Here is a 144179-nt window from a genome sequence, read left to right as displayed (position 1 = left end):
AATAAAATGAATAGCTTTTATTAGTTTTATAAATTAGTTTAGATTGAAAGGTCATGCTGGTTGATGAATTATCACCTCTTCTAATTAAGCAGTCTTTCTTGTTCAAATCGAACCTTTATCAATTTTGAGGGTATCCATAACTTTTCTTCTCCTGAGGAAACAAAAGCAAAACCTCTTTCCCAATGTAACACACATCCTGGTTTCTATTCTGAGGTCAACATATCTTTAAAGTATACAGACTGATTTAATTCAGTAGTTTTGTTCTATTTTTTTCAATGTCTTTCCTTAGCTGTTGTTCTTTTATCACTAGCATTTATAAAATTTAAAGTTAATAAAGCATTATAGAATCTATCTCTCAGATTCTTTATTACTCCTTTCTGTTTATTAAGCATATCTTTTAGAGTTTGATTAAATCTTTTTATAACTGCTTGGCCTGTAGGATTGTGTGGTATATGTGTAATATGCTTTATGTTGTAATATGCAAAAAACTGTTCCATTTTGCTAGAGACATATGATGGAGCATTGTTCATCTTAATTTGGACAGGTATCCCCATGATGGCCATAATTTCTAACACATATATGATTACAGAATCAGTCTTTTAAGAACTCAAAGCAGTTGTCTACTGAAATCCTGAATAGGTATCAGTGGTGTAGTATACATATTTTAATTTTCCAAACTCTGCAAAATGAAGTACATCCATTTTATTTCTTTGAATACCTTTGGGTTACTTCCTGCAGGTAGTAGAGTTTGATTATATAAGAAACAAGTAGGATACTTTCTTCTAATTCCCTTGGCTTCTTGCCAAGTGATGAAAAAATTTCTTTTTAAAACACTTGCTGTTGACATGGTGGTTTTTATGAAATTCTGAGGCTTCTAGCACATTTCCTACTAATAGCTGATCAATTTCATCATTACCTTGTGCTAGAGGGCATTATAGACTGGTATGGGATTTAATATATAAGGGGTAATTTCTTTTTCCAATTATTTCTTAAAACCGAATAAATAGCAACGTCAATTATGTATCACCTGGAATAAATTTATCAGTTTCAATATATAAAACAATTTTTCTGCATATTGAGAGTCAATAACTATAGTAAGATGTTCTGGAAAACCTAGTAATTCCATGAGAATAGCATATAATTCTGACTTTTGAACAGAATCATACAGATTTTGAGCATCTTTATGCAAATTTCCTGATGTATAACCTGCCTGTTCTAATTTGTTTGCATCAGTATAGAATGTAGGAGCTCCAGAAATTGGTATTCCCAGTACAGTGTGAGAAAGGATCCAGTTAGTTCTCTTTATAAAATGAATTCTCTTGCTTTTGGGATTTTTGGTTCTAATCTCTCCCCAAAATTTTTTGCAAGCTCTTTCCCAATGTTCACTTTCTGCCCACAAAGAGGAAATTTCATCATTAGTAAAAGGTACCACAATTTCTGCTGGTTCTATTTTAACGTTTTACTCTATTTGTGTAGTAAAAATAACTATTCTCGGATATTATCTTCTCTCTATATTAAAATTCTGGTAAGAGAATACATAGATGGTAAGATAACCAGAATGTAATCAAGCTAATCATCCAAATGATCCACATGTGCATCCTGTAATATCTTTTCTACCAAAGCCAACTCTCTCTGAACTTCAGCTGATATTTTTCTTGTACTATTTAAGTCTTTGTCACCTTGTAAGGTTTGAAACAAATTACTCAGTTTTAGAGTTGTTAATTCAATTGTGGGCCATAGCCAGTTAATGACTCCCAGCTATTTTTGAAAGTCATTAAGAGTTCACAATTGATCTCTCCTGAATTGTACCTCTAGGGGTTGAATCTTTTGTAAACCTTTTTTATATCCTAGGTAATTAATAGAATATCCTCTTTTTTTTCTTTAGTAGCAATTTGTAATCCCCAACAAGGCAAAATTATCTTTATTTCTTCAAACATTTTCTCTAAAGTATCTACATTTGAGTCAGCTAGTAAGACATCCATATAATGGTAAATTATTGATTGAGGAAGTTGTACATGAACCACTTCCAATGGCTGTTGTACAAAATATTGACACAGGGTAGGCCTATTTAACATCCTTTGTGGGAGAACCTTCCATTGATATCTTTTTACAGGCTGAGAATTATTATAAATAGACATTGTGAGGGCAAATTTTTCTCTATCCTGTTCTTGTAAAGATATAGTAAAGAAACAGTCTTTTAAATTAGTAACAATAATTGATCATCCTTTAGTAATAAAAAAAAGGCAGGGAAATTGCAGGCTGTTTTGAGACAAGACCCCATTGTCTCAATCACCTTGTCAGTGGCTTGTAGATCTGTTACCATTCTCCATTTTCCACATTTCTTTTTAATAAAAAATACAGGAGAATTCCAAGGACTGCCTGATTCTTCAATACGTTGAGCATTTAACTGTTCCTGTACCAGCTGTTCTAGGGCCTGCAATTTTTCTTTTGTCAAAGAGCATTGTCCCATCCAGACAAGTTTGTCAGTTAACCATTTTAGTGGTAGGGCTGTTGGTACCTTCAAAAGGTCAGCAGCTGTTGTGCCCTGTTTATGTAAAAGTTGGATGGTAGGTGACTGTTCTTTATAATACCGTTTAATATTTTCCCCAGAAAATATGTTAGTTTATGGTTTGTTTCTGAAACTGGAAGAATATTAATCTGGGTATTTCATTGCTGTAACAAATCACATCACCATAAATTCATTGCTATATTAGCCACATATGGCTTTAATTTTCCTCTCTTCCTTCTGACACTATATATTTGACCCATCTCATGCTTTCTTTTATCTGAGAAAATGTTCCAGTCCCTAACAGCTGAACATTTACCTCCTGAAGAGGCCAATTTGGATGTCAATATTCTGGTGCAATTATATTTTACATTTTCTCCTGTTTACAAAACCTTTAATTACAATGTCATTTATTCTCATTTTTAGTTTTGGTCTTTGATCATTTATAGAAGTTTTCCTAAATTTTTGCTTTATGATTTCTCCTGAAAGTTTTGTTTTATCTTCTAAAGCTGTTCTATCAACCAGAACAGTATGGTTTTTACAAGAGGCACTAGTTTCTTTAATTGCTCTGGGGAGGAGTTTCCCCCACAGTGACAGGGAATGACTGAACCAAAGATGACATATGGGAGCCTGCAAGAGATCCCCCCCCCCCGCCCTTGCCAGCATATTCCATTGGCAAAGAGTTATCTTGTCTGTCCCTTGTTGATCTTCATTTATTGGTCCAATGTCAGCCTTTGCTGAAACTTCTGCATACTCAGGAAGGCAGGGGACTTCTGTTTGGATTATTCCTAGAAAAAAACACTGTTTCTAAGAACACTGTCTATTATCCCTTTTTAGGTGACCTTGTTTGCCACAATTAAAACACCTGACATTTTGACTTTTCTTCAAGCCTCTGGGAATCACCTCTCCTAGCTAAGCATCATCATAGTTAAAGGATTCAATATTGACTATATCTCAGATCCATTCCTATATGGGTGCTAATCTTGCCTTTAAAGGCATAATTACCCTTTTGCATTGTGAACTAGCATTTTCAAAAGCCAAATATTCAATCATTATTTGTCTCGCTTATGAATTTAGCATCATTTTTTTTACAGTCAAAGTCCATCTTTGTAAAAAAAAATCAGTGAAGGTTTCTTTTGAGCCCTTTATAACTTTAGTATATGACTCATTTCTCTTTCTGACTTCTTCAATTCTGTCCCAGACATTCAAAGCTGCTGCATGACATAGAGCCAGGGTGTGGTCATCATATAGAGACTGTCTTTGTAGCATCAGCATAATTGCCTTCTCCAGGAAGTTGGTCTTGGGAAATTTTCACACATCTAGTCCTACTTTGATGTTCAGTGATCCTAGCCACATCTTTTCAGCAGGTCCTCCACTGTAACTGAGGACCAGGTTCCAATACTGCTTTCACCAAGTCTTTCCAGTCTTATGGGACATTTTGGTTACTAGTTGACCATGAATTAACATCTGCCTCACAAAAGATGAATGCATCCATATGAGACCATCACTTCCTTAAGTCTCCCCAAATCTAACATTTCTACAGGCATCTAGTCAGCTCTTACATAGCTTTGGAGATACTTGTCATTTGGAAGTTGTTCCTGTATAGTGACTAGATAAAGTAAGGTTGGTTGTTTGATAACATTAGGGTGTTCCTTTTTAATTTTATAATGTAATGGTGAGGTTGGTCCTTCTTTAAATTCCTCTGTCTGTGAATGAATATGTCTATTTTCTGTTTTAATAAGTTTTTGTAAAGCTTATAACTTTGCAATCAAAAATCACATTTTTTTGTAATTAGTTGTCGGGCTTGCATATTATAAGTAGTAATCTTTTCTATGGCCTGTATCTTGGCACTCATATCAACTACCTTTTTTAGGGATAAAAGAAAAATTATCAAACTGATAGTGTTTACCAATGACATTATGTAAATGCCATCAATGTTAATTATCCCCTCATTTAATTGTTCCATTTTAAAGCATCCATTATGTAATCATATAGAGACCTAACTCCCTCCATCATAATAGTGTTTCCTATTTTTTAATGTGAGAAAAAACTCTCTCTCTCTCTCTCTCTCTCTCTCTCTCTCTCTCTCTCTCTCTCAACTAATTCCCCCCTTTAAGAATACCCAATTATGCCGGGCGGTGGTGGCGCACGCCTTTAATCCCAGCACTCGGGAGGCAGAGCCAGGAGGATCTCTGTGAGTTCGAGGCCAGCCTGGACTACCAAGTGAGTCCCAGGAGAGGCGCAAAGCTACACAGAGAAACCCTGTCTCGAAAAACAAAAAACAAACAAAAAAAAAAAAAAAGAATACCCAATTGTATCACCAAATCTTCTGTTGATGGTAAAGCATGAGGCTTGTTGCTGCTGTGTAGCACACTGAGTGGACAGCACAGGTGGTGCACAGCCAGGCTGAGGACAGCTCCATTGATCATGTGTCAGCAGCCTGAGGAGGGGGTCCAGGGAAAGCCCACAACCCATGGGGAAAAAAAGAGGCAAAGAGCTAGCCATCTGAAAGGCAGACACAGGTGAAAATGCAAAAGCAGCACATGTAACTGGCAGGAAGTGAAAGCAGAGAGCTGGATAAAGGCAGAGCAGGCACCTGTGGAGTTTGGAGACTGTGGAAATTGTTGTAGAGAGACTGCAACAGGAAAATCCCAGACTTGCTCAAAGAGCTTGGAGAAGAAAAGGAAAAGCCAGCCAGCAACACGGTAACTATGTGAGGTGCAGTTCCTATTTGTAGCTCCAGCATGTATCTGTGCCTGCAAAGTCACCATCAAGCAGCTTTTTCATGAATTTGTGCTCCAAAAGTTGGACACCAGATGAAACATAAATCTAATTAATATCAATAAAAACCAGGAGTCATCTATCAGGTAAAAACCTGAAAGATCAGAGAAGCAAGAGAGCAGACACAGTTGCTTCCTACCTCTTCTGTTCCTCTGGTCCAAAAGGGCTAAGATCTTGTCTCCATCCTACCTTATCACTTCCTGTTTCATCTTTGTACAGACCTCCAAATCTCTATGGCTAGCTAGTGGCTAGCTCCATCCTCTGACTCCAAGCAAGGTTTATTTGCCAGAACACAAACCAAATGTCAAACAACAGCAAATTGCTTCAAATTGTTTTTAACATAAAAGTTTTTCTTTCTTAATTAATTGTGATTGATAGTTTACCTGGTGTATTAGTGTGGTTTGGCATCTGTGGACAATCAGAGTATGTAGAATATCTTTCCAGGCCCTTCTGGCTTTCTGAAACTCCAGTGAAAAGTCATCTGTTATTCCAGTGGTCTTGCCTTTAAATGTGACTTAGTCTTTTACCCTTTCAGATTTTAATACTCTTTCTTTGTTAAGTATATTTAGTGGTTTGATTATGTGTTATGGGGAGTTTCTTTTCTAGTTCTGTCTATTGGTATCCTGTATACTTCTTGTACTTCAATAGCAATCTCACTTTTTAGATTGGGGAAATGATCTTCCATGATTTTGTTAAAAATATTTTCTGTGCCTTTGACCCAGGTTTTTTCCTCATTCCTCTATACCTATTATTTGTAGGTTTGGTCTTTTCACAGTGTCTCTGGTTTCTTGGGTATTTTGTGCCTGAATCTTTTTATATTTAGCATATTATTTGACTGAACTGGCTGTTTCTTCTACCATGTCTGTAAGACCTGAAATTCTCTCTTCCATGCCCTTTAATTTGTTAGGAAGGCTGATATCCAAGGTTTCTATTTGACCTCCTGAGTTTTTTTTTTAATCTCCAATTTTATCTTACTTTGAGTTTCCTTTAGTGATCGTACTTCCTTGTCAAGTTCTACTTTCATGTCTTGACTTTTGTTCATTTCATTAAACATTTTGTGTTTTCATGGTCTTCATTAAGACATTATTTAAATCCCTTTTATTAAGGTCTTTAAACATATTCAGAATTGCTGTTTTGAAGTCTTTGTCTTGTGTTTCAGGCAAATTACTTTTGGGGGAGTCTATTTCAATAAGGTTGGTGGCTTCTCTAGGAGGTATATTATCTTGGTTGTTCATGTTTTGTTTTTGTACTAGAATCTAGGCATTCAGAGAATGAATGAAGCATTTCTTGGTGTAGATATCTGATCTCACCTTTGTTGGGTGAACAAACTATTATTTGTTTGCTGTTGTCTATCCTGGGTCTTAGCTGAATGTGGTAGCTTTAGAGTCTCTGGTAGAGAGCTGTTCTGTGAATAGGAAAGCCGACCAAAGTGATTGATATGGGCTAAAAAGAAAGGCTGAAAAGGCAAGAAAGAACTAGGAGATCCCTAGACCCTGGGTCTGCATCAAGAGGCTGAGCACCAAGAAGATGGAACTGTGATGGGGAGTCCCAGGCTTTTAAACATCCAACCACTTCTTCTCTCATGGGAGCTTTTTCTGACTTCCTGGGCTGCTTCACTGCACTTTTCTATTTCCTGCACCAAAGACCCGGTTCCCATTTTGATGTAACACTTGTCTTCTACATAGCAATACTGACCTGTCACATGGCTCCATGTCAGGACAATCCAGACAGAGAATGCTAGCCTCTCTTTTTACACCTTTCAACTTGGTGTCTCATTTAAGGCATATTTAGGGAAGTAGAACAAATGGTTGCTGGTCAAATGCTTCTTTATCACCTAGCCCATTGGGCGTACATAAATTTATAAATGAATTTTTAATTTTTTAATTCCAAAATGTATCTAGATGTATAGAAAACTTGTAAACCACATTATTTATCTTCACTGAGCTATTCCTGATAAATAACATTTTACATGGCCATAGTAAAGTTCCTGCTCTTTCCTTGTGTTTTATGATTTTGAAAGAACACTGGTTGGTTATTTTGTAGGACACCTCTTTTTTATCAATAAATGTTGTCCTGTGATAATTTCTTATTTGTACACAATGCCTTCTGCTTACTCAACTCTGCTGTCTTCTCTTATTTACATCATCTCTTTCAACCCCCTTCTTCTTTACAAATTTATTTCCCATATTCACTAGTTTTTATTTTGTGTAGTGTCTCACAGAGTTTAACTCAGGCTGTCTGTATTGTGGGGTTACCAGTTGGATACCATGCCTTCTATTAGGTATTTCTTAACTTGCCTCTATGTTAGTCAGGGTTCCCAAAGAAACAGAACCAACTGGGAATGGGTACATATGTGCTTATGCCTGGTCATGCATGTTACAGAAGTTGGCAATTCCACAGTCTGCACTGCAGGCTTCTAAGCTTGAAGGTGAAGACTGGCAAATGTTGCAGAAGAAGAAGAACTGACAACCCAGTGAGGAGGATCAACAGCTGATCTTATTTGAAGGCCACCAGGCATATTTCACTTTTATAAAGCAAAGAACAGCTTTTACTCCATTCAGGTTCTCAACTGATTCACAAGTCAACCACATTGTGGAGGGTAATTTTCTTTCTTCAGTTTACCAATTTAAATGTTAAGTGCACACAGGTACATCTTCATAGAAACATCCAGAATAATATTGAGCCAAACATCTGGCTACTGTTTGATCCAGTCAAATTGACATATAATAGTAGCCATTACAGCCCAAATCTCATGGTTAGAATTAGGTTATTCATTTTTTCAAGAATACCACAGACTGGGGTGGAGCAGTGGTTTAGTGGCCAGGAGCACCGGCTGCTCTTCCACAGTACCGAGATTCAATTCCTAGCACCCACATAGTTGCTCACCACCATCTGCCAGCCAGGTTCAGAAGACCTAAAACTCTCTTCTGGCTTCTGTGGTCACTTTATACACTTGCTGCACAGATATACATACAATGTACAACAACTCCAGTCATAAAACAAAACAAAACAAAACAAAAAAACAAAGAAGCAAACAAACAAACAAAAAATACAAAAAAGGATACCGAAGCAGCTATGCTTTCTTCACTCTGAGTGTATGTGTCAGGGAATACACAATGTTTGACGTTGGAAGGCCTTGCTGTCTGGTCAGAGGTTGCAGTCTATAATGGCCTGGCAGCTTTTGGAAAAAGTTGGACAACATAGAGACTTCCTCTCTTCCCTGTGAAATGTTCTGCTCTCTACTTACCCCTATCTAGAGAATGTCCTTGGGCTGGGAGGACTGATCTTATCTGAACTCTGTCTCTAAACCAGGTGCTTGATTTATCTTAGTTTGACCCTTCACACAGATTCCTGCTAGGAACCTACCCTGAAGCACATGTAAGTAAGACTTGTGCTAGGAGCCTTATAATAGGACCATGCCACATAATGTAAATTAGGGTTTGTTGCCAGGTTCCCCAATCCTATATATTCCTTATGCTCTGTAATAAAGCGGAGCGTCTTCACTGAAGTCTGTCTCCCAAAGAGCTGTCTTCATTGTGCCCACAGCTGTGTGAACCCTGTCCCCTCAACTCTGTTTCCCACTTCTATTACCTCTACCCTCATGGGCCAATGCAGCCAATGACCCTGAGGAAAAAGCACAGCCACACATGTTACTGGAGATGCTACTGTTGGGCAAACAGAGGCAGTTAGCCAAGGAGTGACATTCTTCTCTAGTACTTCCTGATTGTCTTGATGAGGTCAAGTCCTTTCACCCTTTTCATGAAGTGCTCTATCCCATAGTCCCAGTCCTTGAGTTGACTAGGAAATGGCTAGAGAAACACCGGTACCATTGGCTTCCCCAGCTTGTCTGGTTCACTTCTGTAGCCAGGCCCATCCTGCTGTAAAAATTTTCCTGGTTTCTATGACAACTCACATAAATATATTTCTTATTTTGCTTCCTTCTTTATGACTTCTCTGTCAGGTACTGACCTTGTGGCTCTTTTTTTTTTTTTTTTTTTTTTGCAAGTAGCATCAGCTAACATTTTGGTTTGTTTTTAACCTCATTGAAATTTACTTCCTTTATTTATTATGAATTGTGGTTGTTATCAGCTGTTGGCCTTTCTAGCGAGGATACCATCTATATCCATATAACTCCCAGAAGAGATAATGAGGCCACCCACATTAGCAAACCTTATTTTTTTTAATACCAGAAAACTCATATCCAGAAAGATAAGACTAACAATAATTTTCTCAGGGAAATGATTAGTTCATCTGGACAAACATTGTCTCTTAAAAAGTTTTAACCTTTATTTTTATTTTATTTTTATGGATGCTTTACCTACATGTATGTTTTGTGCACTACCTTTTAAGACATTGGACCAGTAGAAATGGAATTACAGATGGTTGTGAGCACCATGTAGGCACTGGGAATTGAACTATGGTCTTCTGAAAGAGCAGCCAGCATTCTTAATTAATGAGCCATTTTTCTATCCTCAGTTCCTATTTTTGAACAGTGTACCCCTTCAAACTGAGACAGCCAAGCATAGGGAATAACTTTGCAAACTGGAACTCCACTTAGGTTAACAATTTACCTAGAATCAAATTGCACATATACCTGGTTTACTCCCTTTACAAATCCCTTGATAATGCCCACTTATTTGAAACACATCCCAGGCATATCTGGGAACTATAGGATAATAACCTGATCTGACCTGAACTACTTTTGGGTTCATACAGACCAGGGCAAACTGTGCCCTCTAAATGATCTCTTATAGATAATCCTCTGTTTAACTTCTTATGCCTATGTGTAATCAAGCATGCATCTGGTTAGCAAATCTTAATTTTTTAATCCCAGAAAATTCTTATCCAAAAAGATAAGATTAACAATAATCTTCTCAGGAAAATGGTTAGTTCATTTGGCCAAACAATATCTCTTAAAAGTTATGTGAGTTCCAGGCCAGTCTGGTCTACAAAGTAAGATCCAGAACAGGCACCAAAACAACATGGAGAAACCTTGTCTCAAAAAACAAACAAACAAACAAACAAACAAAAAAGTTATCATGGGACAGGATTTCAGCACTGAGCATAGACTTATAGAATCCAAATAGGTCAATCAAAACAGAGAACTACACATGGTATTCCCCTTAGCAATCAAACTCTGCTTGAACCCCATAAAAGAAAGCCTCAACAATATTTGAGTCTCTTGCATATGTTTTATGATCATGTTGTCCACTCTCATTCTTACCAGGCTATCTCATCTGGCCTGTTATATTGGTTTTTCTGTGAATCAAATTACTTGGTTGCTTTCTCAAAACTATTTGAACCCTTATTTCCATTCTGTGAGTGAGAGGACAAGAACTTGTAAATACTCAGTATAGATTTGACCACCAGTGACAAAATATAAACAGCAACTTGCTTGGAAAGACTCTCTTTAAGAGAATAAGTTCATCAGTGTCCATCAGTCTGAAATTATGCCAGCCCACATTTGTTCTAACAATTATCATTTTGTGCCTCAAATATCTATCCTCAATTACTTGAATTCAAATACAGGATCTCTAAAAATACTTTTCAAATCACCAGACCAAAGATATATAAAAATCCTTTTCAAATCATCTTGTTTAAATAACAAACAAACAGTCCAGAGGCTGTTGATAAGGTGGATCTAGTAATTTAAAGTTCTCTGAGCAATAGGTTTCTTTAAGTGTTTGGGAGTGGGTTTGTAAGCACCCTTGGTGAACATCTCTTCTGATATACCTCAGACAGATTGATGTGACCCAGTGGATTGTGTCTCATGCAGTTGTATGGGATTAAAACTAAGAAGGCTATTTTCCCTTTTAGGTAAAGAATACTTAGAAAAAGGAAGACTGATGTTTTATTTTCAGTCCAAACAATTCATGTGTAAGTAAGTACAAGGTGAAGGGAGAAAGAGAATACCTCTTGGGAAACTAACTTAAACACCCTGGAGATTCCAATAGTGGGTGCCTTTCATCTTTCTCCTACTTCATTCACAAGTAAGGTCCAGTATTCTACGTACTTGTTCTTCCTAATAGGAAGAATGAGAGAATAGATGAGTCATTTATTAGTCTGATTAAAACTACTCATTAGTATGAGTAAAAACCTTGAATATACACAATTAATGCAGTGTTCTGCACTGGATATATTGACTCAATTCCATCATTATATAAAAACACTTTCCCATGGCCTTCATAAGATTTACTTTTACATAGCAGGAAAAAAATTACATTTGGCCCCAGAAACAAGGTGGGATTTTCATTGGTCATGTGCTATAAAATTCTGATCCAAAATATTGTGTCAAATATTGATTACTGTCACTTACTGGAAACTTTGGAATATAGTGAGGGTAGTCCCAAAATGAATGTTTATAGTCATTAATTAATGCTTACATTAAAAATCAAAGAAACCAGGTCAAGAGAGATTGCTTAGTGGTTAAGAGCATTTGCTATTCTTACAGAAGATCAGGGTTTGATTCTTAACACATACACAGTGACTCATGACCATCCAAAAATCCAGTTCAAGGGGATCTAATACTCTCTTCTGTGCTGTGGGATGTCCTGTATACTCTGAATGTGCTGCTCTGGTTGGTTAATAAATAAAGTGCTGATTGGCCAGTAGCCAGGCAGGAAGTATAGGCAGGACAAAGAGAGAGGAGAATTCTGGGAAGTGGAAGGCTCAGTTGGGAGATTCTGCCAGCTGCTACCATGACAAGCAACATGTAAGGATACCGGTAAGCCACGAGCCATGTGGCAACTTATAGATTAATAGAAATGTGTTAATTTAAGATATAAGAACAAGATAGCAGGAAGCCTGCCATGGCCATACAGTTTATAAGTAATGTAAGTCTCTCTGTGTTTAATTGGTTGCAGGACTGGTGGGTGGAGAAATTTGTCCTGACCATGGGCCAAGGAAGACCAGGAAAACTTCAGATACACTTCTGGCCTCTATGGACACCAGACATGCACATGCTGGATGCTTTTTGTGAATTTAACTCAAACCTATACATATCTGTGAAAAGAGAATCTTAATTGCGATAATGTCTCTATAAGATAGCCTTTAGGTAATCCTTTACATATCCGGAAGGTTCCTCCAGTCCCACTTGGCCCACTGTCCCTCAGCCACTTTTAAAACAGTCATTCAGAGGTTTAATATTAATTACCAATTGCATGGCCTATGGCAGGATTCCCTTCTTGGGTCTCTGAGGGAGTTGAAGATTAGGTAGTTATGGTTGAAGATTAGTTAGTTATAGTTGAAAATTAATTAGGATAGAAAGTGCATTAGATATATCTTGGATTTACCAAAATAGGATAGATAATGGAATTATTTTCTCTGATTTGTCAAATACCTGTTTAGGTATTTATTACTTGTATATATTGTATATAGTTATTGTACTTTTGTATATGGTTTTTCTTTTGTTAGTTATAACCTTTTGCTTTTTTTTCTTTTTATTAAAATAGAAAAGGGGAAATGTGGTGGTATTCTAATTGTACTGAAATGTGATTTTGATTGTATGTTAATAAATAAGGTTGCCCAGAGGTCAGAGCTATTAGAGCCATAGACAGAGTGTGGCGGTGGTGGCACATGCCTTTAATCCCATAGATCTCTGTGTATTCAGGGATACAGCCAGCATTGGAGACATATGCCTTTAAGACCTAGGGGGCTGTACATTCAGACAGTGATGAGGCAGTCACGTGTTTGGGTTTACAACCAATGAGAAGGCAGAATGACTGGAAAATCAACTTACACACAGGAAGTAGCTCTCTTTCGAGAAGCTGGGACACAGAGGAGGAAGGGTGAGATTTTAGCTCTGAGCTCTGACATCTTGGCTTTCTCTTTTACATTGTTTCTGTGTTTCTTATTTAATAAGACGGTTGGTTACATCTACATCTGCTAGCTAGCTCTTATAACTTGACCTATTTCTATTAATCTATTAGTTGCCACATGGCCATGGCTTATTGGTATTTTCACATCTTGCTTGTCCTGGTAGTGCTGGTGTCTCTCTCTTCTCTCTTTTCTTTTTCCTGCCTCTCTTCTCAATTTCCTGCCTAGCTATAACTTGACTTGCCATAGGCCAAATGGCTTTATTTATCAACACATATTCATGGCATGGAGAAAGACATCCCACAGGATGTTTAGGGCATTTTATTGGTTAATGGTTGATGTGGAGGGTACAGCTTACTCCTGGGAAAATGGTGCCACCCCTGGACATAAGGTGAGACAGCAGAAAGAGCAAGCCAATATGAAGCATTTCTCTATGGCCTCTGCATCAGCTCTTACCTTTGAGTAACTGCCCTGAGTTTCCTTCCTGACTTCTTTTGATGATGGGCTATGATGTGGAACTTTAAGTGAAATAAACCATTTCCTCCTCAAGTTGCTTTTGGTCATGGTTTTTTATCTCAGCAATAGAAACCCTAACTTAGCGACATATTAATAAATTTTTTTAATTTAATTTAATTTTATTTTATGATACAATTCAGTTCTACATATCAGCCACGGATTTCCTTGTTCTCCCCCCTCCTGCCCCCCTCCCCTTCCCCCCAGCACACCCCCATCCCCACCTCCTCCAGGGCAAAGCCTCCCCCAAGGACTGAGATCAACCTGGTAGACTCAGTCCAGGCAGGTCCAGTCCCCTCCTCCCAGGCCGAGTCAAGCGACCCTGCATAAGCCCCAGGTTTCAAACAGCCAACTCATGCAATGAGCACAGGACCCGGTCCCACTGCCTGGATGTCTCCCAAACAGATCAATAATTTTATTTATTAGATAATTACTACTTAATCTATACCTCAGACCAATAAGACAGTATAAAGAAATGAAAGACATACAAATAAGAAATAATAATTAATATTTTCCCTATTGACAGAAAGTACAGACCTATACTTGAAAACCCCTAAAGGCTTTTTGAGAAATCATTTAGATCTAATAAACAGTTTCAGCAAAGTAGTACAATTAAAAAATCAATATACAAAAATCAGTAGCCTAACTGTATACCAACAATCAACCTGTTGTTCAAATCTTAAGTGGTCTTATAATAAAAAACCCAGAGCCAGATATTGGGGTGAAAGCTGAAAGATCATAGAAGCAGAGCAAACCACAGCCACCACCTATTACCTCACCAACTCCACAATCCTCTGACTGAAATCCTCTGATTCTTCACCCGAAAGAGTCTCAGCTGGCCTTCTTTAGTTCCTGTTTCCTCATGCCTTATATACCTTTCTCCTCCCAGCCATGTCACTTCCTGGGATTAAAGGCATGTGTACTTCCCAGTACTGGGATTAAAGGTGTGTGGCATCGCTGCCTGGCTCTGTTTCCAGTGTTTCCTGTTTCAGAGGAAAAAACACATAAAGGGTGTGTGCCACCAGTGTCTGGCCTCTATGTCTAATCTAGTGGCTGGCTCTGTCCTCTGATCCCCAGGCAAGTTTATTAGGGTATACAATGTATAACCACATCAACCCATCAAGAAAGACATTATGGAAAAAATTCTACGATCAATAGTTTAAAAATATACAGGAATAATCCAAACAAAGGGGGTAAAAGACATCATAATTAATACTTTAAGCAAAATGCAGAAGACACTAGAGGATGGAAAGTGTTATCATGCTTATACATTGGTAGAATTAATACCGTAGATATGGTCATTTTTACAAAAAGTGGCCTATACATTGTGTAAGCTCCATCAAAATTCTAATGGCATTCTTTACAGAAGCAGAAAAAAAAATCTACCATTTGTATGGAAACATGAAAGACCCTATAGCTGAAGCAATTTTGAACAAAAAGTGCAATAGTGGTGGTATCCCAGTACCTGATCACAAGTTGTGTTAGTGAGCCAGGGCAATAAGAACTGTTTCGCTGTCGCAAACAGACATGTAGACCAATGGCACAGAATAGAAGACCAATAAATAAGCTCATAAAGCTAAAGCCACCAGATATTTTACAAAGGTGTCAAAAAGCAAACCCTGGAAAAAGACAGCTTTTTTTTTTTTTTGGTTTTTTGAGACAGGGTTTCTCTGTGTAGCTTTGCACCTTTTCTGGATCTCACTCTGTAGACGAGGCTGGCATCGAACTCACAGAGATCCACCTGTCTCTGCCTCCTGAGTGCTGGGATTAAAGGCATGCACCACTACCACCCGGCCCAAAAAACAGCTTTTTAAACAAGTGGTACAGGAAAAATGGAGTAACTGGGTGGGAAAGAATTGAACAAGATTCATATAGCTCTAGCAGAAAGAAAATCTATTTAAAAATGTGCAAAAATCCCTAATGTAAGACTCAAAACCATGAAACTGCTACAGGAAAACACAGGCAAAACACTTTGAGACATAAATGTAGGCAAGGTGTTTGTGAGAAGGACTTCAATAGAACAAGAAACAACCCCAGGATTGACAAATGGCATTGCATTAAGTTAAGAATCATTTGTATAGCAAAGGAAACACTCAACAGAGTGAAGAGACAGTCTACACACAAGGAGAAATCCTTGCCAACTATGCATCTGACAAGGGATTAATATCCAGACTCTATAAAATACTACAAAAACCAAAATACTAAAAATACACACACACACACACACACACACACAATTCAAATCATGCCATCAATCAATGGGCTAATGAGTTGAAGAGGCAGTTCTCAAAGGAAGAACTGGCCAATAATATTTGAATAGCCAATAAATATTTGAAACAGTGTTCAATATCATAAGCCATCAGGATTATGCAAATTAAAACCACAATAAGATAGAGAAGCGTCTTTGCTGGGCCCAAAGTTTGTTTTTATTTTATTTTATTTATGATGATGATGATTATAGATGCCTGTTTGTATCCTAATGACAAAGAGAAAGGGTGTGCATCTGGGTAGATAGGAAGTGGAAAGGATCTAGCTGGAGTTGAGGTGGGGGAACTGTAATCAGAATATACTGTATAAAAATATTTTCAATTAAAAAAATAAAAGTATGTAATAAAATTTCCCCTCCAAAATGCTTTGCCAATATTTGGTAATGATTTTTTAGACCTAAGTAATAAATGTGGCATTCATAACTTCTTAAATTATTCACTTAATTTTCATGGTGAGTCATGATGGCAACAGTCTTGATTATAGGATGCCAACCAAACAAAATTCAGGTGTCAGGATTGATGGTGATGCCGGCCTCCAGCTGTTTGCCTGGAAGACAGGATCTGTGGGAAAGAATGGACCCTGATTTGCTTATTGTGGTATAAGCTCAGCTGCACACCTAGATACATGTTTCCATTTGTACATTATTAGGTGTCTATTCCCACACTCAGGCTAGAATGTAAACTTCACAAATTTACAGAGTTTATTTTTATACATCACAGTACGTTGAGGTATAGCAAAACCAGTCTGTCTGATAAAACAATAAGTATTTACTGAGTGAAAACAAAACAAACCAACAATGTCCCCCTCCCCCATACCCACATGAGACTCTGTCTCACACCACTCAACATGACTGCATCAAGAAGTCAAAGGGCAATAAATGCTGCCAAGTATGTGAGGAAAGGGGAAGTTTATACATTGTTGGTAGGAGAGTAAAAAGGTGCAGCCATTCTAGAAGCCGGTAGGGAAGTTCTTCAAAAATAAAAGTAAAAATTGCTTAGCAGTTATGACACTCTTGGCTCCATATCCAAGGAACTGTAAGTTAACACATTGCATAGATACCTACACACCTATGCTAATTGCTGCTCTCTTCATAATAACCAAGTTATACAATCGACCTAGAAGTTCATCAACAGATGAACAGGTAAAGAAAATGTATTTCAGATACAAAATAGGTTCCTATTCTTCTGTAAAACAGAATGAAATTTTGACATGAAAAGGAAAATAGGTGGAATTGGAGATCATGATGCTAAATTAAATACGTCAGAATCAGAAAGATAAATATCATGTGTTCTCTTTTATATGTGCAACTTACATGTACATTTACATGTGTATGTGTAGGACTTGAAAGTAGAAAAGAGATTGAGAGGAAAGAACGAGGTCCAAAGTTGTGGTGATAAGGCAGCAGGTCTGAGTATATGTAACATGGAAGTAGGAGGGAGTGTTTGAAGCAGAAAGTGGGTCAACAGGGAGGGCTAAAGGGGGCAATGTTGGGGTGAATAAGAGCAAAGTATGATCACACACATACACATGCACGTGAAAATGTACAATGAAACCCATTACTGTATTGCTAACTAAAATTATTTAAATTTTAACAAGCAAATGATAAAAGCTTCTCAGTAGGACTTGTAAGAAAAGGAAGAATTTGATACTCTAGTCTCCAGTCATGTCTGCATAAAAGATGCTCTGTAGCAGCTCTTGGGCGCATCATCTCTTTAGTGAATTAATGTTTTGAGTGATGATTCATGCACTGTACAGTCTGTTTTCCATGACTCCATTGATAAAATTACTTTCCTCCTCCATGTCTTCATTTGATGTCAGGACTTCCATAGCTCTTATATATTTTGTTTTGATGTTTTGTTGTTTTTTTTTTTGAGATTCATATTCAAAATTACAAAACGTTTTCTCTCTCTAAGTTTATTTTATTTTTTACATTAAAATTAGTGAATACTTTTCAGCTGTATTGTGTGTGTTTATGTGTGTGTATTTGTACATGTGTAGGGTGCACATAAACAATACCCATGCTGAGGTCAGAGGTCAGTGTCAGTGTCTTCCTCAATTGCTTTCCACCTTATTGTTTTGAGATAAGATTTTTCATTCAATCTAAGCTTGTTAATTCTGTTAGACTGACTCATCAGCAGGTGCCATGGATTCTCCTGTCTCTGAAGTGCTAGGATTCTAGGTGTGTACTAGCCCAGACGTTTACTCACATTCCAGGGTTTGACTTCAAGTTTCCATGCTTACATGACAAGCGCTTTACAGACTGGGCCTCCAAATTAACATTATTTTCTGGTATGTCATTTTCCCTACTTAAAGATAGTGGGTTATTTTTTTCCATGTTGTGATGATTACTTCTTGTCTCTTACATCCCCCACCCTGATCCCAGGGACTTACAAGAGAAAACATACAGGAAAGGAAGAAAATCAATCATTCCTGTGTGAAGATCATGTGAGCCCATATTTAGAAGACTTTAAAGACTCCATCAGTAGCAGACTTTTAGATCTGATCAACAAATCCAGCAAACTAGCAACATCTGAAGCAGCAACAGACACAAGCTAACAGTAAAGTTATTTAATTGAAAGGCCTTTTCTCTTTATTTTTGGGATAGAAAAGAAGAACAAGAAAGGTGCTAGCAAAGAGGGCATTGTCACGATTTGCATATGAAATAGTCCCTAAAGGCTCACACGCTAGAGTCTTGGTGCTTATCTACTCTACTTACTCCTTGAGAGGTGACTGGATAACAAAAGCACTAACTTTCATGCAGGCCTACTAAAAGAAAGAAGCACCATGGGTATGCCTCTGAAGGCCTTCGCTATCTCTGTGTCTTTCTGCTTCCAGGCTTCTGTGAGGTGAGCAGCTGTGTTCTCCCACACCTATCTACCATATGTCCTATCTCACCTCAATGTTGACTGACTGCTCTGAAACCATTGGGGAAAACAGATTTTTCCTCCTCTAAGCTGTTTCTCTCAGGAATTTTATCACAATGATAATACTCTGACTATTAATAAGCATCTTGGATTTGACCTCCTGCTGTGACCTTGCTTAAGTCATTTCTCAAAGACTTGTATAATTATTAGGGAAAAACAAAAACAAAGAGAATTTGGGACAAGAAAAGTTCCAAGCTTCCCCTTGTTCATCCTGGGGGTTTTGCGTTCTGAGTTTTTGCCAGCTGCTTTACTGTTTGGACACAGGATGGTTGTAGAATTACCCTAAACTGAGTGTAAGACATTGACAATTGATGATTTTGGAATAACTGTTGACAAAGGACACTGTAGCTTGGTGTTTGGGCTTCTTAGGGTGAGCAATATCTCACACTAAAGCAATATCTATATCCCAGAATGATTTTTTAATTGGCCAGCTTACTGACTGTATGTTTTACTTTTTTTCTGGCAGACACCCAGCATGGCATACATTTCTCTGTATATCTTAGGTGTTGGAGATGATGGCCTCTCTGAAAGAGATGTGGGAACCTGACAGGAATTTGTTGGATATAGCTTGTGCATCTTGACAAGAAAAAAAGGACCTGTGACAGAAAATGCAAATAAAGATGTACTTGAAGAGAAATGTGGAAAGACGGGAGAACCAGACAGGACGTGAATGAATTTTAGGAAACCTCCTTTCTAGGAGCTGTCTAGAAGAGAAAATGCAGAGCAGGGAGAACTGACCAGAGGGCAGGAGCAGGATTGATGAGGAAGCCAGACAGCAAGGCAGAGAAACTGCCTTGTTTACAGAGGAACTTTGCTCAGTGGCAAAAAGTGCTGACAAGGTTGCAGAGATAACACACAAGGGCTCCAGCCCTGGATGGGGGACACCATGTGGAGTAAGGGTCATAGCAAAGGCAATAAATAGAATCCCATCAATTTCAAGCTAGTGCTGACATCACCCTAATTTTCTAGAAAAGTCACAGCTTCCAATTTCATGAAATCATTCTGTAACTGGGCCAAGAATGTTTTGCTCTTTTCTTCTCTTGGGAGGAAATGTCTCTGAAATGGCCTCTCATTTTCCATTTCCAGGAAAATGCACCGAAGTCCCTAACTTGCTATCAGTGTCCTAGGCTTTCATGTAGGCAATTTGTTTTAATTCTAATCAAAAGGAAAAGAAACCTCAAGGAGTGTAGGTAAGGTTTTGAAGTAATTGCATCTTAAAATCATGCAAAAAGTTTCCAGATGTGCCCACTAATTGTGTAAATTCAATAAAAACTGACACGCTCATTAGCATCAACACCTATTGTTCTGGCCAGGAGCAAATTTGATCTTTCATTGTCCATTTTGCTTCAGTTCTTTCTCTTAATGGTCCCCATCCCAGAGAGAAAGTCCCTTAGCATATACAAACACCTCTAATGCACAGGGAAAGAGAGTAGGATGTGAAATGTGGAGAAAGACTATGGGTATTTTGCTGCTTGTAAAATAATTTCAGAAGAAAAACAGGCCAGGCAGTGGTGGCACATACCTTTAATCCCAGCACTCAGGAGGCAGAGCCAGGTGGATCTCTGTGAGTTTGAGGCCAGCCTGGTCTACAGAGCAAGTTCCAGGAAGGCACCAAAACTACACAGAGAAACACTGTTTCAAAAAAAACAAAACAAACAAAAACAAAAAAACAAAAAAACAAAAACCATATCTGCTGGACAGATATAAAAGTCCCAGAAAATGCTTATTAAGGCCTTCATTAACTATGGTATTAGTGATTCATTCTCTACTTCATTCTTTGAGGACACACAAGGAATCTACATGTAGTGAAATGCTGGGAAGTAAGAGGGAGGGGAAATGATCAGTCACAGAACCATGTGTTTGCAGGATGATGCTTTGATTCCAAGCTCTGTGGTAAAGAGGGAAGAGTGAGATATGTGAGTAGGGAGATGGCTCAAGTTATTGAAAAATTCAGAACATTTTAATTTCTTAAGGGAAATAATTTTTTTCTGAGAGCTATATTCATTTTTAAAGGAGAAAATTACATATGAAATTTAGTAAACGGTGATAGAGTAAACAGTTTGATTTGTCACTGGTTACAGTGACAAATGTCACATATCCACTTCTGGGAGCAGTCTTTGATTGGAACCAGGGATGCATACATATCTGTAAAGTCAAATCAAAGCAGTTAGCTCTCTTGGACTCAACTATATAGAGGTTAAGTGCTAAACTTTCGAGGTACAACTTTATTCAGACGTATAAGGCAACTGTGTTTCTCAAGTTTAGAGAATGCATTAAAATAAAATAAAATCAAACATTTGGTGGATATTCCAGCTCTTGACAAAATGGTTTAGTACACTCATCTGTCTTGCTCTGATAAAAGCCAAGTCCAAGATTCATGAAGCATTTGCTTGAGGACGTAAGAAACAAACAGCACGGAGAGAGGTTAGAGCAAACACGTGCTACAGGCTGGGTCTGGAAGGCCCTGCAAAGACTTGTGGTTGAAGTGTGGTCCCTAATAGGGGATGTTATGGGAGCTGGTGGATGCTACTTTTATTTATATTTTATTTTATTTTTAAATGCTCCATCTCTCTCTCTCTCTCTCTCTCTCTCTCTCTCTCTCTCTCTCTCTCTCTCTCTGTGTGTGTGTGTGTGTGTGTGTGTGTGTGTGTGTGTGTGTGTGGAGAAAGGAGGAAGGAAGAAAGAGGAGAGAGAGAGAGAGAAAGTCAGACACACAGAGAAAGAGAGACTGAGACTCCCTTGAGCCGGACATATCCTTTAAGATCAACACCCCAGTTCCCTACTTCCTGAAGTTCCTCTGAAGTGTTGCCCACCAGTGCTAGAGAGGTGACACAGTGGTCCAGAGCACATACTGCCCTTCTGGAGGCCCTGAGCCAGTTCCTAATACCTATGTTAGGCACCTCACAACAGCCTGTAAGCCAGTAACTCCAGTTCCAGAGGACCCAACGCCCTCTTCTGCCCTCTCTTCCTTCCTCCTTTCTTCCCCACTCCTGTTTTCTGGCTGCTACCAGACCCACCCTTCTCTCACCAAGCTATGGTCCAGGTGACTATGGTGTGGATCTTATAAAACTAAGAGCCCAAATAAGCTTTTCCTGCTTTTCAGTCATTTCTTTGGGATATTTTATTACAGCAAGAGAAAGACGACTAGCAAAGGAAAATTTCAGAATTCATGCTACCACAAAAACCAATGGTGAGTCTGCCACATAGTTCTTTTAGTACATTCCTACCTGAATTCAATGTATCCAGGAATCAGAAGTCAGTCTAGCCCAAGCCCAGAAAGAACTCTGACTCAAGAAACAATAAAGAGATTTGATAAAACTGATAGAATACAGAACCCTGTCTTTGTATCTACAGGTCTCAAGCCATTCTATGACAATGGCAACAGCTAAGTGACAGCAAGTAAGAAACCTTAACTCCCCATCAGTGGAAGGAAGGATGATCATGATCATCAGAGGGAGGAGGGAAGGATGATCATCAGAAGGAGGAGGGAAGGATGATCATCAGAGGGAGGAGGAAAATCCCATCACCATTCCCCCTTTCAATCCTTCTGCAATTTGATCTTGGATATGCACATAGATATGGAGAAAGTATGGACAACTAAATCCCCAATATTCTGGTCAGGCGGACAAAAATGGAGAACTCCAGGGAATCAGAAAATAGAGCTCTTAATAAGATAGAAATTTAATAAAGTGACCCTGTAAAATTTAGGTGAGCTCTTGGGCTCACCCATGAAATGCAGTATGTGAGGCAAATTTCCCAAGCATATGTAAACTTGGAGAACTGAGGCATGGAATATATTAATGGTCAATATCCAGCCTTCCTCCTGGGAAGTTCACAAGTGGGACACATCTGAGCAGTTCCACAGAGACTTTAGAAACAATCTGTAGAAAACTGTTGAAGTGTGAAGCCTTGATTCAAACTGATCAATCCCAGTCAAAACAAAAGCACTGGCATTTTCTGTAGGATTTAAGCAAGACTGAGAGCCACAAAGGCATTCAAGTTATTTAGACAACAATTCAGAAATTTTCAGCATATGTGAAAATAACTATATTTCAACATATACAAGAAAAACATCACAATGCTGTGTTGGAAAATATGAAAAAGACTTAAATAAATTATTTGAAAAGTGCCTTAACAAGAATGGATTAACACTCTTTAAAATGCTTTAGTGTGTGTGTGTGTGTGTGTGTGTGTGTGTGTGTGTGTGTGTGTGTGTGTGTGTGTGTATAAACTGTGGTGCATGTGTGGAGATCAGAGGATAACTTGTAGGAGTCAGTTCACTCCTTCCACCATGTGGGTCCCAGGAATGAATTCTTGTTGTCATGTTTGGTGGCAATTGCATTACCCAACTAGCCATCCCACTGGCTCTGGAGTAGCCCTTTGAAAATAGATATAGGAATGGAAAATTTCAGCAAAAGAAAACATCTACATAGACAATAATTCTTAAAGCATAAAACACAAATGAGAAGGGGAAACTGACCATAATCAAAATGACCTTTAAAAGAAAATTAAAATTAAAGGACAAACTATATACTGGAAGAATATTTGCAATCTATGTGTTTGAAACACACTTAAATTCAAAATATAAATTTATTATCAATGCTCTATAATAGGCAAAAACCCAAATCAAAAGGTGAAGAAAATACATGATCAAATATTTGAACAAGGACAATGTACAGGTGACAAGTAAGTGTAAAAAATTGCTTGTCTTCATTAGCTGATAGAAAACTATGAATCAACACTGCAGTATGTCACATTGCACAGCCTATTGGCATGGCCCAAAGTGCTGAGCAACAGCACTCCTGTGTGCTGTTTTAGGGAATGAAAATAATTCACAAACACTGGCAATCTCTTTTTTAAATTATAAGGTTTGTTTAATTCTTATTATTTTTCTTGTGTATGGGTGCTTTACCTGTATGTATATTTGTTCACCACATCAGATGCCCTGGAACTAGAGCTACAAGTGGTTGCAAGCCACCATGTATGGGTGCTGGGAACTGAACCTTGGTCCTCTGAAAGACCAATTGATGCTTGTAACTGCAGATCCAACTCTCCAGTCCCTCTCTTTTTTTATTTTTAATAAAAAAATGTGTATGTGCATGGCTGGGTGTAGGTATATGCATATGAGTGCAGATGCCTGAAGAGGCCAGGCATTGAAGACTCCCTGGAGCTGGAGTTATAGACAGTTCTGAGCTGCCTGATGTCTGGCTGACTTGGGTACTGGGAACAGAATCTAGGTTCTCTGCAAAGGCAGTAAGCTCTCTTAACCCTGATGTAATTCTACAGCTGCCTCCCCCACCCCATATAGCAATTTTTTAAAATAAATTTAAACATTTACACGGTAACTCAGCCACCCTAATGCTATTTGTGTAACATTTATGTTAACACAAAGACCTTTCTGTGTCAAAATTATATCATCTCTACTCATAGTAGTTGAAGGTTGAGGCTACCTAATTAAATGAATGAATTAAGAAATTGTGGTACAGCTATCGAAAGGAAACTATTTTGTATAAAAGGGAATGGATTATCCACATACTTCAGCTTTAAATTTTTGAAAGATTACCTCACTCAGGATTATTTTTTCTAGATCTATCAATTTGCCTGCAAAAATCATGATGTCATTGTTTTTCTCTGCTGAGTAGTATTCCATTGTGTATATGCACCACATTTTATTTATCCATTCTTCAGTTGAAGGGCATCTAGATTGTTTTGAGGTTCTGGTCATTACAAACAATGCTGATATGAACATAGCTGAGCAAGTGCGCTTATGGTATGATTGAGCATTCCTTGGGTATATGCCCAAGAGTGGTATAGTTAGGTCTTGGGGGAGATTGATTCCCAATTTTCTAAGAAAGCACCATATTGATTTCCTAAGTGGTTGTACAAGCTTGCATTCCCACCAGCAGTGGAGGAGAGTTTCCCTAGCTCCATATCCTCTCCAGAATAAGGTGTCTTCAGTGTTTTTGATCTTAGCCATTCTGACAGGCACAAGGTGGCATCTCAGAGTTGTTTTGATTTGCATTTCCCTGATGATTAGGGATGTTGAGCAATTCCTTAACTGTCTTTCAGCCATTTGAGTTTCCTCTGTTGAGAATTCTCTGTTTAGTTCTATAGCCATTTCTTAATTGGATTGTCGGGCATTTTGATGTCTAATTTCTTGAGTTCCTTATATATTCTGGATATCAGTCCTCTGTCAGATGTGGGGTTGGTGAAGACCTTTTCCCATTCTGTAGGCTGTCGCTTTGCCTTGTTGACTGTATCCTTTGCTCTACAAAAGCTTCTCAGTTTCAAGAGGTCCCATTGATTGATTGTTTCTCTCAGTGTCTGAGTACTGGTATTATATTTAGGAAGTGATCTCCTATGCCAATGCATTCAAGACTACTTCCTACTTTCTCTTCTAGCAGGTTCAGAGTAGCTGGATTTATGTTGAGGTCTTTGATCCACTTGGACTTACGTTTTGTGCACGGTGACAGATATGGATCTATTTGCAGCCTTCTACACATTGATATCCAGTTATGCCAGCACCATTTGTTGAAGATGCTTTCTTTTTTCCATTGTACAATTTTGGCTTCTTTGTCAAAAATTATATGTTCATAGATGTGCAGATTAATGTCAGGATCTTCAGTTCGATTCCATTGGTCCACATGTTGGTTTTTATGCCAGTAACAAGCTGTTTTTATTACTGTAGCTCTATAGTAGAGCTTGACAAACATGGTATGTACTCACTCATAGGAGGATACTAAATATGGAACCAGGATGACTGGACTGCTACTCACATCACTAGAAAGGCTACCTGGAAAACAGGACCCCATGAAAGACATGGGGATTGCCCAATGATGGACAAATGGATGAGATTTACATGAACAGCCAGGACATGAGTGGGTGTAATGAAGGGCGAGGGTTGAGGGAAAGAGAGCTTGGGGGAGCAGGGGGTCCCAGCTGGATCAAGAACAGAGAGGGAGAACAAGGAATAGGAGACCATGGTAAATGAAGACCACATGAGGATAGGAAGAAGCAAAGTACTAGAGAGGCCCACAGAAATCCACAAAGATACCCCCACAATAGACTGCTGGAAATGGTCAAGAGACAGCCCAAACTGACCTACTCTGGTGATAGGATGGCCAAACACCCTGATTGTGCTAGAAACCCCATCCAATGACTGAGGGAACTGGATGCAGAGATCCGTGGCTAGGCCCTAGGTGGAGCTCTAGGAGTCCAATTGGCGAGAAAGAGGAGGGTTTATATGAGTGAGAATTGTTGAGACCAAGGTTGCCTTGCTTGCGGACCTTGACCTTGATATCCTCCCAATGTTAATTCCCTGCCAGGTTCCACCCTCCTGAATGCTTAAGTTCCTTGTCTGTGTATCCTGAATAACGGGCATTAACAGCTTAGATGCAAGATTGTAAAACATCAGTAGCAAACTTCTGCCCTCCAGGATCCTCCCATTGTGCTGTAAGCCTGTAATTAAGACCTCCTACCCCCTTCAAGAAATGACATTCGACATTTAAAATCATATATATATATATATATATATATATATATATATATATATATATATTGCGAATGTAATCTATGAATATCACAAATGTGATTAATATCATGAGTGTAATTTAAGAAAAAATAAATAAATGTTATATAAGACTTAATCAGTAAAACATTGTGATATTCAGGTATTTGAAGAAACACTCAACTGAAACATATTAGGGTCAGACAATGTCAGACAATAAATAGCCCTCCTTCACAGTTTGAAGGTATTAAGGAGAAAGTATCCACCTATCATATGGGAGCGTCTCACCTAGGCTCTGTTGGAAGTAAAAGGGTAAGGGTGTTTTCACAGATTCTGCACTCACCTTTTCTTGTTCAACCTTCAGTCTAGGATCAGTTCTCCACATTAAGCTGATTCTCCTCTGGTGTGTGTGTGTGTGTGTGTGTGTGTGTGTGTGTGTGTGTGTGTGTGTGTGTGTGTCTAAGGATCCAATACAGGGCCACATGAATGCTTAGTAGATGTTGCACCAATGAGCTACATGTGAGTGTCACCTGTGACTCTGACTGATGTCTCACACACAAACTCAGTGCTGCATGGTCTGTTGTAGTCTCTTCTCTTGTTAATCCAGAGTCATCCAATTCAGTGTGGAGAACATACGAGTTTTTAATCTTCATATGTCCTAATATGGGTCTAGAATGTTACATGCAAGGTTTTTGAAGCATAAAATATTGATAATTATTTACTTGACAGTAAATAACAGCCATATAATTTCCTTGTGTCCTAATTATTATTATTAAGCATTTTGTTTTTTCTTTCTTTTTTTTTTTTTTTTTGAGACAGAGTTTCTCTGTGTAGTTTTGGTGTCTGTCCTGGATCTCACTCTGTAGACCAGGCTGGCCTCGAACTCACAGAGATCTGCCTGGCTCTGTCTCCTAAGTGCTGGGATTAAAGGCATGCACCACTGCTTAGCCTCTGCCCCAATTCCACCACCAGAAGAACACAACTGGATGGATAATTCTAAACACACAGAGTCCTTCAGCTGGGACTCCCACAAACATATATTTTTTAATTTCCTTTGTGTTGCTGTCCTGATTTGTTCTCTATTGCTATATGATGAAAACACCATTACCAAAAGAAACTTGGGGAGGGAAGGGATTATTTCATTTTATAGTCCATTATGGAGGATGTCAGAGTTCATGGTGAGGACCTGGAGGAAGGAACAGATGCAGAGATCATGGAGGAACATTGCTTGCTTGTCTTTTCCTTATACAACCCAATGGTACCTGTCTGTAGATAGCACTGCCCGCAGTGGGAAGGATTCTTCCACATTAATCCTGAATCAAGAAAATTCCCCCACAGGCTTGTGTTCAGATAAAAAGGTTTTCTCAATTGAGGTTCCTTCTTTCCAAATGACTCTAAATTGTGTCAAGGTAACAAAAACTAACATCATGACCAAAAGCAACCTGGGGGGAAAAGGTTTATTTGGTCACAGTACAACATTACAGTCAAGGCAGGCCTCAAGGTAGAAGTCTGAGGCAGAAGTCACAGAGAAACATTTTTTACTGGTTTGCTATCTTTGGTTCATATTCATCTAGCTTTCTTATTTAATCCAGAACATCTGCTTAGGAGTAGAACCATTCACAGTGGGCCGATCCCTCCAGTATCAGTTAGCAATTAAAATGAGCACAGACATATGACAGAACAATCTGATGGAGGTAATTTCTCAATGAAAATTCTCCCTTCCCAGGTGACTATAGTTGGTGTTAACTTTGATAATAAAAATTAACCAATATAATTCACTCCTTATCAACATGACATATAATGACATCTCTGTTAGACAATAACCTTTCATTTCTTTGTCCCCAAGATCACATGCTAATATAATAATACAAAATGAAATACAACTTTAAAAGTGTAACAGTTTAAAAAAATCCAGCAATTTAAAAGTTCAAGTTAAACACAGAGTCTTAACTGTGGATTACTGTAAAATAAAGATAAATTACATACTTTTTATTCCAAAAGATAGGAATACGGGCACAATTACAATACAATCAGACCAGAACAAAGGGGTAAAGAGCTCAGTGTCCAACATCTTAGGCTTACTTATGATTTTCTGGGCTCCAGAAGGTTTGGGCAGTTTCACTTTTCCTGCTCTGCTACCTGCAAGACTTACAGGTGCACTCATAGTCCTAGGGTAGCTCTACTTTCTACATGCCACTGTCTTTGGTGGCTATTCCAAGATTCCTTCCATCTTCAATGTCCTGAGGTCTTTACTCTAACTGAGGCTTTCTCATAGTGGCCTCTCATAGTGCCAAGTCTTCTCCCATAGTATCTCTAAAACCGGTACCATATGGGAGATTCTTACAAACTGCCAAGTTCAACTGTTATCTTGAGATACAGCCTTCAGTCCCTCTGGACAACCTCTGTGTGCTGACCCTAAGAAAATTTTTTTCCCAGAAGATTTTGTTTCAATGATACTGAGTTCTTAATAATCAGAGATGAATTTTCAGCTCCAGTTAACTGCATCCATTGTCCCAGTAAGACAAAAGTTTCATAATCCACTGATTCTTTATCCAAAATATACCAATAATCTTGCTATAATCCTTACTTCATTTTGGGATACCACAAACCAGGTATACAAACCATACTCTTCTGGTACTAAATTTTGTCTTTGTTTGGTTTCTGTTGCTTTGATAAACACAATAACTAAAAAACAACTTGAGGAAGGAAAGAGAATGTTTGGCTTCTAGCTAATAGTCCATCATAGAGAGAAGTCACACAGGGATGCAAGCAAGGCAGGGATGAAAATAGGGCGGTAACTTGAAGCAGAAACCATGAAGGAACACTTGTCTATGCTCTACCAGCTTCTTATACACATCATACCTGTGCAGGAATGACACTGCCAACAGTGGGCTGGGACCTTCTACATTAATTAGCGATCAAGAAAATACACCACAGATATGCTTCAGGCCAATATAATACAGGTAATTTCTCAATTGATGTTCACTTTTCCCTGGTAATTTCCATTAATGACAAATTGACAACAGAACCCAACCAGTATAGCATCCAAGTGCTGATGTGCATGCTTTCTCACTCCATTTTAGAAAGGAGACAGGAAAACCTTGATTCCTTGAGAATCATTTTAGGGTTTCACTAATCCTTTTGACTGTAAGTAATTCTCTCTGACTGAAGCGTGATGTACTATTTCCATCTTTACAATCAGGGCTGTCTTCTTGATTTTGTGTTTTATGTCCCTTGAAATGTAAGTGTGTGACTTTTGGTAGTTAAGTGCTCTATGGAGCCCTTCCTGATCAATCATGAATTATCCTTCAGTGCTTTTTGTTTGTATAGATTAGGAAATCTATTAGTTTGGAAGTTTAATTAAATTTGCTTAAAAATCCCCCACTGAAGAGATAAAAGTATCTCTACACTTTCTCATGCAGATGAGAAAATTGAGTGTCAGATAGGCTAAAACATTCCAAAGTTATGAGTGTGGATGCATCAGAATCCAAAGATCATGTTTCCTCCATCACTGATGAGAAACACACTTGACTCAGTCCTTTGTCCTTGTTTATTTCCACTTTCATTTCTTGTTCTCAGCATCTCATATTTCTTCATTAGTTGGCTCTTCAGAGATTTGCTTTCTACCTAGTACTAGTATTTATTCAATAGTGACTTTGCATTTTTAGTATTTTTGTTCAGGTTAAAGTATTTTTAAATATATAGTGCTTCCTGCAAATTAATAAGATATGGAATGCCTTTTTAAGACTCTTGCAGTCTTGAGAAAGATTAGGTAATACCATAAGGGAGCCCTGAGAAGCAACAGCAATGCTGCTTTTTCTACACAGAGATTTCTTGGTTTACTATGAACAAATAGCCCTTCTTCTGTTTTAAGCATAACCAGCAATTTACCACATGTTTCTTGTTTGAGACCCCCCCCCCCAATCAAGGAATTCCATGCTTTTGCAACATTTATATTTTGTTATTCTCTTTCCCTAAATGATTTGTAGTGATATGTCAAGTGATGTTCAAGGTCAGGGTATAATGCTATAGTCATTTGGAAGAGTGTAAAAACCCCAGTAGTATTTTCAGGTAATGAGGTCCAAGACAAACTCTGAGGCTGACATTTTTACTGGTGCAATCTCTTCAACCCTTCTGCAGGCAGGCACTCAGAGTCTCTGCAATGTCATGAGTTTTAACATGGCTTTAGAGGGATGGCACATTTCCATTTATGACTTGTTTTTAGCACTGCTGTTTAATTCCCGACAACTGCTTGGGTTTGACAATTTCTGATTAACTGCTCTCCCTTTTTCTGTGCTGTCAAGAGTAAGATGACCATGCAGAGTTCCATACACTCTGAACAGTTCTTGTAAAATTCACCTGCATGATTAATTTCCTGTGGTCTCAGTGGTTGAGTAGAGCTCAAGGGAAAACAACTCAGTAGCCCTTCCACAGGCGTCTAAAGGCTGCTTTGTCATGGGTGTGGCACAGCCCTATAACTGGGAGAGCATTTTCCACAGATGAGGGTGGCTGATAGGCCATAACTGGACTGGAAGTCTCTCCAGTACTTTTCAGGATCCATGCAGGCAGACAGCCCTATGGTTAGTTACAGTGGTTCTGGCTCCTGTAGTTAACGCAGTGTCTTTCTTAAGAGCTCAGATGTTTGAAGCCCTTACTCTGTGGGAAGCTTTTACCCAAAGCCATCTGTAGTTACCACTGCATAGTTCTAGTAGCTTCCATGCTGATGGACAGCTGCCTCTTGAACACACAGTCAAGAACGTCCAATATTTTCTTGACAGGGAGTGATTTTTTTTAAATTTTATTTTATAATTTAATTTAATTTTACATATCAGCCATGGATTCCCTTGTTTTCCCTCCTCCCGCCCCCACCCCCCCCCCATCCTCCCCATTCCCCCCTCCCATTCCCTTCTCCTCCAGGGCAAAGACTCTCCTCAGGATTGAGTTCAACCTGGTAGATTAAGTCCAGGCAGGTCCAGTCCTCTCCTCCCAGGCTGAGCCAAGCATCCTTGCATAAGCCACAGGTTCCAAACAGCCAGCTCATGCACTGAGGACAGGTCCCAGTCCCACTGCCTGGATGCCTCCCAAACAGTTCAAGCCAATCAACTGTCTCACTTATCCAGAGGGCCTGATCCAGTTGGGGGGCCCTCAGCTATTGGTTCATAGTTCATGTGTTTCCATTCGTTTGGCTATTTGTCCCTGTGATTTATCCAACCTTGGTTTCAACAATTTTCACTCATATAAACCCTCCTTTTTCTTGCCAACTGGACTCCTGGAGCTGCACCCAGGGCCTGGCCATGGATCTCTGCATCCAGTTCCCTCAGTCATTGGATGGGGTTTCTAGCATGACAGTTAGGGTGTTTGGCCATCCTAACACCAGAGTAGGTCAGTGTGGGCTGTCTCTCACCCATTGCCAGTAGTCTATTGTGGAGGTAACTTTGTGGATTTCTGTTGGTATCTCTAGCACTTTGCTTCTTCCTATTCTCATGTGGTCTTCATTTACCATGGTCTCTTATTTCTTGTTCTCCCTCTCTGTTCTTGATCCAGCTGGGATCTCCTGCTTCCCTAAGCTCTCTTTCCCTCGACCCTTGCCCTTCATTACCCCCACTCACGTCCAGGTTGTTCATGTAGATCTCATCCATTTCTCTGTCATTGGATAATCCCTGTGTCTTTCTTGGGTCCTGTTTTCTAGGTAGCCTCCCCAGAGTTGTGAGTAGCAGTCTAGTCATCTTTGTTTTACATCTAGTATGCTTCTATGAGTGAGTACATACCATGTTTGTCTTTCTGAGTCTGGGTTACCTCACTCAGGATGATTTTTTCTAGACCCATCCATTTGTCTGCAAACATCATGATGTCACTGTTTTTCTCTGCTGAGTAGTACACCATTGTGTATATGCACCACATTTTATTTATCCATTCTTCAGTTGAAGGGCATCTAGGTTGTTTCAAGGTTCTGGCTATTACAAATAATGCTGATATGAACATAGCTGAGCAAGTGCTCTTGTGGTATGATTGAGCATTTCTTGCGTATATGCCCAAGAGTGGTATAGCTGGGTCTTGGGGGAGATTGATTGCCAATTTTCTAAGAAAGCACCATATTGATTTCCAAAGTGGTTGTAAAAGCTTGCATTCCCACCAGCAGTGGAGGAGAGTTCCTCTAGTTTCACATCCTCTCCAGCATAAGGTGTCTTCAGTGTTTTTGATCTTAGCCATTCTGACAGGCACAAGGTGGTATCTCAGAGTTGTTTTGATTTGCATTAACCTGATGATTAGGGATGTTGAACATTTCCTTAACTGTCTTTCAGCCATTTGAGTTTCCTCTGTTGAGAATTCTCTGTTTAGTTCTATAGTCCATTTCTTAATTGGATTGTCAGGCATTTTGATGTCTAATTTCTTGAGTTCCTTATATATTCTGGATATCAGTCCTCTGTCAGATGTGGGGTTGGTGAAGACCTTTTCCCATTCTGTAGGCTGTCGCTTTGCCTTGTTGACTGTATCCTTTGCTCTACAAAAGCTTCTCAGTTTCAAGAGGTCCCATTGATTGATTGTTTCTCTCAGTGTCTGTGCTACTGGTGTTATATTTAGGAAGTGATCTCCTATGCCAATGCATTCAAGACTACTTCCTACTTTCTCTTCTAGCAGGTTCAGAGTAGCTGGATTTATGTTGAGGTCTTTGATCCACTTGGACTTAAGTTTTGTGCATGGTGACAGATATGGATCTATTTGCAGCCTTCTACATGTTGATATCCAGTTAGGCCAGCACCATTTGTTGAAGATGCTTTCTTTTTTCCATTGTACAATTTTGGCTTCTTTGTCAAAAATTATATGTTCATAGGTGTGCGGATTAATGTCAGGGTCTTCAGTTTGATTCCATTGGTCCACATGTCAGTTTTTATGCCAGTAACAAGCTGTTTTTATTTCTGTAGCTCAATAGTAGAGCTTGAAGTCAGGGGTAGTGATGCCTCCAGAGGTTGTTTTATTGTACAGGATTCTTTTGGCTGTCCTGGGTTTTTTGTTTTTCCATATGAAGTTGAGTATTATTCTTTCCAGGTCTGTGAAGAATTGTGTTGGGATTTTGATGGGCGTTGCATTGAATCTGTAGATTGCTTTTGGTAAGATTGCCATTTTTACTATGTTAGTTCTGCCTATCCATGAGCATGGGAGATCTTTCCATTTTCTGACATCTTCTTCAATTTCTTTTTTCAGGGACTTGAAGTTCTTGTCATATAGGTCCTTCACTTGCCTCGTTAGTGTTACCTCAAGGTATTTTATATTATTTGTGGCTATTGTAAAGGGTGATGTATCTCTGATTTCCTTCTCAGCCTGTTTGTCAATTGTATATAGGAGGGCTACTGATTTTTTTGAGTTGATCTTGTATCCTGCTATGTTGCTGAAGGTGTTTATAAGCTGTATCAGTTCCTTGGTGGAATCTTTGGGGTCACTCAAGTATACTATCATGTCATCTGCAAATAGGGAAAGCTTGACTTCTTCCTTTCCAATTTGTATCCCCTTAATCTCCTTATGTTCTCTTATTGCTCTAGCTAGAATTTCAAGTACTATATTGAATAAGTATGGGGAGAGCGGACAGCCTTTCCTTGTTCCTGATTTTAGTGGAATTGCTTTGAGTTTCTCTCCATTTAATTTGATGCTGGCTGTTGGCTTGCTGTAAATTGCCTTTATTATGTTTAGGTATGTTCCCTCTATTTCTGATTGCTCCAAGACCTTTATCATGAAGGGGTGTTGGATTTTGTCAAATGCCTTTTCTGCATCTAGTGAGATGATCATGTGGTTTTTTTCTTTCAGTTTGTTTATATGGTGTATTACATTGACAGACTTTCATATGTTGAACCACCCTTGCATTCCTGGGATGAAGCCTACTTGATCATGGTGGATAATTGTTTTGATGTGTTCTTGGAGTCTGTTTGCCAATATTTTATTGAGTATTTTTGCATCAATGTTCATGAGGGAGATCGGTCTGTAGTTCTCTTTCTTTGTTGTATCCTCGTTTGGTTTAGGAAATAGTGTAATTGTATCCTCATAGAAGGAATTTTGTAATGTTCCTTCTGTTTCTATTGTGTGGAACAATTTAAAGAGTATGGGTATTATCTCTTCTTTGAAGATCTGGTAGAATTCTGTGCAGAAACCATCTGGTCCTGGGCTTTTTTTGGTTGGGAGACTTTTAATGACTGTTTCTATTTCCTTAGGTGTTATTGGGCTATATAAATAGCTTATCTGGTCTTGATTTAACTTAGGTATGTGGTAACTATCCAGAAAATTATCCATTTCTTTTAGATTTTCCTGTTTTGTGGAGTAGAGGTTTTTGAAGTATGACCTGATGATTCTCTGTATTTCCTCATTGTCTGTTGTTATGTCCCCTTTTTCATTTCTGATTTTGCTAATTTGGATGCTCTCTGTCTGTCTTTTGCTTAGTTTGGATAAGGGCTTGTCTATCTTGTTGATTTTCTTAAAGATCCAACTCTTTGTTTCATTAATTTTTTGTAATGTTCTCTTTGTTTCCATTTTATTGATTTCAGCTCTCAATTTGATAATTTCCTGGCATCTATTCTTCCTGGGAGACTTTGCTTCTTGTTCTAGAACTGTCAGGTGTGCTGCTAAGTCATTAGTGTGAGATCTCTAACTTCTTTATGTGGGCATTTTAGTGCTATGAATGTTCCTCTTAGCACTGCTTTCATAGTGTACCATTATTTGTGCATGTGGTGTCTTCATTTTTGTTGGTCTCTAGGAAGTCTTTAATTTCTTTCTTCCTCCCTTTCTTTCTTTCTTTCTTTCTTTCTTTCTTTCTTTCTTTCTTTCTTTCTTCTTTCTTTCTTTCTTCCTTTCTTTCTCCTTTAACACATTGGTGATTCAGTTGGGCATTATTCAGTTTCCATGAAATTGTAGTTTTTCTGTAGTTTTTGTTGTTGTTGAAATCTAACTTTAAACCATGGTGGTCTGATAGAATGCAGGAAGTTATTCCATTTTTTTTTATTTTTTGGTTATTTTTTTGGACAAGGTTTCTCTGTGTTGCTTTGCGCCTTTTCTGGAACTCTCTTTGGAGACCAGGCTGGCCTCGAACTCACAGAGATGTGCCTGCCTCTGCTTCCCGAGTGCTGGGATTAAAGGCGTGTGCCACCACTGCCCAGCATTCCAATTATTTTGTATCTGTTGAGATTTGCTTTGTGGCCAATTATATGGTTGATTTTAGAGAAGGTTCCATGGGGTGCTGAGAAGAAGGTATATTCTTTTTTGTTAGGATGGAATGTTCTGTAGATATCGATTAATTCCATTTGAGTCATAACATCAGTTAAGTCCTTTATTTCTCTGTTAAGTTTTGCTTTCGGAGATCTGTTCAGTGGTGAAAGTGGGGTGTTGAAGTCTCCCACTATTAATATGTGGGGTTTTATATGTGGATTAAGCTTTAGTAATGTTTCTTTTACATATGTATGTGCCCTTGTGTTTGGGGCATAAATGATCAGAATTGAAACTTCATCTTGGTGGATCTTCCCTGTGATGAGTATGTAATGCCCTTCTTGATCTCTTTTGATTGATTTTAGTTTGAAGTCTATTTTGTTTGATATTAGGATGGCAACACCGCTTGCTTCTTAAGACCATATGATTGGTAAGTCTTTTCCCAGCCTTTTATTCTTAGGTAGTGTCTATCTTTGAATTTGAGGTGTGTTTCTTGTGTGCAGTAGAAAGATGGGTCCTGCTTTTGTATCCATTCTGTAAGGCTGTGTCTTTTTATAGGTGAATTAAGTCCATTGATATTAAGGGATATTAATGACCAGTGATTGTTCATTCCTGTTATTTTTTGGTGGTAGTGTGTGTGTACTTCTTTTCTTTGGGGTTTAATGCTGTGGTATTATCTATTGCCTGTGTTTTCAAGGGTGTATCTGACTTCCGTAGGTTGGAATTTTTCTTCTAGTGTTTTCTGTAGGGCTGGGTTTGTGGATAAGTATTGTTTAAATCTGGCTTTGTCTTGGAATGTCTTGTTCACTCTGTCTATGATGATTGAAAATTTTCCTGGGTGTATTAGTCTAGGCTGGCATCCATGGTCTCTTAGTGTCTGCATTACATCTGTCCAGGTCCTTCTGGCTTTCAAAGTGTCCATTGAGAAATCGGGTGTTATTCTGATGGGTTTGCCTTTATAAATCACTTGGCCTTTTTCCTTTGCTGCTCTTAATATTCTTTCTTTATTCTGTACATTTAGTTGTTTAATTATTATGTGGCGAAGGGACTTTTTTGGGGGGTCTAGTCTGTTTGTTGTTCTATAGGCTTCCTATATCTTCATAGGCATTTCCTTCTTTAAGTTGGGAAAGTTTTCTTCTATGATTTTGTTGAATATATTTTCTATGCCTTTGAGTTGGTATTCTTCTTCTTCCTCTCTCCCTATTATTCATAGGTTTGGTCTTTTCATGGTGCCCCAAATTTCTTGGACATTTTGGTTCATGGACTTTGTTGGCTTTAGTGTTTTCTTTGACTGCTGAATCTCTTTCTTCTACCGTATCTTCAACACCAGAGATCCTCTTTTCCATCTCTTGCATTCTGTTGGTTATACTTGCATCTGAAGTTCCCATTTGTTTAGTCAGATTTTCTATTTCCAGCATTCCCTCTGTTTGTGTCTTCTTCATTTTTCCTATTTCCTTTTTTAGGTCTTGGACTGTTTCCTTCATCTGTTTCATTGCTTTTTCATGATTTTCTTTCAGGGATTTATTGTTTTCTTCTACTTTATTTGTCCTTTCCTCTAATTTTTTGTAGCGTTTTCCCCATTTTTTGTTTGTCACTTCCTCAATTTCATTTGTGATTTTTTCTATATAAGCCTCTACCCTCTTCATGATGTTACTCATAAGGTTGCTTTCTTCTGTTTCTTCCATTTTGTGATGTTCAGGTCTAGCTGTTTGGAGAAGGGCTAGGTTCTGGTGATGCTGTATTGCTCTTCATTTTGTTGTATGTACTTCTGCCTTAATGTCTGCCCATCTCCTTGTAGATTTGTTCTTGGTCTTATCAGCGCTCTTGGTCAGATAAGAGCAATGAGTTTGGGAGACACTGAGAATAGAGAAAAAACAATTTATTTTTATTAGAAGGTGGAGGAGATTGCATTTGGCCTTATTTAGGGAATAAATAGGAATTTTGGGTGCAAAAATAGAAGAAATGATATTTCAGAGAAGGGAAAGAGGACTCTGCCTGGTCCAAGCTGGTGTTTCTGAAGATTCATGGGCTACTTCTATGCTTCACTTACTGACTTATAGACCCTCCTAAAGAAGCCTAGTGATTGCCTTATAAATATTTTTTTTTGAGATTGATAAAGGCTAAAACTGCTGGTGACAATGGGGATGTGATATGGCTTATTGGGGAATAAAGAGTAGTTTGGAACAACTTGAGGTCCTAGAAACACTCTTCAGATCATCATGGGAGATGAGACTGATTTTAGTGTAACGTCTGCAATGCAAATAAGGCAATTTAGAGGCCAAAGACATATAAATCCTCAATGGTGACATTCAAACCTTTCATGAATTTTTCTTTCCATTTCCAAAAGTCTCATGTTGAGAGCAATTATGTTTTAAGCTTCCAAAATTACATCTATTTGATATTATATTTACTATATATACTCCTAAAGTAATTGAGCACTCATATACTTGGACTTGTGGAATTCACTACAAATAAAAAATATTTATGAGAAAATTGAATTTAATTTAATTTATTCATTTACAAAAGCCAAACTAAAGGTTGCTGGAAAGATGGTTCAGTGGTTAAGAGCATTGGCCACTCTTCTAGAGGTCCTGAGTTCAACTCCCAGCAACCACATGGTGGCTCACAACCATCTATAGTGGCATTTGATGCCCTCTTCTGGCATAGTCATACACACAAACAGAACACTTGTATACACAAACCAAATAAATAACTCTTAAAAAATGCCAAAGTAAATGTGTGTTTCATTTCGTTCTATTAATATTTTCTTGGAACTTCTCATGCTGCTGATTATCTTACTGTCCATCAGGTACCAGTGTATGGTGGAGCAGAGCCTGTTGTCCTTCCTCATGGCTCTATCTAGTGAGATCTAGGATTGTGACAGATGTGTTATGTTGGTTAACCTCCAGGGCTAAGATGTTAAAGTATGAATTGAAGTCAGAGTAGAGATGTCCTAGTAAAAGTAGGCATAGCCGGGCGGTGGTGGCGCACGCCTTTAATCCCAGCACTCGGGAGGCAGAGCCAGGCGGATCTCTGTGAGTTCGAGGCCAGCCTGGGCTACCAAGTGAGCTCCAGGAAAGGCGCAAAGCTACACAAAGAAACCCTGTCTCGAAAAACCAAAAAAAAAAAAAAAAAAAAGTAGGCATATCCTTGGGCTAGTGTTATTTTGGATTACTGTGAAAACATGTGATGTGATTTTATGATGAGACTGAAGATCTTATGAAGGTGGTAGAGAGGGGTAGTAGGAGCTGCCATGAAGACATCTAATGTCTACACTGGCCAAGCACTCAAGACAAGTCTGGCATTGAGAGCCTGTGCAGGTCTAGGAGATGGTGATTTTTGAAGTAAATAGTGGTGACAGTTGTGTTTCTATGTATACATAGACAGAGCAACAACTGATATCATAAAATTTTCTCTCAAACTTGTATGTTGGATATTAGAGATCAAATACGATTCAGGGTCCTAAAAGAGTAGAGCATTCATTATACTTAGATTCGTGGATTCATATATACTACCTCTAACCAAGCATAAGAACTGTGTTTTCCTCATGGTGGAGCAGAGAAAAACTAAGAAAAATCTAAGCAAATCTTCTGGGCCAGATGATGTCAGTCGTTAAAGGAGCCCTACCACTTCTGCTCTCTTTCCAAAGTTCTGAAAGATATCAAGTGTTGTAACAAGCTTGGAATATCCACAGATATGCTATATCATTTGACCAACACCAGTTATCATATACATCATCATACCCAGACCTGCATAGACTACAAGGCAGGGAGTTCCCAGGCACCTGACCAGGGCAGAGCCAGTGATTTGCCTGACTTTAAGGGACTCTGGGTCTGTAAGCAGGTACTTTCCAGGTAACACATGGTTGAATATAGAGTACTTTTAAAGACAGGATGAAAGCAGCCTTGGTGTTAGTATTACTGTGCCTTGTCAAACTTAACAACATGCAATTATCACTCTTTAGGGAGATTTCTAAAAGTCTGCGGCTGGTAGTTGAGAATCTGGAATGTTAGACTTGAACACAACCATGGAAATAGGTTGTCTGAAATTCTCAAATTGAAGGAAGAGAAAGTGGAGTTCATGTGGATGAGTGGACTTAGCCAAAAGCAAAGTGCTGGCTAGAGACAAACCTATGCTGGGACCCAGACAACTTGTCTGTCTACTTCAACAGACCCTGGAAGTGACCTGGAAGTCCCCACCATAATATTGTAACAGAAAACATGCTATAAAATCAAGTGTGTTGTCTCAAAGTGTCAACAAATAACAAGACTACTGGGCATCTATGGGAAAGTTTCCCTGTCTTCAGTTGCCAGGGAACACTCACAAATAACAAAACTATTGGGCATCTGTGGGGAAATCTACCTTCAGTAGCCAGGGAATGCTCACAGCTGTATTTATTCCTAGAGGCTAGTAGTTATTTCTAAATCCAACAGCTGTGTAGGAACATGTTTTGCTATCAATGACTGTGACATTGAGGTCTCTTTAAATACAGGTGAGCCTGGTCAGTTCTTAGTTTAATTTGTTTTCAGTAAAATGTACAGCAGACTTGAAGTCTTCTGACTATGTTCCATTGGCACATGGCACAGAAACGGGTACTAAACTAAGAAGGAACTTATATGGTAAAATCCTGTTTAAGTGACTGACTCCTTTGTGACTTCGGGCAAGTTGTTCATCAGTTGGCACCCCATTCCTATATCACAATCGGGGATTTATAGCTGCCTTTCCAGCCTTGCAAAGCTGTCTTTAGTGGTTAGTGTTCTACAGTATATGATAATGCATAAGATGGGCCTTTGTGAGCACTGGTTTTCAAAGTGATTACTCTAGAATTACATGATACCATCCATTAGCTTTAAAGGAGAAGGAATAAACTTGATAAGTCATAATTTTATATAAACATAAATATAATATGTATTGTTGAAAATAATTATTTCCATACAGTATATTCTGGTCATGGTTTCCGATTTCCCAACTCCTTCCAGATCTTCCCCACCTCCCCTCTCACCCAACTTCATGACCTTCCTTCCTTTTCCTCTTTAGAAAACAATCAGGTAAACAAACATACAGCAAACAAAACAGAATAAAATATAAAAACAGAGACAAATCACACACACACACACACACACACACACACACACACACACACACACACACACCATAGAAACACAATATTGGAAACCAAAAGACCAGTCAGACAAAACAAAAAATGCTCAAACAAAGAAATATGAGTCTACAAAAAAATATTACTGAGTTTATTTTGTATTAGCTATCTTCTTTTGGGCACGGGGCCTGCCCTTAAGTGTGGTTTATATACCCAGCAAGACACCACTGGAGAAAAATAAGTGGTTATAAATTGAAGATAGCTTTTTGGTTCATCATGGGGGCTCATGTTCGTTTTCCCCTCTCAGTGCTGGGGCGCCATTCATCTTGGATCTATGAAGGCCCTGCGAATGTTGCCATAGTCTTTATGAGTTTATCTGTTCGTTTTTTCCTGTTGTATCTGGAAAGCAATGTTTCCTTGCTGTCATTCATTCTCTCTAGCTCTTACAATCTCCTGCTTCTACTTCCACACAGTTCCACGAACCTTGAGGGGAAGGGTTTGATGAAGACATTTTGGACTGAGTATTTCAAACTCTCTTACTCTCTGCACATTGTCCAGTTGTGGGTATCTCTGTTGATTACCATCTACTACAGGAGGGAGTTCAGGAGCCAGGATTCCTGCTGCAGAGCCCCTTCCATATTTAAGGCTTTGTACCTAAGGTGTTCCATATGAAACACACACAATTTCTACAATAATCTTATAAAGTAGGTGATGTTATTAAATGTTAAAAACAATCTAAATTGAAAATCTAGTTTTATAGCTGGTCATGAGGCCACTGACTTTATATTTCACCCCAATGATTCTGATCCCTAGTAGAACCTTGCACTTGAGCAGCCCACTGCCTCTTGGAGTTTAGGGTTCCCTTGAACATCACTGGGATTCATGATTTATTTTCCAGCAAAAAGAATAGATTGTGAAAAATGGTCAAAATGGCCCAGACTGGGAAGCTGCCTTGCAGCTCTGGGCTAGTCAGGTCCCAGGCTGGCCATTTTGCGTCCTACTACGGATAACAGTGTTGTTTCTCCCGCTGTTTTATCACAAAAATGTAGTGATAAAAGCCTCTCCTTTACAGCCCCTGTGAAGCACAGTGTTTACAAAGACATCTCACAGATCATCTGCCACCAGAGCCCTTGAGTGCTCTGGCCCTGCAGACAGTACTTGTTTTACTGGCCTAGAGGAAAGAACCTTTTAACAAGATCAAATGAGCTACCTGTGAAGAAATCCAGCATCTCAGTCTCTTGGGAAGGAGAAGTAGCTTTTATATTTTGGGTTAAATTTTGAATTTTGAGAACTGTTGAATTTTTCTGACTCCAGGGAGGAGAGATGAATGTACATTAGGTCTGTCCTCTCTGTGATCTCACTTTTAATGGCATTGACTTTCTGTAGTCAACTGTCTTTCAAAATAGTGAGGTGAAAATTCCAGATATAATTTGTATGGGTTAGGTTGTATGCCATTCTGAGGAGTGTGATAAAATCCTGAGCCTCTGACTCTCCGTTGCATAGAACATGAATCTTACTTGTCTATAGTGTTCATGCTGAAGCTCTGGAAATCACCTGCCTATCCATCACTAAGTAGCCATCCATTATCACATCCACTATCTGTCGCAGTATCTCAGAGCTTCTGTTCTGATAACTTGTGTTTTACTTAATACTAGCCCCTAAACGCCTGAGTCAAAATGCTAGTATGTAAGATGAATTGCTAAATGGTTTTATTAATAAAAACCCAGAGCAGATATTGGGGTAAAAACTGAGAGATCAGAAAAGCAGAAAGAGCCAGCCATGTTCTTACCATTTGGAAATCCTCAGCCAAAGAGACCTACTTCCTGTATACCCACGCCCATATGCCTTTCTGTTCTGTACCTCACTTCCTCTCTCCACTCAGCTACATCACTTTCTGTCTGTCTGTACAGACCTCCGGATCTCTATGGTTAGTTCTGGGATTAAAGGCATATGTCACCATGCCTGGATCTGTTCCCCAGTGTTGCCTTGAACTCACAGTGATTTGAATGGATGTTTGCCTCCAGAATGCTAGTATAAAAGGTATGTGCTACCATTGCCTGACTTCTGTGTTTAATATACTGGCTGGCCTTTTTCTCTGTTCCTCAGATAAACTTTATTAGAGTGCACAATATATTGAGGGACACAACATATCACCACAATAGTAAATTTGTTATATTATTGTAAGTCCTCTATTTTATTATGAATTACTGTTTTTAATCTCATAGTGTATTTGATCCACAAATTAAAACTTCATTATAACTATGTATGTGTAAGGAAATATAGCATATATGGGGTTAAGTACTAAATGAAATGGAAATTTCAGGCATCCACTAGGGGATTGGTTACATAATCCGCATAGATAGAGATTGAAGACCTCTTGTAGATTGAAGTTTTTCTTATAGATAAAATTACATATTGCCACATTAACTTACTGCATTTTGTAGAGAGGGATACTTGCTGGTATAAAAACTTGAATTCTTTGGCTTTGCCACTTAAAGCTGCTGCACATGAAATACCTTTTGTGTTTCCATATCTTTGACTGTAAACTAAAGATTACGATGTTTGCCTATAAAGGAAAACAAAGAATTAAAAAAACATTTTTGTCACCATTAATACAAAATAGGTTTCATTTCTTTTAATCCTCGGGATGAGAAAACAATAAATAGTTCATTTCTGTATAATGGTGTGTGACCACACACCCTGTGTCCCAGAATCATTATGCATTAATAAGAAAGGATAAAAAACTTGGATCTGAAGTTCTTTAACATTCCTTCCAGTTCAAAAATTCTGTGTCCCAGATTGATTACTTTAAATCCTGCAACTATAAGAGTTTGGGTGGCAAAACCTTGAGATATTTTGGAAAACTCATTTGAGTGACTTTGACAATGTTTTATTGATAAATAAAGATACCTTACTAATGAAAGAGGACAAGGATACCATTGCTCAATCTTTTATTTTGAAGGTTCAGAAAGGTTGCATATATGTCTCCTGTTCTGTTGCTGTAACTAAATAAATGAGAATGAATACAGAACAAAGAAAAGATGTGCATTTGGTTCACAGTGTTGCTTAAGGGTACAATGTTAACATTAGCTCAACTCTGGGCATGGTGTCACAGTGGTGGGAGTGTGTGTATGGAGAGAGTCACGTGATGTGGTGGTTTGAATGGGAAATGTCTCCCATAGGCTCATGCACTTGAATACTTCATCCCTACTTGGTCTTAAAGGCTATGGAACATTTAGGATGTGAAGCTTTCCTGGAGAAGGTATACAGTTGGTTCTGGGCTTTGAGGGTTTATAGCCTTACCCTACTTCTTGTTCTCTCTTTGCTTCCTGCATGTGAATAAGTCTTGATTACGAAGCGGCCTGTTCCTGCTGCCATAGAATGCTGTCCCCCACCATGACAAGCACTATTCCAATGGAACAATAAGTTAAAATAAATTATTCCTTCCCCAAGTTGCTTCTGGTTAGAGTGTTTTGTCACAGCAACAGGAAATACCTAATACACATGGTGAAGCAGGAAGCTAGAGACTGAGAAGTGAGCAGCTTTACTGTTTTATAACATTTTGCTTTTCAGAACTAACTTAGGGAACCATGAAAAATTCCTAGATCTCTTTAAGGGCATTGATACCCAAATAACCCGGCCTCTCCTACAAGGCCCCAATTTAAAAAGTCTCACTGTATTGATTTAAATAAGAAATGTCCCTCATAGGCCCACACATTTAAATACTTACTCCCTAGTAGGTAGTGCTGTTTAATGAGGAAACTTTAGGACAAGAGCCTTGCTGGAAGAGTTATACCACTGGAGAAAGGCTTTGAAGTTTGTCACCTTGCTCCACTTCCAGTTTATATTCTCTGCTCTGTGAGTGCAATTGAGTTGTGATCTTTCAGCTTCCTGCTCCTGTTTCCATGTGTTCCCTGCATTTATTGACATCTAGCTGTCTGGACATATAAGCCAAAATAGCCTCTTCCTTAATTCTATAAGTTGCTTTTGAATATGACATTTTATCATAGCAACAGAAAATTGACTAATTCACTCACTGTACTCCATAAAGCTTCTCATGGATGAACCCTGGAAGGATGAGCCACATCCAAGATATAGGAGATTATACATACATGGTCATGAACTTCCTGGACAACACATGTCTGTCTTTTCACCTGGCTGTGTAAACTGAAGGTGAGTAGCTATGTATCACTTCTGATCAGGACACATAAAAGATTACTAGCATATATTATTTACTCAATATATTTTAGTGAATTCATTTTTTCCATTTCTTCCCATGCATAGACTGAAACATCCCTATGTCAAAAATGTGAACTCCAGAAGGTTCCAAAATCCTTTTTTGAGCCCCAGTGTAAAATTTTCACATCTGACCTCAAGTGATACATTGTAATCAACATGCATAAAAGCTAAAAATATTGTATAAAATTTACTTCAGGCTATTGTGTACAAAGTTAACATGAAATGTAAAGAACTTTTATGTTGAGAATTGTGTTGTAGCCTGACGATAACCCTTTACATATATGAGAATATTCTACAATATAAAAAAAATCCAAATCTGGTACCATTTTAGTCTAAAGCATTTTGGATAAGGGCTATTCAGTGTATATGGTTATCAGAGTTAAAGATTCATTTGGAGTAATAAAGAATAGTTTTTTGATATTTCCCTAAATATTTATATAACAAGGGCTATTGAGGTCCATACTGAATAGCCCTTTCCCAGAGTCCTCAGGATAATCTACAGCCAGCTGGGAATCTAATCTTAGGAATATTAATTGAATCTTTGAACACAGTGCATTTTCAGTCCATTGACTTTATTGTTCTAAGTTAATTCTAAATATACAGCTTCTTTTCAGCTCTCTCACACATTTCTCTGCTGTTCTCATTTTGTTCTATCTTAGTTCTACCTCGAGTCTCTGAAGTTTTCTGTTTTTATACATATACAACCAGCAATTCTCTGGCTAAAGCAAAGTCACAAGGCTTGAATTTTTTCAGGGTCATAAAGCAGGTAAGAGTTTCTTTATGACTCAGGGAGGGGTGACTTGTTAAATCCTCAGTGAATTCTTAAAGGGAATGGGATCAAATGTGAGGGAGAGAGACCTTAAATCAATTAGGAAAATCTAAGAAGGGAAAACGGGAATCCATGTGTAATACTGCATTCCTAAGGGTGGTTAGATAATAAGCTGATCAACAAACCAAGGTGAAAGTACAAGGAGTTAAGAATGTGTTAGTGTGGGGTTAGCTTGAGGCAGCATTCTCCTATCTGCAGGTGGGGTGAGCCCAGAGCATATTTGTTCCCTATCTATCTAAAGGTTGTGAGTCAAACAAACCCAGACCTGTTATAATTCTATGTCCATGGGTGTCTGAGAATATCTCAAATGAGATACTTTTGCCTGGATATTTATAATTGATCAAATGCCTGCCAATGAAGATAATTGCAGGAAGGCAGACCTCTAAGTTTATATTGGAGAATGGAACAAAGACTTGGTTGTGGGAAACAGGTTTTGACTGTGTGACTGTTTTTACATGTAGCTGGGGGATGTTATCCAAATACCCCATATGTATAAGGTGAATTGTGTCCAATAAATAATCAATCATATTGGTAGAAGTTCTTGGGAAAAGAATCAGATGGGAAGGCTACAATAGCACACAAGAAAATCACTGCAGGAAATATCAAATACATTTAAAGCCAATGTTACCAAACTCCTTGAGTTTTGGCTTCAATTTCCATCAGAGCCCCTGGTTCTAATGGGTCGTCAGCCTTGTCAATGCGAGTTGAGATCCTGCTTCATAGTTTTGTGGCTCATAGCATTTATGCATCTATTAATTCTGGAGGATGTATTCAGGACTGACTTTTCAATCCTGATGATGGATTCATAGCAGCAAATGTGCTGCACAGAACCCATAGTCTGCTCTCTCAGGGTTCCTCATCAAGCACTCACTTGCATTGTCAATTTGGCAAGTGAGCTTTTATGTTAAATATTACTTTATTTCAGTATTAGATGTAAGAATATCTGTCTTATTCAGATTTCTACTTTTTATTAAGCATCAATCTTTATTGTATGTGAGACAGGAGCATCTTTTGGTAATACTACATTATTTTTTCCTATAAATATGGATAAAAGAAGATTGAAGAACTATTTGAGAATTTTGTGGTTATTGTTTTAGTAATTAAGAGCAGTTTGAAATTCTTAGAAGTGGAAAAAACCCTAGCCACAGGGAGACAAAAGACTAATGTTCAGGAAGCTGCCACTTAGCTCCAGAGACAGCCAGTCAGAATGACAGAGGATTAGTGCTCATTGAAATGGATCCCAAATATCTCTGTAAAATCACCAGGCTGAGCACAGATGGTGGTATTTTAAAACCATGTAGAGCTTGCCTTATAAAGGATGACAAAGTGCTTGACAAAGTCTTTGTGGTTACCATGCTACAAAGCATCTGCTGGGGAGATGAAAGAGTTGCATGGACCATTAGCACTTGAGAAACCGAACAAATGTGTAGAGAAGAAAAATGTTGACTAGTGACACTAAGAGAAACTCTACTTTTCTCTAAAGACATCCAAGAGATCAAAGAATAGAGTAGATTTTGATGTTAAATAATTCCTGGTCTCATTCAATGAACAGTTTTTGAGTACTGGCTGATGTGTCTGCCATCCTTCCACCACTATAGTGAAAACTAAGACAGATAAGGTAATCTGGTTTTCCTGTTAAAAGAACAACAAAAATTGCCGGTCCTTTATTCACTTTTTATCCTTTCAACCAAATTGAAAATAAGACATTAGTAATTTGGCAATGAAAACAATAGTTTTATTATTGATAGAGCTTATTGGAGAAATGACATGTTCTCTTATTAATAATGTAGTACCTTCATAAGAGAGCAACTCTAGAAACACTGTCAAGCAAGTCATTTTTAAAAGTGTGTGTGTGTGTGTGTGTGTGTGTGTGTGTGTGTACATGCACATATATGTGAGTGTAAAGTCCAGATGTTTGAGATCCATTTGGAGCTGAAGTTATAGGTATTTATTTGTACTGTGACCCAAGGTGGTGTCTTCATTGTAAAACAGCAGGTGCTGTTAACTGTGGTTCTAGCTCTCCAGTCCTCTCTAGCTACTTAGGCCTTTTTCACAGAAAAAAAAAATGAAAAAAAGCATTATGGATTGGGACTTAGAGTGTTATATCAGTGGAGATAGAGTCATGTGATTCTGGGTTAGGACAAAAATATCTAGGCTAATACTGCCCAGTTTCCTCCTAGCCTGGGGGGTCCAGGTTTTAAATTCAAGGCAAAATAGCAGTGTGCTTGTTCCACTCTGTAGAGCTCATTGGTCTATCAGAAAGCCTGTGCTCCAGTCTTTGCAATGCCACGGTCCCAGCAGTGTTTCATATTTGATATTGCCAGAACCAATGATATTATACTTAGCTTGGGTCTTCATATGCACTTTGAAAAGAGCCAGACTACTACTTCAGACTAAAATGCATGTCTATTTCATATGGGGATGAAAGAACCCAGTGCCTCCTACTTGGAGAATTCCTCTCCCAGCAATTTAGTGGTATCATTAAAGCTGAATTTTTCTCTTATTTTCTAACACCAAAATTTGTAAACAAACACCAAATAACTTAGGAACAAATCATGGAGAAATCGTCAATATAGATGTGTCCCTATTGTCACAAGTTCCATGAGAAAAATAGTCAAATAATTTAAAACAATAAAATTACCTTGGCTTTCTAGTAAAGTTAAAATTCATGAAAGCCCGCAAATACACTTAAGATTTGAGAAATGTGAAAGTTGATGGAGAAAAGGTGACTTCTAGACTTGGTCTTGTTTGAAAGAGGGTCTTCAAATATCACTAAGCATCTATTCCCTTGCCCTACACAACTTATGTTTTTTTCAATCAATAGAGTGGAAGTCAAAGTAGTTGACATTTACCACACATTTTCTGTGTCAGCATTGTGTGCAATACTGAGATTACGGAAAATGTTGCCTTTTCCATAGGAGGTTTTCAACCAAGGAAATGAGGTAAATGGAATGATAGTCTGGCTTGCCAGAGATCTTTATCTGTTTCAGTCTCAGCACAAACACTATTTCTTATTTTCTCTTGGTCCACTCAACTCCAAACACACTGATTCCTCATTATCTCCAACACTGCATGTCTCTGTCATCTCTCTGTCATTACCTATGAACCTTCAGAAACTTTTCCTGCCTTCTCAGAGGACATCTTTTAGGAGCTGGTTTGAATCGAACTTTTGTGGCTAAAACTTGGATGATTTTCTGGAAGGAGATAGTGAGAGTTGTTACTGGGATTTCAAAGTATTTATGTCTACCTTCATTTATAGTACTTACTAATCCCTTCACATTAAAAAAAGAGAGAATGTCTTATTTCATTTGCTCATCTTCTTCTGGCAAACGATGATAGATTTTTCCTTCTGATTCTTTGAAAATGTACTTGATTTCATTTATTATTGTTATTAAGTATGTAGATGTACTTGTGTCACTGCCTGTGGAGTGTGTGTGTATGTGTATGTGTGTGTGAGTCAGATGACAACGTGCTGGAGTTCTCCCATGTGTGTTCTTGGGCTGAGACTCAGGTCACCAGGCTTGCACAGCAAACACCTTCTCCAGTGAGCTGTCATGCCAGCCAGCTCCTGCCCCTTTTCCTCTACCCCGCACTGTGTGACATTAAGGGTTTTCCTATGCAGAACTAGGCTTTATAACCATGCTATTTTGTCCACATTCTGACTTGTTTGGCCAATGGTGTGCTGGCAATCATGGCAGAAAATTCAGAAATTCAAATATTCCTGCCTGTATCTGTGTGTTTCCTGCATTGTTTTGAGAATATGCCTGGACTAGAGTCATGGCAGATGAAGAAAGGCTAAGGCATGGCCATTTTGCCTGAGTTATAGCTGCAGACTAGACTGCGTCAGCCAACAACCAGCTGCCCCAGACATGTAAGCCCAATAAAGTACAAAATAATTGCCACATAATGATCCAGACTATAACACCAGCTCAAAGGCTCATTGCTTAAATAAACACATACTTACTTTCTCAAACCTCTAAACTGTTTTGGTTAGATTTCAGATAGTTATTTTGTGGACATAAATAATTGATATCCCTTCTGCTTCCACTATCAGATAGTGAGTTTTCTGAGAGCAATGGTTATGTAAGTCATTATTCTTTCTTCACACTTTCTCCAAAGTATGCTTACCAAATGAAAGGCAGCATAGATAAATATGTGATTACTATACCTTCAAATTGGAGATTTCCACATTGTTATTTAAATTGCCTTTGAAAAACAGCTCATTTATTTCCCTGGGATAACATTCTTAATCATAACTATCAAAATAGAAGAAAGAACAAATTTGTAAGAAATAGAAGAGCAAGATAAAACAGAATTGGGATAAAATGTAAATGGTTAGCAGTGGCAGGAGGAAGCATCTGAAAACTTGAAAACAGCCTGATGGTTTTTCTACTTAGGATTTGTGACAATTTCATCTCTGTTGCTATAATAAAACACTCTGACCAAAGGGAATTTAGGGGAGGAAAGAGTTTATTTGAGCCTGTATTTCCAGGCCACAGCCTGTCCTTGGGGGAAGTCAGATCACGAACTCAGGCAGGAACTTAGAGGCAGGAACTATAGAGAAAGGTGGTTGCTGTCTTACTCTCACACTCATGACCACCTGCCTAGGAATGGTACTACCTATAGTGGGCTGGGCCCTCCCACATCAGTTAGCAATCAAGATATTCCTCCAAAGGCATGCCCACAGGCTGATCTGATCTACACAATTCCTCAGTTGATGCTTTCCTCTTGGATGACTCCAGGTTGTGTCAAGTTGGCAATTAAAGCTAACTAGAACAGAGACCTCCATTCAGGTAAATGTATACCACAATCACAACCCATCCACTGTGGGGCTAGAGTTGAATTAAATATGGCTGGTGAAGGTCATATCTAGAGCTACTAACTCATTAGTAATCTCCTCAGTCAAATGTTCCACATCACTGTTTTGGCTCAAGAGGTTAATGACATCTTTTATTTAAAATGAGATTTCAAGTACTCTGTGATTCCAGCTGAGCTGGAAAATAAATTGCTCCACCTTTGACCCGATAAAACTATAAAACAGCAACACAATGTAGTAATTTAATCCCAGATCTCCCAGAGAAGTTTGCCAGAACACACATACACACCAAAAAAAAAAAAAAAAAAAAAAAAAAACAACCAAAAAAAGAAACAACAAACAAAAAAACCCCACAGGCACACACACTTAAGTTATTTACATTTGGAGCAATATTCCTCTAACTTCTAACTTCAGTCTTAGATGGATGCTTTTAAATTGCATTTCTGATGAACCTTGAAATTCAGAGAAAGTGTCTAAGGATATGGCAAGATCATGTGATCTGAAGGAGAAAATAATGAAAATAATGAAAAACATGGGGAGTAGTCCACTGCAGTGGGAGAAAGATTAACCTTAAAATTAATTTTTGCTGGAAGGACGCATATGCAATCTATAGGTGTTGAGGATCTTGAGGACTGTGATGGGTGATGGGTAATCTCAACTGCTAACTTGGTTGGCTCTGGAATCAACTAAGAGATACTCCTCTGTGAGAGTCTACAAGGGCATACTTAGGATGGACAGCTGAGTGGAGAAGATTCTTCTCACAGCAGGCAGAACCTTCCTGCTGTAGCCCTGAGAGAGGAAATGTCAGGGGAAAGCAGTGCTGTCCTTTGCCTGCTTTTGCTTTTTGCAATGGGTGTCTCTATCTCACCATGGTCTCTGTGCTGCCGTCCTTTGCTGTCACTAAAGCCCGGCTTCTGCAGTTTCTCAACACAGCCTCCATTTGTGAGTCTTCTTTCTATATTATCTTTCACAAGACCAGTGGCTCTCTAGGAACCCTCCAGTCCTGCAGTGTCAGATTGGTAACACTAAATCATCCAGCCAGGTGGAATGAATAGCTACTGAGTTCTCAGTCTCCCCAGCATGAAGACAGCCACTGTTGGGCTATACAGCTCACAATGTGTAAGTCAAAAATCTGTCAAAATTCCCTTTATAATATTTTCACTCTATCTCTTCTGTTCCTCTGTAGCATTGATTTTCAATCCGTGGGTCGTGATGCCTTTGGGGTCACATATCAGATATCCTGCATATTGAATATTTACATTATGATTAATAACAGTAGCAAAATTACAGTTCTGAAGTAGCAATGAAATAATTTTATGGTTGGGGGGTCACCACAACACAAGGAACTGTATTAATTGGTTGCAGCATTAGGAAGGTTGCAAAACCACTACTCTAGAAAATTCTGCCATCTAGAGATCATTTATATTCTCCCCTTTCCTAAAATGCTGGCTTGAGATAGATGATGCCACCAGCTGTCTGTAATACTCCAGGCAGGTACACTAACTGTCTTGCCCTTGACTTTTGATCATGGAATGTTTCTAGACCTGAGCTAGGGACATGATCAATAGGGCATGAACAAAGGCATAATGTGGCTTATGGAGGATCACTGGCTGCACTTCAACATTTAAACTGCAAGAAAACCAGTAAAAGGCAACTGGAAAGTATCTAGAATGACAGGACTAGGCCTATAGGATGATAGAACTCAGGCCGGAGTGTCTCCTCTACAATAACAGATGTTTGTCAGAGGGAATGAACTAACTCTTGCACAAATGACTCTCCCATCAGAATTTCTCCTGATATAAAGCAAGTAAGCCCTTGGGGAAGGATTTAAGACCTAACAGGAGCCCCTCATGCCATTTTATTATTTTTATGGTTATGTTACATTAACTTTAATGAGCCTGAGTGTCCACCAAACTTTAGAACTCTGTGAAATTATAAGAGTGAATATAGATTCACTTCATAAAGGACAGGCAGTAAGTTAAATCTTTTTCTCATTATTAAGGCAGATGTTTAAAAAGTAGGATCTTTTTACATTTTATGCTGTGATATAACCTAAAAAAACTTAGAAAATCCTGTGATAAATTTTAAAATGAAGTGTTTTGAAAGGTAAGAAGAAAATGATGTGAGAACTCTTCTGACAGAAAGGTGTCAAGCACGTAAAAAGACGACTTAAGCATGCTAGCTGAAAAACAAAACAAAACAAAACTGTTATTCCAAAGGCTACATTAGATAACAATAGCAGGGATGAGTCATTTTCTTCTTATTTCTTGGGTAAAAACTGTTTAATGACTGAAATATTTAGCCAGCTTTTTGATGTACAATTCTGAGCCAATTCTCTGAAGGTTCAGACATATATTTATTTAAAAATGAAAAAGGGTTATAGATTTCCAACTGTACTGGCAATAACTCAGAAGAGGCATATCCTCAGAGTGTTGTGGGGACACACTCTTGTGCCATGGCATCTCCTGAGTGTGACTTCTGATGAACAAACAGAAGTGAAAAACCCCTTGTTCTGATAAGTATTTTAGAGCAAATGTAAAGAAAAAAACAACAACAAAAGAAATCCTTCCTGAGTAAAAGCAGCCAGTACTGTGATTTAATTCTATCCTAAGGCATGTCTGAAATTTCAGGGAAAAGGGAAAAAAAGAAAAATCTCCATGCTGTTCAGTAAATTAGCTTTCAAACTTGTCTCCAGGGATGAGAGGTCCTTTCCTGCAGGGAGGTTAGATTATTTTTCCTCCAGCCTGTCTTGGCTTGAGTTTGTGAGGATGAAGAGAGGAGTTGTGGAGGAGCAAAAGGACCAGCTCTTCACTGTCAGGTCTGGACTGCACATTATAGGCAAGTTTCCACAAAGGTATTGTTTATTCAGAAATCTCGGTGTTGATCATCATCATTATAGTATTCAGAATTTCAAGTGCTGAGTTTTGTAAAAACCTAGTCTCATTTTATTTATTTTTTTTTTTTTGTTTTTTTGTTTTTCGAGACAGGGTTTCTCTGTGTAGCTTTGCGCCTTTCCTGGAGCTCACTTGGTAGCCCAGGCTGGCCTCGAACTCACAGAGATCCGCCTGGCTCTGCCTCCCGAGTGCTGGGATTAAAGGCGTGCGCCACCAACGCCCGGCTAAATTTTTTTTTTTTTTTTTTTTTTGGTTTTTCGAGACAGGGTTTCTTTGTGTAGCTTTGCGCCTTTCCTGGAACTCACTTGGTAGCCCAGGCTGGCCTCGAACTCACAGAGATCCGCCTGCCTCTGCCTCCCGAGTGCTGGGATTATAGGCGTGCGCCACCACCGCCCCCTAGTCTCATTTTATAGCTGGGGGTAATTCAAAAGACTTACAGACTCCAGTCTACCATTTGCAAGCCTACTACACCACTCTCTGCCTGTAAGATTAGGTCTGGAAGATAGGCAGAGGATTTTTTGATTAAAGCTTGTTCAGGATCTCAGCCTATTAAAATAATTAAACATGACCCACCCTGTTACATGAAGTTAGGCATTGTATGTAAGCTGCCCTTCTCAGGCTCACATGTTTGTATACTTGATCCCTAACTGCTAATGCAGATCTGCGGGCTTATAGAAAGTTTCAGAGGAAATGGGTTGCTCGAGTGCTGGTCTTGAGACCAGCCCTGCTATTGGTCTCAGTCTTTCTATTTTTGGTGGTCTACAGAGATATGAACAGTCAGCCATCTCATTTACCTATCAAGCTTTAGTATTAGTGGTAAAAAAAAAAAAAACCTGAACAATTTGGACAGGTGTTTCCAAATTGTGTCACATAAATAAAATCATTTCCAGGGTCCTAAAGACATTTTATATTCCTCTTCCATAAGTTAAATTGAAAATACATAAATATTCATATCTTTGTACTTCATAAAATGTTTTTTATTATTATTATTTTTTGTATTTTACATACTGACCACAGTTTCTCCTACTTCCTCCTTTCCTCCCATTCTCTCCTCCACCTCCCTTTTATGCCCCCATCCACTCATCCTCCATCTCCATTCAGAAAGGGGTAGGCCTCTCATGGGAGTCAACACATCATGGCACATCAAGTTGAGGCAGGACCAGCTTGGGGACTGGGTTGTTAAAAGCCATTTCAGGTGCCAGGGACAATTCCCAATCCCACTACTAGGATCTCCACAAACAGACCAAGATACAAAACTGTCACGCACATGCAGAGGGCCTAGGTCAGTCCTATGCAGGCTCCATAGCTATTGGTTCAGACTCTGTGAGCTCCCGGCTCCCACAAGCTCAGGTCAACTGTCTTTGTGGGTTCACCTGTCATGACTTTGACCCCCTAGCTCATACAATCCTTCCTCTCTCTCTTCAACTGGACTCCCAGAGCTCAGCCCAGTGCTTGTCTGTGGATCTTTGCTTCTGCTTCCTTCCCTCAGTTACCCGGATGAAGGCTCCCTTGTGACAATTAGGATAGTCATCAATTTGATTACAGGAGAAGGCCAGTTCAGTCACCTTCTCCACTAATGCTAGGAGTCTTAACTGCAATCATTCTTGTGAATTCCTTGGGGTTTTCCTGGCATGAGGTTTTTGTCTAATGCCAAAATACAACCCCCCTCCCCAAGAAGATATCTCCTTCATTATTCTCCTTGTCTGTCTCGAACCCAATCTGCCCAACAGAATCCCTCATGTTCCCAAACATGCATCCCCCTGCCCCCACCCCTGCACCTGGTTTACCCAAGAGATCTCTTCTATTTCGCCTTCCCAGGAACATCCATGCATCTCTCAATGGGCCTACCTTGTTATCTAACATTTCTGGGCCTGGATTATAGCCTGGTGTCCTTTCCTTTACAACTAATATCCACTTATAAGTGGGTACATATCATGTTTGTCTATCTGGGTATGAGTTACCTCACTCAGGATTATTTTTTTCTACTTCCATTTTCCTGCAAGTTTCAAGATATCTTTTTTTTTTGCTGCTGCTGAGTAATTCTCCATTGTGTAAATGTACTACATTTTCTTTATCTATTATTCAGTTGAGGGGCATCTAGGTTGTTTCCAGGTTCTAGCTATTATGAATAATGCTGTTATAAACATAGTAGAGAAAACATCCTTGTGGTATGATTGAGCATCCTTTGGGTATATGCCAAAGATTGGTATAGCTGGGTCTTGCGTAGATTAATTCCCAATTTTCTGAGATACTGCCATACCGATATCCAAGTGGGTGTACAAGTTTGAATTCCCACCAGCAGTAGAGGAGTGTTCCCTTACTCCACATCCTCTCCAACATATGCTATCATTAGTATTTGCGATCTTAACCATTCTGATATGTATAAGATGGTGTCTCAGAGTCATTTGATGTGCATTTCCCTGATGGCTAGGGATGTTGAAGAGTTCTTTAAGTGTATGTCAGCCATTTGAGATTCTTTGGTTGAGAATTCTCTCTTTAAATCTGTACCCCATTTTTAACTAGATTAATTGGTATTTGGGTGTAGTTTATTGAGTTATTTATATATTTTGGAGATCAGCTCTCCATTAGATGAGGGGTTGGTGAAGATCTTTTCCCATTCTGTAGTCTTCTGTTTTGTCTTAATGATGATATTCTTTGCCTTTCAGAAGGTTTTCAGTTTCAGGAGGTCTCATTTATTGTCAATCTCAGTGTCTATGCTACTGGTGTTATATTTAGGAAGTTTTCTCTTGTGTCAATTCATCAAGGCTACTTCCCACTTTCTCTTCTATCAGGCTCAGGGTAACTGGATTTATGTTGAGGTCTTGGATCCACCTGGACTTGAGTTTTGTGCCGGGCAATAGATATGGATCTATATGCATTCTTCTACACGGTGCCACCCAGTTATGGCAGCAAGAGAATCCCCGAGTGTTGAAATAAGTTTGATTCTTCCATGGACTTACTAAGAAGTCAAAGAAAATTACACACAAAGGCAAAAGGCACATCACAAAAACCTTATACTGATGATGTGACCACATATGGATCACAGCCTTCCAGTGCCCATGCCTATGTCTACATATATGTCTGTTTATATGTAGTTAGCCCATGTCTCCTGACCACAGGGGTGGATGTCTAGCAGGAGACAAGATGACAAAGTTCAATTCTTTTTTTTTTTTTAATCTCTTTTTTTCTACCATATGGCGTTCAGGGATCAAATGCAGATCCTCAGGCTTGGTGGCAAATGCCTCAGGATGCTGAACCATCTCAATAGCCTAAGTATAACTTTTTGGTTTAACACTGACATTTAATTATTAAATGTTATTGTTTAAGAATTTCATATGAATTTTAATATGGATTCTTTTCTATTTAAGTGAGAAATGTGTGGATTTTTATTGGGATTGCATTTATTCTATATATTAGTTCAGTAGTGACTGCTGACACTTCATGAACATTTCTGCAAGTTGAACACATACATGTGCTTTGCCTTAACTTTGGCTCATTAGTCTTTTTTGCATTAATACAGGATGTTCTAAGCTTGATCTGTAGCAGACTAAAATGATTTTGGAATATGAGAACAGTTTAAATTTTGGTTGTAGTTTTGAACCAGATTGCTAACCCATTGTTGTTATATGAAGTAGGACTGTTTCCCATAGGCTCAACTGTTTGAATCATTGATCCCTGGCTGATGGCACTGTTTGGGAAGTTTGTCAGAAGCATTAGCAGGTGAATCCTTGATGGAGTAGAGAGTCACTGGAGTTGTGCCTCTAGATTTTATAGATTGGCCCCCCTTTTCCACACTTTACTTCTTGACCTTAGATACAATGTGAGCAGCTGTCTCACATTTCAGCTGCCATGTCATCTCCACTATGATGGACTTCATCCTCTCAAACTGTGAGCCAAAACCAATAGATTATATTTTACTAGACAACTGGTCTTAGCAATAAGAAAAGCAACTAATACACATTCTGTGCTTCTTAGCTGAAGATTCTTTCCTTGCTTACATCTTTTTCAACAAAAATCAGAGAGCAAAACCCCTTCTTCATCTCAGTGGGCCAAGAAATTCTGTGGTACAAGACATAATAGATCTTACCTTTGGTGTGGTGTCTGCATGGAGGATCATCAATTTTGTTGATCTAAAAGTATTTAATTGGCCATTCCTTGTTTCTCCAGTCAAAGAATCTGTGCCCTAGACTGTCATGGATTTGCTTGTATCTTCTCATCTATCTTCCCTTAAAATTGGTGGAACCTGATGAGTGTAAGCAAGAATACTTCCTAGACAATAGTTAGCCCTTTATATGGCATGTCAGTGAAACTTGCAGAGTAGAAATTTCAAATGACACAGCTTATGCATAGGATAGTAAGAAGTTTACCATTTCCTTTGAACCATCCAATAAGGCTGACCATGAATTCAAGAGTTAGATTGGGAATGGGGGTAATATTTTAAAGGTATATTTAATTTTAAACTAATGTTGCTTATTTGTTTTGCATACAAGCAAGTATATGTAAATCTTTTAAAATATTTACTCTTTTATGAGCATCTAATTTGTTGCTTTTGTTTTGTATGTGCCAGGAAGGAGAACTCTCACTCTAGTGAACACAGCTTGTAAATACTTTGTAAAATGATAAAAGAAGACTGTAATTAGAAGGGGTTTTTTTTTCAGTATAGTAAGGTAAATTTTTGTTTCTTTGTATGTTATATATGTATGGTGTACATGCTTGTGTATTTGTTTTTGTGTGGGCATTGTGTTTGTGTGTATGTGTGTTACATGTGAATGGAGGCTATAAGTTATTTGGTGTCTTTCTTGATCTTGCTCCCCTTTCTTTAGTAATACTAGGTCTCTTGAAGAGCCCTGAGCTTGCTGATCTGGCTAATTCAGTAGACTTACTCTCCATAATAAGAACTTCTCTTGCTGAGCCATCTCCCCAGTACTGGAGTCAAGTATTTTAAAAATTGTTGTATACTGTGACTACAATTATATTAAGGACTTAGAAGGGTAAATTTAACATTTTGTCACTAAATGAAGGATTAAAAAAAAAAAGCCTGACCAAGCAACAGCACACACCAAGGGTTTTACTTGTAATGGGCTCTTTCTTTCAAACAAAACCCACATATCAGCAAAAATTTTTATGTGGTGTTATTAAAACAGGAGAAATCCTGATATAACTATTGCTGTCTCCATATTGTTCCATAAAATCACAAATACAGGACTTTGTAATAAAAGACATCATAATTCTACCTTTTATTGTTTTAGTAGATTTATAGATAGAAAGATTATACGTCATGTTACATTTTGTTTATTGGTTTTCCTCTGTATTTCTCAGGACCTGTCCATTCTGATCCACTGATCTATTGTTCATCACTTTAGACACTTGGCAGCATGTGATCTAACAGACATGCACAATTTACTTCTAATGATTCTAACAAGGTCTGGGAAAAAACCAAGATGAAGAACCAGGAAGCTTTAACACAAATAAGAGTTTGGGAAATTACACCTGTGACTAAGTACTTCAAGATCCTTCTGTTGTTATGGATTATATCTTGAAACATGAGCTAAAGTAAATGCTTCCTTCTTCAAGTTGCTTTAATTTATCAGAGCAAGTGGAAAATAAACTAAATCAGGAAATATTTTTAAAATAAAATAAAATTGAGAAATGGTTTCTTACTTCCTCCCTTCCTTTCTCTCTTCCCTTCCTTTCCCCCTCTGCCTCCCCTCTCTGTCACCTTGCTTTGTAGCTAGGATGACCTCAAACTTGTGATCCTTAGGCTTAGCCTCCTGAGTGCTGATACTGTGTGTTATCACCACACCAGGCTACCTTTTTTATTTACTTAAGAAATTTTTCATTGCCCCGGCCAGCGGGCGACCCACCTGCGGGAGAGAATGAAAGGGATGGGGAGACACAAGAGAAGATAGCAAGACAGTGTTCTGATCAAGCTGCAAATTTTATTCTACTCAGCAAGGCTTATATATGGAGGGGGAGGGGGCAGGAAGGAGGGAAGGGGTGCACGACATGCCCTGCAGGTGAAGGGAGAGAGTGCAAGTTGCAAGTTGTGAGGCTAGGTGATAAGGCCACTGGTCAGGGCCCATTGTTCTGTTGCTATGCTACCTGACTTTGGGATGTTCTTATCCTTGGGGGCATCTGGTTTAGGGCTTGTGGCTTTTTCTCTGGCCTAGCTAGTGCTTTTCCATGGTTCATGTTTGGTCCCTGACAATTCATCCAAAATTTGAAAAATCAGGAACAATAGAAAAGCAAAGAGGAACAGTGTTGTACATCATTGGGAGAGATATTTCTTGAATACAAGTATTTTCCTCCTGAATTTTCAGGACTGGTTTTCCTAGTTTGCCAACATCTTCTTTGACAACCTGTTCATCACATTGCAAATATGCAGGAATCCCTACCTGAAGAGGTAATTTTTTCCAAAAGAAATAACCTCTTCTTCATGTCTTTAGAAGTTACTAGAAGAGGGGAAATATTAAAATAATGTCAGCTAGATCGAGGTTTTATGATGCCTGCAAACAATCTGAAAACTAAAGATAAAGAATTTATTTTAAGAAAAGGCAATGGCACTAGCTCAGATGTACCCACTTCTGTTAGAGATAGGGATCTCCACGGAAGAAATAGGGTACTCAGAACATCCCTGCTTCCTATGGATGCTGCCTGATTAACTAGCAATGTGTAACATAGTACTTTTGATTAAGAAATCATTTAAAATTATTTGCAAAGAGCAAGGATGTGTCAAGTGTGTCAAGTTCTTCATCGAGGAACTCTTTAGGTTAATGATGATGAGACTGACAGCAGTTAGGGACCTCAGCATCTTTCTTGGGCAGCTGGAAAGTATATCTAATTAGCACCTGTGCTTCTGTTAAAAAATAAAATAAAGAAACTGATATGTGGCCCTTAGACAAGTAATTTTCCATGGCAAGCCTTCATGTGCTTTAGGAATTTAGCTATTCTAAATAAGCGAATCAACAGAAAGGGTGAGTTATAAAGGAGTACTTGAACTGAAACTGCAAAGATGAATCACTGAGAAAGGGAAGTGAGCTGGCAACACTGTACAGTCATGTCTACTGGCAGCAGGAACCCCTGCTGTCTGGGGGTGAAGGCATTTTTACAGGATCCTGAGAAGAAAAGTTTTGAGTTAATTTTTAAGTCTGGGGAGAGGTAGGTGTATCATTTGTTGTCCAGCCTCTGCATAATGCACAAGTGCAGGGCTTTCTTAAAGTCCTTGTTCCAGTAGTCTGTGAGGCTGGATCATCTCAGCTAGCCATCTTGAAATTGTCTTGAGCAATTTATAGTCCAAAGCTGATCTTTGGGAGGTATTGTTAGCTTAGTGGTATTATCATCATCCTGATGGAATCATCATCGTGGGGCCCAATCATCTTTATGGAGACTTCAAATTTGAACTTAGGCATGGTCATGACTCCCTGCAGAAAACTGATGGGGACTCAAACATGAAAACATGTACAGGCCACTAGATGAAACCTTTTTTTCTAGAATAAGTTAGTACACTATATGACCATTAATGTCATGACAAAAGTTAAAAAAATAATAAATCTTAAAAAATTTTGATATAAAATTCATACATTAAGAGAAGTTTTAAAGAGCCAAAATAGAACGAAAGAATTGTGAGATTAGTGGCAATAGAATAGTCCCTTATTTTTGGTTTTCTTCTGTCCCCTATCGGATGGCTCTTGTGACATGATACAGACCATTTTTCTTTTAACAAACATGCTTGGGTTTAGAGCAGGAAAGAGCCATGCTCCAACTCCAAAGGTAGCTTTAATTTTTAATGGAACTGGAACTACATAAAGACCATTGTGTTAAGTGTCTGTAGAGAAGAGCAGAAAAAAAATTTAGGAAGACTTACGAAATTTTATCCTGTTAGATATGTAATATACCAATAGGCCAATTAACTCTCTTTATAAGTTTAATTCTATTAATTTTGGGATATTTGTTGTTATTCTATCCCAAAAAATTATAGCAAGCTCTTTGCCAAGGTTCACTTTCTGCCTGTAATTTTTTGATTTCATCATTAGTTAAAGGTGCTCTAATTTCTTCTGGGTCTGTTCATATTAATTGATAAAGTCAATTCTCCTTTTAAAAATCAACTCAGATCATTTCCACATAAGTTTTTAATTTTTTACTCTTGTTATTTGGTAGAAATATCCACTCCAAAATAATATCTTCCCTCTGCATTAAAATTCCTATAGGAGCATGCTGAGAGGGTAAAATAATCAAAATGCAATCAAGCTTTGGATCCACACGATCCACACGTGTATCTTGTATTTTCTTATCCACCAAGACCAATTCTCTCTCAGGTTCAGCCAATAATTCTCTTGGACTATTTAAGTCCATGTCACCCTCTAAGGTTTTGAACAAATTATTCAGTTCATTATTTTTAACCCCAACAACAGTCCATAGATAGGAAATGTCTCTGAATAATCTTTGAAAGTCATTAAGAGTCTGTAATTGGTCTCTCCTAATTTGCACCTTTTGGGGGCTAACTTTTTGTAGGCCTATTTTATATCCTAAGTAATTAATAGAATCTCCTCTTTGTATCTTTTCAGGAGCAATTTGTAATCCTCAGCAAGGCAAAATTTCCTTTACTTCTTCAAATATTCTTTCTAAAGTATCTGCATTTGAGTCAGCTAGTAAAATACTATCCATATAATGATAAATTTTGGATTTGGGAAATTTTTTACATATCATTTCCAATAGTTGTTGTACAAAATATTGACACAGGGTTGGGTTATTCAACATTCCCTGTGGGAGAACCCCCCATTGATATCTCTTAACCAGCTGAGAATTATTATAAGTAAACACTGTGAAGGCAAATCATTCTCTGTCTTTCTCTTCTAAGAGTATTGAGAAGAAACAATCTTTCAAATTGATTACTATAAGATTGCTATAAGATTACTATAAGATTACTACCTTTGGGTAACAAAGTAGACAAAGAAATTCCAGATTGTAAATAGCCCATTGGCTGAATTACCTTGTTAATTGTTCTTAGATCTGTTACTATTATCCACTTAACAGATTTCTTTTCAATAACAAATATAGGAGAATTCCAAGGGCTGGTTGATTCTTCAATATGCTGAGCATTTAACTGCTCTTGTACCAGCTCTTCCAAGGCCTGCAGTTTCTCTGTTGTTAAAGGCCATTGCTGAACCCATACAGGCTTGTCTGTTAACCATTTTAAAGGTAGAGCTGTTGGTGTCTTTGAAAGATCACCAGCTGTTGTGCCCTGTTCTTGTACAATCTGGATGACCGCTGACAGTTCCTTATAAATACCTTCTAATATTTCTCTCAGAGACATGTGATTTTATGGTTTGTTTCTGAGGTTGGAGGAATGTTCATCTCTATTGGCGAAATTATTAAGGCAACTCCACGTAGTTAAAAGGGAGGTTTATTTTGTGGGGTAACTCACAAATGAAGGGATAGTACAGGATCTGGGAAAGGCGTGGTACAGTCCGATAGTGTTCTCTGGAGAACTCTGCTCGGTCTACCTCCAGCGTCCAGGGTCCAGGAACCAAGAGAGCCTGCATATCTGGATCTCAGGTCTTCAGGGTCCTCTCTCAGCCCTGCCTTGTAGACATGACCGTTACCGAAGCCTCAATGGGGGTTGGAATTTCCAGGTCAAAGCTGGAATGGCTACCTACTACACATCTCAGTGTTCCATTGTTGTAACAAATCATGGCCCCACAGGTTCATTGTTATATTATGGTTTTAATTTTCTTCTCTCTCCTTCTGGCCTTATACACTCAACCCATCTTGTATTCTGTTTCAGTTGAGATAATATTCCAATACCTAACAGATGAAGATTTACCTCCTGAAGAGACAAATTTGGATACCAAAATTCTGATGCAATTATTGCTAAGTCTGCACATGTGTCTACAAGACCCTCAATAAAAACATTATTTATTCATATTTTTAATTTTGGTCTTTGTTCATTTATAGAAGTTTGCCAAAAAATTCGCTTTATGTTTTCTCCTGAATTTTCTGTTCTTTCACCCCAATCAGTATGGTTTTTTACAATAGGCATTTGGTTATTTAATTGCTCTGGGAAGGTGTTTCTTCTATCATGGTAGGAAATAACTGAAATGAATTTGCCATGGGGGCCTGCAAAAGACCCCTCAGGGAGTTTCCTGATGACAAAGGCAAATATTACCTTGTCTGTCTCTTGTCGATCTATACTAGCTAGTCCTATGTTTGCCTTTACCACACCTTCTGCACAATCCATTAGCGAGGGGCGTTCTGTTGCCATTGTTCCTTGAAGAAACATTATGGTGATATTTTATTTGTGCTGAAATGTGATTTTATTTGTATGTTAATAAAGTTGCCTGGAGATCAGAGCTAAGAGCAAGGCATTTAGTAGAAGTCTGGTGGTGGTGGCACACTCCCTTAATCCAATCACATGGCAGGCAGAATCTCTTTGTGTTCAAGGACACAGCCAAGTGGTGACCTGAACCTTTAATCTCAGGACAAACCATAGAGACCTGGAGGTCTGTATAGACAGGCAGTGATGAGGAATTCATGTGGTTGGGTTTAGGACCAATGAGAAGGCAGAACAGAAAGGCAATAAAAAGACAGGACATAGGAAGAAGGTCTCTCCCAGGCAAAGGACAGCAGCTAGAGGTAAGATAAGATGGTCTTACCTTTTGGCTACTGCTGGATCTCTGGGCTTTTAACTCTTTATTTGGCTCTGTGTTTCTTATTCAATAAGACTATTTAGAATTACATCTACAATTGGTACCCACGTCGCAAGAATTCATTAAAAACTGTTGGTAGTTATGGCCCAGCTCGGGCCCTGCTCTGCTGGAGTTTTCAGGCCCCAGGCCAGGCCAGAGCTACCTGTCCAGCTGTACTCGACTGTAGCTACAGCAGCTAACAGCAGCTTCAGCTAGAGCTGCTTGTGGCCAAATCACCAACTCACATGGTTAGAGCTTAAGGAAGCTGCTGGAGCTCAGGCTCAAATCAGCTCAAGCAGGAGTGTGTGGCTGGATTTCAGCTTTTAGCCAGAATGCAGGCTATGCTTTCTTTCATTTTTTCTTTCTCACTTTCTCTCTTTGGATTCCCATCTGAGATGCTAGGTAGCTGTTTTGAAATTTACTCAGATTTCTACTGTTCTATACAGATTTGGTAAATCAATTAAGATATCAGATATTTTAAAGGGAAAAACTACTTAAAAGAGAAAAATTTTTCCACATTAAAAAATGGGTATTATTTGTACAATAGAAGAAAACTGGTCTATGTTTGATAAAACTTTAGGCAATCTGAAAATTAGACAATTATATGAGAAGATTAATTTTGATAGGATGTACATTACATCAATTATGCATGTTATTAATTTACTTATCCTTATTTTACAATTTAAAAAGATAGTCTATTTAAGTGCCAGGTTAAAAGCTTTAGAAAAACCTGCTAAAATGAATTATAGAGAAATCCTGACTCAGACAGAAGAATTTAAGGGTGAAATTATGTCAGGATTGGATTATAAGGTTACAGAAAGAAAGCCTGTTTTCAAACAATCAAACTTAATTTACCCGGTAACCATACAGCAGCTACCTAGTCAAGTGAATGTACAAAATAATTGGACTTAGATTTAAGAAGGTTTAAGGAGACAATAGTATCTTACTGCATGCGTTCTCCATTTGTAAAGCAAATGTTAAACTCTTGGTCAACTGACTTTCCAGGACTGGAAAGAGCTGGTAAATGCTGTCCTAGAACCCGGAGCACAACTGCATTGACAAATGTAGTTCAGAGATGAGGCTAAAACCATAGAAAGTCAGTGGAGGTGTAGAAATCTCCCAGGATCAGCTTGTTGGAGAAGGCCAATATGCTGAAATACAAAGACAATGTTTATATATATACCAAAACCTAATTCTGTGTTGAATGGCAGCCATGAATGCATGGGACAGAATTGAGGAAGCAGGAAAGAAAACTAGTCATTCACAAAAGTAATACAGGGCCCAAAGGAACCCTTCACAGATTTCTTACAAAGACTGACTTTAGCAACAATAATGGTCACGAGTTCAGAAGCTAGCCAGATAATAAATCGAATCTTTGGCTTTTAAGAATGTGAATGCAGCATGCAAGAGAATAATCAAGCCATTAAAGGCAAGATCTGCACCCTTGGAAGATTGGATTAGAGACATGATTAAGCTTGAGTTTCATGGCCATGATTATATGTGGATAGGAGAAGCAATTTCAAGAGGTTTGAGGAATGTTGGAGGTTTTGAATATGGAAAGCAAGGTCATTTGAAAAGAGACTCTAAACAGGGCATTTCTAGAAACAATGTTTCTTTAAGGAACAATGGTAACAGAATGCCCCTTCCTTCTGGAGTATGCAGAAGGTGTGGAAAGGGTAAACACTGGACCAATGAATGTAGATCAACAAGGGACAGACAAGGTAATAATTTGCCTCAGTTGGGAAAGCCCCAGAGGGCCCTCAGGCAGGCCCCTACAGCAAATCCAGTTCAGATTTTTCCTGCAATCATAGAGGAAAACCCTATTCAGAGCAATTAAATAACCAAATGCCTATTGGAATAAACCAGGCTGCTTGGGTTGATGGAAGAGCTGAGACAGAGAGAACTGAAAATTCAGGAGAAACCATAAAGAAAAATTTTTGGCAAACTTCTATAAATGAACAAAGACCAAAATTAACAATAAGAATAAATGATGTTTTGTTATGTGGTCTGGTAGACACAGGTGCTGATTTGAGCATAATTGCACCAGAATTTTGGCATCCAACTTGGCCTCTTCAGGAGGTAAACATTCAGCTGTTAAGGATTGGAACATTATCTCAAGTGAAACAGAGTACAAGATGGCTTGAATGTATAGGTCCAGAAGGACAGAGAGGAAAATTAAAACCATATGTGGCTAACATAGCTGTGAACTTATGGGTTTGAAACCTGTTACAACAATGAAATACTCAGATTAACATCCCTCAAACCTCAGAAACAAATCATAAACTAGCACATGTTTCTGAGAGAAATATTAGAAGGTATTATTCTAATGAGTGGTCACCAGCCATTCAGATTGTACAAGTACAGGGCATAACAACTGATGATCTTCCAAAGACACCAACAGCTCTACCTTTAAAATGGTTAACAGACAAACCTGTATGGGTTCAGCAATGGCCTTTAACAACAGAGAAACTCTGGGCTTTAGAAGAGCTGGTAGAAGAACAGTTAAGTGCTCAGTATATTGAAGAATCAACCAGCCCTTGGAATTCCCCTGTATTTGTTATTAAAAAGAAATCTGGTAAATGGAGAATGGTAACAGACCTTAGAGCAATTAACAAAGTAATTCAGTCAATGGGCTATTTAAAGTCTGGAATTCATTTGCCTACTCTGTTACCTAAAGTAGCCTCTTATAGTTATTGATTTAAATGACTGTTTCTTTTCAATACCCTTACAAGAAAAAGACAGAGAAAGATTTACTTTCACAGTGCCTACTTATAATAATTGGCAACCGGTTAAAAGATTTCAATGGAGGGTCCTCCCACAGGGAATGGTTCATAGCCCAACCCTGTGCCAATATTTTGTACAACAACCATTGGAAGTGATACGTAAAAAATTTCCTAAATCCAAAATTTATTATTATATGGATGATATTTTACTAGCTGATTCAAATGCAGATACTTTAGAAAGAATATTTGAAGAAGTAAAGAAAATTTTACCTTGCTGGGGCTTACAAATTGCTCCTGAAAAGATACAAAGAGGAGATTGTATTAATTACTTAGGATATAAAATAGGTCTACAAAAAATTAGATCCAAAAAGGTGCAAATTAGGAGAGATCGATTACGGACACTTAATGACTTTCAAAGATTATTTGGAGACATTTCTCATTTATGAACTATTGTTGGGGTAAAAAATGATGAACTAAATAATTTGTTCAAAACCTTAGAGGGTGACAAGGACTTAAACAGTCCAAGAGAATTATCACCTGAAGCTGAGAAAGAATTGGCCTTGGTAGAAAAGAAAGTGCAGAAAGGACAAGTACATTGTATCGATCCAAAGCTGGATTGCATTTTGGTTATTTTACTTTCTAGGCATTCTACTACAGGAATTTTAATGCAGAGGGAAAATAATATATTGGAATGGATATTTTTACAAATAAGTAGAGTAAAACATTAAAAATTTACATGGAAAAAATCTCTGACTTGATTTTGAAACAAAAATTGAGACTTTGTCAATCAGTAGGAATAGACCCAGCAGAAATTATCATACCTTTAACTAAGGAGGACATTGAGAAATTATGGGCAGAAAGTGAACCTTGGCAAAGAGCTTGCAGTAATTTTTGGGAGAGATTAACAGCAAATATCCCAAAAGCAATAGAATTGATCTTATAAAGAAAGCTGATTTGATTTTGCCTCAAATTGTATGGGAAACACCTATATCTGGAGCTTATACAGATGCAAACAATCAAGGAAAGGCAGGTTGCAAATCAGAAAATTTAAGTAGAGTGGTTCAAAGTCCTTATAATTCAGTTCAAAAATCAGAACTGTATGCTATTTTGTTGGTATTAATGGATTTTTCAGAACCTCTCAACATAGTTACTGACTCTCAGTATGTTGAAAGAGTGGTATTACATAATGAGACTGCAGAATTTATCCCTGACGAGTCAGAATTAACTTCACTATTAATTCAGTTACAAGATATAATCAGGAATAGGGGTCATCCTTTATATATAAAACTCACATCCGATCACATAAGGGTCTGCCAGGCCTCTAGCACAAGATAATGATGAGACTGATAAATCATTGATAGGAAATGTGCTGAAGGCCTTAGAATTTCATAAAAAAAAAAATCATGTCATTAGTAAAGGTTTAAAAAGTTTTTTTTTTCATAAACTGGCAACAAACCAAAGAAATTGTAAGGAAATGTCCTACTTGTTCCTTTTACAATCGGAAGCCATTTCCAGCAGGATGAAACCCAAAGGGTACTCAGAGGAATGAAACCTGGCAGATGGATGTGATTCACTTTGCATAATTTGGAAAACTGAAATATGTAAACCATACCATTGATACTTATTCAAGATTTCAATGGGCAACTGCTTTGAGTTTTGAAAAAGCTGATTCTGTAATCACTCATTTGCTAGAAGTTATGGCCATCATGTCCCAAGAAAAAGAGTAAATTGGACTATTGATATATCATCTGTAAAATTTTACAAGGCTTCCTAAATGTTTGTTTCTGCTCTTCTCTAAAGACATTTAAAACTAGTGGTCTTCTTGTAGTCCCAGTTAAATTAAAATTAAAGCTGGCTTTGGATTTGGAAAATGGCTCTCTGTTTCTTTAAATCCAAGCATGTTGTTAAAAGAAAAATGCATACTCCCTGTATCATGCCAGAAGAAAGATATCAGTTTTCTGCAGGAAATCATGGCCAGGACGAACATCAAATTTGAAGTCTCCAGGAAGAAGATGGGGCCCCACAACAACAACAATTCCATGTGGACAATAATAATACCACCTAGCAGACAAACATCATCTACAGATCAGCTTTGGACTACAAACTGCTCAGAACAATTTTGAGAAGGCTAGCTGAGATGATCCAGTTTTATAGACTACTTGAACAAGGACTTGAGATAAGCCCTGAACTTTGGCATTATGCACAGACTGGACAACAAAGGATATAGCTACCTTTCCTAGAATTTGACAATTAACCCAAAATTTTTCTTTTCAGAATAAAGATGCCTTCACCCATATCCAGCAGGAAGCAATTTTAAGAACACGATGCCCACATTCCCAAAGAGGTAGTGTAGGGCAAGTGGGTTTTGGTCTTTTAATGGGTTTGGGGTCTGGGAAAATTTTCATTGTTTATGAGGGTTGGTTACAAGTTGTTGTTTAGGGTTAGGAAAAGGGCTAAGCAAAGGAGATTAGATTTAAGGTTCTTGTTTAAAAAAAAGATATGTATCTATATCTATCTCTATATATGATAGAATAGAGGGTAGATTATTGAATTTACTCAAAAATAAAGAGAAGATATAGATATGCTATAAATAAAAGGTTAGATTATTGAATCTACTTTTAAAAGACAATTACTAGTGTTAAATACTTTACATTGGATTGGATTTTTGTATGCTGTATACAAATTATATATATATATTGAGATTGATATTGTTAAAAATGCTATACATGCATTTCTAATCTTGTTCAAGATATTGTACTTATACTTTTCATCTTGTTCAAGATATTGTAGTTATACAGTTTATTTAATAATGTAATGCAATTTGCTGATCCTTGAATATTATTATTATCAACTATTAGGATATAAAGAAATGAAAGTTAGTAGTTAGACATTACTCTCCGACTGGTAGTCATATTAGATATGTTTTCAATATCGAGCAGATATATTTTAGATAGACAGGTCATCTTCAAACCCTTCAGAGGTCTACAGAATATGGCATTTAAAATGTTTTAATAACTTAGAAAGTTTTTCTTTTTTATGACTATGAGACATGTCAGCTCCTGGCAGTACCAATCTACTTCAGAGAAAATATGGGCATTGAAGAAATTGTATATGGAGTTAACTTTCATTATGGCAAAAGTTAGCCACTGGACAACAAAGTATCCTTGAATCCACTGCTGACAGACAGGACAAAATGGACAGACAGGACATGAAACAAAGGACTACCGATTCTTGCCAAGACAAGTGTGGTTGTGGCTTTAGCAACAGGCATCCTCTGAGGCCAGGACAATATGGCACCATCCCTGAAGTGGCCTTTGAAATCCAGAAAAGGTACAGTGCCCCTTTCTTCAAATGCAGCAGAACAGGCAGTGGACTGATGGCTTCTGATGTTCAGTGGAACAGCAGATGAAACAGTTATTCTTGAAAGAGTAACTAAGCTGACAGAGTCTAACCTCTCAATGATAGACTGGCATTTAATAAAAGATATGAAGCCACCCACAATCCGAGAAAATGGGATGTGGAGAAGAACAGGATGCCAAGATGAAGTCACACACACACAAGCCAAGAAGAATGGACAGCTGAATTAAAAAATATCAACAATTTCCAGAATTTAAATTCCTGAATCATAACAGGACACTAGTGGAATTCAGGTGTTTCTGGTACATGGACTACTCTCACCAAATGTGAGGTCAAACTGTTGGCCTTGTGTACATCTTACTTCACAAATGAGTCTGTCAGATATGCTAAGCCTATAGGCTGAAGATGATGCCCCAATGCTGTGGAGAAACCTCGGTGACTCTCCAGGCAGCTGCCTGTTTTGTCAATTCACAATTTTTTTTGGAAGCCATTTGCATGCACTTCCTGGTTTTAATTTTTTTTTTGGTAATATTATTTCCTTCTTAGGTCTCTGAGGGATTGGAAGATTAGATAGTTATAGTTATAGTTATAGTTAACAATTAGATAGTTATAATTATAGTTTTCCTTGTTAAGAATTTCAGAAAAGAAACTCACTAAAGAGGTGTAAGTGCATAAATTTGAAAGACGTTGTAAGATAGTTCTGTTAGTAATATAAGTTAGGATAGAAAGTGAACCAGGTACATTTTGGACTTACCAAAGTAGGATAGGTAATGGAATTATTTTCTCTGAGTTTGTCAAATGCAAATGGACTAGACATTGTTAGGTATTTATTGCTTGTATATATTGTATATAGTTATTGTACTTATTGTATATATTTTTCTTATATCAGTTATAACTTTTTTCCTTTTTTCTTTCTATTAGAATAGAAGGGGGAAATATGGTGATATTTTATTTGTGCTGAAATGTGATTTTATTTGTATGTTAATAAAGTTGCCTGGAGATCAGAGCTAAGAGCAAGGCATTTAGCAGAAGTCTGGTGGTGGTGGCACACTCCCTTAATCCAATCACATGGCAGGCAGAATCTCTTTGTGTTCAAGGACACAGCCAAGTGGTGACCTGAACCTTTAATCTCAGGACAAACCATAGAGACCTGGAGGTCTGTATAGACAGGCAGTGATGAGGAACTCATGTGGTTGGGTTTAGGACCAATGAGAAGGCAGAACAGAAAGGCAATAAAAAGACAGGACATAGGAAGAAGGTCTCTCTCTCAGGGGAGGGACAGTAGCTAGTGGTAAGATAAGGTGGTCTTAGCTATTGGCTACTGCTAGATCTCTGGGCTTTTAACTCTTTATTTGGCTCTGTGTTTCTTATTTAATAAGGCCACTTAGAACTACATCTACAAAACATTGTTTCTAGGAATGCCCTGTTTACAGTCCCTTTTTAGGTGACCCTGTTTACTACAATTAAAGCATCTGACATTATTATTTTCCCTCAGACCTCTTGAAATCACCTCTCTGATCCATGTATCATCACGGTCATGAGATTCAATATTAATTGTATCTCAGATCTAGTCCTCCAAGGGTGCTGATCTTGCCCTTAGCCTCCCAATTATCCCTTTGCATGCTGCATTAGCATTCTCAAAATCCAGAGATTCAATTATTATTTGTCTATCTTCTGAATTTTGTATCATTCTATTTACTGCTGAAGACAGCATTTGTAAGAAATCTGTGAAGGATTCTTTTGGGCCCTGTATAACTTTTGTAAATGACTCAATTTTCTTTCCTACCTCTTCAATTCTGTCCCAAGCATTCAGGGCTGCAATGTGACATAAAATTAGAGTTTGGTCATCATATAAAGATTATCTTTGAATATTAGCATAATCACTTTCTCCAAGAAGTTGATCCTGGGAAATTTTCATACCTTTAGCCCTACATCATTGTTCTATAGTCTTAGCCTCATCTTTCTACCAGATCTTCCATTGCAACTGGGTTATAGCCTCTAAGACTGCTTCAACCATATCTTTCCAGTCTTGGAAACTCTATTACAGGTTGACCATGGTTTTAATATCTGCTTTACAAATGGAGAATGCATACCATACGAGAATATAATTTCTTTAAATCACCTCAAATCTAACATTTCCACAGGAGTCAAGTTAGCTCACACACAGCCTCGAGCATATGGCAGCTCCTGTAAGGTTACTAGATAGAATAATGTTGGCTGTTTGAAAACCTTAGGCTATATCTCTGTAATTTTATAATTCAATGTTGAGATATATTCACCTTTAAATTCTTCTGGCTGGGTCTGAATTTCTCTATGATTTATTTTAACAAGTTTTTCTAAAATTTTTATCTTGGCACTCAAATTAACCAACCTCTTCAATGCTAAAACAAAAATGATCAAATAAATAATATTCATAATTGATGTTGTGTAAATCTCATCAACATTAATTATCCTCTCATTTAATTGTTCCATTTTCAGACTGCCTAATGTTTTACCAAATGGAGACCAAATACCCTCCATTGTAAAAATGTTTCCTATCTGTAGTGGGTAGCCATTCCTGCTTTGATCTGGAAGTTCCAACCCCCATTGAGGCTTCGGTAACTGTCACGCCTGCAAGGCAGGGCTGAGAGAGAACCCTGAAGACCTGAGATCCAGATGCACCAGCTCTCTTGGTTCCTGGACCCTGGACGCTGGAGGTAAACCGAGCAGAGTTCTCCAGAGAACACTGCCAGACTGTGCTATGCTGTTCCCAGACTCTGTAAACTATCCATTCACTTGTAAGTTACCCCACAAAATAAACCTCCCTTTTTAACTACATTGAGTGGCCTTGATAATTTCACCAATACCCATTTTTTTAATGTGGGAAACAACTTCTCTTTTAACTAATTTCTCCCTCTAAGATATCTTAATTGATTCACCAGATTTGCTGACAATGATGATTCAGATGTGAGGCTGACTCCTCTTTGTAGAACAATATAAGTTCAAGCAGGTTTCAAGACAGCTATTTAGTGTGGTTATCTGCCTGAAATATGGATCCAGAGAGAGCCCACAACTTACCAGGAGAGAAGAAGTGAAATATCCAGCCTTCTGGATCCAGCTGGTTAGGAACTCCAACCCATGTGGAGTGGAGACTCTAGCCATGTGCGGCTTAGACTTGAGCTGGCACCTGTAAGGCCACAGGCAAGTGTGTTTTTTTGTGAATTCATGCCACAAATGTTGGGGCACCAGATGTAAGATGAATATTGAAAAGTTGTATTAATTAAAAACAAAAACAAAAACACAGAGCCTGATATTGGGGTGAAAACTGAGAGATCAGAGGCATAAGACAAGCCACAGCCAACCTCATCTCAGTAACTCCTCAGCCTCCAGAGAGTGCTATTTCCTGTATATTCACACCTATATCCTTTCTCTGCCCTGACATCTCACTTCCTTTCTCCACACAGCTATATCACTTCCTCTTCCTGCCTAGCTCTATCACTTCCTGTCTGTCTGTACAGACCTCCAGGCCTCTATGGTTAACTAGTGCTGGGAATTAAAACCTTGTGCCACCATACCTGGTTCTGTTCCCAGTGTGTCCTTGACTCACAGAGATCTGGATGAATCTCTGCCTCCTGAATGCTAGGATAAAAGGCCTGCACTACCACTATCTGACCTCTATGTTTAATATACTAGCTGGCTTTGTCCTTGATCTCCATACAAGCTTTATTTATTAGAGCACAAATAAAATATCAGCACACTCTTCTACCTATTGTGAATACATACAGAAAAAAGAAATGACCAGTGTTTACTTTGTATAACATAATTTAGAACACTGCAAGCCCTGGGAGATAAGTGTTTTATTTCTTTGTAAATAAGTCATCAAGGACCATGAACACTGTTGATTACCTTTGCCTTACTGTGTAACTTCTAAGGCTAACCATCTTTACTATGCTTTGGGAAATTGTCATATTCCTTTTCAAGTTTAGATCAGGTTTTGAACATCCATTCACTTTCAGTTGGAAAGTATTTTTGTTTATTCTTTTAATTTGAATTCCCTCCCTTCTTTCTTCAATTATTTCTTCCTCCTTCTTATTCCTTGGTGTCTCCTTTTTAGGATAAAAGCCTTTTCCGTTCAACTACTTTCTTCATGTGTCCTGACTGCCAAGTTTCTCTGGCTGCTCATAAAGTCTCTTGAATGCTGACAGGATTTTCACACCTTACTGTTTCTTCTATATATTTTGGAATCTGCATATAAACTACACAGCAGCATCTCTGTTAGCTCTGGCTTTGTCAGATACTTTGAAATTAGTCAGCTTGTACCAGTTTGTAACATCATGAAAACTGTTTTCCTGGAAGCAAAAACCATCTTAAATACTTTATGATTATAATTTTTTTAATTTGGCAACTAAATTCATTGATTTGACTTGAATGCAGGAAAAATTGATTGAGATTTGTATTTCTAAATTAGTTTTCAATCAAACATAGAAATTGATGTTCTATTTCAATTCAATAAGCGCCATTCCTTCTCCTAAGCAATTTAAACACAGCAATTTGATCAAGCTGACTTTGCTTTTGCATTATTTGAAGTTTTTCGTTATGGATATTATCTTCACATAAATCAGTCTGTTTTAAACTTCAGCAGCACACTCATTCATGTCTTTCAAAGAGATAAAATTCATTTCACTTTTTATTCCTTCAGTGTGCTTCCTCTCATCTTTTTAAATTTATTCTTTGGGTATGCCCACATTTGTAAAATGTCATGTTGGTTCATCCCTCACAGACCAAGAGGCAATACAGCACTGTAGTTTCCTGTCTGTGTGTGAACCAACTGCCATAGGTTGATGAATATCTGAGAGGTGGTGAAAGAAAGGGGGTTAACAGTCCACTCAGAGCTCATTGGCTTCTCACTGGTGATGACTTGCGAGTGGAAGAGTCAGCACTGAAGTTTTTACTGTATACAAATTCTTTAATCACAGTTAATGTGCTGTCTTTGAAATCTGAACAGTGTTACTGAGAGTTGATGCTATTTAACTATAGTGAAGAAATTTCACTCATGTAAGAGGCAGGTAATACAGAATGTCTATAGTGAGAAGATATTTACCTCCCTTGTCAAGATGAATATTATTTGCATAATTTCAGGGCCACTACTATAAAAATAGTGTCTAAAATATCACCCTTCAAGTACTGTCTACTCAATTCTTTAACCTGTTTATTGATGGGATGATATGAGGGCTGTTGGTATTTAATTTTGGGGAGTGGGAAGGAGAAAAAAGTGGTTAATGGAATATATATTTCATGAAAACAAAAAAGTAAAAGTATTTGAGGTCATAATGGAATTCATATTTTTGTATGTTAACCAAAACATTAGTTAAAACAAAATAGACTATCATCAAACAAAGAAGCTACGTAGTTTGAACTGAGGCAGTAGGATGAATGCTGAGGGCATTTCAGGGAGTTATGAGACACCAACTCCCCAAGGGAAGAGAGTCCATGATTCATATCCATGTCAGGTGTAGTGGACATGAAATTTGCTTTTTGCCCTTATTCTAAAAGCAGTAGAAATAAATGTAGAGAAACAAAATGGTAAAGAAAAACAAAAACAGAAACAAAATCCCAAACTAAACCAAATAGAAAAAAAATTCCAAGAGTAAATATAAGAGATACTTTTGGCTGCCAGCCTTAGGTCTTTGTAACCTACAAGACCCACTGCACAACCCAAACCCACAGAACTCACCATCCATTCCCCTGGCCAGCCATCCCCCACAGCAACAGCAGCCCCCAGAGGCATAAGAACCACCTGCACCAATTGGAAGAAGAGGTGAGGACTGGTTTCCCAGCCAAACTGCCCCAATCTCTAGACCTTAAGCCCCAGGACACACCCCCTGTCCATCACTGGCCCATCTCAGCCCCCAGCAGCCGGCCACCAGATAAAAGTCTTGCAGGCAGACCACTCCAACACTGCCACCGCTGATTGCACTCTGTAACCTACAAGATCCACTCTAACACCCAAACCCACTGAACCCATCATCCTCCCCCTGGCCAACCATTCCGGCAAAATCAACAGCCTCTGGAGACACAAACTCCACTGTGGGGCATTTACTCACCAACCCCACAGCTCCCCAGAGTTTTCTTGAGTGTGAGCAGCAGGAAATATTAGATAGAAGGATTTATTGTGGAGAATGCTGCGGAGAGAAACAGAAAATAAAGAATCACCTCAAGAGGGCCTGGAACCTATTCCAATGGGCCCCAACTGTCTCTGCCCCAGGAATTTTATAGAGACGCCAAGGGGTGGAGCAAAAGACCTCCTCCCCCAGCACAGCCAAGTGCAGACCATCTCAGACACCTGCACTCAGGCCCGTGGTCCTAATTATCCTCTATGCAGACCTGCTGGGTAAAGCCACGAGGAACCTGAAAATGGGCTCCCACAGGTCCCCCTTTCTTAATATATAAAAATAACTATTAATGGCTTATAGCAATCTCCATAGTTGTTACACCTCCCAGTATGGGAGTAGAGGATGATAAAGATGGCATTTCTCTTTTGAATTAGGTCCAAGGTGACTACAGCAGTCTTAGCTGCCTCAAGCCCTTTCTAAACCAAAAACTCTTAAGGCGACTACAAACTTAAAGAATCCCTTAACTTCATCATTACCACTAACAGGTTAACATAAATATTGCTATACCTAGTCACAATTCTCTCAATCTTACAACTCAAAGCAAACTCTTAACAGAACCATTTGAATCAGCATATATGGTGCTATATATAGTTAACAATTTTCTCCGTCTTACAACTGTAACTCAATCATTCGAATTTTCTTGTTAACAGCACATAGGAAAAACTTCGATGTATTCACATCAAACTTAAATATTCCCTTAACTCCACAAAACCAGGGTACATTAATATCAATAGGTTTCTGCGAACATAATTCAATCTCATAACTCCTCCTTTTCTTTATAATTTTTTAAACAAAATCTCAAACCTAGTTAGAGGAACCCAAACTTATACAATAACTACAAACCCATATTGAAAAGCAATATTTTCAATCTAACAATTAACACTTTGAAAACTTTTAGCAAAACATCCAAAAGAGTTTTATAAAACTCTTTACACTTTAAATTTTAGTATACCTATTTGCATTTCTTACTAACATAACATTAATCCACTCAAATAAGAAAATATTTTTTCAATTAAATAGACTAAGGAATATTAACTCTCCCTTTTCTTTATAATTTTTTAAGCAAAGTCTCAAGCCTAGTTAGAAAACTCAAACTTTTCAATTTAAACAGTTCCATTTGTAACACAAAACCAGTTCCTTAAGTAATTCCATTTTTACATAAACAGTTCCACAAAACAATGCATGAATCACAAGTTAATAAAGCATATATGCATACACAAAACTGAATCTTGATTCTAGGTAGAAATAAATTTCTTCATTTAACCCAATTCCAGAAAACCGTTCCTAGGTCATTACTCAAAATTGTCCCATTGCAATGAAATCTCTATTGTTTATTTCATTTCTTAAGTCTTAAAATTCAAATGATAAATTCTGGTACTAGCCTTTCAAATATGAGAAATCCATAACCAAAATCTTTTTGTAATTTTATCTCATTTTAAGTTCAAAAAGTTCAAACAAGAAATAAATTCTGGTATCAGGCTTTCACTTCCAAATATGAAGAGATGTTTTTCAACCAAAACTTTTTGAAGTTAACAATTTTTGTTCAAACAAGCATCTCTGAACTTTTATTCTCAAGCCAGAGTCCTTTTTAGTTATAGTAATATTTTAAACTGCACCGTTTTTGCTGTTAGCTCAGGTTTTTCTTTGTTGTGTTGATTTTCCATGGATCTCAGCTGCAAATTCCTTGTGCTGGTTCTGGCGTCCACCATTCTTAGCTTCTTAGCAGCTTCTGGAACTTTTGAAAACCGCTCAGACTGACTACTTTGCAGTTGAACCTTCTGTGTCTCAGGTTCTTTCAACCATATACATTAAAAATAGACTCACACTTAACATTTTTTCCGCCTTGCAAAGCATTTAGACTCACATTCAACATTTACATTGTACAAACTCACATATAATGTATTAACATCTACTTATTTATACTCATTAAGGAAACTATAGAACTACTTTGGCAAATATATTTTTTATTATTCATTCAATCTTATTCTTATTTAAACTTACATTTACAACTAGCATCTTACAAGCTTATTACTACATGTGTTAAGACTACCTTAGATACTTCTTGCAAGCTTATATTCTTAAAGGAACTCTATAGGTCTATTTTACAAACTTATATAGAGCTACCATTAGCATATATTTAACTTAGCAAACACCTAAAGATTTCTTAACACAGATCTAACAAGACAGAATTTTTACAAACTCACATATCTTATTTTCATCTTTTTCTACTTCTTACTCTTAATTATTATCACTATCTCTATTAGAAAGATTCTCTTAACTAGACAGGGAGTATGTACATCATTTCTAAAGTTTAGAGTTTATAGTCAGCTTTGCTATACAACACTGGGATTTAGTGAGTGTTGTTAGAACTGTGATACTTGTTGGTAGGGGACTTCCCAGGACAAGGCCATACTCCAAAGTTGCCAGTTCTCTTAGCCTTTCTGGACTGGCAGAGATGCACTGTCAGTGGTAGACAGTTTTTAACTAGAGGCTGTCCCTTCGCCCAAATTCATAGTAGTTCCCCTAAGTGCTTCAATTCAGACAAACATTCCTATTACAGCAGTACTTTTGGTTTGTTCTACCGAAAAACTTCACTTCATGCTGAGGGTGAAATTACCGTATTTAGCTGCTGTAAAGTTCTTCACCAAATACTGCACAGCTATTAGGTGATATAAAGTATTTTTCTAAAGAAGCTAGTAAAGCCAAAGCGGCACAACTCTTTCCTCACTGTTTGCATTAACCAGTGACAAAACCTCAGAAACACTAATCGAGCCACTTTCATTCTGGTTCTTTTATAGGAACGTCATTGGAGCTGACTTTTCTTAGTTCCACGCTCCTTACCAGACGCTCCAGTTACCACCAAGCTTCATTCTCTTGTGAAAAAACACAAACAAGTCCTCGACCCCATATTAAAGCAGGATCGGGACCCTTCCATAATGCCGAGCAGGGATCTTTCCATTTTACTTAAGTGAAAGTCGCTTGGGTGCCACTGTGCCAAAATCTATCTGTGGCAGACTGTTTATAGACATCCATATTCAAAAAGTTCAGAACAAAAAGAGCATGATTTAATGCATTATGTGCGATTGAGGGTAAATTTCTTCCTTTTATTATTTGCAGTTGTATTTTAAGACTGCTATAAGCCCTTTCCACAATACCTTGTCCCTGAGGATTATAAGGAATACCTGTTTTATGTACAATTTCCTGTTGGGTACAAATTGTTGAAATGCCTTACTACTATATCCAGAACCATTATCAGTTTTAATTTTTGGTATACCCATATATGAAAAACACTTCAAGCAGTGCATAATGACATGTTTTATAGCTTCTCCAGGTTGTGCACTAGCCATTAAAAATCCTGAATAAATGTCAATGGTCACATGTACATATCTTAATTTGCCAAATTCTGCAATATGCGTAACATCCATTTGCCATAGATAATTGGGAAGAAGACCTTGAGTGTTTACCCCTAAGTGAGGGATAGGAAAATGTTTGGACATACTCCACATCATTTAACTATTTGACGAACTGCTTCTTTGGTAAGATTGAATTTCTTTCTTAATCTTTTGCTATTTTGATGAAGAGCATATGACTGTTGAGCCATTTCCACTTGGGATAATGCTACTATCTTTGTTAACTTATCAGCCATTGTGTTACCCTCAGCTAAAGGACCAGGAAGATTGGAGTGAGCTCTAATATGGCCCACAAAGCATGACAGCTTTCTTTTGTGGAATTTTGTCTTGAATTTGTTGAAACATTTTGACTTGATTGTTGTTAGTTCCAATATGTTCACCAAAACTGTTACTATTCAAAGGAGTCAAGAATGTAGATGTTCTTTCATGAAACATATCCTTCATTAGCTTACTTTGAGAAAAAGCATTTTCAGGATTTAGTATTTTCACTTCATGAGCTTTAACTCCTGATGTTATTAGCAGCTGTGATATTTAACATTGATTTCTTATAAGGAACTTTCAGGTATAGCAACTATTTTGTAAGATAGCTAGATTTTCTGAAGTTTGTTTCCCATCTATAAAGCAGTCATTTCTTTTTTGAATGCCTGTTTCCTTGTCTCCTTATTAGATTTGCAAAGGAATTATTTATTCATTGCAGGCAGTTTGTTCAAAAGGCAAAGAACTTTTTTAATTTCAACATAAGTTTCTTCATACCTAAGACAACATTCAGTGTATAAACTGCTTTCCCTTGTTTTAAGGATTTTAAAGTGGCTTGTTTGCTCTTAAAGGTAGCTTTTTGGTCATTCAACTACTGTAAAAACTTTGCACAGCTATTAGGGTAAATAAGGCATTTTACCAATGGAGCCCCAAACCGCGAAGCACCTAGTTCCGTATCCTTTCAATTTTTCATTGGAACTGACACTTAAACCCTTAGACAATTTTCCTCCTTATTCTTTTAAAAGCTGTATTTTAATTTTAGAGCTGACAGAAGTGTTTCAGGGCAATGTCACCATCTTTAGCGGAAAAACTACCTTTCCCAGAATGCATTTCCCTTATATCAGTCCATAATAATATCAGTCCCTTATATCATTTCCCATAGTTCTTTTTGGGTCTGAGAGTCAACTTCTAAGTTCTTTTTTTACCAGACTTGCTTACAAATTCTTCCCCGGGAGGTTTGAACAAAGTTTTTTTGCTTTTGCAATGGGAGATTTGAACAAGCATCTTACATTTTCAGCTATGGCACATTGGGAGATTCCTATTCTCTCCTCAGCTGGCTTCAACAGGTGTCTCTCCTTCATTTGACACTGGCCCCCAATCAGAACTGCACCTGCCTTGTTAGCACACATTGACGTGGGCATTCCAGATAACAACTTTCCTTGGGGCTTGTGTTTGCCTTAGCCAGTCAGTGAAAAACATTCACAACAGAGCTTTTCCATAGCTCTTTCAGAGATTTTCTCCCACTGATTTTATTCTCATTTTGCTTGTTCCTTCCCCCCAGGTGCAGAGCTTCAGCTATCTGTCTGCGGCTCTGTACCTCTGCTAGCTGCCTTTGGAGGTAGGGGCTTTTTTTTCTTCCCCCTCCCCCAATCTGCCTCAAACTCAAGCAACTTTGTCAGGTCATGCACTTTCTGGGGAGGAATCTGTCCCCTCTGTTTCTTTAGAGTCTTTCTCCCTGATAGTATCCAGTTTGGTCTCAGTTTATCCCTTCTACCCCAGAAACAGTTTCTGACACTATAGTGGCGGCTTTCCCTGCTACTGAAGGTAGGGGTTTTTATCTACTTCTGTTTTAGGGGTCTGTGTGGTTTGCATACAGACTGAAAATCTAACAAGGGAGGTTTTTGCCATTTCTAAACTCCCATTAGGACAGGAGTTTTGCCTCATCAGGCCTTCACCCGGGCCAGTCCCCCAGTGGGTTGCATTTGCTTGTCTGGGTGCTCAAGGACAGAGCTTATGCCAGAGGCAATTACCCCTTAGGGCTACACTCCCTCATCTCATTGGGAGTCAGTTGAAACAAAGCTTTTCTCAAAGAGATGCTTTCTCTGACAGAAACTTTACTCCTGGATAGTTCTGTTCTGCCCTGGCTGGGCTTTTTCCCTAGATAGCGTTCTGACTCAGCAGCACAACCGCTTCAGACACAGTTCAGCTTTACTGTTTTCCCAGAAAGGTCTTTCTCTAATAGGAAAGCTTTTCTCAGATTTCTTTTTGCAGTTGTGGATCTATCAACCTGGGACTTGTAGGGAAGCAGACAACTGTGCCGTTCCCACCGGCTTTAGCTTTGTTTGTTCATTGGCAATCTTCCCCTGGGTCCTGCACCTTCTTGCCTCAGCTCTATGCTCCAGGAAGTTTACAACTGCAGGAACCCTAGTATCTCCGAAATGCACTCCAACTCAGAGAGCTGGCCAGTCGCCCCTGGGTTTTTGGTCAGAAGAGGATAAAATGCTAACAGTTTGCATTGCTTCAGGGGATCTTTGCATTCATTAGGGTGATTAGGAGCACCTTTCCATTCTGAAACGCTCACTCAGAAACAAAGCACTTGATGCCTCAGCTGGGCTGTAACTGAAAAGCTTGGTTTTTCTGCTTTTCTCAGGCAAAGCCTTTGGGGCTCTCTATAGCTCTTCACCCTTACTCTCCCCAAGCGTTTCCCTCAGGGTACTCTGACCCACTGTCTTTTACTAGCTTGAAGAGACAGAGCTTAGAAGGGGTTTTTAGAAACTTGTTCCTGCCTCCTGCATTGCAGGGAGGATTGTTAAAGCTTGAAAGAACTTAGAGAGGTTTTGCTGTCTTAAGTTTGTTGTTTTCCCTTAGAGCTAATCACGGGTGGTCCCCATACTAATATCTTCAGGTGATTCTAATTTTTGTCCTTCTGAGAAAGTTAAAGGCTTTAGTTTTTAAATAAGAGAGCTTTTGAGAAAGATTAAGGCTTTTTAGAGAGATTTCCCCCCCAAATTTTCCAAGGAAAGTTTTATAGTTTAAGAGAAAGATTTTTTCCCCCCAGGAGAAAGAAAGACCAACTTTTCCCAAAACTTTAACTTTAAACTTTGACTTCTTACACACCCATTTTTGCCTCAGGGAGGCAAAACACGGGAAACCTCACCCTGCCCGGACACGGACGGGATTGACAGATTGATAGCTCTTTCTCAATTTCGGCATAGCACTTTCTCCTGCCGCTTAGACTTAGCATTTCAGCTGTCCCCAGGTCAATAGCTTCCATAGGAAACTTTTTCTTCCCCATAAGCTCAAAGAAGAGCTTTTTTTTACTACCCAAAAAGCCCAGAGAAAGATTTCGCCCCCAGTTTGCATTCATAGCCCCCAAGTTAGAAAATTGAAGAGTTTTTATGTCTAGTTGCCTTACTTATTTTTTTCCTACACAATCTTACACTTCTAAGTTTTTCCTAAACTATATTACTACCCTATACCTTATACTTATTTTTCACAGATAGAAATTGAGAGAGGGATAGAAGATAGAAAATTTTGACAGAAGAGAATTTTGCGCTGCAGCATCGGACATCCTTCCAGTCCGCTTTCCTTTTCTCTCGAGGATAAAATCCCTGCCTCTCAATAAATATATATATATAATATATATTTTTCATAACACTGGCATGCCTTTCCACTGGCAGGGCTGACTCAGCACTTTCACCAAAAACTCTAATAAAACTATTATTTTCCTTTATCTTTAGTCCCTATTACTTTGTCTTTAGTCCCTGTTCATTTGTCTTTAGTCTCCCCTCTTTTTAGTCCCCCTTTTTTTCTTTAGTCCCTTTTTTTTCTTTTTTCTTTAGTCCCTGTTTGGGCGCCATTCTGTGGGGTGTTTACCTACCAACCCCACAGCTCCCCAGAGTTTTCTTGAGCGTGAGCAGCAGGAAATATTAGATAGAAGGATTTATTGCAGAGAATATTGTGGAGAAACAGATAGAAAATAAAGGATAGCCTTGAGAGGGCCTGGAAACTATTCCAATGGGCCCCCAGGGTTTTTATAGAGACGCCAAGGGGTGGAGCAAAAGACCTCCTCCCCCAGCACAGCCAAGTGCAGACCATCTCAGACACCTGCACATAGGCCCGTGGTCCTAATCATCCTCTATGTGGACCTGCTGGGTAAAGCCACTAGGAACCCGAAAATGGGCTCCCACACTCCACCTACACCAGTTGAAAGAATAACAGCCCCAATTAGGACAAGGGCCACCTACACCAGTTGGAAGAACAGACCTACTCTGCTGCCCAATCCCACATACTCCAGCATTCTCCCCATGAACAGCCCTCTCCAGCAACATCAGCATGTCCTATAGGCACAAGTGCCACCCACATCAGTTTGAAGAACAGGCACAGGCAAAACCTATACCAGTTGGAAGAACAGACTCCATAGGCATATGTAAAGCTCACACCAGCCAGAGGAACTGAACAGTATGCTGGATCTAGGCACCCAAACCCTCACAAACCTCAGCTGAGACAACCCCACTCAACCTGACAAGCAGCCAATCCAAGATCCTTGGCCATCCAGGCCAAAACACAATTAAAGAAACACACAATAAAGGAACAAAAAACCCATCCAACATAACAAGAATCAACACCTGTCCATATAACTATCCCAAACACAGATGGGTATTCAGTAGAATAAGAATATATTCAACAACATAAAGATCAATATGGTACACCATAATCTAGTGATTCTATAGCAGCAAGACAAGAATATCCCAATGTAGATGAAGCAGAAGAAAATGACCTTAAAAATCTTCATAAATTCTTCATAAAAGAAAAACATAGGGGCCCTTAAAGAGGAAATGAAAAATTTTATTAGAGAAATTGAGGAAAAGACAAATAAAAAATGAGAAGAAATCAATAAATCCCTTTTAAAAAGGCCAAGATAAAACAATCAAACAGGTAAAGGAAAGAGTTCAAGACGTGAAAATTGAAATAGAGGCAATAAAGAAAATACAGTCTGAGGAATTCTGGAAATGGAAAATCTGGGTGGGTAAGCATAAAAAGTACATGTGAAAGCATCACCAACAAAATACAAGAGATGGAAGACAGAATCTCAGGTGCTGAAGATATAATAGAGGAAATAGATTCATCAATCAAAGAAAATGCTAAATGCAACAAATTCTTAACATAAAACATTCAGGGAATCTGGGACACCATAAAAAGACCAAACCTAAGAACAATAAGCATGGTAGAAGAAGAAGAATTTCAGCTTAAAGGCACAGAAAACACATTCAGAAAAATCATAGAAGAAAACTTGTCCAACCTACAGGACATGCCGATAAAGGTACAAGAAGCTTACAGGACACTGAATAGACTGGACCACCCAAAAAAGTCCCCATTGACACATAATAGTCAGAACATTTAATATACAGAATAAAGAAAGAATATTAAGAGCAGCAAAGTGAAAAGGCCAAGTAACATATAAAGGCAGACTTATTATAATTACACTGACTTCTCAATGAAGACTCTGAAAGCCAGAAAGTCCTGGAAAGATGTTTTGCAGACATTAAGATATGGTAGCCCATGCTACTATTCCCAGAAAACTTTCAATTATCATAGACAGAGAAAACAAGATATTCCATGTCAAAACCAGATTTGAAAAAAACACCTATCTACAAATCCAGCCAGACAGAAAATAATAGAAGGAAAACTCCAACCCAAGGAAGTTAACTGCTCCCAGGAAAACACAGGCAATAGATAATCTCACACCTGCAAAACCCAAACACATACACTACCACCACCACAAAAAAAAAACAAGAAATAACAGGATTAACAATCACTGGTCATTAATATCTCTTAATATCAATGGACTCAATTCACCTATAAAAAGACACAGGCTAACATAATGGATATGAAAACAGGATCCATTTTTCTGCTGCATACAAGAAATACACTTCAACTTCAAAGACAGAGTAAAGGGTTGGAAAATGATTTTACAATCTAATGGACCCAAGAAACCAGTTGGTATAACTATCCTAGTATCTAACAAAATAGACATCAAACAAAAATTCATCAAAAGAGATGGAGAAGGACATTTCACATTTGTCCCAGAAAAAATCCATCAAGATGAAGTCTCAATTCTAAATATGTGTGGCCTAAATACAAGGGTACTCATATTTCTAAAAGAAACATTACTGAAGCTTAAAGCACATATCCCCACACACTAATAGTGGGAGATTTCAACACCCCACTCTCACTAATGGATAGATCTGCCAGACAGAAACTTAATGGAGAAATAAGGGAACTAACAGATATTATGACTCAAATGGACTTAACAGATATCTATAGAACATTTCATGTAAACACAAAAGAATATAACTTCTTCTCAGCACTTTATGGAACCCTGTAAAACTGACTTCATACTTGGTCACAAGGAAAATCTCAAAAGACACCCCCCAAAAATTGGATAACCACCTGTATCTTACCGGATCACCAAGGCTTAAAGTTAGACAGTAACACAGATTACAGAAAGCCTACAATCTCATGGAAACTGAATAATGCTCAACTGAATCACCACTACGTCAAGGAAGAAATAAAGAAAGAAATTAAAGACTTCCTATAACTCAAGGAAAAAGAATACACAACATACCCAAACACATGGGGCACAATAAAAACAGTGCTAAGAGGAAAGTTCATAGCACTAAATGCCCACATAAAGAAGTTGGAGAAATCTCACACTAGTGACTTAACAGCACACCTGAAAGCTCTAGAACAAAAAGAAGCCAACTCACCCAGGAGGAGTAGATGGCAGGAAATAATCAAACTAAGGGCTGAAATCAATAGAAATAGAAATAGAAACAAAGAGAACAATACAAAGAATCAATGAAACAAAGAGTTGGTTCTTTGGGAAAATCAACAAGATAGACAAGCCCTTACACAACCTAACCAAAAGGCAGAGAGGGAATATGAAAATTAATAAAATCTGAAATGAAAAGGGGGACATAACAACAGACACTGAGGTAAATTCAGAGAACCATCAGGTCATACTTCAAAAGCCTGTACTCCACAAAATTGGAAAATCTAAAAGAAATGGACAGTTTTCCGCATAGGTACCATATACCAAAATTAAATCATGACAACATAAACAATGTAAATAGACCTATAACCCCTAAGGAAACAGAAGTAGTCATCAAAAGTCTTCCAACAGAAAAAAGCCCAGGGCCAGATGGTTTCAGTGATGAATTCTACCAGAATTTCAGAGAAGAGCTAATACCAATACTCCTCAAATTGTTCTATATAATAGAAACAGAAGAAATATTGCCAAATTCTTTTTACGAGGCTACAGTTACCCTGATACCCAAACCACACAAAGATGCAACAAAGAAAGAGAATTACAGACTAATCTCCCTCACAAACATTGATGCAAAAATAATCAACAAAATACAGGCAAACCTAATCCAAGAACACACAAAAAAAATCATCCACCATGATCAAGTAGGCTTCATCCCAGAGATGTAGGGATGGTTCAACACATAAAAATCAGTCAATGTAATCCACCATACAAGCAAACTGAAAAAAAAAAATCCCACATGATCATGTCATTAGATAATGAAAAAGCCTTTGAAAAATCCAACACCCCTTTGTGATTAAGGTCTTTGAGAAATTAGGGATACAAGAAACATACCTAAACATAATAAAGGCTGTAGCTAGAGTTTTCCTGCCTTAAACAGTCAACACAAATCTTTGTCACCCGCCAGTCCCACAGCCACTCAGACCCAACCAAGCAAACACAGAGACTTATATTGCATACAAACTGTATGGCCATGGCAGACTTCTTGCTAACTGTTCTTATAGCTTAAATTAATTCATTTCCATAAATCTATACCTTGCCACGTGGCTCGTGGCTTACCGGCATCTTCACATGCTGCTTGTCATGGCGGCAGCTGGCAGTGACTCCTTCCACCTTCCTGTTCTTTCTTTTCTCCTTTCTGTTAGTCCCGCCTATACTTCCTGCCTAGCTACTGGCCAAATAGTGTTTTATTTATTGACCAATCAGAGTAATTTGACATACAGACCATCCCACAGCAAAAGGCTATATACACAAAGCCAACAGCCATCAAATTAAATGGAGAGAAACTCAAAGTAATTCCATTAAAACCAGGAATAAGACAAGGCTGCCCACTCTACCCATATCTATTCAATATAGAACTCTAAGTTCTAGCTAGATCAATCAGACAAAAGCTAAGATCAAGGAGATACAAATTAGAAACGAAGAAGTTAAATATTTACTATTTGCAGATGATATGATAGTCTATATAAGTGACCAAAAAACTCTGCCAGGGAAATCCTACAGCTGATAAACATATTCAGTAATGTGGTGGGATACAATATTAACTAAAAAAAAAAAGTCAGTAACCCACCTGTACACAAATGATAAATGCACAGAGAGATATCAGAGAAACATCACCCTTTACAATAGCCATAAACAATATAAAATATTTTGGGGTAACTCTAACCAATTAAGTCAAAAACCTATATGACAGGAACTTTAAGTCTTTAAAGAAAGAAATTGAAAATGGGGGTGAGGGTTTGGGGGTGTGGGGGTGTGGGGGTGTGTGGGGGGGCGGTGGAGGGTGGTACACACCTTTAATCCCAGCACTCCGGAAGCAGAGCCAGGCGGATCTCTGTGAGTTTGAGGCCAGCATGGTCTACAGAGTGAGATCCAGGACAGGCACCAAAACTACACAGAGAAACCCTATCTTAAAAAACCAAAAATAAAATAAAAGAAAAGAAAAATAAAGAAAGAAATTGAAGAAGATATCAGAAAATGGAAAGATCTCCTATACTCATGGATAGATGGGATTAACATAGTAAAAATGACAATCTTACCAAAAGCAATCTACAAATTCAATGCAATCCCCATCAAAATCCCAACAAAATTCTTCACAAATCTCAAATGAGCAATACTGAACTTTTGTAGCTAGAGTTTTCCTGCCTGTCCCACAGTCAAGACAAATCTCTCTCTCTCTCACCTGGCAGTCTCGCAGCTGCTCAGACCCAAACAAGTAAACACAGAGACTTATATTATTTATAAACTGTATGGCTGTGGCAGGCTTCTAGCTAGCTGTTCTTATATCTTAAATTAAACCATTTCTATTAATCTATAAGTTGCCACGTGGCTCATGACTTACCGGTATCTTAACATCTTCTCATGGTGGCAACTGGCAGCATCTCTCTGCCTCAGCCTTCCACTTCCCCAAATTCTCTTTTCTCCTTTTCCCACCTATTCTTCCTGCTGGCTACTGGCAATCAGTGTTTTATTTATTAAACAATCAGAGCAACACATTTAACATACAGAACATCCCACAGCAAACTTTATATGGAAAAACAAAAGCCCAGGATAGTTTAAACACTCCTGTATAGTATAGAAACTACTGGAGGTATCAACATCACTGACTTCAAGCTCTCCAATATAACTATAGTAATAAAGAGTTTGGTATTGGCATAAAAATAGATATGAGGACTAATGGAATCGAATCAAGGACCCTGTCATAAATTTGCACACCTATGAACACCTGATTTTTGACAAAGAAGCCAAAAATACAATGGAAAAAAGAAAGCATTTTCAACAAATGTTGCTGGCATAACTGGATGGCAAAGTGTAGAAGAATGAATATAGATCCATATCAATTGCCCTGCACAAAACTCAAGTCCAGGTGGATCCAAGACCTCAACATAAATCCAGTTACCCTGAGCCTGATAGAAGAGAAAGTGGGAAGTAGCCTTGATGAATTGACACAAGAGACAACTTCCTAAATATAACACCAGTAGCATAGACACTGAGATTGACAATAAATGAGACCTCCTGAAACTGAAAACCTTCTGAAAGGCAAAGAATATCATCATTAAGACAAAATGGAAGGCTACAGAATGGGAAAAAGATCTTCACTAACCCCACATCTGACAGAGAGGGCTGATCTCCAAAATATATACAGAACTCAATAAACTATACATCCAAATACTAAATAATCCAATTAAAAATGTGATACAGATTTAAAGAGAGAATTCTCAACCAAAGAATCTCAAATGGCTGACATACACTTAAAGAACTCTTCAACATCCCTAGCCATCAGGGAAATGCACATCAAATGACTCTGAGACACCATCTTATACATATCAGAATGGTTAAGATCGCAAATACTAATGATAGCATATGTTGGAGAGGATGTGGAGTAAGGGAACACTCCCTCCACTGCTGGTGGGAGTGCAAACTTGTACAGCCACTTGGATATTGGTATGGCAGTTTCTCAGAAAATTGGGAATCAATCTATCTCAAGACCCAGCTATATCAATCTTGGGCATATACCCAAGGCATCATACCACAAGGATGGTTGCTCAATTATGTTTATAGCAGCATTATTTGTAATAGCCAGAACCTAGAAACAACCTAGATGCCCCTCAACTGAATAATGGATAAAGAAAATGTGGTACATATATACAATGAAGTATTACTCAGCAGTTAAAAAAAAAGACATCTTGAAATTTGCAAGCAAATGCATGAAAGTATAAAAAAAATCATCCTGAGTGAGATAACTGAGACCCAGAAAGACAAACATGATATGTACTCACTTATAATTAGATATTAGCTGTAAACAAAGTATAATCAGCCTCAATTCACAGCCCCAGAAAGGCTGGATTAACCATGATGACTCCAAGATGGACTCATGGATGACCCTGGGAAGGGAAAATAGATGAGATCTCCTCTGCAAACTGGAAGTAGAGGGTGGGTAGAGGGGAGGGGATAGGGGATGGGAACATGAGGGATCTGAATGGTCTAGTTGGGGGAGGGTGGGGAAGGAGAGCAGTGAAAGCGATATCTTGATAGAGGGGGCTATTATGGGGTTAGGGAGAAATCTGGTGCCACAGAAACTCCCAGGAATCCACAAAGACTATTGGGAGCTGGTGGTAGAAAAAGGGCATGGGAGTATACAGCAGGTGACAACTAATGTTCAATAGGTCAACCTTTCAGAACCAAGGGTTATGGTAGAGAAATCATCATTCAAGGCATTTTGGAATTACTGCTTTTTGATAGAATTGGCTGTTTCTTGTTGTAAACTTCTTATACGCTTACACTATGATATCTCCCCATTACCATGTATTTTCATATAATGTGTATATGCAACCTCATGTTTACATTTCAGTCTCATGGGCAACTAAATCTGTGGGTGGCCAGGAAGATGACTTTTCATTTAGGGGTATAATTTTGATATATAGAAAATATACTCGCCCCCCTCTCCCCTTCCCCCCACCACTTCGACTGCTGGCCCCTAGGAACCCCAGCCTTACCTTTTGCTGGGTCAGGAATTCCAGAAGGAAAAGCAAAAAGGGCATTGTTGCAGCATCCGGCAGTGAGACCAAGGATGAGGACAGCATGGATATTCCAATGGGCCTTTCCTCTTCTGGGGCCTCTGGCAAGAGAAGGAAGAGAGGCAATCTGCTCAAGGAGTCTGTTCAGATTCTGCGGGACTTGCTGTATGAACATCCCTCCAAGAAAGCACTGCTCTCCCAGCAGACACCCTGTCCACACGGCAGGCCCCTCCCAGACATGCTGAGAAAGGATGGTAAAGATCCAAATCAGTTCACGATTTTCCGCCGTGGGGCCAAGATTTCAGAAACTAGCTCTGTGGAAGCTGCGATGGGCATCAAAAACTTCATTCCAACTCTAGATGAGAGCCCATTTCATTCCTGCACAGCTGGACCAAACCCAAACCTAGGGAGGCCAGTGTCTCCCAAGCCTTCCCTGGGATTCATTCTGGCTTGCCCATCAGTGATCTGCCATACCACTGTGACTTCATTGAAAGATGGGCCCTTCTCTCTCTGCCAGCCGGTCGGTGTGGGACAGAGCACAGAACAGTAAATTTACAGACAACTTTACGCCAATTTACGCCAGCAACTTTACAGACACCTCTCTCATGCACTCAGAAGACGCTTGCAAATTTGGACTGAATCCAAACCCTTAGAGTGGTCTTTTCTATCTTTTTTTTTTAATTTTATTTTATTTTACAATACTATTCAGTTCTACATAACAGCCACCGATTCCCTTGTTCTCTCCCTTCCTGTCCCCCTCCCCTTCCCCCGAGCCCACCCCCCATTCCTATCTCCTCCAGATCAAGGTCTCCCTCGAGGACTGAGATCGACGTGATAGACTCAGTCCAGGTAGGTCCAGTCCCCTCCTCCCAGATTGAGCCAAGTGTCCCTGTATAAGTCCCAGGTTTCAAACAGCTAACTCATGCAACGAGCCCAGGACCTGGTACCACTGCCTAGATGCATCCCAAACAGATCAAGCCAACCGACTGTATTACCTATTCAGAGGGCCAGATCCATTTGGGGGCCCCTCAGTCTTTGGTTCATAGTTCATGTGTTTCCATTCTTTTGGCTATTTGTCCCTGTGCTTTATCCAACCTTGGTTTCAACAATTCTTGCTCATATAAACCCTCTTCTTTCTCACTAATTAGACTCCCAGCAGTCCACCAGGGGCCTAGCTGTGGATGTCTGCATCCAGATTCCTCAGTCCTTGGATGGGGTTTCTGGCACAACTATTAGGGTGTTTGACCATCCCATCACCAGAGTAGGTCAGTCCCGGCTGTCTATCGACCATTGCCAGCAGTCTTTTGTGGGGGTATCTTTGTGGATTTCTGTGGGCCTCTTTAGCACTTTGTTTCTTCCTTTTCTCATGTGGTCTTCATTACCATGGTCTCCTATTCCTTGTTCTCCCTCTCTTTTTTTTTTTTTTTTTTTTTTTTGATCCAGCCGGGAACTCCTGCTCTCTTTCCCTCAACCCTCACCCTTCATTGCTCCCACTCATGTCCAGGCTGTTCATGCAGATCTCATCCATTTCTCCATCATTGGGTGATCTCCGTGTCTTTTTTTGGGGTCCCGTTTTCCAGGTAGCCTCACTGGTGATGTGAGTAGCAGTCCAGTCATCCTTGTTCCACATCTAGTATCCTCCTATGAGTGAGTACATACCATATTTGTCTTTCTGAGTCTGGGTTACCTCACTCAGGATGATTTTTTCTAGATCCATCCATTTGCCTGCAAACCTCATGATGTCATTGTTTTTCTCTGCTGAATAGTATTCCATTGTGAATATGTGCCATACTTTATTTATCTATTCTTCAGTTGAAGGGCATCTAGGTTGTTTCCAGGTTTTGGCTATTACAAACAATGCTGATATGAACATAGCTGAGCAAGTGCTCTTGTGGTATGATTGAGCATTTCTTGGGTATATGCCCAAGAGTGGTATAGCTGGATCTTGGGGGAGATTGATTCCCAATTTTCTAAGAAAGCACCATATTGATTTCCAAAGTGGTTGTACAAGCTTGCATTCCCACCAGCAGTGGAGGAGAGTTCCCCTAGTTCCACATCCTCTCCATCATAAAGTGTCTTCAGTGCTTTTGATCTTAGCCATTCTGACAGGCGTACGGTGGTATCTCAGAGTTGTTTTGATTTGCATTTCCCTGATGATTAGGGATGTTGAGCAATTCCTTAACTGTCTTTCAGCCATTTGAGTTTCCTCTGTTGAGAATTTTCTGTTCTCAATTGGACTGTTGGTCGTTTTGATGTCTAATTTCTTGAGTTCCTTATATATTCTGGATATCAGTCCTCTGTCAGATGTGGGGTTGGTGAAGATCTTTTCCATTCTGTAGGCTGTCTCTTTGCCTTGTTGACTGTATCCGTTTCTCTACAAAAGCTTCTCAGTTGCAAGAGGTCCCATTGATTGTTTGTTTCTCTTAGTGTCTGTGCTACTGGTGTTATATTTAGGAAGTGATCTCCTATGCCAATGCATTCAAGACCACTTCCTACTTTCTCTTCTAGCAGGTTCAGAGTAGCTGGATTTATGTTGAGGTCCTTGATCCACTTAGACTTAAGTTTTGTGCACGGTGACAGATATGGATCTATTTGCAGCCTTCTACACATTGATATTCAGTTATGCCAGCACCATTTGTTGAAGATGCTTTCTTTTTTCCATTGTACAGTTTTGGCTTCTTAGTCAAAAATTATGTGTTCATAGGTGTGTGGGTTAATGTCAGGGTCTTCAATTCGATTCCATTGGTCCATATGTCAGTTTTTATGCCAATACCAAGCTGTTTTTATTACTGTAGCTCTATAGTAGAGCTTGAAGTCAGGGATTGTGATGCCTCCAGTGGTTGTTTTATTGTACAGGATTCTTTTGGCTGTCCTGGGTTTTTTTGTTTTTTCATATGAAGTTGAGTATTCTTCTTTCCAGGTCTGTGAAGAATTGTGTTGGGATTTCGATGGGTATTGCATTGATTCTGTAGATTGCTTTTGGTAAAATTGCCATTTTTACTATTTTGGTCATGCCTATCCATGAGCATGGGAGATCTTTCCATTTTCTGACATCTTCTTCAATTTCTTTTTTTTAGGGACTTACGTGGCTGAGTCAGAGGAAGAATAACAAAAAAACAGATGCAACAAACGGCCACCATTCTTCCAAAAAGAATGGCTCTAGAGGCATGGTAATAAATGGCTATGAAGTTGATGAAGAAGGCAGTGCCACACACCATAGCGGGAATGAGGAATGCCCCAATGAACATCTGCTTTATCCATCTCCTTCCTCCTTGTCTAGCATACAGACTTCCTCCAAAATACCCGTTCACCGGAGATGTAGCAGCATAGACAAATATGGCTGTACTGAGCATTGATCCCCTCTCTGTATATAAATCCTCTATCATGGCAACAATAATAACAATGAGAGACACAGCAAATATCTGACATCCAGAACCAATGAGAGAAGAAAATATCAGAGGGTGACTTGACCGTCTAAACACATCTCCATGCACTTGCTTCCATCCATATTCATCTCCTAGGTCTCTGTCCATGTCATCCATTTCTTCTTCTTTACTGTGTTGAGCATAATCCTTTCTCATTAAAATCATTGAAACTAAATCCACTAAGAAGATCACCATCATGAAGGAATTGAAAATTGAAAACCAGTGAATCCTATGTTGAAAAAAGAATGGATCAAGATATTTGTCGAATCGATCTTCAAATTTTACATCTGATTTTTTCCATTTACTGAATATGACATCTGTATTTTAGTATTTGGAACCAATTTGACCTTTCCTTCACTGGTTAGATTAACATCAACAATTCGATATCCATTAAAGCCTATTTCAAATTTTTTGTAGGTCCAAAGATAGTAATCTTCCCCATTTTCATCTGCTTCACCAACAATACCCCATATTGGTAAGTCAAAAGTTCTTGTCATATAGGTCCTTCACTTGCTTGGTTAGTGTTACCCCAAAGTATTTTATGTCATTTGTAGCTATTGTAAAGGGTGATGTATCTCTGATTTCCTTCTCACCTTCTTTGTCCATTGTATATAGGAGGGCTACTGACTTTTTTGAGTTGATCTTGTATCCTGCTATGTCACTGAAGGTGTTTATAAGCTTTATCAGTTCCTGGGTGGAATCTTTGGGGTCACTCAAGTATACTATCATGTCATCTGCAAATAGGGAAAGCTTGACTTCTTCCTTTCCAATTTGTATCCCCTTAATCTCCTTATGCTATCTTATTGCTCTGGCTAGAATTTCAAGTACTATATTGAATAAGTATGGGGAGAGCAGACAGCCTTGCCTCGTTTCTGATTTTAGTGGAATTGCTTTGAGTTTCTCTCCATTTAATTTGATGTTGACTGTTGGCTTGCTGTAAATTGCCTTTATTATGTTTAGGTATGTTCGCTGTATTCCTGATTGCTCCAAGAATTTTATCATGAAGGGGTATTGGATTTTGTCAAATGCCTTTTCTGCATCTAGTGAGATGATCATGTGTTTTTTTTTCTTTGAGTTTGTTTATATGGTGTATTACATTGACAGACTTTCGTATGTTGAACCACCCTTGCATTCCTGGGATGAAGCCTACATGATCATGGTGAATAATTGTTCTGATGTGTTATTGGAGTCTGTTTGCCAGTATTTTATTGAGTATTTTTGCATCATGTTCATGAGGGAGATTGGTCTGTAGTTCTCTTCCTTTGTTGTATCCTTGTTTGGTTTAGGAATCAGGATAATTGTAGCCTCATAGAAGAAGTTTGGTAATGTTCCTTCTGTTTTATTATGTGGAACAGTTTAGAGAGTATTGTTATTAACTTTTCTTTGAAGATCTGGTAGAATTCTATGCTGAAACCATCTGGTCCTGGGCTTTTTTTGGTTGGGAGAATTTTAATGACTGTTTCTATTTCCTTAGGGGTTATTGGACTATTTAAATAATTTATCTGGTCTTGATTTAACTTAGGTATGTGGTACCTACCCAGAAAATTGTCCATTTCTTTTAGGTTTTCCAGTTTCCTGGAGTAGAGGTTTTTGAAATATGACCTGATAATTCTCTGGATTTCCTCAATGTCTGTTGTTATGTCCCCCTTTTCATTTCTGATTTTGTTGATTTGGATTCTCTCTCTGTGTCTTTTGTTTAGTTTGGATAAGGGCTTATCTATCTTGTTGATTTTCTCAAAGAACCAACTCTTTGTTTCATTAATTTTTTGTATTATTCTCTTAGTTTCTAATTTATTAATTTCACCTCTCACTTTGATAATTTCCTGGTGTCTATTCTTCCTGGGAGAATTTGCTTCTTCTTGTTCTAGAGCTTTCAGGTGTGCTCTTAAGTCACTAGTGTGAGATTTCTCCAACTTCTTTATGTGGGCATTTAGTGCTATGAATTTCCCTCTTAGCACTGCTTTCATTGTGTCCCATAAGTTTGGGTATGTGGTATCTTCATTTTCGTTGATCTCTAGGAAGTCTTTAATTTCTTTCTTTATTTCTTCCTTAACCCATTGGTGATTCAGTTGAGCATTATTTAGTTTCCATGAGATTGTAGGTTTTCTGTAGTTTTTGTTTTTGTTGAAATCTAACTTTAAACCATGGTGGTCTGATAGAACACAGGAGGTTATTCCAATTGTTTTTATATCTGTTGAGATTTGCTTTGTGGCCAAGTATGTGGTCGATTTTAGAGAAAGTTCCATTGGGTGCCGAGAAGAAGTTATATTCTTTTTTGTTAGGATGGAATGTTCTGTAGATATCTATTAGGTCCATTTGGGTCATGACATCAGTTAAGTCCTTTATTTCTCTGTTAAGTTTCGATTTGGGAAATCTGTCCAGTGGTGAAAGTGGGGTGTTGAGATCTCCCACTATTAATGTGTGGTGTTTAATATGTGGTTTAAGTTTTAGTAATGTTTCTTTTACATATGTGCGTGCCCTTGTGTTTGGGGCATAAATGTTCAGAATTGAAACTTCATCTTGGTGGATCTTTCCTGTAATGAGTATGTAATGCTCTTCTTGATCTCTTTTGATTGATTTTAGTTTAAAGTCTATGGATGGCTATACCTGCTTGTTTCTTAAGACCATTTGATTGGAAAGTCTTTTCCCAGCCTTTTATTCTTAGGTAGTGTCTGTTTGAGTTGGAGATGTGTTTCTTGTATGCAACAGAAAGATGGGTCCTGCTTTCGTATCCATTCTGTAAGTCTATGTCTTTTTATAGGTGAATTAAGTCAGTTGATATTAAGGGATATTAATAACCAGTGATTGTTCATCCCTGTTATTTTTGGTGGTAGTGTGTGGGTACTTCTCTTCTTTGGGGTTACTGCTGTGGCTTTATCTATTGTCTGTGTTTTCAAGTGTGTATCTGACTTCCTTCGGTTGGAATTTTCCTTCTAGTGCTTTCTGTAGGGCTGGGTTTGTGGATAGGTATTGTTTAAATCTGGCTTTGTCTTGGAATGTCTTGTTCATTCCGTCTATGCTGATTGAAAGTTTTGCTGGGTATATTAGTCTGGGCTGACATCCATGGTCTCTTAGTGTCTGCATTACATCTGTCCAGGACCTTCTGGCTTTCAAAGTCTCCATTGAGAAATTGGGTGTTATTCTGATGGGTTTGCCTTTATAGGTCACTTGACCTTTTTCCTTTGCTACTCTTAATATTCTTTCTTTATTCTGTACGTTTAGTTGTTTAATTATTATGTGTCGAGGGGACTTTTTTGGGGGGTCTAGTCTGTTTGGTGTTCTATAGGCTTCTTGTATCTTCATAGGCATTTATTTCTTTAAGTTGGGAAAGTTTTCTTCTATGATTTTGTTGAATATATTTTCTGTGCCTTTGAGTTGGTATTCTTCTCCTTCTTCTATCCCTATAATTCATAGGTTTGGTCTTTTCATGGTGTCCTAAATTTTTTGGACATTTTGGCTCATGACTTTGTTGGCTTTAGTGTTTTCTTTGACTGATGAATCTATTTCTTCTACTGTATCTTCAATGCCAGAGATCTTCTCTTCCATCTCTTGCATTCTGTTGGTTATACTTGCATCTGAGGTTCCCGATCTTTTACTCAGATTTTCTATTTCCAGCATTCTCTCTGTTTGTGTCTTCTTTATTTTTTTCTGTTTTCCTTTTTCAGGTCTTGGACTGTTTCCTTTATTTGTTTCATTGCTTTTTCATGATTTTCTTTCAGTACTTTATTGTTTTCTTCCAGGATTTTTATTGTTTTCTTCTAATTTGTTTGCCATTTCTTCTAGTTGTTTACAGTGTTCTTCCCATTTTTCTTTGTCTTTTCCTCTACACAAGCCTCTACCTTCTTCATAATGTTATCCATAAGGCTGTTTTCTTCTACTTCTTCCAAATTTGATGTTCAGGTCTAGATGTTGGAGGCGGGCTAGGTTCTGGTGATGCTGTATTGCTCTTCATTTTGTTGTATGTACTTCTGCCTTGATGTCTGCCCATCTCCTTGTGGTTCGTTCTTGGTCTTATCAGTGCACTTGGTTCAGACAGAGCTAACAGATTCAGGAAGTCTCTCTCTCTTGTCCAGATGGGAGCTCTCTTGTCCAAATGGGAACTCCGGGGCACGATGGAAGTTTTTATCTGGATGGGAAGTCTGGGGCAGGATGGGAGCTTTTGCACAGACAGGAAGTCTGGGGTAGGATGTGTGCTCTTGTCCAGAAGGGAAGTCCAGGGCAGGATGGGAGCTCTTGTCCAGAAAGGAAGTCCAGGGCAGGATGGGAGCTGGGGGCCAGTCTCTAAGTCCCACGAAGTGTCTGGGGTCTCGGGCAGATGGCCATTGGGGTAGGGCGTGGAGATTGCAGGGGCTGCTAGAGGGCTTGGAATAGGGGATCCTTCCCGGTGGGGCTAGAAGGGGACCTGCCAGGTGGCCAGAACCTGGGGCCAAGTTGGGCAGGTCTTCCTGGAGTGGCTGGTGTCCAGGGATGGGGTCCTGGCTGAGACCGGATACTCACCTCTGGTCCAGAAGGGAAGTCAGGGGAGAGTGGTCTTTTCAACACTCCTTCCCCTACTCTGGCGGACCTCTACCAGGATTTTAGCAGATTCCAGCTTCTAGTGGATGTTGCACTCAAAAGGGGGTGGGAGTGGGAGTGGGAGTCGGCAAAGATGGAGCTTCAGGCCAAACTCATAGCTTAACCCCTTTTCAGACAAAACAGTGCTCCAAAATATGGTACTGATTGTCAGGGTGATGGCAAGAGATACATTATTTTGTATATTTCGCTGTTAATATTTGCACATGGGATTGCTCAAATGAAGCTTCCTGTTACAGAGATATTTTCAATGGAACACAGTCATTTCAAGAACTACAAACTAAAGCTACTGTAGAAACAAAGGGTTTTCTTTTTAAAATGTTTTTTGGTAGAATTTTTATAATGTGAGATGGTTCCCAATATCATGTGATCTTCTCCCCACTCCTTTTTTTGAGTTTTTTTTCAGACTGTGCAATACTTAGAAGCTGTAGTATCTTTCTATTTCCATGGGAACAGGATGCCCACATACAGTCTAATGAACAAACATTCAGTTTTTTTTTTTTAGATTCAAGCAAGTATGAATCTAATTGTTAGATATCTTTTTTCATGATGTTATAAAGTATTTTCTTTAAAAGAAGGGAAAATATGCTAGGATATGCTTTATAGACAGACATATTTTCCCATAATATGATAGACACTTAAAGCCTCCTTTGTTCCCTTTGCTCACAGTGACTCATGAAATAATCTCTCCTCAGTATAACACAAACTGCACACATTTAGCTCAGTTTTACTTCAGAGCAAGTTTAAACTAGACTAAAGGGCTTTGTAAAACATTACAGTTATGCAAAAGGTCAAAGTTACAGGTGTCTCACCAAGGCTACTAACACAATATACCCTAAGAAAAGCCTGCCACTTCTTTGCTTGCCAAGTTTGCTGATGAAAAACAAACAAAATAAAACCCATATGTTTCAGAGTTTGTCGCACTGGGCACAGCACCTCCTCCCTCTGGTCCTGAGACCTTGGAACCTTGCATTACCATGGTAATGTCACTGCTCCTTATTGTCTATTTTAGGAAGACAATGACCTCGAGGGTTTTGAAACTTCTCAGGATTGCAAGGAGTCTCCAGTGAGAAATGTAAGGAATCAGGCAAGAGAGGAGCTAAGAATGAGAACTGAAAAGAAGTTGTAGACTTAGAAAAGCAGTAGAACAAAGAGAGAACGGTAGAGATCAGAAAGCTTACTTAGAATAATAAAGTGATGGACTAAAAGAGCATGGTGTGTATAGATTTATTTGATATCCTTAAGATTAGAATCCTGCTGCTTGTAAGTGCCTTCTTTGGACTCTGGGAGAAAGTTTTTCAGGGCAGGCACCCAAAAAGCTTTTGATAAAGGACAAGCCCAGCTAAGACTCCTAGCAATAGTGGAGAGAGTGCCTGAACTGGCCGTCTTCTGTAATCAGATGGTGGCTACCATAAATGTCATCATAGAACCTACATCCACTAACTGATGGAAGCAGACGTAGAGATCCACAGCCAAGAATTGGGCAGAGCTCCAGGACTCCAGTTGAAGAGAGGGAAGAGGAATTATATGAACAAGGGCATCAAGATCAGAAGGGGAAACCCACAGAGATAGCTGACTCAAGCTAGTTGGAGTACAGAGCCTGTATGGGACCAACCTAGACCCTCTGCCTGTGTGTGACAGTTGTGTGTCTTGATCTGTTTGTGGGGCCCATGGCTATGGATCAGGCCCTGTCTGTGTTGCCTGAGCTGGCTTTTTGGAATCTATTCCCTATGGTGGGATGCCTTGCTCAGTATTGATGCAGTGGAGAGGAGTTTGGTCTTGCCTCAACTTGGTATGCCATGTTTTGTTGATTCCAATGGCAGGCCTTACCCATTCTGAATTGAGAAAGAGGTGTGGATGTGGGGGAGGGGTAGGATGGATGTGGGGGTAGGGAACAGGAAGAGAGGAAGGAGGAGAAACTGTGGTTGATATGTAAAGTGAATAAAAACATTTTAAAAAGATACTTTTGTGGGGAGTGAAAACTCACACTTCTCATGATACTGAACAGATCTGGTGGCCTTCCATTCTCATATCTTGTTTTAGAGTTTTAAATGAAAGTACTTTCTATTCTCAAACTGAGTGATATCTTTAGTTCTTTAGGTTTTTCTCTCATGCTGCTTCAAGTGTATTCTTTTATGGAGTCCTATCCTCTGGGTGTAGTATGGCCATTCCTTCCTGAACTCTCAACAGCACAATTACCATGTCATACTCACAAGATTGGGCCTATTCATGTTTCTACATGGACAGGCTCAGGAGGATCCTGCTCTCGCAGGGGAGAGTTTTTTTTAGTAGTGTAGCTGTTTATAAGTTACCTCTGCCCTTGTAAGGAACTCACTGTCCATGCTCCTATAAGTAACCCCAGTTAAGCTCACTGGTTTACTGAGCTAGATGGGTGGAATTTATTATTATTATTATTAGTAGTAGTATTTTGATCTGTCACTGGTGCACTATCTGGGATAAACAGATGTTTATTCACCTCTCCACAGGAAAAGTCAATGCTATATCCATTCCTGGAAACATAGATACCACTCTGGAGCTTGTCTGAAATCTAGAAAGCCAGTTCTTACACCAGACCTACCAGAGGATGCCCATGATATTCATATGCTTGCTGCAGTCTGAGAAGATTCTCAATGGGAAGCCAGTGATTTTCTTGTTTTAGGTCAGAGACAAATACTAACAAAACTATCAGACAGATAAAAGCCATTGCTTAGAGAAAGTATTCACCTACTTCAAGCTCTTTCATGTATCATAGACTCTTTCAATGATAAGAGAAACTAGAATGCATATAACTCTCCAGTGTGGCTCTCTAACATTGTTCCCAAGCAGCTAGCAGCCAGACAGCAAGGCATTAGATTTCTTACCCATGCACTACCTCTATGAATGTGTGTAAAGACAGTTTCTTACTGTTTAGTTCTCTGTTCTTCTTGAAACACCATTATACTCAGTGTCAGACCAATGTCAAGTATGTTTTCCTTTTCATGTTGGCACATAATATCTGTGAAGCACTTTTGAACTTTGGTTTTTGTTTTTCAGTAACCTTGGTTAGGCAGCAGAGCAGACATCCTTGCGTGTAAGTCAAGAACTAAGTTCTTTGAGATTCAGAGATGTCAAGTAAAAGCACAAGGCTATGCCAACTTTGTTGCTACCTTTATTTGTAGAGAGAGCAGATTCTCCATTGGGGCTGATTTGCCTTTCAGGTGCCTGGGAGAGCCTTTATTAGAAGATTGACAGGGTCTATATTTATCATGTAAGAATCTGACAGAGACACCAAAGACACAGTTAGAACACAGTGTCTAAATACCAGGTCCCCTAAGCCTCAGGCTGCGTGTCATATGCTCTTGGACACAGAGAACTTTCAGCACACTGAAGTGCTAGCTGGTCCTTCTCACCAACCCAGGCTCTGCTAAACCAGAATACCTGATGTGCTCAGAACTTGTTTGAGCAACCTGTCCACTCTGCTCTCTCAGCGTGCTTCATGTCCTCTCTCATTTTATAATACATGATTTCTTCCTACCCATGGCTCTTTCCCAGGTCCATGTATTTTACCTATTTTATGTAGCTAAAAATCAATATTTTACTACTCACTTGTCAAGCTGTGAATACATTTTTATTTCCAATTCTTCCATCCATGTAGGATATTATAGAGTGTCTAATGTTTTTTCTCACAAGAAATGCATGCATAGCTGTCTCTAAATGCTGTGTATGCAGCACTTGGGCCAATATTCCCCATGTCCTGCTCTTAAAATTGCATACTGTGTATGCTGGGCAGAACAGCTGGAAATTGGTCAATTAAAGTGTCTTGTTGGCAAGATGTTGAAACTTGAATCATTAGCAGAATTGTTGATCTATTGACCCTTACCCCCTCTAAAAGCTGATTAAAAGGCTATTTTTGTTCTGCTTTGCCTTTGTTTAGGCATATATTTCATGCTTCCTAAATTGTGATAATATGGTGTGTCTGACTAATGAATCTGTCAGCGTATTAGAGCAGAGTTGAAGAGAGAAGGTTGTGCCAAGTGCTTGTAGCCAGATAAACAACATCAAGGTGCTCTTTGAGGCAGACGGAGAGACAGTAGCTAATGTACACAGTCTTCTCAAGAAATATGCACACTTCCTTCAACACACAAAGACAGCCTGCTGCAGTCCCTGCCTCTTCTTGAAGTTGGCACTATATTTTGTGCCAAGATCCTTTCTGCAACCCACAGGGCATTCCTCTAAATGAAAAGTAGACATTCTATGAAAAATCAGTCACATTTCCCCTCCAGACAGATGTGGGCAAATGCAGGCCAATTCTGTTGATAGTCTCATTGCATGTACAGCCTTGAGTTTTAGCAATTTGAGAGCAATATAACTTATTTACCTGCCTCAAAAAGACAAATTGTGTACTTGGGCCACAGTTGGGATTCAGCAAGTGTTGCCTGAGTAATGATGTAGTTTGTTTCTGGGGCTGAGTTTTGAGAGGTATTTTCTTAGCAGGGAATGTGCTATCTTAAACATTATTTCAGATATTAATAAATGTTCCAGGAAGCCAGGTCACTTTAGGACATCAACTGAAACAGTTGGTAGACAAAAATTATGTTTCAGACAATCCATAAACAAGCACGTTTTTGATTAGCGATGGTCAGATATTGATGCAGGATGAACAATAAATCTTTGAGGCCCTCATTTCTTCTTCAAAGTCAAAAACCAATATGTCCAGGGAGGAACAGGTGAAAATTTATAGTCTCAGACAGAATTTTCTTGAGTAATTGTTCATTGTCTCCCACTGGTCTCTAGATACAAGTAAAAAGAGACTGAGTAAACTGGTGTTAAATCTGCCGAGTAGTTAGGGTAAACCATCTGTACTACGGTTAACAAGGCCCATGGAAGTCTGGTGTCTTGGTTTGCAGCTCTTGAGTGTTCTGCCCACTCACACACTTACTCACTCTTTTGTATGCTGGCTGCTTTTGAAGTCCTCACATACACTTTAAACTTGCTGCAGAAAGCAAGTTCAGGACAGGCATCACTTCCTCACATATTGTTTCCACCCTCCAATCAGAACTAGTTTTTCAACTGCACCATCTTAAAATCAAAAGTTTTCCTATATACCTTATTAAAATATACGATTGCATATGTGTTTACTTGGACAGCAATGGGAGGTCACTACTAAGAAGCATAGAGACATATCTAATGGTTGTCAAGTCACAGAGAAAGGAAGGTGTGACAGACAGGAGTGTGGTCTCCAGTGCGACATTAATCTACTTTTAAATCTACCCCCTAAATGGGGCTTACTGACTCAAAAATTATCATAAGTATTAAGATGCTTAAAGCATGGCATTAATAGGTTCTCAGAGAAATTCCAGCTTCCTTGAGATGGTTTATGTAGAAGGACATGGGGTCCCTGTGCTACTCACAGATAAGCATCAGAGAAACCATGAATTTTATACACACAGGCTTTTCTCTTCAACAGAAGGAATGTGCATACCTGTTTTCCATCCAGAAGTCTGGGAGTGTGTAGCATGAATCTTAAAGAGTCTTGTTAATAAAAACAAACTTGGAGCCAGATATTGGGGTGAATGCTGGAAGATCAGAGAAGCAGAACAAGCCACAGCTTCCTCACCTCGCCAATTCAGGTGGTCTTGTTTCCTCAGACTGAATGAATGCCTTTGAGTCCTCATCCAGAATGAATCTCAGCTGAACTGCTTCTCAAAAGCTTGAAGCTTAACCAGCCTAGTTCTTGGTTTTCACGCCATATATACCTTTCTGCTTTCTCCCCTCACTTCCTGGGATTAAAGGCTCACTTTCTGAGATTAAAGGCGTGTGTCACCATGCCTGGTTGTTTCCTACGTGGCCTTGAACTCACAGAGATCCAGATGGATTTCTGCCTCTGGAATGCTAGGATTAAAGGTGTGAGTGCCATCATTTTCTAGCCTCTGTATCTAGTGGCTGTTCTGTTCTTTGACCCCAGATAAGTTTTTTTTTTTGTTGTAGTTTTTTGTTTTTTGTTTTTTTCAAGACAGGGTTTCTTTGTGTAGCTTTGCGCCTTTCCTGGAGATCACTTGGTAGCCCAGGCTGGCCTCGAACTCACAGAGATCCTCCTGGCTCTGCCTCCCGAGTGCTGGGATTAAAGGCGTGCGCCACCAACGCCTGGCTTGACCCCAGATAAGTTTATTAGGGTGCACAATATTTTGGGAAATACAATACCACCACAGGAGTGGATGTTGTTTAATAACCTAGTGATCTTTTCCTATTCTGTAGAGCCAATCTTTACCTGAGTCATCCAGACTTCTGAGCATTGTTTCTCAGTCAGTAAAACCCAATCTTGTGAAAGACACCACAGGTACTTTGCAAAAGACATGTGCTTTGCAAAAGAGTTTTGATTTAGTCATGCCTTAAACTGTGCTGTGATTATTATGAGGAAACTTTTCCCCAAAGTTGTACTTACTTAAATATGTAAAAAATAAACTTATCAGTGTCAGACTCCAGAAAGTTGAACCAGCCTGGCTAAGTAAGTTGTGCTGAACCGTGTTTCCTTCTTGCCTCTCACAGTTCATTTCTCTACTGGTCACAGCATTTACAGTGACCCTCACAGGTTTACCTGAAGATTCCTGCAAAGAGCTGTTTCTTGAAAGGAGGAAGTAATAAAATACCATCACATTTGTTTAACTATAAGTCTTACTTGTGAAAATATATCACATGGCCTTTGCACAGAACAAGTTGATAGTGTAAATCAAGGTTCTTGGGCTGGAGAGATGTCTCAATGGGTAAGTGCACTTGCTGTGAAAACCTGAAGACCTGAGTTTGGGTCCCCAAAAGCCATGTAATAATCCTGGTATGTCTATTGTTTGGAGAGCAGAGAAATGACAATTGGTGGGGCTTGATAGGCAATTGACTAGCTCCATGTTCAATGACAGATGTTGCCCTAATGAATAAAGCCATGAGTGATAGAACAGGATATCCAACATCATTGTCTGCCCTCTGTGTGCATATGGGCTCATGTACCTGTATACACATGTGCACATACACCATACACACATATACCATCTCCCCACACATGAATCCAACAATGGCTTAGCCATTGGTTCCTCCAAACTTACTCCCAATGATGCATCCTGATTCTATTCAAAGACATTGAAAATAGTTTTCATTTGGTGATAGCTATGGCCTGCTTTGATTATTACATGAAAACACTGCCAATGTCCAATAGTAAAGGAAATGGTTTACATTATGAGGTGTACTCACAAGATGAATGTGGGGGCCTAAATTACTCAGGATCAGAGAATCTGAGCTTGCTTTACCTTGTATGGCTGTGTAAGGGGATGATTGGGCCACAGGCCTGGGTACCAGGTGTTTGGAAGGGTTTATACTTGGCTGTATCTAGAAAGGGGGTATGTCTTTTGCCTCCCCCCCCACCCACATTGTTATAAAAAGCACTTTTGAATAAAGTTCTGGGCCATTTGGTATTGACCCAGGTCCTCCTGAAGCTATCCTGTGTTTCTGTCTTTCTTCTCATCACCTGGGTCTCTCTTTCTACCTGATATTTTCTTCTCCCTCTCTCCTCAAGAGTGCCCAGGGCAAGGTCGGGGAAGGTCCCCCACAGATGAAATATTACAAAACTATTGCATTCCTTTGGAAAGAAAATCATGGTAATGGCAGAGGAAGACAGTGATGGCAATGCTGAAAACAGCAAACCATATGACTATATACACACTGGTCCTAATTTCATTATAAAGGTGAGAGGCCTTAGTGAAAAATAGTGATAGGATTGTATAATTTATTATAAATTTATTATGTTTTGGGGACTATGCCTAAGGATTGACATGTAGTATCATGAAACCAATTCTTATTTATTTTAAGTTAGCACACAAAGTAATACATTTTTAGAGCACTTTTGTAGATCATTTGATCTTATTCATCCTCCTCTTCTTACTTTTCTTCCCTGGTCTGTCTCTGTCTTGCTGGTACCCTCCCCCACATCACTTCTGTGCCATAACAACCCTGAGATATTTGCCTTCATATCAAATTAATTCCATTACCCTCTCTTTTTTCCTCTTTCATCTTCGTTATGATCTCTTCTTCCCTTGTCATTATTCCCTTTGTAGTTTTGTGACCCACGCCTCTTAACACACACACACACACACACACACACACACACACACACACACACACACACACACACAGAGTAAATTCTAAGATTTGCTTGTAAAAGAAAACACATATTTGTCTTTCTGAGTTTCTGAGTCTACCTCATTTCATTTAACAAAATGGCTTTCAGTTCAACCTGTTTTTCTGAAAATGTCACGATTTCAATTTTCTTTACATTTGAATAAAGTTTTTTTTTTGGTTTTTCGAGACAAGGTTTCTCTGTGCAGTTTTGCGCCTTTCCTGGAACTCACTTGGTAGACCAGGCTGGCCTCGAACTCACAGAGATCCTCCTGGCTCTGCCTCCCAAGTGCTGGGATTAAAGGCGTGCGCCACCACCACCCGGCCTGAATAAAGTTTTATTGTATATATGCATCACATTTTCTTTATCCATTTGTTAATGGATGTTGAGGCAGATTTCATTGCTTAACAACTGTGAACTGTTCAGTTGTAAACATGGATGTGCAAGTATCTTTGTGGGAAGATTTAGGGCATCTTGGGTATACATCCAAAGGATGAGCCTTCCCACTGACTTTCTCATAAATTAGTAAGTGCTTTCAATGGAGATGGAATTCAACTCCATTTCCTTCTCTAAGTATGTGTCCTCCTTTTCATCGTGCTCTTAGTCCATGCAGCACAGACATAATCTTGCAATGCAATCTCATTTATTTGATCAGTGCACTTGAGTTTAAAGATACAGATCCAATTTCTTGACTAAATCAAAATCCATGCTTCTAGACAAGAGTATTTAAAGTTTCCTAAGAGAATGTTGAGAACAGTGCTTGTAGTGCATCTGGTGAGGAGGTTTTCAATGTTTCTTTTTTGTTATATTTTTTAAAAAATAGTGCTTGTGTGCATATATATGTGTATATACAATAATGCTCATAAATGAGTTCATGTGTGCATGGTTAATGGAGGACAACTTTGGATGTCATCCTCAGGAATACTATCTATTCCCTTTTTGACAAGTTTTCTCATTGGCTGGGAGCACACCAATTAGACTAGACTGTCTGGTCAGAGAACCAAGAGTTGCTCCTGTCTCTGCTTCCCAGTGCTGTGATTACAAGTATATATCACCTTGACCAGCTTTTTATGTGGGTGCTGGAGATAAAACTTAGGTTTTTATGCTTGGAAGCAAACATTTTCTCAATTAAGCCATTCCCATCCTCTTTGTTATTCTTTATGTTCAAAACCTATTAGCAGACAATGTCACAATAATGGACATGGGGTATGTCTAAAGACAATGACGGTGAAGTTTCTCTTAAATCATTGTTTAATTAAAGTATAATTACACTGTTTGCCTCTTCCTCTCTCCTTTCCCACCCCTCCCAATTGTTTTTAATTGTAATGAAAGAAAGCTCTGAACATAACATCTGTATTGTAGAGGGGCCAGGGGATGGGACATAAGGAGGTCTGAAACCTACAAAGAATAAAAGCTGTTAGCCGGGCGGTGGTGGCGCACGCCTTTAATCCCAGCACTCGGGAGGCAGAGCCAGGAGGATCTCTGTGAGTTCGAGGCCAGCCTGGGCTACCAAGTGATCTCCAGGAAAGGCACAAAGCTATGCAGAGAAACCCTGTCTCGAAACCCCCCCCCCCCAAAAAAAAAAAAAAGAATAAAAGCTATATCTCATTCATGGAGCTGAGACATCACTTGCGAAGAAAAATTAAAAAACAAAACAAAACATGCCCAGGCAACTCCCATGGCTAACAAAAGCAAAGCATCAGGTAAGCTTCTGAAGTAGAAATCACTGGAGAGTATGAACAGGACAGCAGAAACTTAGACTAAAGAAGCCCCAATCTAATGTAAAAGGCAGCTCGGTCGGTCTCTGTCTCTGTCTCTCTGTCTCTCTGTCTCTCTGTCTCTCTGTCTCTCTCTCTCTGTCTCTCTGTCTCTCTGTCTCTCTGTCTCTCTCTCTCTCAAGTAAGACATCTTCTATTAAGCTAAGCTTCTGACAATGTTTGCATTTTCAGATACATAAAAATAAGTAATTATAAATTACCCTTTCTGTTTTAATTCTTTACTCATTCAATAAATATTACTGAATGTATTTAAATAAGACACGAATACCCAATGATTTTATCTTCCAAATAACTTTTGGATCTGTTTTCTAGTCAAAGCCACCATCTTTTGAACATTGTATTAATTTCCTATCAATTTCACTATACCTATGTGCACTATCTCTTTACTCAACAATTTTTTTTTTTTGTCTGACCATACTGCCCCAGAGAAATCTTGAACTCCAAGTCTTCTTACTTCACTGTGGAATGCTCAGTGCTCTTAAGACAGTCAGCTTGCAGCTAGAGTTTTCCAGTCCTGCCTGGCCCACTGTCAGGACAAATCTCTGTCACCCGCCAGTCCCACAGCCGCTCATACCCAACCAAGTAAACACACAGAGACTTATATTAGTTAAACTGTTTGGCCTAATGGCTTAAGCTATTCTTATAGACTATTCTTGCTAGCTGTCTTTATATCTTAAATTAACCCATTTCTATTAATCTATAAGTTGCCATGTGGTTCGTGGCTTACCAGTATCTTAAACATCTTCTCATGGCAGTGGCTGGCAGCATCTCTCTCCTCAGCCTTCCACCTCCCAGAATTCTCTTCTCTGCTTGTCCCGCCTATACTTCCTGCCTGGCTACTGGCCAATCAGTGTTTTATTTATTGACCAATCAGAGCAACACATTTGACATACAGACCATCCCACAGCACTTCCCCTTGTCTTTTTTTTGAAAAAGGAAGGTTTTAACTTTCACATAGTAAAGTTACAGATAACAAAACAATTATCAAGCAAGAATTACAGTTACAATATCTAGTCCATTTATAATAACTAGTCTATTTGTATTTGGCAAAATTAAAGAAGATACCCTATCTATCTTATATTTGTGAGTCTAAGGTTTCATATCTAACTTATCTTTTATCATAACTAAGGAAAATTATAACTAGTCTTCAACTACATCAAAGACCTCAGAATGATATAATATTACCTGAGAAACAGGAGAAGGATGTAAGCAACATTTGGGAGTCTTACAGGGTAGACAGAGACAGCTGACAGCCTGGACAGTCACCTGATGTTCCTTTGTAAAGTTGGGGCATTTGTCTTCAGCCCACAGGCCTAGAGTCTCTCAGTCACTTCTCTCTGTGTCCTGTAGAATGTCTGGCAGTTTCCTCTGAGAAGTAGGAACCTGAAGTAGGAACTTTTGTCAAGCAAAGTTCAGTGGTTACCTTCCTATGGGTCCTGCATGTCCAGTCGATCAAGCAGTCCACGCAAGAACAGTTTCTTGCGCAAATGGCTATTTTTGCCAAGGTGAAGATAAACTCCATATGGAGTGTCTTCGATGCCCATCCTCCTCTCTGAAGTAAATCGGTGCTGCCAGGAGCAGACATGTCTTACTGTCCAGAAAGTCTAAATTTTTAAAAATATTTTAAATGCCATATTTTGTAATTCTTTGAAGCATTTGAAGATTACCTATCTATCTGAAATATATCTATGCATACCTAGAAAACTTAACTAACATGCTACAAATTTGACTATTATAGAAGACTAATTATTAATCTGTATTTCTTAATTATCCATTACAATCTAAATGAGTTACATAAACATAATACCTCAAACGAGAGTGTATATATATATATATTATAATAAAATCAACTCTAAATTTGTATCAATAAACTAAAATCCATAGCAATGTAAAACATTTCAAACAAGTTGCTCTTTAAAAGTAGGTTCATTAATCTATCCTTTTATCCTTTCATATCTATACTATATCCCCTTTTCTTCTTTAGAAAGAGATCACATTTATAATCAACCTGCTTTAAATAAAAATACTGGTTTTTCTCTGTCCCACACCAGAGGTCTCTTTTGATATGGGACACAAGTATCTCTTACCTTTTTTTTTTTTAATTTAAACTGTTTGGCCTAATGGCCCAGGCTTCTTGCTAGCTGTTCTCATATCTTAAATTAACCCATTTCTATTAATCTATAAGTTGCCACATGCCTGGCTACTGACCAATCAGTGTTTTATTTATTAACCAATCAGAGCAACACATTTGACATACAGAACATCCCACAGCATCAACTGCCTCTGGGCTGTTAGGTTTCTTGTAAAGACTGTCTCTGCCAGACCTCTGTTCATTGCATGTCTGTCATTGGTTCCTCTGCCACATTTCAAGAGACTTTCAGGACGCTTACTGTCCCCCTTTTCATCCAAGTGATCTTGCTCTGGAAGTTCAAGACTTTTTAACCACTGAGTAGATATTAGTTGGATGCCAAATGTCTTCTATGTACCAGGGAGTATACAAAGTGCTGGTGATAAACCCTGAATGGGAGACTATACCTGTGCCACAGATCATAACCTAGACCATAAGCTAAGGGCTTCTCACATTTGATCATGACATTTGCTGTGACTCAGTATGAAGCAGATGATAGAACTGTGAGAAAAACCACTTTAGAAGCACTGTTGGCCAAGGAGAAAAGATTTTAGCTGAATTTTAAAAGACAAGAAAAGGCTAAAGAGGGAAAGGCCCAATAAGGGTTACAGAAGTGGGTGAAGGGCAGGACTACAGAAGTAATGACTCATGGAACCTGTGTAAATCAAGTTATGGACAGTCACAACACACCCATTAATATCATTAGAGGTCAAATGCAAAGTAACTTCTATTGGCAGAGACTGTAACCTGAATCTCAGATTCAATTCTGATCTATGTAATAATCCTTGAGAAGATTATAATGTCCTCCAAGAAAACTAAAGTTTTCCAAAGACTGATAAACCCATAAAGAGTTTGAACCCACTTTAGCCATTTCCTGAATGTTAGGACAGATAGTTTGATACTTTTATAAAACTGGAATTTTCATTTTCTTCTAAATTCCATTTTGATATGCAGGAAAAACAAATCTAATATCATCTCATAATAAATCACTCCTTCAACCTTATAAATTATAGGAGACAATTGGAAACTGGACCCCTTTAAATTAATTGATCATGGTCTGGGTCCACAGCAGGGTCTATCAGAGTTCATGTCTTTACCTCTAAGACCCTGATTTCAGTTTTGAGAGAAAACATTCTTTCTTGGTACCAGAGATGAAGAGAGCTTTGTTCTGCTGTTTCTACATCTTGTGATGTGATTAAAAGTACTGACTTTGGGGCTTGGGATATCACTTAGGGGTACAACACTTATCTAATATGTACAGACCCTAAGTTTAAACCCCAGCACACACACACACACACACACACACACACACACACACACACACACAGACACACACACACGACAGAGGGAGGGAGGAAAGAAGGGAGAGACAGACATACAGAGAGAGAGGGGGGAGGAGAATTAGGCACACACCTCAAAACGGAAACCAATTTCTTTTTTCTCATTCTTTGTCTTTCACATCATGCATCTCCTCATATCTGCCGTCTGCCTCTGCAACTCCCCTCCCCAAATAAAACACAATAAAATTTAAGAGAAAAAAGGAAGGGAAAATCTTGTCATGGGAGCTTTGGTATGACACAGTGAGTCATGCAGTAAAACCCTTTCTCCACACATCTTTACATGTAGGCATTCATCACAAAGAATCATTGGTCTGGTTCTAGGATCCTGGTCTCTGCTACACTATTGACATATGGGCTAGTCACAGCTGTAGGGCTCTCAGTTGTATGTAGACTGTGTTTACAGCTAACACAATGAGTGATCACTGGATACCAATAATATACCAAGTATCACTGGGGATTCTAAATGGTTGGAGCATGGTGCTTGAGTGGTGGGGTAATCTGACACAACTATAAACGACAACCTTGAAACACATGAATAGTGTAAAATGCTAAACTATGGTTAAAAGCAATTTCCTAGAGAGCTTAATTCCTTACACCAGCGTTTGCAAAAGCTCATTGTTGTCAAGCATGGGTCGGGTTCTAAAGGAAATAGCATTTTAGGCAGTGTTACATTGAAAGTATATTCCAAAGAGTAGGGAGACAAAGAACAGGCTACTGAAAGCACAGGGTAGACCAGAAGACTGCCCTGCAGAGTTGCCTAAAGTCAAAATTGTTTGTGGTTTTGTTTTTGCTTATTTATTCTGGTCCCAGTAGCACAAACAAAATGCACACAATGAAATCTTGGTTCATATATCTCCTTTTTATTATATACCCAGTTTCATTTGTCCTTTCTCTACCCTCAAGTTTATGATTTGTTTTAACATAAGGACTGATTGTAATTCTTCTTTAACAGGAGGCATTTGGGAACTGACAAGGAGAGATAGAAAGACTACATAATAAAAAGAACTAAATGATTACTATGAATGGATGTGTAACTCAGAATTCCCGAAGAGTGCTTCTCTGTAAATACAGACTAATGTGTAGTTCCTCAGACATGCTGGGTGATGGTCATTATCTTATCTGCACTCCTGGATCACTTAAGTTCATTCCACGTGTAATCCCTGTTTTAAATCCATCTTTCTTTACCAGAACCATTTTTTCTTTAATGTGGACAACAGAATTTAAGTTTATAGCTTCCCACAAACAGCATGAAAATCTTTTAAATTACATAGCTTGGCACTCGGGAGGCAGAGGCAGGCGGATCTCTGTGAGTTCGAGGCCAGCCTGGGCTACCAAGTGAGTTCCAGGAAAGGCGCAAAGCTACACAAGAGAAACCCTGTCTTGAAAAACCAAAAAAAAAAAAAAAAAAAAAAAAAATTACATAGCTTGGATGAATTTTCACCCCTTCCTCTAAACACAATACATACACTGTCTCTGGGGCTCACTTAAAGATTCCTTACTTATGATAAAACTCCTGCTTGGTACAGACATGGGGCAGACACACCACATCACTGCATGTGCTTGCTCAGAGAGCAGTGTCACCAGTGAAGCTGAAACACAAAGCCCAAATCCCCCGATCCTTACAGCATACAGCACCTTAAATGTTATATTTGATAACCGTTTTCTTCTCAAATGTGCAATGCAGTATCTACTACTTCCCAAGAGGACCTGTTATTTTGAATTGTGTACTCTGGGACAGATGCAGAGAGTTCAGGGTTCATGTTTTTGAGAGGGAAAAATCATGGGAAAATGGTCCACTTCTGGGAGAATCCTTAAGGAGAAAGCAGGGTTACTTCTGGAGAGAACAAAGTTACTTTTCTTTCACGTGGCCCTTTCTAGGCCAGCTTGTTTATCTTGTGCTGGTTACATGTAAAACTTTCTGTATGAGAAACTGTGAGAAACATAGTTAACTGAACACAGAGAAAGTTGGATTGATTGCTGAGAGTCAAGACAACAAAACAAACTGAGGAAAATAATGTATTCTTTGCCATAAACTATTACATATGCTTGACTACTTGTAACAATATTCCATGTCCCACAGTATGGTGGTTTATAATTTGGAAAATATTTGTCTCTATTATCTCTTGTTTGAATACTGCAAGTATGCGAGGGACAGAGGATAGGCAGATCTTATTATCCTCACGGTACTAGAGCGGAGACCGAGACACAATGTGAATCAGGAAATGGACCTACATGGTCCTCAACTTAGACTTTCTATTTTTTTATATTTAATTTATTTTAAAGTGTGTGAGTGTGTGTGTGTGAGTGAGTGTGTGTGTGAGTGTGTGTGAGTGTGAGTGTGTGTGTGTGAGTGTGAGTGAGTGTGTGTGTGTGTCTGTGTGTGTGTGAGTGTGTGTGTGTGAGTGTGTGTGTGAGTGTGTGTGTGTGTGTGAGTGTGAGTGTGTGTGTGAGTGTGAGTGTGTGTGTGAGTGTAAGTGTGCGTGTGTGAGAGTGTGTGTGTGTGTGTGAGTGTGTGTGTGAGCGTGAGTGTGTGTGTGAGTGTGTGTGTGAGAGTGTGTGTGTGTGTGTGTGTCTGTGTGTGTGTGTGTGTGTGAGTGTGTGTGTGTGTGTCTGTGTGTGTGTGTGTGTCTGTGTGTGTGTGTGTGTGTCTGTGTGTGTGTAGTGCCACTAAGTGTGGGTGCTAGAAAGGCCGAGAAGGGTGTCAGACCCACTAGTACTGGAGTCACCGGCAGTTGCTGGCTACTTAAATGAATGCTAGAAACTGACCTCAGGTCTTCTGCAAGAGTAGCAAGCACTCTCCATCCCCAATATACCTATCTTGTCCCAACTTTAATTTTCTGAATTAAGTTCAATGTCCATTTGTCATCTTGCCTTTTAGTTGAAACACTACCCCTTTCCCAAGTCTTCTGAGAAACCTTTCCTGCCCTTGATAGGAAATGCTTTCCATTAAGGTCCTACAGAAATCATTGTGTAAACCACCCAAATTATCAAGTATTGTGGATTCAAATTTCTTCTTTCTTAATTACTTAATCACTTATGCTGATTTATCAGAGTACCTGAACCCCAGGAGCAGACACAACAATGCTAGATGGAACATTTAACAGGGACTAGCTTTTTATTAACTTTTGTTATGATAGTGAAAATGTACAGCTTCACATTGAACAAAACAGTACTTGAAAGTGATTCCTATATTTCCCCTGCCCCTTTTACTCATATATATTTTGTCAACAAAATGAAACACATGAATTTTTCCTGGGCTGCCTAAATAATATCTAAATTATGGTCTGTAATTTTTGTTGTATATTATGTATTACTGAGAATATGAAGAAAATTGTAGGTTTGTGTGGGGGACTAGTCCCCACAATTATTTACCCCAGGGACTCTTGAGGAATGAGGGATAAGATACTTAGTTAGAAATAGAGGGAGAGAGAAACAGAAAGAAAACATAGGATAAGCTTGGGTGGGCCTGGATCCTTATCCACTGGTCCAGAGCTTTATTCCAAAGGTCTATTTATAACAATGCCAAGGGGTAGAGCAAAGGACCTCCCACTTGCTAGTTACAGTCAAGTGTAAACCCTTAAAACACCTGATACTCAGGCCTGTGGTCCCATCAACCTCTTATGCAGTATTGCTGGGTACAGCCACTAGGAAACCTAGTTGACTCCAACAGGTTTGCATTAAAATCAGTATCAAAAGAGTAAGAGTTCATTCTTGTGTCATAAGTAGGGACCCTTACATTAAAGAAGATGATTCTGTCGTCTGACAGTAGCCACATTCAAGCACAAGTCAGTCACTCAGAAAGAAAGGAAAAGCTTAACTTCCTGACATCCTTGTTGGTATCCAGTCAGATAGATGTGCTTTTACTTTCATTTTTGTCCCTTGTGAATTGCTCTAGTGCATTTACTCTACTTTGGGAAAAAGAGATAAAAGTATTTACTTAAATTACTCTTGTACCAGTTCATATGTCAGTTTGTGTAGGGTTCAACAGAGACTCAATTCTATGGGAGATGTGGGCTTCTTTCTATATACTAGAATATATTGAAAATGCTGTGAATTCTTGACAAGAGGGTAATAACTCAGAGAGTAGATAATGTTTGTTTGAGTCAGGGAGTGAAAATAAGCAAATGTCCTCTAGGCAGAAAAGAGAGAAAGGTAGAGTGTATCAGAAAAGCAGTCATTAGCTTAATTGTTTCCAGAGATGTAGTAGGACATATTCCACCGTAGGCAGTAAATGGTTTGCTATATGCAAGGACTCAAGTGTGAGGTGAGGACCTGAGTAGGCAAAAGGATTTCAGAGCTCAGATTGAAATGGTCTTTGAAATATAGTAACATGTGTGATCTTTGTCCTACCACTGTGAATATACAGATTGGGAAATGACAATCTGTCTAGAGTTCCTCAGAGTCATGGCAGAATTAGAGTTACTGACAGTCGATACTACTGATACAGTAGCCTGGTACCATAAGTCTGATGCTAGGAATCCAGCTACCTGAGCAGAAAGAAATGCTTGCCATCACTCTACATGTGAACTGCAAAAGCTCTTAAGGCAATAAGGATTCCCTTGGATTGCCCACAAATGACAGAAGAAAGCCACAGGCTGATTGATCTGGCTGCCTGAGAATTTGATAAAACATTTTGTGACATGGATCAACATTCCTGCTGAAACTTTAATGGGAGTCAGCATTTGTTTCCAGCTGAACGAACATACAGTCTCTGTCTCTGATTACTTATGCATCATATAGCTCTGTACTGAACCCTGGCCATTTGTCTATTTAATTCAGTGCATACAGTGCAACTGTATTCATTTCATTCAGTTATTTGTTCAACCCTAGTAGCAGGTCCATAAGGCTAATGCCTGTCTATCAGAATCTCAGTGGTAGGAGTCACAAATCTCGGGGGGGGGGGATCCATCCCTAGTATCATTTCTCTTTAGGACCAGATTCAGGAACAAGCTGTTATGTAGATTTGTTTTTTTCCCCTTGCTATTGAACCACCTCAGAATTTGAGGAATATGAGCTTTTACCATGCTTTGTGGATGGAAGGTTTTTATGCTTATTCACTACAACTTCTAGATGACTACGAAAAAAAAAAATCTATAGAAGTCAAATCTCTTACTCCTTTTGGTACTCTGTAGACATCCTGCCTCTACTAGGTGAACCTGGGATTCACATAAGTATTTTGGATGAAAGATTTGATTAAGATTATGGTCCTGGAAGGTTTGAGATTGGGTCTATTGAACTCACCTTGCTAAAGGGCATTGAATATCTCCCTGTGGCAGACCCTAACCTAAAGGTCAAGGTAGAGAGAAGGTGAAATTGTGGTTGACTCTGCAGCCAGGGAGGCACCTTGTGGCGATTTGAATAAGAATGGCCCCATAGGCTCACAGATTTGAATGCCTAGTCCTCAGGGAGTGGCACTGCTTGAGATGGATTAGGAAGTGTGACCTAGTTGGAGGAACTCATCACTGGGGATGGCTCTGAGGTTTCAAAGGCCCAAGCCAGGCCCAGTGGTTCTCTCTTTCTGCTGTTTGTGGATCCAGTTGTAGAACTCTCAGCTACTTCTCCAGCAGCACTTCTGCCTGTGTGCCGCCATGTTCCCTCCATGATGAGAATGGACTGAGCCTCTGAAAATGAAAGCAAGCCCCAATTAAGTCCTTTCTCTTAAAAGAATTGCCTTGATCATGGTGTCTCTTCACAGCAATAGAATACTGACTAAGACACACATACAGTAGAATGACAGTGGGTTAATCCAACCAACTTCATTGAGATGCTCAATATACCCCTGTAAGCAGTCAGGGTTGTTTCAACCTTCTGGACACAGCACTGGAAAGAGCTTTGACTGAAATAGTCATTCCAGCTTTATTTATGTGACTTCACCTGTAGTATTATATGATTTGGTAAGATCTCAAAAATAGTATTTTCTATTTTCCTCTTGGGTGGATTGGTGTGGAACATACCTTAGCTACATTTCAATAGAAAGGGTGGTATTCTCTTTGGTAAACAAATAAAAAATATTATTTTGGTAACACATTCTAATATTACCCTATCCCATGAAATAATTCATTTAGTGGGTCTGAGATGTCTATTGACTTAACTTGAAGTTCTCTCTACTCATTGTTTGCTAATCTGACCACAGTTCAATAAGTTTTTATTTTTCTTTCAAGTGTTATTTTTAACTTCTTTGGCTAGGTTAAAAATTATAACATTTATTTCATTCTTTGGCTTATAATATTTTCACAGTCATATTTCTTATTCTCTTCAATAGGTAGATAAATTAACTTTCATTCCTCTTAGTACAAGGTCATTGAGGCTTAGAGAGGATGAACAGGTTGATTAAATTGTTCAAGGCTTAGTAGAGAGTGAATATAAATTTAAACCTGAGTCACTCCCTGTATTAGTCAGGGTTCTCTAAAGGAGCATAGCTAACAGAATGAAGAAATATTAATTATAAGGAGCTTTATTAGATAGGCTTACACAATATAATCTGGGTAGTCCAGCAGTTGCTCTCTCATACTGGAAAGGATGAGGATCCTGTAGTTACTAAGTCCATGAGGCTGGAGATCTCAGCAGTCTCCATCTGGCTTTGAAGGCCTGGAGGATTCTTGGAGCACTGATGGTCTTCAGTTTACACTGCAGTCTGAAGAAGGCTGGTTCTAATGTCAATGAAGAAGCACAGCAGCAGTATGATACATGAACTTGCCAGCAAGAATGAAGGTAAGCAGGCAAAAATAAAAAGTTTTATTTTTTCATGCTTTTTTTTTTTTTATCTAAGCTGCCACCAAAAAGTGCCACCCAGATTTAGCATGGGTCTTTCTGATTAAAATAATTTGATTAAGAAAATAGACTGTCCAGAGGCTTGGGTTTCAGTTGATTCCAAATCCTGTCAAGCTGACAACAAAGATTTGCTGTCACAAATCCTCAGTTTAAATTCCATGTTGTACTCCAGACATAAGATCCTTTATTACCATCACACATGTTTTGCTCATTATAGGGTTTTTGGAGTTACTTTTAGTAATATATTACAAATAGAAAATACAAGGTGATACAGATATAGCAACAGTAGGTATGGTTTTATGAAACTTGTTATAAGTTTATATAGGTACACTGAATCACATTGCAAAATGGATTTATTACTATGCCATGACAAATCTAAAGAAAGTGTGTTGTGTGTATAGAAGCATTTAAGACAATCTGCTTAGATGTCATTAGGAAGGGCAAATATGCATATATCAGTGTTGGAAGAATACACAGCAATAGATTATTGAAAGTGAATAACACATAGTGCATAATACTAGAGTCTTAATCATCTTCTGGTGCTTATTACCTTCTGTAATTATATTCTTTTTCTAAAAATATGTACAACACCTTCTGTTAAGTACTGTGAGGACAAGGACATAGCTTGTTTGGAGTCCTCAGTCCCTAAGCAGGGAAGGGGCTCCACAACTCTTTGAATGTATAAAAGGAGGCATGAGGATAGCCTGCTTTCCTCTAAAAGAAAATTAACCCAGGGAAGCACATCTTTAATATGGTGAAATTTACAGTCAGCTGTCTCATTTTATGCCTGTTTCTTCCTCCTAAAAAAACCCTTATTGGGCCAGAGAAATGGCTCAGTGGTTAGGAGCACTTGCTGCTTACACAAAGAGTCTGGATTCATTTTCCTGCACTCACATGCCAGCTCAGAGCTGTCTGTAACTCTAGTTCTAGGCAATCCAAAGCTACCTTTTGGCCTTTGTGGGCACTGCAAGTATGTGGTGCACATGTGTGCATGAAGGAAAACTTGCACACACACACACACACACACACACACACACACACACACAAATAAATCTTTAAAAAAATGAATCATTCTTCTATGTGAAAAACAGATTGAATAAACCACCAACATTTTCTTAGAAAGCACATGAGATGGACTGGCCATGGTAGCTACTTCTCTGTACTGATGTAGCTGGAGGGAGGCCTTTTCTAATGATGGAATATAAAATCTGTTGATAGATGAATCACATAAAGGAAGCAAGCACACACACACATTCTTTCATGTCTTATCTTCTATCTTGGATTCAACCAAAATCATTGGTGTTAAGAGATCATACTTCATGAGTCAAAAGGCCTTTCAGAAAACTCTGATTTATCCTTTCTTTCTTTTTTCTAGAAACAGAGTCTTACTGTCTAACTCAGAGTGGCCAAAATCACTCTATGGACTAAGGCTGGCTTCAGTCTCAGTACCTTTCTGCCTCAGCTTCCTGTGTGCTGCTGTAACAGGTGTGTGTTCCATACCCGGGTTCCTATTTCTTTTTGTACAGAGTGATATAAATATGTCTCACAAAGTTCTTATGGTGTCCTAAAAATTACCTTATGCAGTCTATATCTTAATATTTTTTTTAATCTAAAACATGCCAAAGTGAATTATTTAACCAAAGGTTCACAGAAAATGAATTTAATCTTTAGTTGTTTAGAGCTAAAAAGTGTTTTCTCCTTAAAACGTGCAAGAAAAAGAAGTGGGGTATTTCTTGGGAGCTGCAGCAACGGGTTGTGCCAACAAATAGCACTTGGAATTTAGGAACTTGGTTGAGAAATTTTTGTTTGTTTGCTGTTACCAAAAGAAAAGAAAAGATTTTTGTTGCTTTATTTTTCAGAAGCCAAACATATTCTCTAAATACACATCTCTTAGCTGCCTGCAATATAGCAAACATTGTGTTAGATACTAATTGTGGTGGTTTGGATAAGAATGGCCCCCATAGGCCCATAGATTTGAATGCCTGTTGACCAGGGAGGGACACTACTGAAAGGATTGGGAGATGAGACCTTGTTGGAGGAAGTGTCACTGGGCTGGGCATTGAGGTTTTAAAAGCCCATTTCAAGCCTAGAGTCTCTCTCTGTGTGTCAGTGGGTCAGGATGTAGATCTTAGCTACTTCTCAAGTGTCATTTCTGCCTGTGTGCTGCCATGCTTCCTATCATGATTATAGTGGACTAAACCTCCTGACCTCTAAGCAAGTCTCAATTAAATACTTTTGTGTATAAGAGTTGCCTTGGTCATGGTGTCACCTCACTGCAACAGAACACTGACTAAGACATTAACATTGTGATAACAATGAAGTACAACTCTGCTCACAGAGTAGTGGAAATGAAAGAGATAGGTCACAGTGGGGGCATCACAGCGCATTACATGAGTTCAACAGGATGCCCTCAGAATGGGGAAGGCTAAGGAATGCCTCTCAGAGAAAGTAGAAATTGGAAATAAAGCATAGGAAAAGAGGGAGAATTCACTGGAATGATCAAATGATAATCCAAGGTGCAAGAAAGAGAGGATATGTCTTGTTGTTGTTTTGTTTTTGAGGACTTCTGAGTAGTTCTGTATGATCAGTTCTGTATTGAGTATCACTCCAGGGACTTGACCTGATTGAACTGAAAGGGCATAAAGAAAATATAAACACACACACACACACACAAACACACACACACACACAAACACACACAGAGAGAGAGAGAGTGAGAGTGAGAGAGAGAGAGAGAGAGAGAGAGAGAGAGAGAGAGAGAGAGAGAGAGAGAGAGAGAGCTGTGGTCTAGGCTCTCCCATGGAGAAATCACAGCCACCCTGTCCTCTAAGCTCAGAGTGCTTATTACATAGAGCTGAACAGTGAGGCAGGGTTATTGCATACAGCTGAGCTGGGGAGAGGTGATCACATACAGATAAACAAGGAAAAAGAGCTTATGGTATACAGCTGGATAAGGAGGCAGGTTTGGCTAATCTCAGTAGGAGCAGTCTCTATAGGGGAGCAATCTTCAGTTCATAAATATCCTAGGAGAGAGAGAGCTATGCTGGACATGTCTTTGCACATCCTATCAGCATCCAATGAATGGATCAGAAGGGAAGCTTTTTCCATTCCTCTGAGTCTCATTCTGGTGAGAAGACTGCTATTTTTCCATTTGTCTGAGGCTAGAGTCCTTGGCATGGCTGTCTTATGTCACAAAAATATTCACTTAGTACTACACATACTCATGGCTTCCTTTGCTCCCCCCAACCAGTTAGATGGCTAGCCTTATTTGTCAATTTGACACAGCCTAGTATTACCTGGGAAGAGTGTCAATGAGGAATTATCAGCATTGGGTTTGCTTGTAGGCATTATGAATGGGGGGTGGTTGTTTTGAGTTAATTGGTGTGCCCACTGGGGCAGCACCATTCCCTAGACAAGGGGTCCTGAGATGCATAAAAATGGAGAAATAGAACTGAGCATAAGAAATGAACATGTAAGCATGCATATCTCTTATTCCTATTGACTATGGATATGATGTGACTCTTCGTTTGAAATTCCTGTCTTGAATTCCCTACAATGATGCACTGTAACCTAGAATGGTGAGATGAAATGAACTTCCTTCTTTCCTAAGGGTTTTATTTTTTTAGAGTAGTTATTACAGCAACAGAAATGAAATGAGGGCCACAGTATTTGAAGAAGATAACTGACAATGTAGAAAGATGGGGCTAGGAAAGAAAAGCCAGGATAACACGTCCCCTAAAGTATGTTCTAGAGTTTGTTCTAAATCCTGACAGGAATGGGTATGCTCTGGAGGATTTTCATTAGAGAAGAGAGTTAGCTTAGGAGAAAGTTGGGGTGATTCCTTGCAGTATTGAAGTTACCTTTTCTCTTTTCCCTCTGTGGGAGACAAGGCAGCAGCAGAGGATGTAGGAAGCCACATTTCTTTATTAAACAGAAAGCAAAGAACAGAGCATCATCTTCCCTAAACCTGAGATTAACCAACCACAGCTTAGGTCCTGTCACAAACCCTTAAATATCCAGAGGAAATAATTTTTTCACTCTGTATATAAAGAAGGAATTGCCAAAAAATATTAGAGTCCTAAGGGCAGTGTGGGATATTAAGTCCAGTGGCTTTGACGTAGAAAACAGAGCTTTATTAACATATATTTTTCTTCTTTTTCACTTAAGGTGAAATGAAAAGAAATGAGTCTATGCAGAAAGACCTTTCTGTTCAATGTTCTTGCTTAGTTTTTTTTTTTTTTTTTTTTTTTTTTTTTTTTTTTTTTGCTTCTTTTTGCCTGAGAACTCTGTATTAATGTTCCCCTAGGAAAAATTAAACTTAGACCTAGGTATATACTCTTCTTAACTTCTGGCATCTTTGATCTGGCTTCCTGGTGGTCCAGTTTGCCTCTTCTCTTCTCTGGAATGTTAAATCTTTAATGTTTCTCATTCTCCTTTGCATTCTGGTCTTTACACGCTGTTCTTTAAGAGTTTTAGAACCTTTAAAAGAGTTTTCAATCATATCTGAAGTTTGCTTAAAAATCATCATTAGGTAAGTCTTTCTCTTGGTAGTAAGCCACCTTTCCTCTTCTGTCATTTTGCACACATGCCTGTGCTTTTGTTTGAAACCTCAGGCACACACAGACCACAGTGTGTAGGTAAGTGCATGTTACTCAAAAGACAAAACAAATTTATCGCAATTCTCAATACTTGCTAAAACAAAACTACAGCAATCCATGATCATTCTGTGGAGCAGAGGTCCAGGTATAACATTCTGGATGACACCATTACAAATACAACTATAACATCACAATTTCAAAAATTGAAATAAAAGCAAAATATGTATATGTTTAAGTAATGGCTTAACATTTCTATATTAGATGACTTATTAGTGCCTGACCAGCTTCTTCCCACGTGCCCCCTGCCCCTACTTCTATTTGTTTACAGCTTTTCTTTTGACCTTTTGGTTTATAGAAGCTGCCACTTCTCTTAGGGAACTCTGATGTCATCACATCTCACACTTAAGTTTGAACTTTATCACAGATCTTCATGATCTAACTTCTACTCCCTGTGCTTGAATAACCCATTTTCTGATCAATAGAAGGCTAGACTGCTATTTACAAGAAATCAAGAATGATGTGTTTTCTCACATAGTATTAATGTAATGAGTCCAAGTTACATTTGTGTATCCAGGATTCTAATTTTATCACGTGTTACACAACAGAGTCTCTAATAATGGGAATAACTAATGTTAGATTTTCATGACATTCTGTTTCTAGCCAATGGAAAGGGGAAAAAGTATGGCCAAAGTGTTTCTAATATTTTATAATGCAGAATCCAAACTGATATACATCATTTCTTTTCCTGTTTCATTGTTAAAATCACTCTTAATTTTACTTGTTTTTTTCAATATTTTATTAGCATGTAAAATTTATTATAGTAGAACCCTGTTCTATTCCGATTACTTTAGCATCTTTAATGTTCTGTGTATAAAATGTACTCCTAGGATTCTGGAGTCCCGAGAATGGATGAAGTACCTGCTCATGTAAAAAGCTATGGCATCCTCAGAAGTGCTATTTGCTTCTTCATCAGTTAAGAGATTTTCAAACCAGGAAAATGGGGGGGGGGGTGCTTCAGATTTGAGGTTGCATGTTGGAACTGCACGAAGTTGAGGTCCTGCCGGCTTTAATGTGACAGACCCTGTCTATGATATGTTTAATTATTTTCAGTGCTTTAGCAAACAAGGAGAGAGTCAGGTGAAGTCTATCTATCTGAGATTTCTAAACTAGAAGAGAAACTGGTAGTGCAATGAATTGCAGAACCCTGCTGTTCTGATTTTGAAAGATGAAAGTGAGATTTCAATTTCTAGAATGCTTTATTCTGCTTACTAGGGCACTCTGCCTTTTTATTTTAGCACCTAGATCATGTTCCTGTTTAATGCTGCATTCAGTGTCTGCCTTATATGCAAAATAAAAATTTGAAGGTATGCATGCCAGGAACACTTCTCTTTGTCTTTCACACTTCTTTTTAGTCTTACAAGGACCCAATTCAAGACCAACAATTCTCTCTGTGTCTTTTTGTGCTGTGTGTGTGTGTTTACATGTATGCTATATATATGTAAGTGGGGCAGGACTGGGGATACAAGTGTGGAGGATAGAAAAGAATGTTGTATGTTAGTCCTTGACTTGTTTGAGACAAGGTCTCTTGGTATTCACTGTTGCTGCATTTCTGCCTAACTGGTCCCCAAGCTTCAGGCAACCTCTGTTTCTGCTTCCCATTTCCTAGTGGGGTTCTGGGATTGGAGATGTGTGTTAGTGACTTTGGCTATTTGTGTGTGCTTTGGGGATCTGATCTTAGGTATTCAGGCTTGCATGACAAATGTTTTATCCCCAGAATTGTCTCCTCAGCCTCATGCTCAGTCTCATGTTTATCTCTGTCTTAGTCCGATTTCATCTGTCCTTTATATACCATCTTGTATTTGTTCTCTGTTCTCCACATGTGTTTGTGATCCTGGTTTCAAAATTGAACTGCAAAAGAAGAGATTAGGCTAGATTATAAACCCTACATGAGAAGGGACAAAGTATACACTGTCTATTTTTATATCTGTTAAGTAACAGGTTGAGAAAAGTTAAACACAATAATGAAAAGATGTTACACTTTGAGAAAAGGGCAATGAAGGAAACACTAAGATATGACACAGTCTGGGAACTCAGAATGATCTTTCCTAAATAATTTTTAATTAATACAAAGGTCCTAGAAAAATAGTTTCTGTGATCATGTTGGGGCTGAGGATATGAATACTCCAAGGTTCATGATGTCATGTCCACAGACTGACCAACCAGGAATACCCACAGTCCATCTAATGAGTAGAGAACCAGAAGCATTACTTGTAATTTGACCTTTGCCTGTCTACATCACTCCATCCTTCACCAGGAGCCACATACTGCTTTCCTTTCAATCAAACCCCCATATTCTATGTATTTCTCTTATCCTTAAAATTTCATGCCTCGACTGTTTGTTAAATATCCTCTTAACCTAGTGTTATTTTTTCCCAGTTCTTCACTCTCTCTTCTCACCAATACAATGACTCTATAGAAACATTTTCAGATAAAAAGAACTGCAAGTACAAGGCTGACTGCTCAGGCACTTGACAGACAGTTCCCATCTCCTCTCTCCTCCTCCTTTTTCCCTCCCTCCACTGAAACACAAACTTACTGCATCAAGAATCATGCATAAATCTTTCAAGAATTGGAGACTAAAAGACGTTACCACAACCCTCCAAATTTCTAGGTATTTAAAGTGATTTATTTACCAATATTTCTAAGGCTTTTCTTCCTATATAAATTTTAGTTTATTATATCATTTAAAACACTTCTTAATATTATTTTGCTTCATATAACCTATAAGGGTGTCTGCTAAGCTGAGTTTCTGATGAAACTATACAAATTTATATCTACTTTATTTATTTAAAATAACCATTACCCTGCTTCACATAAGTTATGGATCATGTCTGTGAAACAAAGATTGTTTCCTTTAGTAAAAGGGAAAATCAACTTGAGGGGAACACAGTTGTCAAGCATATTTGAAACAGTCTGGTCAGGGAAACCAGTAGGTATTTGAATAAGCGAATGAATGAGTCAGATTGTAACACAGATGTGACATGTGGTCTGTAGCAGGATGAGAGGTGTTTTGAATACATGCCCATAAGTCAGGAAGATCCTATGCTATTTCTATTTTTATTTCTTGAGAGGACTCCTCATAGGTTCCTTTGTGGATGGATTACTTTATATTCCCACCCACAATAGCTAAAGATTCTTCTTTCCTTTCAAAATAAGAAATACAAATGATTGACAAATATTTTTTTAAAATCATTCAACATTGCTAGTCAAAGATAAAAGCAAATTAAAACAACTTGACATCCCATCTTACCCAAGTTAGACTGGCCAGCATCAGGAAAACAAATGACAAATGTGGTGAGAATGTGAAGAAATAGAAGAGACGTCTAATTTTCTAAGGCTTGTAGCAGGGAGTAATTGTAGCAACTACATGTGGAAGTTGAGAATATTTTATTTTAAAAGTGCAGAAGAATAAATGAGGTTGGTAGACCACAGCAGAGGGTAGCTGCACAACTATTCTACTCAGGTCCAGTTAAAACCTTTAACAACAATATCTATACCTTTCTATGTACATGTCTATCTATCTCTTCATCTCTCTAGCATCCATCCGTCTGTCTATCTATCTATCTATCTATCTATCTATCTATCTATCTATCTATCTATCTATCTATCTCTATCTATGAAAACACTGAATTGGGGAACAAATATTTCACAAATCTTTCTTGAAACATGAGTGTAGTAAACCTGAAGATAGAGAACCTTTCTTGGAGATAATAATCAAGACAAGACATGAATGGTTTCTCATGTCATTAATTGTTTCAGCCTTCCAGATTTCTTTGTTTGTTATTTCTGGCTGTGCAGAAAGAAAATTGTATGCCTAACTTTTTAACACCACCCCCCCAACACTTTGACAAGTTTCACCTGAAACACTCAGCAATGTCTTGATAGGTCTTTTGAGTAAAGGAAAGAAAAAAAAATGAATGAGATTCAAACTACCCTCTAATGTTTCTGCACCATCACACTCATGTGCCTTAGATGAAATTTAGCTCATTAAAGCCTAAGCTAGTCTTGAAGATGTTTATGTTTTATAGCCAAAAGTCATCTTTGTAGAATTTTCCTGATTTCATTTTGCTATATCTGTAGGCTCAGCTGAATGCTGGAAGTATGTGTTTAGAAGGAAGAAAATACCAAATTAATGTAAATATACCATATATTCTCATTATTTTTGAAAGGTCAGAAGTTATGCTAGTTTCTTGGCATTTCAGATCAAAGCAATTCTTTTGGGATGAAAAACCATTCAAAGAATTTTTGTTGGCCTTATGGAATGACCATTTATAACCATGCTTTTCTACTCCATTTTTTAAAAACCAAACTGAGCATATTGTTTTTCTTAACTCAAAGGTCAGACTTTTAATCTCATCATTTTCCACAAATACTTATTTATCTAATTTCTTTTTTCACTGATTATATCTCATATCTAATAAATGTTAAAATAGTCTAGGCTTGCATTTTGATAATTTTAAGGTACATTTGTAAGATTTAGATAATTCTCTTTTAAATACTTAGTTTCACAGAGAAAATGCTCCAGTACTCACAAATAGAAGCTGTTTATGAATCCAAAATGTTTGCAAATGTTACAAATTTCTTATGGATTTATAGGACTGAGGAAGGTTTGAAATCTTCTGCACATTTTCAAATACCTATGAGTGTTTTTTGCTTAGTGATTTAACTTGTTAGATTTAAAAACTTAATTGCCAATTTGGTCTGCTGAGCATTTGCAATGTCCACCAACACACCATGTTCTTTAATTGGCCTTATTTAACTTGTAATTTCCCATGGTATATTCAAAGGAATAGTAATTTTAAAGAGGCTGGTCCCCCTCAACAGTCATAAAGGTGTCTGTGCTCAAAGTTCAGGCTAAGTTCATTTAATTAAGATGTCTTGTAGAAGTCTCAGAAACTTGAACAGTTCTGATTTCCACATTTCTCCATGAATTTACACCAATTTTCTTTGGCCACAACTAACCTCCTTTTTTGTGGAACAATATGGAGTTACATTTTTTAAAATGTGTTTTTAAGTGGGTCTACACCACAAGATGAGCTGGATTCAGTAGTACTTGAGCTGATTTAAAATTGTTTTAGATCAAGTGTTTCTAATTTGCTTCTACCTCTTATGAATGTGTGTCACCGGACAGTGGTGGTACACACCTTTAATCCCAGCACTCAGGAGGCAAATTCAGGTGGAAATCTGGAAGTTTGCGGGCAGTCTGGTCTGCAGAGAAAGAGATCCAGGACAGGTACCAAAACGATACAGAGAAACCCTGTCTTGAAAAAACAAAAATGTGGTGGTATTGTGTTCCCCAAAATATTGTGCACCCTAATAAACTTCTCTGGGGTCAGAGAACAGAACAGCCATTAGATACAAAGGCTAGAAAATGGTGGCACTCACACCTTTCATCCTAGCATTCCAGAGGTAGAAATCCCTCTGGATCTCTGTGATTTCAAGGCCACATTGGAAACAGCCAGGCATGGTGACTCATGCCTTTAATCCCAGAAAGTGAGCCTTTAATCCCAGGAAGTGATGACAGAAAGCAGAAAGGTATATCAGGCATGAGGACCAAAAACTAGAAGCGTTTGGCTTTTGAGAAGCAGTTCAGCTGAGATTCATTCAAATGAGGACTCAGAGACTTCCAGTCTGAGGAAACAGGATCAGCTCAGTTGAGGTGAGGAAGCTGTGGCTTGTTCTGCTTCTCTGATTTTCCAGCATTCACCCCAATACCTGGCTCCCTGGTTTGTTTTTATTAATAAGAACTTCTAAGATTCATGCTACACACACAAAACAAACAAACAAACAAAGAATGTCAATCATTCATAGGGACACTCAAAGATTCTATGGGAGCAGCTGCACACAATCCTAAACCTCACAGAACTGATTCTTCAATCAACTGTGAGCAGTTTGTTATTGCCTTCATTTCTCACTAAAGTCACCAGGGGAGAAGAAGCAAATCTTCTACATCCATGGACATTGTTAATCACAGAAAAGCCATTCTTACTTGGTTTATACTATGGACAATAACATATGAATTATAGGGTTTTTGGTAACATGAAGATGTAACTAAATAAACTCTAAAACAATTAATTCTGTGTCTAGGCATGAGGTGCCATGTGAGGACTATGAAGTAAATACAAGTGTGTGTGGTAGACCCATTTTAAAAAATCATATCCTATGAACCTCAATATTACTAGGGGATTTTTCATACATCTTGTATATATTGCAATTGTTTTCTAAACTATAGCATCCTAGTATCTCACATTATATTTTTGTATTAGTTTGTTAATTACAATATCCATCATATGCCTGAAGCATATTATGTTCTGGGAAGGAAAATTTTAAAAGAAAAGCAAGTACAGAGGTGTTAGAGAAAAAAATAAAACCTTTAAATAAATCAAATAATAAATACAAATACAAAATACTTAACAGATTAGGATGGCAACATTCACCTCTGGACAGACTGTGAATCTTCAACATGAAGATGCTCTCTAAAGCACAGGATGAACTAATCATTTACTTCTAGTATTGCTAAGAAAAAGACTCAAAGGTAGGTCCCTGCATGCTGACATTCTCATTCAAGAATGAGAGAAAAAAAGGGAGAAGATAGAGTAAGAAGAGGCAGAGATTCATGGCCAAGGGGTTTGAGGGGGAAATGAAGACCGCACAGTGTTTTGAAAGTCAACTGTGCCAATGTTTCAGCTGATGAGAAGACCATGCATCAGAATTAAATAAGGTGGAGAATTAGAGATGCTCCTTGGGTTTAGCAATGTTGGAATACTTGACTATAAAAGGGGTATCTTTTGTGTGTAAGACAAACTGCTAAACAGTCTTGTTAATAAAAAAACCCAGAGCCAGATATTGGGGTGAAAATCAAGAGATCAGAGCCACAGCCAATGTCACCTTGGCAGCTCTTCAGCCTCTCGAGAGAGCTACTCCCTGTATACTCACGCCTATATGCCTTTCTGTCCCTGCCATCTCACTTCCTCTCTCCACCCAGCTATATCACTTCCTCTTTCTGCCCAGCTCTGTCACTTCCTGTCTGTCTGTACAGACCTGTAGACATTTATGGTTAACTATTGTTGGAATTAAAGGCGTGTGTCACCATGCCTGGCTCTGTTCCCAGTGTGGCCTTGAACTCACAGAGATCCAGATGCTAGGATTAAAGGTGTGTGCTACCTTTGCCTGATTTCTATGTTTACTATAGTGGCTTGCTTTTTTCTCTGATCCTCAGATAAGCTTTATTGGGGTACACAGATAAAATATCACCACATTCATATATTTCTGGAAACAGATGACATCCTAGATTGAGATTCTTCTATTTTAATATTGAGATTTAAATGTGGTTCATGTACCCAGAGGATTTGCTGTAGAAACAAGATGAGAGAACATGGGGGAAAATCACAAATTAAATCCCAGTGCTGGATAGTCTGTTTTCTTATTTTAATGAGGCATCTTCTTTGGTACCAGACTTTCTAGTTAGCTATACTTTCTAGTTAGCATTGTGGTAACAAAATAAACTCAATTTCATATACTTTTATATAGTTGAAGTGGCTTTGACCTACATAATTACCTTTCTTTACTCTGGGAATTGATTTTAAAAATAGGGGAAGGGCCATGTGATCGCCTTTCCACCCATAGCTTACTGTGTAGACCACCAACAATGAAGGAATCAGGTGAGCTAATTATATATCTTAATATTAAATATCTTCAGGAACTGAGATTAGAAATGTGCTAGGAAATTCAATAGCTTTTCCTGAAAGATTTAGGCTTTCCTTAATAAATACTGTAAATCAAATTTTAACTAAACTGAGGTCACACTGAACATTCAAAAACAGCTTCTTAATACCATTTATATAATCTGTGTTTTTTTCTCAGTTCATATTTTTGTCTTTGTGTCATGATGGGGAAAATGACTTATGTTTTCTGCCCTTCCCTCTCTCTCACTTTGGCTAAAATTATATAAAGTGACAATGAGCTACTCTTCTTAGGGTCAATCCTAATTGTGCCTTTTTTTCTCCAGCTGCAAACAGGCTTAGGTGACCACACTGTCTGATCCATTTGAATGTTGGGAAGTCTGGTCAATTTATGAGACTCATTGAAGCTGTAGAATGGCAGTTGTCTGTTTGTACTTAGAAAAAGACTATTTGATGTGCTTATTATTGGAACCAACTCTCTGTCTCCTACCCTCCCTTCCCCTCCCTCCCCCTCCCCTCCCCTCCCCTTTCCTCTCCTCCTTGTCATAAACCTTCCCACCTTCTCTTCCTCCACACTTTGCTTTTCTATTTTAAAACAAGATCTCATGTAGCCCAGGCTGCTCATTGTATAACTGAGGATGACTCTTAGTTTTGTCCCTTTATGTTACAGGCATGAACCTTCATGCATACTTTATCGGTTACTGGGAAACTGGTTTTGTGTATGCTAGGCAACCAGTCTATGGCCTGAGTTCCATCCCCAGCCCTGCTACTTGATCACTATAAGGAGCTTTAGGTAGTTTATTTTCAAAAAAGTTTAAGTAGATCGATATTAGCAAAAACAACCCAAACCCCTAATACATCACTCTGATTCTAGCATTTCTTCCAGCTCAGTTGTTTTATTTTACTAGAATATTTGAGTGGCTCCCCAATAATTTCCAAAACCAAGTTGTTCCATTAGGCACTTGACTTCATGTATTCTTGTCACTTTTTTGATGAGATAATTTGTAAACTACAGTGTTTGGCGGGATCATCAGACAGGACTGATTGTGAACATATACATCATTTTTCAACCTCAGTGATTCCTAGTTGTCATGTCAAACATACTGTAAAGGAGCCATGGCATTTTCCAACTTGGTGTCCTGTAGATGGCAATGTTGCACTTGAAAAAAAATAAACAAATACATGCTTAAAGTAAGGCTAGCTTCTCAGTGCAGTCTTGTTTAATACCCAGTGAGCAGGAGATGTGATGCCATTTCAAGGTACACTGTTCAGAAAATACATGTCAGATGGGTGTCTCTATGGAGCTAGGTACATATCTGTAAGTACCAACATTTACATTTAAGTCTGCATGGCTCCAGATATTGCTTAACTGTGCTTTTCCCTTTCAGGGCCTCATGATTGTTTTAATGATGCTGTATTTTAGGTCTGCTTAGAATTCCATTCACATTACAAAGAATAGTCATCACTAATCTCATGGACCTTTTTCTCATTTATATGTTTTTTTTTCTTTCATTGTCTATTCAGGGAGCCATCATAGAACCAGAAACAGAAAATGTCCAGGAGTGACTACAAGGCCTTCTCTTTGGTGTTGATGAACATTCTTGCTGTCTTTTACCAGTGAATCAGGCACTGAGCTAGGAGGGGTTTACTTCCTCAAAGGACTCTTCATTATTCTCAGTCAGTGGAAGTAATTTCAAAAGAAAATGAGAAAGTCAGATAAGAAACTTTTAATTAAAATATAAACCTTCAATAAGGCAGATATGCTAAATCACTTCCTTCTAAATTGAGACAAACATTTGAACATACATGGAGATATACTACAAACTTTTAGAAGGGAAAGGTAAACTGAGAAAAATCTCCACTTTAGAAGCCTAGTATTTTTTTTTTTAATTTGGAAGCAATTGTATTCCTTTTTCTATCACAAAAGACTAGAGGCACATGAAAAAACAGAGCAATATTCATGTTTGGGTCCGTTTTTCCTCTTCAACCATGAAATCTCCTGCAAGATGATTATTTTCTTTGCAAATTTAATCTGACCAAAGATATAATTTAGGCTTCCCAGTAAGAATGAGAGACCTAGAACAAAGAAAGGTCTGGGATATAAAAATAATTCTAAAATATATATTTTAAGTTTTGATATAGTACCAGATTGAATGAGAATGAGCCTGGTCAGGGACAGAGTGAGTGCTTGACTTTACAGCATGCCTTTAGTTACTGAATATTAAGCTAAGCTGCTAGGAATGGTTTTTATTTTCCATTGTATTATGTTATTGAGCCCTGGATTTTCTTCCTTTGTAAATCTATTAACAGAACAGGAGAAGGGAGCTGTTCAGAGCATGGGTGGGTGGGGGCTGAGCATCCCTGAGATGGTAGGTGAGTAGGCCATTTGGGGCCTTAGAAATTGAGGAAAAGCTGTTTGATTGTGTTGAAATGCTATTTTTATCTACAAAACAGAAAACTACTGTACCTCCTTGTTACCTATTTTTATTCATAGTATTCAAGAAAATAATAAACATGCATCCTCCCAAGTTAATAACCTTTTATCTCATATAGATAAAAGTTTTCCTGTATCCCACACAGTCCGCAGCCACTCAGACCCAAGTAAACACACAGAGGCATATATTAATTAAAACTGCTCAGCTATTAGCTCAGGCTTAATACTGACTAGCTCATTTCTGTTAATCTATATGTCACCATGTTTTCCGTGGCTTTACCTGTGTGCCATTACATGCTGCTCCCTGGATGGTGGACTGGCATCTCCTGACTCAGCCTTTCTCTTTCCAGAATTCTCCTTGTCTGTTTATCCCACCTATACTTCCTGTCTGGCTACTGGCCAATCAGCATTTTATTTATCAATCAATTAGGATGACATATTCACAGCATATAGAACATCCCACAGTACCTCCCCTTTTCTGTATAATCAAAAAGGAAAGTTTTAACTTTAACATAGTAAAATTACATATAATAGAACAGTTATCAAGTAAAAATTACAGTTATAATATGTAGTCTATTTGTATTTGGCAAAATTAAAGAAAATATTCTATCATCTATCCTATATTTGTGAGCCTAAAGTTTCATATCTACCTTATCTCTTATCAGAATCAAGGAAAACTATAATTATAACTATCTAGTCTTCAACTACACCAAAGGCCTCAGAAGGATATAATTTTACCTAAGTAAACAGGAAGTGCATTATAAGCAACTTTCAAAAATTGAGAATGACATAGACAGCTGCCTGCCTGGACAGTCACCCAAAATTCTTCAATGTTGGGGCATCCATCTTCAGACCATAGGCTTAGAGTCTCTCAGTCACTTCTCTCTGTGTCCTGTAGAATGTCTGACCGTTTTTTTTTTTTTTTTTTTTTTTCTGTAAAGCAGAAACCTGAAGGACCATTTTGCCTTTCAATGTTCAGTGGTCACCTTCCTATGGGTCCTGCATGTCCAGACAATACAACATTTTGTCAAGCAGTCCAGGCAAGAACAGTTTCTTGCCCAAATGGCTATTTTTTGCCAAGAAGATAAATTCCATATGGAGTGTCTTCAACACCCATTTTTCTTTTTGAAGTAAATTGGTGCTGCCAGGAGCAAATGTGTCTCACTGTCCAGAAAGTCTAAGTTTTTAAAACATTTTAAATGCCATATTCTGTAGGTCCTTGACGTGTTTGAAGATTACTTAATTGTAATATATCTATGTATACCTAGAAAACTTAACTATCATGACTATAAGCTTGATTATCATAGATGACTAATTATTAATCTGTATTTCTCAACAATTTCAAATGAGTTGCATTAACAGAATACTTTAAACAAGGGTAGAAAAAAATGCATGAGCTACTGAAGGAACTATTTCTAATGACACTGGTATAAGAATATTTTCTTCAAATTTTCAGTTTAGGATTGAATACAAGGCAAATCACTCTGTATTAAAGGTCCACATTTAAGTCATGTAAAAGGAACAGCAAAACAAAGTTAAGTATTTAAACAGTTATCTTGTCATGCTTATTAGAAGTATTAGCTTTCCAGCTGAATAATGCTCAGTGCCATCCACACCAGATACAGGGCTATTCAATTTAAGAACAAGATCCCAGTCTAGTATCTCTCTATAACATAGGATGTAAGCAGACTCAAGATAGGTTTTGACAATAATACCAATAATAGACCGACTTGTCTATTTCACATAATGAGTTTGTACACCTTTACAAGGCACTAAGAAATACTGCTGAAGTATTATAAACCTGAGTGGATGTAATATGATTTTAGACAATTCAAATCTTTATAAATGAGATTTTTTTAAAATGTGAAGTGTATGATTAAGTTAATGAATACAAATATATCTATTCCTATAAAACTTGTAGGCAGACTAAAAGTCTGTGATTAAAAATTAAGTTGTGAGAACTGAAAAATGACTCAGCAGTTAAGACTGCTTGCTGTACTTATAGAGGACCAGTGTTTAGTTAACAGCATTTACATCAGGTGGCTTACAACTACTTTTCACTCCAACTCCAAGGGATCTGTCATCCTCTTCTGACTTCCACTGGCATCTGCACATATGTGCACATATTTTCATGTAGACACATACACACACATATATATATATATTTTTAAATTAAGTTATAGAAAAATTAATTTATGGCTATAAATTTATCCTTTCTTCCTAGGTCCAATGCACTTGGTGAATGGTTTTCACTAAAAAATAATGCATTTAGATTTTCAACTTTTAAGACAACAATCTGAGAGTGAATCATTCAGATTTCAATGTAGAACACCTCACATACTTGTCATATATTTAGAGTGAATGAAAGTTTCCAGCAAGAAGATGTACCTTCAAACTCTACCTGCTTGGCTGATTAATGTATTAGAAATTCAATGATTGTAGAGAGTTTGGAATGTTACAGGTCCATAGCCTAATAACAGTTTATCTTGGACTATCTATAGCCCCTTTTATAGCCATTCCTTGCCTGCCTCTCTGTAGAACCTAACATCCTATGAGTAACATAAAAAGCTTTTGTAATGTATTAAATTTAACAAAACCAAAGGTTTTACCAGCCAAAAAGCTAAGCATGTTATAAGAAGGCATCCAAAACATACAGCTGAGATTTCTCTCCCCTTCTGTAACCTGCTCCTGATGTTTTCATCAATGTGTTTGAAAAGTATCTTGATTTATGATTGTCTTTGTTCTGTTACTATATAAATCTCATAAAACTGCATTCATGTTGTGACATGGAATTGGCAATGACCTCACTCTGTGTTCTCAGGCCATGGTCACCCATATTTGGCTCCAGATTAAGCTATCTTTTATCCTCTTTGAAGTGAGGCTCTGTTTCTACAAAGATGCCAAAATACATTAATTTTTATTAATAAAGAATAATGAACAATAGGAGGGCTTTTGCCTTGTCTTATTGTGCCTTGTTTTGTCCTGGGTGACTTTTGTCTTTTGGAGGCATGCTTTCTTTTGAAGAGGAAACAGAGGGGGAATGGATCTTGGTGAGAGGGTATGTAGTAGGATCTGGAAGGAATGGACGAAGGGGAAAACTGTGGTTGGGATGTATTTTGTGAGAGAACAATCTATTTAAAAAAATGAATGATTCCAACATTGATAAAATGTCTATCAGATATCTGTTATTATGCTAACTTACCTGGTTTATCTTTCTATCTTTACCTTGCTTGACAATTTAAATGCTGTTATCATCACTAGTAACCATATTTTAAAGGAGAATTGATTGCTAGAGTTCCTACAGCATTAGTTCACCTTTACAGCTAGGATGTTGTGTGCCTGACTTTGGAATCAGGCTGCCTGGCCAGCACCATAGCCCACAGACTCACCTCTCTACAAGCTGGACATTCATTAGTTCTAGAAAACACCTTTTGCAGACATTTGTCAAAATTTAGCTGAGAGAATTTTCTCAAGGCAACATAAATATATGTTTCTTAATCTTGAGTATATTTATTTCTCTGATTATATTTCTGATATCTATGCTTCTCTATTTCCTTGCCTGGATACACTGTAATTTTGAAGATGTACCCCTGTCACTATTATGAATTACCTCCTGAAAGCACCATTTTGCTTAATATAATGGACAAATATGGACTACTTTTGCATGCTTGTGGGCATGAAATTATATTCCATAGAATTAATTTACAAAACATTTGTGACTTTAAAGTTCTCATCTTATACTCTTTTTTATTAAAGTTTGAAAAACAAGAAGGTACATAAGCTTGACTTTATTCTTGTTTAGAATTTTCATTATTGAATTCTTTAAATATTATGTCTTAATTTTCATTAATGGTCTGAAATGAATGATAGGATTTATGTCCTGTTCACTAAATTAAAAGCTGCTATTGAGATTTTCAACCATTTCTTTATTCAAAACTCTTGTTCAAATTCCTCATGAAAAATGTTCTTAAGAGCTCAGAGCTCTCCCAGTGTGTTTAACATCTAACAGCAGGAGCAAGATGGAGTTCTTTGTCTTAGTCTGGGTTGCTAAGAATGTAGTGTTAAAGTTAGAAATCACTAATTCTATCTTTACCTAGTTAAGACTTTGTATATTTTTCTTACTGCTCGTATTACAGTTGACAGTTTTAAAAAAAAAATCACAAGTTAATAGTTTTATGTTTATTTATATACTTTTATTTCAAAACTCTTCCACTACTTTCTGTATATTAAAATGGCACAAAAAAGTGAGCAAAAATGCAAGTACAAAAAAATATTGTAATAAGTAAGTTTCTTCTTCCAATACATGTAGGAATAATTTTCTTCAAATGAATTCAATTTTGTGTATTTGACTTTTTATTATTTTTCACTCTTGATCATAAATATTATTGTTTCATAATGACTTTCTGTAAATTACATTTTAAAATGAAACCAAAAATTTCTATTTTTAGGGTCTATTTGAATTTTGATTGCTATTTGCTTATTATTGTCATATAGTTCATATACATATACACAATAAGCATTAAGTGGCCAAAATTATATCTGAAAAGTCATAGTGATAGGGAGAGAAATTTAGTATTTTAGATTCTGATTGTTAAGGCCATAATCTCAATGTAGACAGTGTATAGAATGGAATTAATTATTAGTGGACTATACATCCAGAGAGGAGTTCATACCCAGAATATATAACAAAGATTTTCCAAACCAAACACTAATAGAAACCACAGCCACAAAATTAAACATTTGATTTTTAAATGAACATTAAATCTAAATAGGCATTTCTCCAAGGAGGCATACAAATAGCCATTCAGGAAAGGACCAGCACCCCACATCAAGAATCATTAAGGAAATACAAATGAAAAGCACATAATATAATTTCAGTGAGAATGACTATTATCTAAAAGACAGAAAAACTAAAGATTAGAACTTAGGTGCAACCCAGGAGTAGATCACTTACTTTCAGTGTGCAAAGCTGCAAAGCCATGGGTTCAGTCCCTAACAACACATACACACAAACACATGAGCATGAACACACACATATACACTGTATTGTGCACACACACCAATAATACACATTACAAAAAGTTTCTATAACCTATGAAGATAACTTACTTTTCTTCTTGTTTTACCCATTAAGCTTTTATTCTCACACTGAAAGTAAAGAAAATATAATATTTGATGGCATTATACAAATTCTGTTTTCCCCCACAATCATGTGAGATAGTAGATGGTTCCTTGTTTTCTGAATTTTTCATAAATCAGCTACAATTTTTCATATATTTATCTGTGTGTATGTGTAATTTACAATGAAATATTATTGATTTTGGTCAAAGTCTTGATGATGGTGATTTCCCAGCCATTTCTTTTTTTTCGCCTCATTTTTCTTTATTAAGAAATTTTCTACTCACTTTACATACCACCCACAGATCCCGTCTCCTCCTTCCTCCCACCCTTTAGCTCTCCCTCCCAAGCCACCCCACATCCCCACATCCCCCAAATCAAGGTCTCTCATGGGGTGTCAGCAGAGCCTGGCACACTGATCCTAGGCAGGTCCAAGCCCCTCCCTACTGCAAGGCTGTGCAAAGTGTCACACTACCCCACCAACACTGGGCTTCTAAAAGCCTGCCCATGCACCAGGGATGTATCCCGATCCCCCTGTCTGGGTACCTCCCAAACAGTTTGAGCCAAACAACCATCTTCCTTATCCAGAGGACCTAGTTCAGTCCCATGGGGGCTCCACAGCCACTAGTCTACAGTTCATGGGCTTCCACTAGTGTGGCCAGTCATCTCTGCACATCTTCCCATCATGATAACAACATCCCCCGCCCCAGCCCCTGCAGAATCCTCTCTCTCTCTCTCTCTCTCTCTCTCTCTCTCTCTCTCTCTCTCTCTGTTTTTTTCGAGACAGGGTTTCTCTGTGTAGCTTTGCGCCTTTCCTGGAACTCACTTGGTAGCCCAGGCTGGCCTCGAACTCACAGAGATCCGCCTGGCTCTGCCTCCTGAGTGCTGGGATTAAAGGCGTGCGCCACCACCGCCCGGCTTCCTTCCTCTGTCTTATTGGTTGGATTCCGAGAGCTCAGTGGATCTCTGCATCTGCCTCCATCAGTCATTGGACAAAGGCCTATGATGGCGGTTAGGGTATTCACTAGACTGGTCACCAGAGTAGACCAGTCCAGGCACCTTGTAGACCATTGCCAGCACTCCCAGGTGGGGTCATCCTTGTGGATTCCTGAGAGCCTCCCTAGCACCCTGCCTCTTTCTATTCCCAAGATGTTCTCATCTATCATGTTATCTCCCTCCCTGCCCTCCCACTCTGTCCCTGTTCCAGCTCGATCCTCCCATTTCCCTATGTTCTCATTCCTCACTGCTCACCTTCTGCCCCCCTACCCCACTCCCAGTCTGCTCATGTAGATCTCATCCACTTCTCCTTGGCTGGGCCATTCGTGTGTCCCTCCTAGGGTCTTTCTCTGTTAGCTAGCCTCTCTGGAGCTGTGGGCTGCAGTCTGGCCCTCCCTTCCCTCAAATCTAGTATCCACTTATGAGTGAGTACATACTATATTTGTCCATCTAAGTCTGGGTTACCTCACATCAAAGTCTTGATGATGGTGATTTCCCACCCATTTCTTAACTTTCGAAGGGGATATTGTGGAAGGAAGAGTTGTACAACAGAGACCAGTTGTAAAACTATTATGACATTGGTAGGTGTTTGAAGTGAGCTGGCATCATCTGTTTCATCAATGATTCAAAAAGCACTGATTCATTTCATAAGTAGGAAAATCTACCCTGAAAGTCAATAATGAGTACCGAGAGCATTTGCAAAATGCCATTGACTTCTGCAATTGCTAGGAATCCATCTCCCCAACCTGGATTGTGCTATCTGTGTGTCTTCCAACAAACATCTTCCATCAAATAATTTCAATGTCAGTAAATAAAGTGGAACATAAAAATCCATTGTGTCTTCTTTTCCTTTCAGAATGAAAACTCTGACCTTGTCACATTTACAAAAAGTTAATACGCCTGGAAAGATTCAATGCAGATTTTTTGGCTAGAACTTCAGCTTTCGTTTACATTTTGAAACTATTGCAAAGGTAATTTGACATCTTTACTTTTGAAAAGACTACATTGTATTAATAATTGCAGGGACACATGTGAGTGAAGTAATCTTTTTCAATCAAATTCTTATGCTTTTATGAAATGCTTATTTTATTTTTAATGACTTGGAACCATTTTCCTTTTCTGGGAGAGGACATAATGCTTTTATTAAATTGAGATTCTCTCCCTCAGTTGTCTCCTCTTCTCCTAAATGCCAGAAACATCCTGAGCAGAGGAGATAGCATGCTGATGCTGCTTTGTCATAGGCAGGTTTATTACTGTCTCTACTTACAACAATAATCTTTAAACTTTATCACATACTTTTTCCTTTAGGAACACTTGAAGATTTTTTTTAATGGAGAAAGGATGAAAATTTACATAAAATACTTTAGATTTGTCTTCTGTTACTTCAAGGAGCAGAAGCAGGGTAGATGAGAGAAAGCATCAGAAATCACTGGTTTATTGTGAGACATGACTGGGAATTCAACAGCATTAACAGTTCTAGTCTTTGTGGGAAGGTAGTAAAGGAAATTGAAGAATGAGACCAATTACACCAAACACTATAAATTCATGTTAGGAATACCTTCTGTATTTCCACACAGATTAGCTTGACTTTTTATCCCCAGTGGGACGTTTTCTAAGTGTTGTGGCTTCCATCTATCTCTCTTACAGCAATACCCCTGTATTCTCAGTAATCTGTAAGAACAGATGTGGTCCTCAAGCTTGTCACTAGTCTTAAATGACTTCAGAATAGGGTCCATAAAAATAATTTGATTGTGTGCTTGTATCATTGCATGTATTTCCCAGCAACATCAAAGTTGAATGAGTTTTAGGGAAATGTTAGATTTTTGAAAGTCTGTTATTTGGAGAGATTGAATGAAAGCTATTTGTTGCATTTTGGCTTTGTAAGCTTCACTTTTATTTCTGTCACAGACTCACAAAGTATCATGTTACATGGTGGAATATACATATAAAGTTTATCTAAGTAAAAAAATTATTTTGAAATCCCTTAATAGATTAATGTAGTTACTAAAATCACTAGAAAGATATTTTGCAAGTTCATTATTATTAATGAAGAATTGTTGAATGTCAATTTTCATCTCTGTTTTATTTCTTGAAGTATCAGTACTACATATTTGTATGAGGGTTTTATTTATCTGTCTATCTATCTATCTATCTATCTATCTATCTATCTATCTATCATCTATTTATTTATTTGTGTGTTTTAATTTTTTACTTCCCTGGGGCCTCGTGGGTTAGATAAGAGCTCAATACTTACTTGAGTTAAAGGGCTAAGGGCAGGAAGCACCATGGTATTGAGGCTGTAGAACACTTTGGGTGCTCACACACTGTCCCAGGCATGTGCATTTCTGCAGAGACTTCTGGAAACCTGCCTTTAAACATGAGTGTGTTCATGACCTGTGGCTCAGCCATGGCACTAATATGTACACAGGTCATAGATGTGAATCCACATATTCATCACCAGATGCCAATGTGCAAGTATATTTTAGCATCATTATTTGCAATTGTTCCCAATTGGACAAAAAATGGACATTCTCAACAACAGGACGCAGATAGCTGTCTGTACTAGAATATGACAGTGATAAGCATATGCAGTAATCATGATGAGTGAGACACAGTCACATCACAATGTGGATGAACATCATGAGTACAACAATAATAGGGCTGAATGAAGATGCAGACCTGAATGACTACACATTTCACTTCATCAATAAAATGACTGGGGTCATTTTGCTATGTATGTCTAGAAGTCATAAGTAGGTGAGGAGAGCCATGTGAGAGTTGGATGTCTTGGGCCCTTGAATGTCAAAAGACCGTGGCCTGTGAAGCAGACTCATGGGCTCATAGTTATATGTCTTGAGAACAGAAACTTGTCTTTCTTGGATTTAGAAGCCAGAAACTTAGAGAATACTTCAGCCTTGGTGCACAGGTTGGAGGATTATGGCTCTGAGTTTCCTTGCCATTGGCTGCTTTCTGCAGCAGCTAGTGATAGCAGTCAGTGCCAACTTGTGCTTAAAGTTCCCAGACCTGTTTCTGTCTGCAGCTGCAGTCTTCTTGCTGCAGGCCTGGCAAGGCAGTGATTGCTCCCATCACTGTTCAACTTCTGCTTCTTCCTTTCCTTAACTCAGCACACCTATCTGTGTGGACCAAAGAGTCATGAGTTGGCAAAGAAAACATGAGTTTGGAGAAGACTTTTACTGGGCCCAATGTTGCAATACCATTGGACAATACTGGAAGGTGTCTTTCAGTAGACTGGAAAACAGCTCCGCTCTTTGGTTACATAGCCAGGAATGGGCACATGCTTAGATATGCCACTCAAATGAAACTTTGTATTTCCACCAATCACAGGAAAGTTCAAATTTTATCAATTACAGGCTGTTCCTGAAGACTCCCATTGTACCAACCACTGGTTTTCCACTGAGTTACTGAGAAAGTGCAATGTTTCATCTTGAAACACATGCTTCTGGGTCTTCTGAAGGTCATGGACACTTGTGTTGCCTGGGATGTCTGCCTTCTAAGGCTGGAACAGGTTTCCTGGAATTATCATACCTGAGCAAGGCCTCCTAGAACAGGCTTTAGGATTTTGGTCCAGAGGACTTTTCAGTTGGAGGGTTATCAGAGTAATCATAGTGTTCAAAACACCTGGGCTCCTGGGAGAGCAGAGTGGTTAGTTGCCAGACAGAGGGCCACTCAGATGATGGTTTTGTGCTTTGTTTGCAAGGCTGAAGGGTTTTCCTCCTGCCATCCAAAGACCTGAGTAGTCTGATCCTGGAGGTTTTCAGATGAGTGTTCATACCAAAGACTAGAGGGCTCATACAAAACTAACATTTTCAACAATGTTCAGAATGCTGAACTCTGCCCCAATGCCCCAGAAAGGGTGGATCCCTCTCATCAGTCTCAATAAGATTGCACTTATATAAATTTCCATGATAATGCTAATCAACGGTCTTGAGTGATGGATCAGTTAGTAAAATGCTTGCTGTAAAGCATAAAGACCTGAGCTGAACCCATGGAATTCACATAAAAAGCTAGGTGTGGCATGCACTTATAATCCCAGTGCTGGAGAAGGGAAACAGGTGAATTCTTGAGGCTCACTGGTCAGTCAGCCTAGTAAA

The 144179-nt window shown here is 38.5% G+C and overlaps 1 long non-coding RNA gene and 1 pseudogene across 1 annotated transcript; both read left to right on the top strand.

Annotated features, from left to right (window-relative positions):
- Positions 1-44648: 44648 nt before the first annotated feature.
- LOC143273722 (uncharacterized) lies at positions 44649-70678 on the top strand. The gene is made up of 4 exons (XR_013051908.1): positions 44649-44771; positions 45497-45603; positions 69059-69128; positions 69832-70678. It is a non-coding gene; the product is annotated as an uncharacterized LOC143273722 (long non-coding RNA).
- Positions 70679-91038: 20360 nt separating this feature from the next.
- LOC102920509 (homeobox protein TGIF1-like) lies at positions 91039-99128 on the top strand (annotated as a pseudogene).
- The last annotated feature ends 45051 nt before the right edge of the window (positions 99129-144179 follow it).

Source organism: Peromyscus maniculatus, chromosome 6 (genome assembly GCF_049852395.1).
Source record: "Peromyscus maniculatus bairdii isolate BWxNUB_F1_BW_parent chromosome 6, HU_Pman_BW_mat_3.1, whole genome shotgun sequence".
NCBI classification, from domain to species: Eukaryota; Metazoa; Chordata; class Mammalia; order Rodentia; family Cricetidae; genus Peromyscus; species Peromyscus maniculatus.
The sequence above is the reverse complement of the archived record's forward strand: the minus strand, read 5'-3'. Positions and strand labels throughout refer to the sequence as shown.